This window comes from Wyeomyia smithii, chromosome 1 (genome assembly GCF_029784165.1).
Source record: "Wyeomyia smithii strain HCP4-BCI-WySm-NY-G18 chromosome 1, ASM2978416v1, whole genome shotgun sequence".
NCBI classification, from domain to species: domain Eukaryota; kingdom Metazoa; phylum Arthropoda; class Insecta; order Diptera; family Culicidae; genus Wyeomyia; species Wyeomyia smithii.
Window position 1 is genome coordinate 191,619,227 of NC_073694.1, and position 144,179 is coordinate 191,763,405.

Here is a 144,179-nt window from a genome sequence, read left to right on the forward strand (position 1 = left end):
TTTGTTCCACGCTTAAGCCTATCGGACAAAGTGTTCAGTCAAATCAATGTAACGTGGGTAAATAATGATTGCTTTTTGGGGGCTCCGACGGCTGGCAGAAGAGATGAGAAACCGAACCTCCGGTTTGGAAAAACGAATCAAGTATCGGCCGTGACAAATCATTCAATTAACTCCGAATTGCGAGGCACTCGTTATGAACTGGAAATCAGTCAATTTCTCTTCGCTGATGTTCATACATTAGCCTATATATCGTGATGAGACCGGGCCCCGGCCGAATCCCAACGCAAGGCACAGCCTGCAGCCGATTTTCTGCTTAATTTGAAAATTGTAATCATGATTGATGATGCCTTCGCGGTAATTAATGATGCTGTTATCGTTATGTCGATTTCGGCCCTGTCCGGACTAAATGAGCCACAGTCGTCGGGTGCGTCGGGTTTGGATTGGTTTTCGAGTTCAAACAGTTTGAACTGCGAAGCATTTACGGTTTCTTTGTGGGCCGAGAATTGAATTGTTGGCTGTAATTGAAAGACTAAACAAACCATTTTTTTTTGATCGATTTGATACGTGGCGTCAAGGAAATAATAAAACACTAGGGTAAACTAGTTAATATACAAAAAAATTTAATTTCGAAAGCCAATTTTTCTAGGAAGGTTATGTAAAATCATCTGAAATCCCAAAAGGCAACTTCAGCGTAATCAATATTTTCTATGATTTTTTAATGAATAAATCAATAGCCAAATAATCCGTACGACTTTTGTTAATAGGTCTCAATAAGCACCTTTTAATTTCAAACAAATATTCAATTCAGATGTTCTCCACTCGTTCAGACTCCACGCGTTCAAAAATTGTTTGGACAAGAATCAATAATAAAAATTGCAATCACTGATCGACTCAAAACGGCCACTGATTTCAGGTGCAGATATCCGAAAGCTTTCCCTTCGTTTGCGCTAGAAAAATGTTCCACCAGCAGTGGAGCAAAAAATATATGAATAATAACTAGCTGGGAAAGGAAACCACCATTCAACGGTATTGCGCGAAACATGAGCAGTATTTGTGATTAGATTTGCCATGGGTGCCTCCCTGTCAGATGGCACCGATCGGGGGACTGATCGCTTGATCGCATGGGAAATAATAAATACCTACGTCAGATACGCGCTAGAAGCACCGAGCGAAACCCGTGAGAAACTGTTGCGCTTTGCTACGTTCCATTTGGTATGCGCGCTCGGGAGGAACATTTAAGGTCAAATAGTCGCTAAATACCATCGTTTGAGTTCGTCAGAACATGGGAACCTGGGCGGTGGTCTGGATGAATTTTTCGCCGGTATAATTCGGCAGATTAGCATACGACGTATTTAGAATTGTCAACTTTAGCGTTTGTCGGAACGAATTGCAATAAATTTTTATTTTCTCATTTTACCATTAACGTTGCAACATGGCTGCCACGCTGTCTTGAGCAGTTTCCAATAATATTATATCATTTTACCGCCAAGAACTCAGCAATCATCAATTCCGACAACAACCAATCTGTTAAGTCTTCCCCGTTCCATACCCAGCAGACAACCAACACGACCGTGCCACGATTCGTGCCAAATGGGTGTAAAAAGCTACATAAAGAAAACAATTTAATCATCTCTAATTTTCAATGTAATAAATTTTATACCCATTATCACGTCCATTCATTTAAAATGAATTTCATCAATATGTACACAGCGTACTGCGGGGCTATTCACGCTCTCGCATTTTTCTTTCGACGCTGACTGCCCTGTGTTGCATATGTAGGTACCCACTGCTGCCCGGAAGGGTTTGACCATGGCGACTACGTATGCCAGAGTGCGCTACGCTGGCTTGGACGAAGCACGGCACGGCGGGCATCCGTTCCTGGTGAACTTTACTCTAGACTGCTGCGGTCAGATTTTGCACACTGTACCGGAGGAAAAATTATGAAACGAAAAGGTTTTGAAAATTACTCGCGAAGTGTGTTCAAAAGGGCAGAGACAAACACGCAGTGGGTGCAAGTGCGGGAGTTTCCATATTTTCTATCTCTACAATGTATTTGATCATCAAGAAATTATCATTGTTGTGTTGGTGAAACAAAAATGCTAACGAGTACATTTTAAGGTCTGGCGAATTGTTTTCGTTGTTTTGGAACGATACGTAAAACTTTGAGCAGTTTTCCTTGGTGCCACTGATTAAACGATTTAAAAAAATCATCAATGGCCCGCTGGCTGTTAATAGGCAGTCAACTTAAAGAATTATTCGTTGATAAGCCAAAAATCACAGTAATGCTGGAGCACTGAAAATATGATCATTTTTATTGCACTACCTACAACCGCAGTAGCAGTAGAAGTTTACCACTACCAAAATTAAATTCAAAATAGTCAAGAAAATCCACGAGTATTACTAGCTCAAAACGATTCCTTCGTACCAATAGTAAATTATGATTTTTTCCATGAATACCGGGTTCCAGGCTTCTGGGTGTGTAAATTTCCTCCGCACCATACTTTCCGGAGTAGCATGTATCACTAGTCCCAAATCGATGTTGAAAAAGTCAATGTGCCTATCCCTAAATTGGAAGATAATGTTATTTATTGCATTTTTGTAAAATATTTTGACTTTCTAAAAAATTGTTTCCAGGTTGCTCAGACGTGATTTCATAAATCAATTTCATAAAATGACTCTTTTAAGCTACAAACTCACTTTTTTGCCCTTTTTTCAATTCTGTTCGATTCCTACATTTTTCCAAATTTTTTTTGTGGGTTTATTTTTGAATATTTTGCATTGTTCAGTTCAGCATTACATTCAGTTATTTGACTCCCAGAGCCCATTATTACATTACAGAAAATTTATTTTTTCCCAAAATTTTTATATAAAACCCTTCAAAACACAAATAACTAAATTTTCTTGATCAACAACTGAAATTTTCATTGCAAAGCAAGATTTATGAAGAAAATTTACATGAAAAAAATCCTCGATATCTTATCCGGGGGCTGGGTAAAGCGTCTTAAATAAATAATAATAAAAAAATTAATGTTGCTCGTAATATGTAAGAGATAAAAACATGATGTCTTCGGTGAAGTTTCTTGTTTTAAAATCACCTAAAACTTTGTCGATGACACCTTGCATCTATCTTATTCTGATTAAAAAGTAAACTCATTGGTGGATTGATCACCCATCTTTCCACAATGAAAGATGCGTTTTTTAATAACCCTGAAGGTTCTCCGAATATACCTTATGGCTATAATCAACATTTAAATCACTATCAAATTAATCGTACAAAACGACAAAAACACTGTGCAATGGAGATATTGAGCTTTAGTGGAATTTTTGTGAAAATGCATAGTTTTCCATCACGTGTGAAAACGCTAATATCTCAGATAAGATATCAAGACTTTTTCAACATCGATTTTTTGAGGCACCCTAGTATGCCACTCACTACCATTATATGCTCGAACTTGTGCAGCTGTGTGTGTGTGTGTGTGTGTGTGTGTGTGTGTGTGTGTGTGTGTGTGTGTGTGTGTGTGTGTGTGTGTGTGTGTGGAATCTTTCTAGGTCCCACTGTCTGGCAGTGATATAGTGAAAATAAGACATTTGCAATTATATTTCAATTCTGCAACTATCTTAGTTTCGGGTTCTAGAAGCTGTTAGCTTTACCGACCTTCCAAAGACCCTTTACAGATTGACCAATCGGTAAACTCCGCCTCAAAATAATATTAGAATCTTATAGATTTTATCATTATTTTCAGACTTTTAATTCGTTTGATACATTTATATCAAAAAAATTAACCCGTATTTAATAGCATGCTATATTTATTAACAATATTTATTAACAAGGGCACAATTTGGTGGATTTCAATATCACTCGATCCAAGCGAAATTTTGGGGGAGGAACGGTCATGGCATGGGGAGGATTTTCTTATGACGAAGAGATTACTATCTGCTGTATCACCACCAGAATGCATTCCAGCAACTACTGCGAGTTTATGGAAGACGTTTTGGTTCCATACTAGGAGATCATCATACAAAAACCTTTTGTATTTCAGCAAGACAACGCTTCTATTCATGTTTCCCGACAAACCAAGGCCTGGTGTTCTGAAAAAGACATGACCGTACTTGATTGGACAACATGTAATTTGGATTGCAACCCGATCGAGAACCTCTGGGGTATATTGGCTGCAAGAGTTTACGCCAATGGATGCCAGTTCAACACTGTAAACAACCTTAAATCATGCTCACGTACATGCTGGCAATAAATCTCTGTAAATACTCTCCGTAACCTTGTCAATTCAATGCCCAGAATACTACTTGAAGTTATTAGGAATAAGGGAGGAGCTACAAACTATTAGCCAATAGATTGACTCAGGAAATTTAAGCTTTTACTACGTTTACTTAAGGTGCGTCTAAACGAATGCATCAGCTTATTTTTAATTTTTCGCTTTTTTAATTCTATCAAGTGCAGTTTTTCTAAAGAAATGATCCTGTTTGTTTTAGTTCATGATAACAAATAAAAATAAGTGATGACATGCAAAATCCAAATAGTTTTGAAAGAAAAATCTATGAAAAACATGGTGCGTCTAAACGAACGCATGTCACTGTACGTACCAAAATATAACCTATGTATGTACCAAAATATTACCTGAAATCTGATGACAAATTGCTAAACTTGTAATAAATAATGTGTCGATCGGTCGCCTACGCAATTGCTATAATAAGAAAATTGAACTTAAAATAATAATGATAAATAAAAATATTTAAGCAAAAAAGGACATTTATTTGCAATGCATTTGCTCCATTTACGTTGAAAACAGCAGCACTGTCTGTCCACTCGGACCTGCACACAAGCTTTCATGCAAGCCTTGATATGGAAAGCAAGCGACGCTCGTTCTAATTGTCACTTTCTATGCATGAACAATTTTGAAAGTAACAAAAATATCACTTTAAACTACCTCCCGCATGTTCACTATACTTATCTTTAGTTGCATCGTTTTAATGTTCACTTCCTCTATCACACGGGATTCGGTAGTCCCAATTGCACCACTAAAATTAGTTTTTTACGAGCCGATACAAGATTGACTCTACACTTCTCAAAGCAGTGTTCATCAATCCTTTCATTCGTAATATCCTTTAAACACACTGGACTCTGAACGAAGGCTTCTCAACTATGTCTACAACACAGTTACACCCTCCACGTATTATAAATCACGACAAAACGCGACAACTTCGGACGCAATGAACGAAGACAAAACCCGCTGCAAACGACCGTGGCGCCAATCCCATATGCTAATTCAGCTCAATATATCGCACGCTTAGCCTTGGGGCTAATAGCGGTCTCGATCAACTAGATTAGTTGAGAGAATTCGTTATCGGTATTGTTTTTGGCACATTTTGCATGTGTAGGATAAGTACAACGATACACCGTGCCCCAGTGCTGAGTCGAGAAAATTTCCAGCTCGAAAAGATCCTCGACTCGATCGGGAATCGAACCCGATGTCACAACCGTGTGGGAGAGCTAGCCGACCGACATCGCTGACCACAGAACCACGGGGACCACAATGCTAATTCAGCTATCTTATCAAGTAAAAGTTTCGCAGCACACACAACATAACAAACATACCTGAAAAAACTCACTTCGCGATATTAAACAAATTTTCTTCCGAAAAATCGCACGAGCGAAAATTTTGACGTCCGAATCTGGCCATGGCCTGCTTCTCTTCTATGCTCGAACTTGTGCAGATCTACTTAAAATAGCTATGGCCTGACCGAATCTATGTCGGCTGAAAGCTTCGATCACCCTTTGTTTTTGCGATTATTCTCTCCGAATGAGACCGAATTCCCTGGAATACGTTCAGTCCACGGTGACGTTTGTAAAGGCTTCGACAATTTATGATATGTTGCTTGTTGAACCCCAAGGAGGTCCCCCCTGGGAAAACAGGTCCCGCAAACATTTTTGCAAATAAGCCCCAAGCTAGAGACTTACTTCGGATGTGATTGCTCGGATTTGTGCTTTTCCGGCTTTTTCCCATCGCTTTGTAGACGGGATCTTTACTAGAGGTGTCTATTTTGAGCAATAACGTCATCGTTCGGTCAGGATCTCCAAGTAGTTTGATCTGTAGGTCTGGAGGAAGAGGACGTCACTCTTACTTCAAGCCACTTTGTAATGGCGAGGGTCATCGCAGGGCCTTACAGACACTTATGTCATGGCCAGATAAATGATAGTCAGGAACGAACCCCCAAACCAATTTATACTACTTAGATACCAAGGAATAGATATTGAATATACTAAAAAGCCTGGTTTCAAGTAATATCTGCCCAGTTTAAGCCGTTGTCATATAGTTTCACTAAGGGAGCATATTAAAGATTCCTGTATCGAATCCTGTAACGCAGGGATCAGTTATTATTATTTTTACGGCGACAGACCGATTATCGATCCAATGCCGAATCCAGAATACGTCGCCATGTCACTCAGTCTTGGGATGCTATCCTCCAATCTCCCCGGTTTGCGCGGGAGCATGCACAGAATTTCGAACACCGAGTTCTCAGCAGCACAAACAACTAAATTACAGTTCAGTGCAGCTTCAAACTGCAAATGTATTAAATAGTTTTGTTACATTAAGTGCATTTTTTCTTTACTCACACTTACTCGGTGTTTTCACTGGATTGTTGCTCACGGTTAACCTGGCCTACTTCATTTTATTTTTACTTTATTTTTATTTTAATCTAGTTTTAATTGTACATTTGTGAATTGTATGTAGTTTAGACATAAGTTTACAATAATTACTTGTAGGTTAACGTTATTTCATACTGCATATTTTATGCGGGGATGGGATACGAGGCATATAGACATGCATGGACATAAATCATGCGGCGAAGACGCATAATCGAGGGCAAGGAGACGGTTTCCGTAGCCCGAGCCGGTGGCCGAACCGCCGTCGGAAGCGGCTGCCTCTCGGACGCAAACGACTGATCTACTGGTTTGCTAGGTCTACTCAAACAGAGTTTCTTTCCCTTAGTCCGAACGGGCGATAGCGATTCGCACACAGTGTTATTTATAATTATTTTTTAGTTGTTCACACCACGAGTGCACACTATTTCCAAAGCTTCAAAAACGTGATCGAAATTATTTTGACCCAAAAACATTGATTTTAGAGCCGTTGTTCCATTAATTATTCTCCATGTTATAGAAGTTACAATTCCATAATTACCACTCAACAGTGAGAAACGAGTTTTACTTTTTAATTTTGGAATATAAAAATCCACTTTGTTCAGCAAAGTTGTAGCAAATTTTTAAAGAAACAACTTTGTTGAAGACATCATACTTCTATCTATTTATTTAAATGAACTTTTGTGGAGTTTTTTTTTATAGATTGCTATTAAAAATATTTTTTTGCTATTTAACTTTTTAGAGTGATTTTCTACAATTTTCGAATGTTCTACAAAAATATTTGCTGCTACAAAGCAGACAATATCTCCAAAGAAAGTTTATTTTTTTATCACGTATATTTTTGATTGTTGACCATTTTTTTCCAAAATTATTGCCCTAATTTACACTAATTACTCTCATATCAAAAAATAATGATTTGAAGCAATAGTGTCTTCAGTAAAGTTGTTCTATAAATTATTCTCCATTTTGCAGAAGTTAGAATTTTGTGATTAATTTATCTAAAAGTAAGAGATGAGTTTTATTTTTCTCATTTTTGCATATACAAATCCACTTTGCTGAGTAAAGTTCTAGTACATTTCGTAAAAAACAACTTTGTCGAAGACACTATACTTGTATCTGGTTATTTGAATGAGCTATTGTGATGTTTTCTCTAGAATGCCTCTTAAAATCATGTTTTGACGTGGGACTACGTCTTTCTTCACTATACTAAGGTACATTCTGTGAAAACTGGATTGAACATGTAACGTTTTTGGTTGGCGGAATGAAAGATTTTAGATGCTAATAGCGCTCAAACAACTGTTCTGATTTTAATAGTTAATATATCGTTAGAAAGCTAAAACATACAAGATACATATAACATGATAACTTTAGTTACCATTTTCTTATTACTCCGTGAAAATTGCGGAAAAGTTTGAAGGTAGAATATCTACATACATTTTTCATACGATTGGTATATTTTCCTAACGCAGACTTCAAAAACATAGACGAAATGAATTCATGCATTCAGTCATTGGCTAGCAATGCCTGCCAATTGGCATCGCATTCATCACCAAACGTAAGCGAAGAATAAAGAAAGCAGAGATGCTTCCACGTGATTGGTTCTTCCCCCAATCACCAAAGTTCTCCACACTGAGTGACGCTATAAAAGAACATTCCGTGTTGAGAGAAGATCATTTCCTGGTCGACCGTTGAAGCGAACAGTTCGGCTTCTCTTCGATCTGAGTTGGACCCCACCAGAGGTAATCTAATTCAGATATCGTTGTTGGAATACAGCCCGAAATTGGACGTGAACGGTTCTGGGGACCATTGTAAGACTTGGAAGCCGTTTGAGTGCTGCCGATAGTGGAGGTATAGTGTGTCGTATATCAAGCGTGTGTGTCTGAGTGGGGTGAGGGTGTGTGGGTGTGTGAATAGCGTGTGTATGTGTGTGTGTATGTGCGTGTGTCTGCGTGTGTGTGTATGTGTGTATGCGTGTATGTGTGTGTGCGTGTGTATGTGCGTGTATGTGTGTGTGCGTGTGTATGTGTGTGTGTGTGTGTGTGCGTGCGTGTGTACGTGTACTTGTTTTGCGTTTATTTGTAGCATGGGACTGACCAAAATTCATATTTTTCTAATCAATTTAACTACAAAAACCTTTTTCTTGCGATATTTTGAGAGCACCGGGTATGTGAAGAAGTTTTTGAGGTTTAAGCAAGTTATGAGAAATTACATGTGACTGTTATGCATTTACGGGCAGTTCATGTGGGTATTGGTATTTGTATGCTGTGGTTTATGACAGCTGTATGTTTTTTTGTGAAATGTTCATGGATTATTGTGTATGGTATTTGTACGTTTGGTGTGTGTTATATACTATGGCTATGGCAGAATTAAAACTTTACACCCACCATAGACCCACGGCAAGCCTACGTTTGTACACTCAAGCACATACCCTTTATCTTTTAATATAACTTTTTATAGTGATTTTTTAAAATTTTTCAATGTTCTACGATATTGTTAACTACAATAAAACTCACAAGTTCACCAAAGAAAGTTTATTTTTATCTCTCAAGTTTATTTGGTTATTGAAGATTTTTATCAAAATAATGCACTTATTTATTTACAAATATATGCACAGGAGACAGCGAAAGACAAATACTTATATCTCGACTAAATGACGTTTCTCATATACTTAAATATAGAAAAGGTTTAATCTGCAGATATTTGCAGATTTTAAAGATAACTGTTAGTTAATTAGTGTATTGTTTCAATAAAAATCGTCAATAACCGATAAAATATGAGAGATAAAAGTAAACTTTCTTGGATGAAATTGTGTGTTTTATGATAGTAAACAACAATGTAGAACATTGGAAAATTGTAGAAAATCACCACTAAATGTTATATTAAAAAATATGATTCTTAGTGGCCATCTGTAGAAACCTCCAAAAAAGTCCATTTAAAAAGGCAGATAGAAGTATGATACCTTTGAGAAAGTTGTTTCTTTTAAAATATGCAACAACTTTGACGGACAAAGTGAATTTTTATATGCAAAAATGAAAAAAGTAAAATTCGCTTCTCACTGTTGAGTGGATTAATCCCAAAATTGCAACTTCTATAAAATGGAGAATAATTAATGGATCAACTTTCCTGGAGGCACTATGGCTCTAAAATCTTGTTTTTTGGGTCAAAATAATTTCCATCACGTTTTTGCAGCTTTGGAAACAGTGTGGAGCGGTTCAATTCAACTCCTCCACTGAATGTTTGTAAACCTCTACCTTTCTACCGTTTTACAAAGATTCTTTATTTGTATTCGATAGAAGTTTGACGTACAGTGACACTCATGCCGTTGGGCCTTTTAGGGCTGGCCTTGCGGTACGCTGATCTGAGGCAGATCCAAAAAGTGCGGGGCCTACCTCGAAGTCTTTCGGGATTTCGGCTGAACATAGCCTTCGCTGGTCGTTCTTCTGGCATTCTAGCTATATGCCCAGCCCACAGCAACCTGCCGTGTTTTATCCGCTTTACTATATCCACCAATTTGTATGCCTGGTACACTTCATGGTTCATGCGTCTGCGCCAAACACCAAGGATTCCTACAAAAAAAAACCTACCCTCAAAAACACCAAGAGCTCGCCGACCGGCCTTTTTCAACGTCCTCCGACAACGGCCTCAGTCTAAGGAACAGAATACAGGAGATAATTTTGTAAACGGTGTTGGGTTATGCCCCGATAATTACTACAGTCCAGACGGTGGCCTTTCTTGTAGATGAGACCCTCCAACCAGTCCGAGGGTAATTCTTCATCGGACCACACTCTCAGCATGATCCGATGTAAAGCACGATACAGCTGTTCGCTCCGGACTTTGAAGAAGTCGGCTGGATTGCAGTTCTCCAGCTTTTTCACAACTTTCTTAACCTCGTCCATGGATGGTGGGTCCACAGCTTTGCCATCATCCTCAATCACCATCCTGCTCCTTTCGACTACGCTGTTTTCTTCAAAATTCAAACAGCACACTAAAGTGTTCCTCCCAACGCCTGGCTACCTCCGTAATATCAACCTTTCGTCTCCTTAAGAATACGTTCCCAATGCTGTCGTTTCTTCCGGTGATAGTCTTTTTTCAGCAGCTCTAGTTTTCCGGTATCTTCCTACGCTCTGACGGGTCACAGCCGTGGCTAACATGTGAACTCTGGCGCGGTTCGTTTTATCCGTCGCTTACTGGCACTCAGCGTCAAACCAATCATTGGACGTGACTGTCGCAGATGTACCCAACACTTCTTCCGCTCTTGAGCTGATTGATTGTATTGTGAATATGCCTCCACTGTTCATTCAGGCCACCTCCAACTTTACCGCTCCGCTCATCAACCTTCTGCAGGAGCTCCGTAGCCATTTCTCCAGTTGATAGTCGCTGGATGTTCAACAGTATTCTCCTTTTTGCCTTTCTCCTAGAAAGGTATAGCAATCACTGGAAAAACCAAAGGTATAAAAGTGGTCCCAATGGCCGAATGTCATATACCACTCGACCCCTTTCGACGAGCTGAGCATTTTCTGTATGTATGTATGTATGTGTGTATGTGTGCGTGTGTGTATGTGCAACTTTTTTTTCTCACTCACTTTTCTCCGAGATGGCTGGACCGAATTCCGTGAAATTAATTGCAAATGAAAGGTGTAGTTACCCCATAGGTTGCTATCGAATTTCATTGTAATCGGATTTTTGGTTTAGAGATTATCAAAATGTAAAAATCAGGAAACATCAATATCTCAGAAACTACACATCCGATTTGAACAAAACTAATGTCAAATGAACGGGCTATCTTCAGAACTCTTAACTTATAAATTTCATAAAGATTTAACATATGGTTCAATAGTTATGTAAAGAAATATTTTCCAGTGGTCGTTTAAACTCACTCACTTTTCTCAGAAATGGATGGACCGATTTTCACAAAACTAGTCTCGAATGAAAGACCTAGTTGTCCCATAGGTTGCTATTGAATTTCATTGTAATCGGTTTGTAACTTTGTCCTTAATTTTAAAAAAATGTCAAATCAAGTTATAAAAGCAAAGCATATATCAAAAACTGCTTAAACTCACTTCCTTTTCTCAGAAATGGCTTAACCGGTTTTCACGAAATTAGTTGAAAATGAAAGGTCTAGTGGTCTCATAACACCCTATTGAACTTTATTGTAATCGGATTTTTAGTTTAGGCACCATGTATCAAAATGTGAAAATCACGAAATTTCATTATCTCAGAAACTACACAACCGATTTGAACAAAATTATTTTCAAATGAACGGGTTACCTAAAAAAACCTTAACTTTTGAATTTCATGAAGATTGAACATGTGGTTCAGAAGTTATGAAAAGAAACGTGTTCTGGAGACTGTTTTATCTCACTCATGTTTCTCAGAGATGGCTGGACCGATTTTCATAACATCAGTGTCATATGGAAGTTCTTGTTGCCCCATAAGACCCTATTGATTTTTTTTCGCAAACGGACTATTACTTTGCCTGTTATGTTTAAAAATGTGAAATCCAGCTATGAAAAAAAAAATTATACCAAAGACTACATAAACTCACTCACTTTTCTCAGAGATGTTTGACCCGATTTCCACAAAATTAGTGTCAAATGAAAGGTCTAGCTGCCTCATAACACCCTATTGAATTTTACTGTAATCGGACTGTAACTTCGTCTGTAATGTATCGAAATGTGAAAATCATCAACCTTCATTATCTTAGAAACTACACAACCGATTTGAACAATATTGATATCAGATGAACATGCTAGTTGAGGGGTAACTGATGAAATATGATTGAACACGTGGTTTCAAAGTTTGGCTGCCCTATACGTTCCCTTTTCATTTGATTATAATCGAACTTAAGCAACCGTTATGTATTAAATTGTCAAAACAACGAAAGTCTATTATCTCAAGTATTACACGACTTATTTGAACATAAGTAGTCTCAAACTTACAAATAACAAACTTCATAACAATTTGATATGTGGTTCAAAAGTTTTGGAAAGAAAAGAAATTCAAAGACTATTCGAAAATATACCTGATTTGATCAATATATATGGCCTCAACATAATTTAAATGTGGTATCGTAGTATTTGAACGTTTCCGGTATTGCTCGTGATTAAATTGTTCGAAATTGAGAGTCGTTTCTTTGATTTCGCTATTTCTTAAGCACTATCATTACGTCAAATTTCATATTTTATACTTCAATTACAACATCAATATTTTGGAACCCAAAGAGTGAATAAACCTTTATTGAATTTAAGCATTCATGTAAATCTATTTTTACAAATAATAAGTTTGAATGAGGAAGGCTCAGTCTGACCGCTAGGTGGATTAATTTAGGTTTTTTTTTTATTCTCGCTTATTTTCCGTCGGTCTAGTTCCGCCACTTTTGTTGTGCCAATCACCGACGCCCAGGGAGGCGAATCCACACCCAGGACCCTAACACACGACCCGTTTATTAACGGACCGGCGCCAACGGCTTCACTTCCTCATGCGATGGAAGGCGTGATCCCAGAGATTTTTCGCCTCAGAAAATCTCCCGGTGTCGGCTAGGATTGAATCTAGACCAGTTGGGTTGGTTGTGGTGGATCACGCCACCTCACAACCATCGACACCTATGTCGGCGGTGGGATTTGAACCCAAGCGTCGAGCGTGGTTGGCGGAGACGTTACCAACCACACTAGGCCCCCGCTCTGGACTGTATTCTCCTTGTCGTCCTGGATTTTAACACGTTGGATACCACGAGATAATGATCCGAGTAAACGTTTGGTCCTCTAAACGACTTCACGTCTGTAACGTCTGAAAAGTACCGACCAAATTGACAAGGAGGCTTTCTCTACCAATCACGGGCCGAAAGACGTTTTCCTGCCCAACCTGCGCATTTGCATCCCCGATGACGAATTTGATGTAGTTTTCTTGGCACTAATTATACGTCTTTTTTTTTGTTTAAGTCTCGATTTTTTTTTGTTTTGTATCGTATATTGTCAATATCTAATTTTTCTTAAGATTTTTTCATTTCTCATTTGTTTCTTTCTTCCCGATTCTTCTTTTTCATTTTCCTCTTTCCTCTTCAATGATTTTTTTCATGTTTACTATATAAGTGATTATTTCTGTTCCCATGTTTACTAATTTCGATTTATCCGTTACCAGTTTTTGCTTCCTTTCAGGTATATTTGTTTTTGCATTTTTATGTATCACATGAACTTTTCTTTTTCTTATCTCAATTAATCAATTTAATACTTGTTTTTGCTTATAACATTTCTCTGTGATTCCAGTTTAATATTTAATAAATATATTTTCTATTTACATTTTTACCATGTTCATTTTCCCTTTGACTTTTATTATTTGAACCATTCTTTCTCGTATTACTTCTTCATGTTTTGTTGCTTTTTTCTTTACATTTTCGTTTTTGTTTAAATCTTATATTTATTTTAATGTTTGTATTTATAATTTACGTACATGATAGAGCTTAGAGTAGATTTCTTAAAACGGTTTTGGGTTCCTTTTTTTTATAAATTTTTCGTTTGCTTTCTTATTTTCTTTTTTATGTTGTTTGTTGTTGTCATGTAATTTTTTACTTCACATTTTTGTTTCTTCTCCTCTTATATTTTTTCTTGGTTTATTTACATTTTTTACATTTTTGTTTTGTTTTTATTGATTTATATATTTTTTTATTCTCTCTGTAGACTTCCGATTTTCATTTTGTTTTCTTTCTCTCACATCCTTTAATTTCTGAGCTCGCTTTTTTCGTTTCTTTTTTAATTTTTTTCTCATCTCTCTCTATCAGTTTTTGTTTACACTTCTGATTTTCATATTTTGCTTCATATATTTTGTTCTCGTATTCATAAAAATCCGTCTTATTTTACCATATCTCATGAGATTTCTCATTTTTCATTCATTTATTTTTTCCTATCTTTTTTTCTTGTTTCTCTCAAACCATCAATTTTTTATGACAATACTCTTTTAAGTGAATATTTCCATTGAAAATTCCTGTTATGTGTTCTGATTTCATTTTATCTTTTTCATTTTTTTTTTCATGTATGTTTATGCTTGTAGTTCGCTGTTTTACCCCTATGTTCTACTTTTTTTTTCCTTATAACAATTCTCTTAACAATTGTCCACGCCCGTTTATAGTATTTCACTCCGATTCGCCTTTTATTCTCTTCTTTTTATTACGTATGTTCCATGATCAATTAAATTACAAATTTGTTCGCTCATACCTCTTTTGCGTTTCGATTTTTTTTGTTTATCATATTCTTCCTGTTATTCTCGTCGCGAATTTTTATTATTCTCTTTTTTAATTTTTTCCCTTTTTCCTTCGAATATTTTTTAAAGCATTCTTTCCTATTTTACTTTTTCATGTTTTGCTTGATTTTCACTTCTGTTTTATTTTACGTGTTTTCTCTTGTGTTAATTTTCTATTTATTTTCTCAGTCGATAGCGTAAAGTGCAATCTCCATTTATATTGAAGCTGAAAGTAAAAATATCTTAAAATTTCGTAGAAAAAATACCCCAGTACAGTGGTGTAGCCAATAATTCCATCCAGGAGTTTTGATGAAAAATTGAATTTTGAGGAATTGAAGAGAAATACAGTTTGAGAAACAGGGAGTAACCTAAATCAATTGCTATCATGTTACAGAATGGCATTGAGAAGCAGTGATTAGGCGCGCTCACATCACTCACTTTTAATACGAGTTGCGTTGCATCATAGAAATGAGTGCCAGAGAATATTGAAGAGAGAAAATGGGATAGCAAAACATAGGGAATGAAGTGTTTTTCTGCTATGATTAGCGGGATCGGGTGCGTTTAGCAGTTAGTTCGAAAAGTTTTGTCTTCTCGAAAAAAAGGCCTCATGAAAAATTCCAACTCAATCGTCCGGCAGCCTCAAAAAAGTTCAGCTTCGGTAATTTCATTTCCACGTTCGCCGATCATTTAAGTGAAACTTTGACCACTTTGAGACTACACACCCCTAAGTCCCAACAAGCCGAAATTTTTCATGGTAATTTTTTGTCGAGAAGATAAAGCATTTCAACCCTACAGCAAAAGGGATGCAGAACCCTAATATTGAAAAAAAAAATGAAGATCAAATGATCTGGGGAGGAGGGATTGAATCCCAAACCCCGTCCCTTGGCTACGCCACTGCCGAAGTATTTTAAACTGAGTTTCCATCGGAATAAGAATTTCAAAATAACGAATTAAACCATTTGAAATGCAAATATTTCACTACTTCCATTGAACGTTCCAATATTTCTCTCTTTTATGATTCACCCCAATTCATAGATCCAAGATGCTGCCATAAACCGTTATTATAAAAAAAATGCACCAAAGAATCTGAGTACACCATTTGATTCGTCATGACGTCCAGAATCTCTGGTCAAAATTTCAAAATCATCGTATGGTACATATTTGAGTAATGCCCTTTTGAAGGTCGTAAAGTACAAGAAAGTGATATAAAAACGATGAAATACTTATTGTAAAGCAGGTTTTTCAATCACCATTTCATGAAATAACTTCCAAAAGAGTTTCTACACATTTCAAGTATTATATTTCAAGACATTAATAATTGGTGGAAAGATTTATTTGAAAATCCCACAGTGTACAGTGGTCTAAACTCGAAAAATCGTGATCGTTTTAGATTTGACTGTGAATATTTGATTTTATGTACTCAATGTCTTCAGCAAAATTGTTTCATAGAACAAGGCCTTACTTCTGGCGTTTTTAATTTTTCGATCAATCCACCTAACAGTTAAATGAAAGAAATATTTTTTTCTAATTTTCAATATACCAGATTGCTCCTTTAAGCAAAGTTGTGGGAAATTTTAGAAGGAAAACGATTGCTGAATACTGCGATGTACTATCTGTACGTTGGACACTACAAAACAGAGTTTTTTTTGTGGAACACCCCTCCTCAAAATCAGTTTTTGCCTCTAATTTTGTTTGTAATGGTCAAAACAATGCAAAATGTTCATAGATTTTATTCATTCAACTAAGCTTCTCTCAAGACTTTATGAAAATTATTGTTTTGACAATCACAGACAAAATTATAGACAAAATACTGATATTTTTTGCGAAAATGTCCAAGTTTTTTTTTCTGAAAAATTGAAAATGTTTCAATTTGGGTTTAGTTTTTGACTTAATTTTTTTAGGTTGTGCTCTTAAGGTGAACTCTTAAGGGAGCTGCTGATGAGGCAGTAGAATATCAACACTTATGTTTTGTTTATTTTGGATGCGTATGGAAGGTATTTTCAATACCAATTTCAATACATTCAAAATAAATAATTTTCATATTCTAAACAAAATGGCCCGTAATTTGAAAAAAAAAATTACAGGTGACTTTTTTGAACTAATCATCCCACCGTGCGATCCTAAACACTACGAGAAACTCCTTAGCTGGGCACAAAGCTTCATGATCCAAGGAAAACAAAGTGGCAACCAACACTATAAACAAACCGCGCACTATCTTCACCGTGGTGCGCCCCGATCCGTATTAAAACTGCTGCCTCCTGGAGAGGATTTCTCCGTTTCAGTCCAGTTCACGCATCCACAAACTTTGCACTGCATTGCACAGATTGCGCATTGTTCTGCCTGCCGTACCGACTTCTCTCCCGTAAGGGTGATATGAGCGCAAGCCAACGTTGTTGATGCCTTTTGGTAAACAGATATTACTGCCTGCAATAAATTATCACCTGCGATGAGTACTCAACACTTTCAGGCAATTTTCCTGGCTCTGTACCTTCCGCGTCCTCCAGTTTCTCATCGTTAGCTGCGACGAGGAATGTTGCTGCAGTCGTGCATTTCGCGAACAGTGATTAAGTTTATATTTATATAATTTAGGATTCGTGAAAACTGAGATTGTAAATCTTCCGCAGTTTCGCCTGAATTACAGAAGTGAATTTCGATCGTTGGCATCTTGCACACTCGAAGCTGTTGCGTAGTTTAGTTTAAAATCATTTCCCTACCATCACATTGGGGTTCTTCGCAATAAATAGCAGACGAATCAGCGGAACCCACAAACTCATCCCCTCATGTTTTTAGCCAGCTCTAGCAGCCGTGTGCCTGAGAAATTTGTACAACTCAATTTCCAACCGGGGTTATATATGTGAAGCGTGCATATTTTACACGTTCTCGAGAACAAATTGTGCCCGCATAATGGAGGGATTCAGGTTTCACAGGTCTGGAGGCTAAAGACTCCACCAGAGCTGCACTGGATCTCGGCAATCGCCGCCCGGTGGAGTCATTAAGATGGCATATCGTGTTAAATGTTTGTTGTGGATTATTACTTTGTCACGACCCAACCAAATTCCAACATTCGGAGAGGAAAAGTGTATCAAAACAACGTAAACTACTTGGAGCATGAAACGCTTAACAAAAATCAGTGCAATCAGTGCCGCTGATTAGCTTGTTAGTGAAAGTGCCACTGCCAACTTTTTCGTTCAATTGGTCGAAACTAGTTGTTAAACTGTCACCTCCTGCTGTTCGGGTGAGAGAAAAAGATTTTCTCCAACCGCGACAACACATCCAGTTCAGGTTCTCGACGCTTGTTTATGCGCTTATCTGATTGCAGATTAGCGAGAATTTTGTCATGAAGTGGAAATTTGTTGTAATTTATTCGATAGACGCGGTCCGGCACCGGTTGACTAAATCAACGCCCGGTGAGTCACGGCCGGATAGAACCAGCCAGCGGTTTATGCGAAATTGGCAGACAGAAACCCCAAGGGAAGGAAAAAGATTACATATAAAAACAAATGGTGTGAAGTGCAGTGTGTTTCGCCATATAAATGCATCGTAATTAAGCAACGTGATAATGTTCTCTCTGAACGAGTTATTAGTTGGCGGGTTGCCTTCTTGCCGTTTCTTCTACTGATTTATTTTTCGGTTGTACAGTCAAGATTCGGAGAAAGGTTAATTACTACCCAAAATTATGAATTCCAAAGGCGTACCGTTTATACGCGGTTCCACCCTCCGAGACGAACCCAACCGACTTGAGCGTTTTCCATTTATTGAAATAAATAAATAAACATAAACAAATAATTAAGCGATTGTTAACAACGGTTCGAGCACGAAATTTACGTTCGTTTTTCTTCTCGTGCGTTTCTTCGTGTTCGTAGACCGGTGAGCTACAGAATACGCACTTTCGACGATTTGACCACTGTTTCCAGTTTACGACGATAAAACCCATAACGTGAGAGGTAGACGTTTTATGGCTTGTCTGCCTGCTCATAAAGAAGACGAGCCCGGCGAATTGTTCAGTTTGGACCCACGAAACGCTTCCACTGCACGTCCCGAATCACGTCAGACGTGAACAAATCCAGTCCCTGCCGCCCCCATTGCCCCGGGAGAGGTTCGTCGTTTGTAACTTAGCTTTTTCGGAATGATTCATTGGAGAAATGTGATCGGTTGGTGCGAACGTGATTCATAGCCAGCGACAAACCAGTTGAAAACAGTATACGATGATTTCTACCGATTAATTTGATCGTTGTTGTTAATTAGGTGCAGGGCTGTGGAGCAGAGTGCCTATGGTTTTAATACATGTTGGTATTTTGTATACTAACTCGAACTTTAATAATTTATGAACTTCGAGTTTTCTCAATTATACTAATAATTTTGTATGATTGATCGAGCTTCAGTACACGTACGCACACATGCATAACGTATGTACGTGATTTTTACCTTTGGTGCCTGGGTTCCTTCAAGTATACCTGTACTAGGTGTTACAATTTACAACGCGAAGTGATTCAACTCAACAAAAAGCAAATCCAACCACGCAACAAACGATTCTGGTAATACAAATTGATCAGTTTGATTTTATCAAACTCTCGTATATTTAAATAATATATGGGACATTCCATCTCGATCTCGATCGATCCATCTGAATTGTGCAAAAATGCTTAACTTAGCTTAGTTCTAACTGTATATGTCGATGGTTACGCGATGGCTAGACGAAGCCATTTTCAATTGGCAATTTTCAGGTTATAGTGACGTTGTGACCTGTCGCATTAAAGTGAAAAACATTTGCTTCATTATCGAGCACTTGGTGAGTCAGATGAAAACTACTCGAATGATCTTGCTGTGATTTTGACAGCTGAAGGGCTTGAAAAGGAAAGAAAAGATTTTCAATTGAAAGCGGGGATCAACTACGTCATTAACATTTAGAGGGAAAAGAAAATCGTGACGCCAACAGCAGTTTCACAAACCAAAGTTTCTACGGGGCTGTTTTCACAATCACATAAATAGTTATTGACAAAAATAGTGATAGACAAAAAACTAAGGAGAGGTGTCCACAAAAAAAGTCTATTTTGTCGTGTCCAAAGTACAGATAAGACATCGTAGTATTCAGCAATTGTTTTTCTTTTAAAATTTTCCACAACATTGCTGAAGGAAGCGATCTGGTAAATTGAAAATTAGAAAAAATATTTTTTCCATATAACTTTAAGGTGGATGGATCGAAAAACCGAAAACGCCAAAAGTAAGGCCTTATTCTATGGAATTTTTCACAATCAAATCTAAAACGATCACAATTTTTTGACCTTAGACCACTGTGCACTGTGGGATTTTCAAATAAATCTTTACTCTGATTGTTAATGTCTTGAAATATAACCCATGGAATGTGTAGAAACTATTTTAGAAGTTATTTCATATAATGGTGGTTGAAAGAGTGGCTATACAATAAGTATTTCGTCGTTTTTATATCACTTTAATGTACTTCACGACCTTCAAAAGGGCATTACTCAACAATGTACCGTACGATGATTTTAAAATTTTTACCAGAGATTCTGAACGTCACACAGTGGCAGGTCTCTATACAAAAGTCGGGAAAAACCTAAAAGTATTTTTATTTGATTCGAAATTACATATTATCACAATTTTGGAGTGGTGAACTCATCTCTGATGTCAGAAAATGTCGAAAATAGCAATTTATGCACCTAAAGTCCCGTTAGACCTTTCTCATGATCAGGTTTTTGTTTTTGCTTCAATCTTGCTTAAAATTATTATAGGAGAACTGCTCTTATATTCATCTCTACACCGATATTCATCTCATTGCTCTTATTTGTTTAATACAGTAAGTAAAATTTAACTTTTTTTTAAAGTAAAAGTAGTTTTGTTTTACCTCTTAATTAAGTCGAGTAGTCGGAACTTAAGAGCGATGAGAAGAGCGAAATAAAAGCGACGGGAAGAATATAGGTGCTAAGATGAATATTAGGATGGTTGCCACACTTGTTCTTTATCGAAAAATATTAGAATCGCATTCTTTTTGTTTGGTTCTTAGGGTACTTCTTTCTGAATAAGGGGGGGTGCAAGAATCATCATAATTCAATTTATTTCATTTTGAAAATTTTTTAGCTTTTAAGCCGTTTGACCAATTCAAGATCTTTCTGCGACAAGTTAGAGGTCTTTTAGGGAAAATATGAGATGGTATGGTAGTTTATTTCAACGTCATTGAATATATAAAAGACGACTTTTTTTTCTCATCAATTCAACTTATTCGCTCTTTATACATCTTGCAGTACTGAAAGCGGTTTACAAGTTTATATAAAAATGCTTGAAACTACTGGAAAAAACTTCATGTATACTTCCCAGTCAATCATGTTGTTTAAATATACGAAATTGAATATTTTACAACTGATCACCATACGTCTCCATAGTTTTATTTTCAAAATATCTCCCTATGAGCAACGATGTGCAAAACGAGACCCAAAAAATCTGAAAGGTACAATAAATTTCCCATTGATTGTTGGTTATCCGATCGTTCCGAACTGTTTCACAAGATTGTACGGTAGAAATGGAATTAGAAATACATGATTTTTTGGCTTCCCTGCAATATGTTTTACCTCGATTGAGAAATTGGTTATATATTTGGAAAGTCTTGAAAATCAACCAAAAGTACACAAATTTCCCTTCACAATGAAACTTGTTGAATCCAAATCGGATCAAAACTGAGGAAGTTTCAGGTGTTTGAAGTTGAGCTAAAAATTGTTATTTCAAACATGAAAATCATCGAACTTGCCTGATATAGCAACATTCAAAGTGCGATTAAAAATTGATATCTCAACCGCTTGTCATGAAACTTTGGGAAAAGGTTATTTACACTTTGAGAATCTTCGGAAAAATGCAAAACATCAAAAATATTGACATGAAAAATCGAGGTTTTTTTCCGGCTTTCGACCACTGTGCGCCATAACGAATCGAATGGTGTACTTAGATTCTTTGGTGCATTTTGTTTTGACGAGCTTGAGACGTTTTTCTCAAAAATCGTACGCGGCACGCACCTGATCTTTCGGCATCTCGTTTCAAAATAATGAAAATAAGCCTTCTAAATTGGATGCTAACTAACGTCGGCGCCCGCAGCTATTCATTTTGGACATTGTGCGGCTGTTCCAAGATGAAGAGTTTCTCATCAGAAACACGAAATCCTGACTTGCCTGTCGCAAACAACTTTACTACGACGTCGGGTACTCTTTCATCGTGCGAGTTAATTAACAACAAATGTTAGCAAGTAGACAGCATCCGCGTCGAGTAGCCTATACATGAGGCTAGAGCTGGCACCAACACCTACCATGCACACCTACCCAACGATGGAAGGTTGTATTCGAATTTATTGAACACGATGTAGTCACTCCTTACACCAGCAGCTCTGGCCTCCTTGTCCACAGCACACATCCTAAAAAGTGCGGGGTTTGCCTCGAAGTCGTCGGCCTCTATCCTGGTCTCTGATGAATACTAGCTGTGTCGGTTATTTGGTGATGTCGCGTAAACATCTAATCTAACCAAACAATTTCGAAATTCAGGCGAAAGATACAACTTATGTTGCAAGGTTGAATATTATTTTTTATCATCAATTTATAATCAACTAAAACTCAATTTAATATCAATTCATTCTGTTACTAACCCTTGTCGATCTAGTTGCACTGCGCATAACAACACATTTGCGCATGCGCTAGTCAACAGTTGGCATAGCAACAGATTTGCGCATTGCTGTATTAGTACTCGAGATATATTTTGCCAATAAGGTATATTACAAAGGAGTGGCAGATAAGTTTTCAAAATGCGATCAGTGGTGGCGAGTAAAAAGTTGTGACGTCACAACAACAGTTTACGTTCGGCATTCAGTGCGGATTTTCGATAAAATGTTCTTTTTAGTTTTTTTTTAACGTCCTACGGTTATCAAAAACGCGAATGCCATCGTGTGCAGATCAATCATGGTGTGTTTCAGTTCACCAAGCCAAAAAGTTAGGCATAAGCATGTATGCTTCTCCCAAACATCCCGATGTTGAGAAACGCTGGCGTATGTTCTTTGAAGACACATGTTGTTTCTGATATTCACATAATACAACATAAATCTATACGATTTCGAACAAAATCCATATATTTTCTACGCCAAACTGTGTTCAATTGGTTGTTGTGACGTCACGATCTCAGCACGCGAAAAATGTTGCTATCCAACACTTGCAACCACGCTCATCTGCCGCTCCTTCGTATATACCTTATTGGTATTTTGCCACTTCATTCTATCAAGTTGGCTTGCCCTCATGAAATTATGTAATACTTCATATAGTACCGGTACTTGTTCTAGTAGCCTTCAATTTTGCGCTTTTTTGGTGATAGAGATGCCATGGAGTAGGTGACGTCAACTATTCTATAACAACGTGTGTTACTTTCGTACGCATTCGCAACCCTCAGGCGCATGAGCCTGTAGGTACTTTCCATTCTACCACGGTAATTGTTACACGGTGACAAAAAAGTCCGGTCACACTTTTTTTGGGATCGCCTGTAGCCTACACGTTGCATCTCTCTGGTGCCATCTATATGTCAAATGAAAGGGTTAATTTTGCTGCCCAAAGTGGCAGAGTTTCGTTTCTGTGCAGTTTGTTTACATTGAGTTGTGAGCCATGGCAGAGTTAAGAGCAACTGTTATCGCTGAATATGTGAAAGGGTACAAACCCGGACACATATTCAAACACCTAAAGCCGCTCGGAATCAACCGAAAATTCGTGTACCGGGCCAAAAATCGGTACCTAGAGACCGGAGGCACCGAGGACAAGGCACGATCTGGACGACCAAGGTCTGTGAGAACTCCAAGGCTGAAAAAGATTATACGAGACCGGATTTGCCGGAATCCCGCCCAATCTGCACGGAAGTTGGCCAGGAACCTTAATATGAACCGAGAATCAATCCACCTGCTTCTGCGCAAGGATTTAAAACTTACACCGTACAAAAAACAAGTGGTTCATGGGGTTACCAAAGCTACAAAGGATAAGAGGTACCAACGGTCGCGGGAGTTGCTCGGTTGGCGCGCAGATGACGAGATAATTTTTTCGGGCGAGAAGCTGTTCGTTTTGGAACAAACAGTCAATCGCCAAAATGATCGATTTTGGAGTGTGAGCCTCCAGCAAGCTCCTGCGGGCAAGCTGAACGTTTTCCGGTTCCAAAATAAGACGTCAGTGATGGTTTGGAGAGCCATTTGCAAGAGAGGTAAACTGCCTCTTATTTTTATCGATAAAGGGGTCAAAATCAACGCAGCGTACTACCTAAACACGGTTTTGAATAAAAATGTTCTGCCTCAAACTGAACTATTGTTTGAAGACAATTACTACTGCTTCCAGCAAGATGGCGCCCCATCCCACACCGAAAAGGTTGTTCAGGCGTGGTGTGAGGAAAACTTGACCGATTTCATTTCGAAGAATAAATGGCGTCCGTTGTCTCCGGATCTGAATCCACTTGATTATTTCGTGTGGGGATACATGATGTCGAAGCTGAACGACTATTAAATAACAAATTTGGAGCAATTCAAGCGAGCTATCACGAAAATCTGGGACGAGATGCCGATGGAGCACGTGCGCGCCGCTTGCGACGACTTCCCGAGACGTCTGAAGCTGGTTCGATCAGAGGAAGGTGGTGTAATTTCGAGATATCGTCTGTGAAGTATCTTTATGAGTTACTGAATAAAGCTATGAAAGCCAGATTCAGATTTTCTTCTTATTCTTTGAAATATTGAGATTTTCCTGTGTGACTGGACTTTTTTGTCACTCTGTAGTACCTACAGCTCTGGATCTCAGTGGTCGACCATACCTACGTATGGACGAAACCAGTTTCCGCTTACTGCCGTACATCGCTTAGCTATTGGACACCATACGAGATAGTGCTGCAATAGCCGATGAGGTCTTCCTACAGGCATGGTCAACGTGGTTCCCAAAGCTTGTCGTCAGTCATAACCCCCAAAAGCTCCGAAGATCGCTTTAAGGTAATGGTGCAGTCTCCGACTCTGATCACGACTCTATTCACAACCGTGACCTTCGTTTCACGATGCGCTAGCTTCAGTTTCCTGTAGTGCATCCAGTCTTCGACCTTGCGTAGACAGTGCGCGGCCGTTCACACGACCTCTTCGATCGACTCACCGTAGACCTCTAGCGCTATGTTGTCTGCAAAGCTGACGATCACACCTCCTACAGCACGTAGGAAATAAGCACGGTAAACCACGGCCATTTGTTTATCGGTCCTGGTTTGCCTCTGCGCTGTGCTCAAGAAAACATGAGAGTTGCCACGTAAATGAAATCAATGCCCCCAAAATCAGATGTGATAAGCCCGCACCATTGAAAATATTAGTTAAGTAATGCAATCGTATCAATAGGATAAATTGTTCCATTTAATTACATACTCTTCAATGAACAATTAGTTCACTTATCCGCTAAAATCCAACCAAATATCGTTGAAAGGAACAGATCTGCTTAAGCCCCCCACTGCATTTCGAAGAACAAAACAAAAATACGCAGCGCTACCTACTCGTCAAATATATTACTTATAATTCCAGAAATGGTGTCACTTCTCTCGCATGAAATCCTTTCCACACTGCATATTCCGATAATCCTGCTTGCTGAAACACTAACACTAGTAATTTCACCATGTGAAAGGTAAGAAACATGCTCAAACAGACCAGTTGACCTTGTTGCTACTTTTGCTGCTATGTTTAGCCTAAACTAAAGTGAAAGTACTCCGTCTGCGACGCATGTTAGGATCTTCATACAGCTATGATTAAAACAGGAACCTAAAAATTGTTTGAATATGAAATGCGCTTCGTGGATTCAAACCAATGCGGCCATTATTTTGGACTATTGTGGTATACCGTGCTGGATCGAAATCCGTACACCTAAGCACATGACAATCTTCGACGGTCAATATAAAATCAAGAAATCACATATTGCTTTAAACTGACATGTTTACTTATAGGGCTCCTTATATTTTATCACTATTTTCAAGTAAAATGTTAAAAATCACTCCGAAACTCGAAAAAATCATGTTTAAATAGAACATGTTTTGAATCGAAATCCGTACACAGTTTTTTGTTCGAATCAAAACCCGTACACTTTTGAATCGAAATTCGCACACACGCGATATAGACTAGATCAAAGTCCATACAGCAATGAATCAAAATCCGTATAGATATAGAAGTACAAAAATGAACATCTTTTATTTATCATTTATCTTTAAATTTACGAATAAACATATTTCGAGGATCCATTGGTTCCTAAACACGGTTTTCTAATTTTGTATAGTAACTGAAATAGTGCAATTTTCGTAGCGTTTCGTTGCGGCACCCCTTATCGTAGTAACAGGAACACTTGCGAACCTCAGTCACAGCTCCTTCGAAATTGTTTGCCGTATATTTATACTTGTTTTCTTCCCTTATATGCTGAAAACAAGAAGAAAGTTCAACAATATATACATGATACACACGCTGTACGGATTTCAATTTAAGCAATTAACAAGGATCAAAGTCCGTACGGCACAGTTTTTGTTGAATAAATACAATTTACACTATTTACCGAACAATATACAGCTTGAAAATGATAAAGACTTACCTTTTCCATCTATTTCAAGGAGATTCACAAAGTAAAACACGTATATCCCACTTGAAAAACGTTTTCAGCTGAAGAATGTTTCCTTAGTAAATTCTCTAATGATACAATGAAATGACAACTGAAACCGATACACGATTGATTTTTTATTTTTAATATTTTTATTTCATGGCCTACTGACGCATAGTTTAATTTAACAGAAGGCCAACAGCTCAACGGACATGTAGGGGGGGTGGGGGCAAGACAGGGTGGGTAAGATGGACATGTGACTTATTCTTAAGCTTAGCGACTTTCTTTCTGCAAAATTGTCTCGGCCAATCTATCATCAAGTTAGTTTATGGTTTTCGAACCACTGTCACCATGGTTACATTCGTCAAATGTGCAATAAATAAACAAACTTCATAACAAAGCTACAAGTTCGAGTGCGGATGTAGTTTTTTTATGTCAGAAAATAAGATTTTTTTCCAGTAAGTGTCGCGTTTTATGAATGTTGATCCATTTTTCGGTTATTTGAAACTTGGCTGATCTATTCGCGAAGAGATACAGGTAAAGTATATTGTTATTGAAAAACTATGAAAGTTTGAAAATTGTGAGTACTGGTGGGGTAAGATGGTCCACCACCGGGGTGGGTAAGACGGTCAGTGTTTATAATATTGGTTCTTCAAATTAAGGTATGCCTCGATCCTACAAAAGGACAACTACCCGTCAGACGTGGACCGAAAGTCAGCTGGCTGCTGCTAGACACGAAGTGGCCTGCGGAATTTCGGTTCTTTCTACCGCGGTAAAATACGGTATTCCAGGGACCACTTTGAAGAGGCGAATTGCATTTCCTACAATGACAATGAGTATGGGGCCTAAGGAAGCCGTTTTCACTGCAGAACAGGAAAATGAATTGGTACAGCATCTCTTGGACTTAGAGAGTCGCTTCTATGGCCTTACTCAAAAGGATGTCCAAAAGCTTGGCTTCGAGCTAGCCGAAAGAAGTCCACATCCCTTCAACAAAGTCAAAAAAATGGCAGGGCGAGTTTGGTTACTCGGCTTTCTGAAACGAAATCCAAAATTAAGCTTTCGAAAGCCTGAAGCCACGTCTTACGCGCGTGCACGAGGTTTCAACAAACAGGCAGTATATGCTTTTTATAATTTACTCGAGCAATTTCTTAAAGAAGGAAGATTTGCTCCTACCCAAATATATAATGCAGACGAGACCGGAATCACAGTAAGCACAGTAAGTTCAATAGTTCAGTTCACACCTTTTTAGCTATTTTGAATGAAAATATTCTTCAAAGGTCCCTCCAAAAAAACAAAACATTGCTGCTTTAAAAGGAAAGAAGCAAGTGGGATCGATTTCCTCTGCGGAACGTGGAGAAACTACTTGGGTGATGATGTGCATGTCTGCAACCGGTAAATATGTTCCTCCATTCATGATCTTTCCTCGAGCTCGGATGAATGAGGCATTGAAGAGAGGTGCTCCAGCTGGGACTAAGTTTCGGTGTAATGCATCGGGATATATGACGACGGAAGTATTTCTCGATTGGTTCGACCACTTCCTGGAGTACGCTAAGCCATCAAAGGAAACACCAGTATTACTTATTATCGACGGACATAGTAGTCACACGAAGAATCTGGCTTTTGCTGAAAAGGCAAGGAGCAGTTTTGTAACAGTTCTTGTATTGCCCCCCCACTGCAGTAATAAGATGCAACCTCTAGACGTTGCATTTATGGGACCATTTAAGAAGAACTTTTCCTACGCAGCAGACGCTTTCTTGTGCCAACATCCTGGGGTTGTAATTGGGCTGTACGATGTTGCAGATTTGATGGCGCAAGCTTTTGTTAAGGCTGCCAGCATTAGTGTTGCCATTTCTGGTTTCAAAGCAACCGGAATATGGCCTTGCAATCGTCACGTATTTTCGGATGAATCTTTTGCGCCGTCCGAAGTTACAGTTGAATCTACGTTGGAAGATGGTTTAATTCCTGGCGACCAAGCTGTTAATGACATGGAATCATCTTTCAACGTTACGCCTAAAGAAATTCTGCCGCTTCCGAAAATTTTCAGACCCCGAGGCTCGAAAAGGAAGCGCAAAACCGAAAAAGCGGTTGAGATCACATCTGACTCATACCGCCAAGAATTAGCGATAGCTGAAGCTGCAAAAGAGATAAAACTCATCAAGAAGATGAAAAGGCCAATTAAACGTGTCAAGCGAGAAATTGTTCCGGAGGATTCACTTTGCGATCAATGCGGAAATTGTTTTTCTGATTCTGTAGATGGCTCAGGATGGGGCAGATGCATCAAATGTGACATTCGGTTTCACGCGACATGCCATTACGCTGAAATTGTCTGCAATGCATGCGCCTAATTGATTGAATGGGCGTGCTACTAAGCTTTGATGAACGGAATTTGTTTTTTTTTTTGTTCTGAGCTACTGGCTGTCACCAATAATTGTTTGTGATTTATTCCGCTGTATAATAAATAAAATAATAAATAAAATCATTCAGTTCGATAAGATTGAAACTGCCTCTGAAAAACTGATACAAGGCCTTGTGAAACCCTGTTCCCGGAGTGTGCCCAGTAAGGCCAAAAACCTTAAAATATCCTCCATGTGTGTTTTCGTTTCACGTTTCGCTAATTCATAACGTTATAAAAGCTCAACTCGTCTTTATTTTTAATTTTCTTAACATGGCCGTCTTACCCACCCTACCTGTCCATGTTACCCACACCACCTGTCTTTTTTTCATTGTTTCAAAAAACGTAGAAAACGATTTTCAATCGTGAAACCAAATACTACGCATCAAAGTGCTTGTGTCAAACTAAAGTGTAAAGAATTAAGATCCCAAAAAATATGATGTTCTACACATACAAATTTACTGTTTCCTTAACATGTCCGTCTTGCCCATGTAACTATCATATGAGTTTTCATTTTTATAATGCTTAAAACTGAAGAAAAACATCAAGGTGTACGGGTTTCGATCCAGCACGGTACTCCTGTTTCTTTCTCGCAACGATTTAGGATGGCATATTACCATGATGGGTTACTGCCACGGTCTGATTGTGCGTATTACCCTAATCTGGTATAATTCCTAATATGAATTCAACTACTTTATTAGGATTTTATAACCATATTTCAGAAAGGCTTAAGATACCCTTGTTGAAAAATTATCTTCTACGATTGTATAGAGCTACATATTTGCATAGCAAGTGCTCAGAGGTTTCAGTTTCATTGTCACAGAAGTGGCATATGACTGTTTGACACCGCTGTAGCCGTTTTAAATGATATTATTGACAAACCTCCCAATTCTTCAATTAACTTTCTTTTCTTCAACATTTCCATGATCAAAAGCGTAATATTGGGATCAAGGTTCCTTTCTTGCACCATTTATGTCAAGGAATGCTGTTAACGCGCTCTCTACATTGTCGAGTGTAGGGGCTGTGACTGTAGATTTATCGATAAGCAAATGGAGACTTATTTAGAGGATATGTCTGGAAATAGCTTGATTTGATAAATTCATCTATTATTTTTTCCATAATCTTTAGCCTAGTTGAGGTAAGATTTATTGGTCTGAATGCCTTTGGAGTTGTTTTATCTTCCCTTCCTACTTTAAGGATAAAGATGGCTTGTACTTAACTCCATATCTTAAATATGTGGCCAAGTATTAGGCTTGCTGTGAAAATATTTGTCAAAAACTCTAGTAATGATCCTTCTGCCTTCTGAAGAAGTGCAGGAAAAAAAAAACATATTTTCCCCCTATTCTTCTGAGTTTAGTGACGTAGATAATAAAATTACACATATAAAAGCATTTGCCAATCGTCTACAGCATAATTCGAAGGGACACTTCTTTCCAATCACCATTCAAAGCCGGTATAATTTTCCTGTGCAAACACCACTTCACGCATTCAATTATTCACACGCATCGGGCGGCTACCGGTGGAGCACTGTTCAGCACAAACTCGCGCATTCCGCGGCATCAGTTCCAGGGAACCATAAATTTGCATAATGACCGCCAGCAGATCGATCAAACTGCTGCACTTTATCTATTACCGAGAAGTCAATGTATCGGCTAAACGATAAATTGGCACTCTAAAGCGTCTCCGTCAGTACTTGCGCAACTTTAGTCTCCAAAGGACGGGTGCACCGACGAAAGCTTGAAAGAAATTTCCCATTCCAGATGTAAACAGCCATCAATCATAGCGGGCACTTTTCTGTCCGCTCCACGAATGCGCTCATCAGTAATGCAATAGTGTCACCCTGTCCGTAGCGTAACCGCAAGATTTAATTTATATTTGTATGCAGATACGTGGCGTACTGCACACATGCTATCATTAGCGTTCCGATGGAAACGCTGCACCCGGCAATAAAGAATAATTAATAATGTTTAATAGTGGCCATCATTCACTCTATTAATGTTGCTGATGATGTGTATGCACCGGGTGGAACACTACAGTTGAGCACCTTTGTGGCGTGATTTTGTTTTTTTTTTCGTTTGGTTCGGTGTACAAGCAGGTACAACGAATGTAAGCTGGTTTGGATATTGTGCGGGTAAAGGATTTATTTCCAAAGTGTTTTGCAGACATGCCTAGACAGGTTATGTCTCAAGCAGCATTTTTATCGTTAGCTTGCATGCTAATGAAAAGCTGTCAAATAACAATTAAAAAGAATAATGGAATTATTCCATATCATTAGATATATCATCCTCGGATGGCTTTCAAGTGGGAGAAGAATTGTTTGCTTTTCCCACCGTTAGCGTTACAAAACGGTGGAGAGATTTACATGTATTTTACAGTGTCTTAAAACAACACGGATTATTTTCACAAGATTTATAACCCTCGCTTCAAACAAGGATCCGACCTGTAGTCTTGTATGCCACATCCATTCCACCTTCACAACATGTCTCAAAACATTCGAACCTAAAATTTTAATCATAAATATGCAATACCATTTTCTGGTGATCAGATCAAAAATCAGTCAAACCTGCTTTGCAGGTTATCCAGTTTTAAACCCGAAATGATGGCGGCCACTGTAATTAAAAGTTTGTAATCTGTTGTCCTTTGCCTCTGCTATGTATCGTCAAATCACATTTTAAACTATTTAGTATTTACCCCACGGAATGTGGAAAAGAGATCTGGCAGCACGATTAACTTGATCCAGGTCTGAATCGTTCGCAAGTTTGCACTCGTTGAGGGTTACAGGGCAAACTGAAATGTAAAACACTTGCTTTTGTGCAGTGACTGAACCGCAAGTGTATTCCAAGTAAATATGAAAAGTTTCACCTATAGGCACAGATGTAAATGGAATGGAATGGAATCCACTTCGCAATAACGTGTCGATTTTTTATATTGTAGACTGTTTAGACTATTTTGTGCAGCTTTATTTTGGTAAATGGCTTGGCAATGTGTGCCCGCAGCAGACCCTGACAAACTCATTTTCAATTGACAATTATCCAGTGATGGCATGAACTCGTGCAAAGTTGAACTGAGTAACACTTTTCCAGATTTGGATCCAACTCTGCTTCCTCTCGATAGGGTAACGGGGGTATTTTGGCCCACATGCATATTTTGGCCCACCCGGGAACATTTTTCGCATTTTATCTGATAAATTCAATGAATATTAGAAAACTATGCATGCAACGTTGAATAACACACCTTGGAATCATACTACACTACAACTTTCGGCGAAAAACTGACTCTAGGTAGTGTTATTTTGGAATTAGTTCATACATATTCAAAGTCATGGCTGAGTTAACCCAAAGTCAAGAGGAAGTGGTAATATACAAGTCAACGTCCGGAAGCTATTGTAACAAATATGTATGCTTATGAAACAATTCGTTGTTGTAGTAACATCAATGAAATGTCCTAGAAACAGTTTGTATACTCTAACATGTTGGAAAAAGTTAAAAAGTGGTTCAACGCATGGCCGAAATATGTTTGCCTCTTTCTGAAGCAAACATATTTTGGCCATGCCAAGTTTTGACATCTCTTTGATTACCGTTCGGCCGTTGCACGTGAACAAAGAAGCAGCTTGTGACAATTTACAGGTAATTACTTCTTAATTTATCACATTTAACGATATAAAATTAGATGAGATTGCTTGTCAAACCGCTATAAGCCAAATTATTTCATTTTTAGATACCTAAAATTTTCAAAAATTCACAGCAGAAGGATGTTCTCCTCAAACCCACTATTTTTGCTCTAAAAATACCGATGATGATCTTAAATAGAATTACTCCGAACTATTTCCAAGTAAAAATTTGGTGGACCAAAATATGTTTTTAGTACTTCGTAGAAATTATGATTTTTCTAGGATATTTTTCAATATGTTGCATTGTTGAACGGTGTATATTAAAATAGACACTTAGCATTTAACAATGGTATAATAGAGTAGGTATTTATGTTGATAAATTGTGTTTGTTTTTATTGAACTGTGCGAACACTTCCCAAAGCTGGCCAAAATACCCCCGTTACCCTAGTTTGAGTTTTTTTGCACCGCACACTCTGATCGATTGAGTTTAAATGCGTGCAATGCATGCAGTGCACGATGTATCCAACGATGCAGGCGATGATGTGACGCGATGAGCTTTGTTTTTAGATCGAATTTATGCTTTTAAAGGACAATGCAACAACTTTTTTTAGCAGACGCGGCGCGAATTTCATCGCAATTCGATTTTTATGCGATTGTTGTTATGCAGGATTCAAACTCAAATCTAAGTCAAGTGTAATTCACTGTTAGTTAGGTTTACGTGCCAACCGAAAATAAATGTGCAAGCAAGTTTTAAAACTCACTTGGATACGAGTGCAAAGCACACTGCCTACTCTGCAATTATCAGGTTATAATGACTCTTTGACACATCGCTTTTGTATCATTTTTGAGCACTTTGTGAGTCACATGAAAACTACATGAAAGCTTTTGCTTTGATTTTGAAACCTGAAGGACTCGAAAAGGAAAGCAAATATTTTCAATTGAAAGCGGAAAATATCAGCTTCAGTCTCACATGACGATTCTCAATTGAAAATGACAATGGACTCTGACGGACACAGGGGCTTCTATACAAGAAAATCGTGACGATATGAAATGGAGGACGCCAACACCAATTTCACAACCCGAACTGGCTATGGGGCGCTAATGATCAATAACAAACAAATCTCCGAAATATTGATCGAAACTTGCGAGACGTATTTATCATCGTCAGCGTTTATAAGATGATGAGAGCTAAGGCGATTACTCAAGTCGTTCACAAATAAAACGAAGATTGAAGAACCGAGGTGACTATCTTGCGGCACGCCAGATAGTGTCGAAAACCAGTTAGACTCAACGGATTTATATTGCACGAAAGCGAATCTGCCCCGTAATATAAATGCAGCCACGAGATGACCCCGTTAGGGAAGCCGAGCTTTTCTAGTTTACGTAGTGCCAGTTCGTAGGGTACCTTATCGAAAGCTTTGGCGAAATCCACGTAAGCACTATCCACTTGAGAGCGTTTCTCCAAACTAGTGTTGAGGAAGCTAGCATATGCCATAAGGTTCGTGGTAGTAGAGCGGTTTTAACCAAGCCGTGTTGGTGTTGAGATGTGATGGGCTTAGCGGCTGCTTAGAATTTATCATGAATTAAAAGTTCAAGCGTGTTAGCGAGTCTACAGGAAATCGAGCTTCTGTGAGTATTTGGTACGTCGCATATCTGCTGCAATCCGCTAGCGATCACGTTTTCTGTGAAAATCAGCTCCTGTTCAGAGGATACATTGGTGGGCAGGAAAGAGACTCTTTCCTTTCTTTCCGATGTCGTAAGACCAGATCAAGTAAGGGTTCATATTCTGTTCATATAGTCACGAAACTCGTCAGTTTTGGACCATATTCCCGAAAAAACGAATTTCCAGCAATAAAAAAAATACTTTCGGAGCACCGGTGACAAAGATTTCAAAGTAGAAAAGTTGATCTTCTGATGCTAGAACTATTGAAATCGGATGAAAATTGTCAAAGTTACAAGAGTTTCAATTTGTGGGTACCCGGGTATGTAAGGGGTAAACAAATTCAACTCCCCCCCACATCCAAAGTACCTCTTTTTTCAGCAGAGACATCCACAAAACCATACGTAAATCACCCGAACCCGCGGTTTAATACAAAGCAACTCCTGGGTTGCAGACAAGTACTTGCATCGCCCCGAAGCGGTTCAACCAACAGTGGAGGAGCTTGCCGCATCGCCTTTTGAGGTTGATTAGTACAGAACGCCCACACTAGGAGTTCGAGTTGACAGGCGGTTGACAGGTGGTTCGATGGTCACTTAAATGTCAGTACAGCAAGCAGAAGCGAAACAGGAACTAACCTCAGAGCAGCAACAGCAGATATCCGAGTACCAGACCTCGATATTCATCAAGCTCGTTGTGAAATCGGAAAGCTGAAGAACAAAAGAGCCTCCAGCAATAATGTCGAATGAACTTTTCAACTTCAACTTTAACAGCAAGGCACGTAGCTTAGCAACGGTGGAGGAGGCTTACGCCTGATTGAAAGCCGATACCAGATGAGTCGGACTGCGGATGAATGCATCTAAAACTGAATAGGCTCCAAGAAGAACAGCATCAGCCTCCTAACTCAGATCTCTGTAGACGGCGATGAACTTGGGGACACTGGTGACCTCCGACAATAACATCAGCAAAAAAAGACGCACCCAGGCTGGAAACCCTGCCAACTTTTCACTTCTATAAGGCCCAAATACTCACACGGCGTAATGACGCCTTGATGGCGTTGTCAGCCGTGTGTGTGTGTTTGGGCCTGTAGATTCACCTTACCTGGCAGGCTAGAGCCGGCAAGGCTCGGGCTGCATTAGGAAGTTCCATTCCACTCGGTTCTGGGCTGTATGGCGCCATGCTCCCAGGCGTCTTATCACTCGCAGGTCTCTTTCAAACTGATCAAGCCATCGTGCACGTTGTGCTCCTCTATTTTTTCTTAACCAGGTAGTCGTCCGGCATCCTTGTAACGTGTCCGACCCATCATAATCTGTAAACATTAACCAGCTGTGCAATAAGGACCTATCCTAACAGCGCGTGAGGCTCATGGTTCATGTGTCTACGCCATTCTTCGTCTTTAGTCTGTACTCCACCGTAGATGATTCGCAGCACCTTTCGTTCGAAAACTCCAAGGGCGCTGAGGTCCTCTGAGAGCAGTGTTGTCGTCTCTAGTCCATAGAAGACAACCGGTCTAACTAGTGTTTTGTACAGCTTCAGCTTCGTACGGCAGCGCGCTCGATTGGATCTCAGCGGTTTACGAAGTGCTAAGTAGACACGGTTTCCCACTTGAATGCGTCCCTTGATCTCCTTGCTGGTGTTGTTGTCAACGGTTACCAGCGATCCTAAGTACAGTAACTCGTCTACCACCTCAATCTTATCGCTAACATTGTTCTTCTTGGAGCCTCTTCACATCATATACTTTGTTCTGACGCATTGATCAACAGTCCAGTACGCTTAGCTTCCGCTTTTTGTCTGGTGTAGGTTTCCTCCACCGAAGTCATCAGCGAAGCCTTTAAGTTGAACCCCCTTCGTAAAAATCGTATCACTTGTGTCGATGCTCGCTCTTCGTATAACACCTTCGAGGGCGATGTTAAAAAGTGAACAGGAAAGTCCATCACCTGGTCTCAATCCTCGGCATGACTCGAAGGAACTCGAGAGTATCCCCGGAACACGTACGTAACACATCACACGATTCATAGTAGCCATGATTAGCCGCGTCAGTTTATCCGGCCAAATGTCCTCGTTCTCGTGCATGATCTGCCATAGCAGTTCTCGATCAACTGTATCATAGGCTGCCTGGACGTCGATAAAAATGTTATGCGTGGACACGTTGAACTCACGACATTTTTGCAAAATATTTCGGATTGAAATTTCTGGTCCGTGGTTGCGCGGACTCCTATGAAACCTGCCTGGTACTGTCTCAAGAGCTTCCTGGTTAAAAGTGTTGGACGTTGGAATAGAACTTGGGAGAGTATTCTATATGCCGCGTTGGTGAGCGTAATCCCACGATAGTTGCAGCACTCCAGCTTTTCGCCCTTCTTATAGATGGGGCGAAGACTCCCTCCATCCACTTTTCCGGCAGTTTTTCCTCTCTCTAGTTCTCGGAAATGACCCATTGCAGTGCTTTAGCAAGTGTTTCTTTACCATGCCTTTAGTGCTCACCCGACAGGCTGTCTTTGCCGGTGGCTCTGTTGTTTTCCAGCCTCCTAATCTCCCGTTGAATTTCGTGTAGGTCGGGGGCTGATACCCGGTCATCTACTACTGGCACTCCCAGGTCCGTTCCAGTTTCGCTTCTTTTTGTTGCATCGCCATTCAAATGTTCATCGAAATGCTGCTTCTACCTGTCGACTACCTCGCTATCGTTCGTTAAAAGATTACTTTACACATCTTTGCAGATGTCGGCTCGTGGCACATAGCCTTTACGATATTAATTATTCTTTTCATAGAACTTTCGCGTATCACTAGTAGAGCAATTCTCGCTGAAACCGTCCCACTGGTGACATGAGGTCTTTCAAAAGGATATTTTTATGTCTAAATGATTGAAAGTAGCGAAAAAATGAGAAAACCACTTTGGTTAGTTCATATTGAGTGACCCCTCGGGCACAAACCGGTTAAACGGTTTTTACAAAAATTGATTCATGAGCAATTCTTGACCTTTTCATTGATTTTTTCTCTTGAATTTGTCATTGAACCCCCTGCAACCAACACATCTTTTTCAAGAGGAATGATAGAGCTTTCATTTGAAGTAGAAAAAAATTGGCCGCCATCTTGGATCTCGCCACCATCTTGGATTTCATCAAAAAAACGTGTTTTTGAGCAAGTTCGCAACCACCGATTTTGAATTTGACATCACCATGAAAAAGAGAACAAATGCTTTAAGATACATCCAAAATATTAGGTGAGCATTGAGGTTATCTTGTCATTCTGGTTACTTTTCAAAAAAAAATCCTTAAAAATCTGTCCACGTGGAACATGGATGGCCCTAATATACACTACGCTACAGACACACACCACAGGCTCAGCATGATTTGATATTGGCCGCACGTCATGCGTTGTACTGTTTGGAGGTCGATTTTGAAAAGTGTCCAGAATGACAAGTTAAACTCAATGCTCACCTAATGTTTTGGATGTATCTTAAAGCATTTTTTCTCAGCTTTCCAAAGGTGATGTCAAATTCAAAATCGGTGGTTGCGAACTTGCTCAAAAACACGTTTTTCTGATGAAATCCAAGATGGTGGCGAGATCCAAGATGGCGGCCAATTTTTTTCTACTTCAAATGAAAGCTCTATCATTCCTCTTGAAAACGATGTGTTGGTTGCAGGGGGTTCAATGACAAATTCAAGAGAAAAAATCAATAAAAAAGTCAAGAATTGCTCAAAAATCAATTTTTGTAGAAACCGTTTAACCGGTTTGTGCCCGAGGGGTCACTCAATATGAACTAACCAAAGTGGTTTTCTCATTTTTTCGCTACTTTCAATCATTTAGACATAAAAATATCCTTTTTGAAAGACCTCATGTCACTAGTGGGACGGTTTCAGCGAGAATTGCTCAGTAGTGAAAAGCTCTTCTAGCTCTTTATGGTCACGATTCTCCTGCTGGCGTTTTTTACGTCTCAGGATTGTGGTCATGTCGTTCCTTGCCCGTCTATACCTGACCAGGCTCTCTCGTTCTCACTCGCAAATCTCAAGTAATGTACCCAGATTCGGCTTTTCTCTGTCACCGCTGTCTCTCATTTCTAATCATATTAGTCTTTGGTCGTTGCTGTTCGTCTCGGAGTGCAGACTTTCGTATACGATCACCGGTTTATACAGGTCTTGCCTTCCGATTTGAGCGTCCATATCTCCGATGACGATCTTGATGTCCCGCTGCGAGCAGCTGTCGTTGACGGGACGGGTCTTCCTCTGTGCAGGCAGTGCACATTCTAGAACCACTTTATCACACGACTTTGCATCCTGCTCAACACAATAAAGCCGGTATCCTGTTTATTTGTTGTGCTGCCGCCCTGGCAGTATAGGGCCCTGCGGCCACACATCTTCCGTACATTCTCTCCTTTCTGGCAAAGTTTTTTCAGCGCTAAGATGCCGAAGTGACGGGGCTCCAGCTGATTCAATTGGATCCTGTCGCCACCCGGGATGTTCAGCGATCTACAGCTCCACGTTTCGAGCATCCAACCGGTTTCCTTTATTCGTCGCCTAGGTCGTTGCCGATTGATCCGACCCGTTTCCTTACGGTAGATGCTTCGAACAAATAGCGTGCGGCCAAGGGCGGATTAACACGGAGGCGAATGCGCTCGCCTGCTCGTCAATCATCGAAGGGCGCCAAATGAGTGAGAGAAAAATTTGAAAAAAATTAAACTCGAATGATAATAATAATTTGAACGTTCGGCAGGTTATCAACTTCTCAAGGATTGCCTGGCAGTGCCTACTACTTTAAAAATGCCCATAACATAAACTTAACAATAATGAGCAAAGGGCGCCAAATTAATTTTCGCCTGCAGCCCGAAATACCCTTCGTCCGCCCCTGCGTGCGGCGATTCACGAAGTTGACGTTGTACAAGACCCTGATCAGACCTCGTCTCTACGAAGTTGAGACAAAAACTTCTTGCAGAGGACCTGAACATCTTTGAGCTTTCGAACAGAAGTTGCTGCTGAACATCTACGGTTGCGTAGAGACGGAGGAAGGAGAATAACGCTGGTACATAAGCCATGAACCGCACGCACTACTTGGAGATAACCTCATTGCACTCCTGGTGAAAGTCTATACTGCCCTTCCAAGCATAGTTGTCCCAGCGTACATAAGGTTTGTGTAGAACATGGGACTACTATGATCGGAACGGCAGTATTGGCCTAGGAAACTGGCGAAATACAGTCTAGAACCGAGCAACATAACGACTACTTCTTGAGATAGCACGAGCCACCACGGCTCTCGTCTGATCAGTAAGGTGAGCAACGTGAAAAAAGCCAGGCTTTTGTACCGCTTTGGTTAATGTAAAATTACAGATCGACAGATATAACACTTTGAATAAATTGTAAATAAAATCATCGCGATGCATTGTTTTAATGTTAACAGAAGTTTACAGCCAGAGGGGATTCACTGCTGTCAAATTTCATATATGTGTGTGTTATCGCAGATCAACTCTGGTCCATGACGTTTGTTGGTCCATGACGTTTGTTGGTCCATGATGTTTGTAACTATGAACAATAATGGGGGAAAAATGTGAATAGCTAAACAACATTCATGAAAGTTTTCCGCGGTTTCTCGAGTTTTGATGAAAAACATTCCAATTCTATAATATTTCACATCGATCAATTTCATGACCAAAAGGAACAAAAACCAGAACAAACACCATGTTGCCGAATATGTTGGTTACACGATTTTTGACAGATAGATCCCCCCTGTTTACAGCAGTAACACTAGCACCATCTGTGGCAATGTTCACGCTGCGACCGTATTTCGACAAATTGGGAGCTACAAAAACTGTGTCGTCTGTAGTAAAACCATTGATTTTTTTTATAAGCATTAGTCAAAAAATAACAAGAGCTTTACAAAGCAGAAGTAATAGATACAAAAATTAGCTTGTGCTTTTTCACAAAAATAGTGAAACATGTAAATTAGGCAGCATAATGTTAATAAATATATTTCGCAGTATGTCCACCAACATCAACTTGCAAACTCGAAGGCGTTCCGAAATAACCTGTTTTTCAAAACAGCCCGCCTGCCAGCCTACATCTATATTCCATTCGAAACAGGCAATTATCGCATTAATGTGCGTCTCAATTCATGCGCATTAAAATTTGTTCACATAAATGTTCGAATTACTAATTCACCATCGAAAGCAACCGCAAACGCGAAACGGATAACAAAGTTTGAATGAAAACAAAAAATTATATATTCAGACATCTTTCGCGTAGTACAGGATTATCGAAATGATACAGAGATACAAAACTGATCATCACCCCAGCCGAACTACTCGAGAACTGTCTGTGACTGTATGGATCAAAACCGGGGAACACAAAGCTGACCCCGACCCACGGAGCCACGTCGCAGTTGATCGTCAAAAATTCGAGTATTTTGGCGGAACAAGCAGGACGTTGCTTTGCATGTACGTGTCTGCTTCAGAACCAGCCGTCAGTCAGTCCGTCGCGAACCTTCCGCCCGGTTAATAAATTGATATAAATTTGAGCCATAAAAACAGTGTCAGATTAGAGCTCCGGGAGAGGAAAAAAAACTTTACGATGCTTGGATTAGCCTTGATTGCTTGTCTTGTTGCAGAGCAGCCCAGGCCCGGCTTAACCAACCGCGGGTATTTACTTTTTTATGGTAGCAACGCTCGCTATCATATCTACTCATTAGAAAAACGTTTCGTAGTTTCATTTTCGGGTGACTTCGTTAAGACATTGAGGCTTTGAGACATTGAGACATTGAGGCTTTATAACTTTATTAAGTGTGTCCCACCGCGGTCACTCACAGCATTTGATAGACTCGGTTCAACTATAAAATGGTAGAAAGATTACTACGGCTACTATATTGATGAAGAAGCAGATCACCTTCGGTTACATAATTATCAACTAATTCGTTATGGAATAGAATTCTGGGGAAATGCAATCGTTGAAGGTAATCCAAGCAAAACACCGCCCACCGAATTATTATCGGTAAAAAACGCAGTCTTCAAAATTTCTCCAACCGAAACCAAGTGCCAGGGTGGTCTACCATTGAAGCATATTAAATACTCGTAAAATGATTAGCTCCTTGAAGCCAGACCAGCGTCTGCATCTGTGGCGGAGACAACACAGCAAAGCGTAAGGAAGCAACTGATCGATTAGCAAACCCCGCAAGGGATGGAAAATAAACACTTGACTAGTGAAATACAATGGTCCTCGGCTAGTGAAAGATCCAGCCGAAGGATGCTGAGGTTGCACCGTTTGCTACTGATGCAGAACGGCAACGGTCCATAATCGCTCCCGTCGTCCTTTTGCCTCGGTGCTGCTTTCACACATAATGACTTCTTGGGTGGACTTCTGTGGACTTACATTGCTTTACGCAGAGAAAGCCGGAGAGCAACAGTGAAACGGAGAATCAATAAACGACGTTTAAAGCTGAAAATATATATCATTATCTTTGTTGACGATAATCCCTGGAACAAAAAAGTCAAGATTGGATGCCTTTTTGCTAGTCTGCTGTTGCCACTTTTGGCTGCCGTGCGCTGTGAAGTGCACCTAATTTAAAGTTAAAATCAAGTGTGTAATTTTTTTTTCTCTCTCTTCCGAGTTGAGCACTGTGAAACCTACTTCTGAGCAGGAGAAATAAGTGCAGACTGCTAGGAAAAGGATCAGATGAAGATTAGGAGAGAGCTGGTTATTAATTTATTTCATGTTTTTTTTTCTGGAATAATTAAATTATCCTGATTTCATCTGTAAGGAAAATTGCACCTAAAAACCGAAGCTTGACGAATCATGTATCTGCAATAGTTGATATACACTTTCAGAGCAAGAAAATGTAAAGGTCCCGTTTAAAAAGGTCAATATCACTTTTTCGTATTTACGATAATTTTAAGGAACAATTACACCAGGAAATTCGACTTCGCATTCCGATTTTTTACTGCCAATTAGCGCCAATATTCGATGCTTCGTCTTCCCCCCACCCGTTTCGATCAATCTTAATCCTTCCGGCTAGCATCAATTGCTCGAGATTAATGAGCGCATAAATGCATCAATCCAACTGGGCACACCACTACGAACCCGGGGTGGTAATAAAGTTGTTCGTTTTACGATTATCAAATTAGTTCCCAAACATGCACTTGACTGTCTGTTCCTTTATTTTCTCGTTCCGAGCAGTCCCGAGGCAGGCCCTTGTCCATCCGAGCGGGGTCCAATAACATCCAGCCAATACGAACCGCTCGTTTCTGGTACTGATTCCACCTTACCTGATTTGATATCATTTATGTTAATAAGACGCACAACGGCTACGACTTCGGCGGACTCTGGCTGCAGAACCGATCTCGCAATCAAGATCTCGTCTTCATGGCAGATCAGCACGGCAGCGCAGAAAAGACGACATTCACACGTACTCCCGACGATCACCGAACCAAAACCGAGCGCGATCGGTCGATGATGACCACGACGACGATCGAGCGAATAGAGTCATCAGGAACACATAAACGAATATATATTGGGTTGTAAATGTTCTTATAATTCTAATCAACTATCATTCAATTAATTTGATTTCATTTTCTCTTCCAGCATCATCTCGGACAGACCGAAGCCAATCGTTCCCGGGGATTCGATCTCTACTGTTCGGTTGTTTTCTTCATTCCTGTGTTTTACCGTTCCCGTGATCGTGACCATAAAAGAGTCAGAATAATTTATTCAATTATAAATCTATTAATTTTCTCATAGACATTTGTTGTTGTGCTCATTTGTGTCCCCTTGTTACGGTCGTTTTCTCAGCAGTGGCGTTGTCCCACGTCTGGTTGGGGTCCTTTTACCTGTTGCAAGGTGTGATCTTTGGTGTTGCCTCTCCAGCTAACCGTTTTCTTTCACATGTGAAGTTTTAAATGAAAACAAAGTGTATATTTGAACGTGTGTGTGTGGGAAAGGGGAACAAGACAAGAGAGAGAGAAAACCAGAGGTCATTCATTTCAAGATTCCAACTGAGAGATGAAACAAAAAAAAAACTCTTTAGTCACCTAATTTATGTACATTATTATAATTCGACATTTATGTGTTGTCAATGATTAGGGAAGGTGTGTGTCGTTTGAAATTTTGTTTATTCGATTCCCCCAAACTACCGCTTCATCATCCAATAGTTTTCCTCCGATAGAGTTGACTGCCAAGGTTGGTTTCTGCTTGGGCGAAGAATGTCCCGAGGTTCATTTAGTAATTGCACTGTGAGCCGATGTGGGCAAAAAATTGTTCGTTTGTCGGATTGGTCAATATCTGTGAAGTCCGCCATGCCGTCTTTCAATACATTTAATAATTATTGTTAACTAACGTCTTGATTGAGGTAATTTATTTAGGCTGCCTTTAGGCTGTGGTATGCTTTTGTTGCCACATGTTCAAAAATATGATAATCTAATTTTACTTCTCTAGTCAACCGGCTGAATAAACCGAATAGCTAAAATAGCTAAATTCAGACGGGTAGGAGTTACATGTATAATCGCTTCACTTATCAAGGTGAACCTTGATCCAAGGTATCCTTCCCTACTAACAAAAATCTCTTTCCTGTGATATTTGTGGAGACGCAGAGGTTATCATGGTCTCCAAACAGCAAAGGTCCACCCATCTGTTTGCAAGGACCCGTTATCCGATCCTTAAACTAAAATTTTTGCAGTGAGAAAGGTCCGTCACTGTGCAATTTTACTAAGATACCGGCCTTCTCAGCTAGACCGTCACTTACAATTCTCATTCTACTTCGGTTTCGGTTCCGTCTTTGTCGTTAAACATAACATGCATCGGGAAATACTGATTACGCTGTAGTTTAAGAGTTTTCTCTCACATTCCAAGTACCGAGTTTCCAATCGGTAATTGATTCCGGGTTCACTGCGGTGGTCTTCGCTTAATAATCCTTCCTGATTCCAGAGCTGATTGCGCAATCATTTTCACTGCCCTCACTGCTTTCAGATTAGATTTTTATCCTTGTAGTGTAGGGGTAAGCGGGGTAAGACCGCCCTCTTAAGCAATTCTGTTTATAGAAAAAAAAGTTGCGGCTGCAATTTCATTTTTTCTTCGCTAAGAGGTTCTTCTATTCAATACCCACATTTAAAAATAAGAACTGAAATATTTTTGTTTATTTTCTAGCTTTTTTTTTCAATTTTAAAAATTCATTGAAAAAGTGCAGTTTTTTCATGCGGGGTAAGACCGTCCACCATTTTTGAGGATAACAAATATTTTTAGGGCCAAAACGGTTGATTTTATCGATATAGTGTACAAAGTTGTAGATGGTATTTTTTTTCTTTTTTAATAAAATTTACACTGTGAAAAATCTGAAAAAAAAATATTTTTATAAGTTAACTTTTTTTTGTTTTTCGGTTTTCCAAGTTCAAATCAATGTTTGGGTAACTTTTTGTGGTTTTCAAAATAAATAGATTTTTCAAAATTTGGGTTTTTCAAGACATTCAATTTATAATAAACCTGTCTTTAAGTCAAAAATAGAAACTCATTTAACCTGTCTGTATGATTTTTTTGAAAACTTATTATGTATAGAGTAATAATAATAATTATTATAAATTTTTTATCCATATTTTCAATTTTTTTGTTTTTTTTTTAAGATCAAAATAACCAACGACTTTATACATCAAACAAACCGCCAAAAAGAAATTCTTTAGAAAATTTAAGCTATTAATATTTCTATTACTCCATGAGCCAGCAGCCATCAAGTTTTAGCTCACCTTTTGTAGATTTTGCAGGAAAAAACATGATTTTTTTTAAATAAATTTAAAAAAAATTATTTAATTCTATTTTTACATCTTTTCTTTTAATTTTTTTACAGTGTATACATTTTTCGGAAGTAAAAAACTACTATTTTCAACTCTGCAGGAGACGTCATATCGATTAAACAATCCGTCCTGACTCTAAAATAATTGTAGTTCATTAATACCATTTTTACACAAGTTCACTTTTTTCAAAAATTAGTCGCGTTAAAAAAATATTACTAGAATAGCTTCAACCAAATCGAAAATGGTCGATTAACATCGATGTCTTATGTGGCATGAAATTGCTTTACTCATCCTGTAAAAATTCCCTTTGTAGTGTCGAGGCATTTGGATCTTGAAGTAAAACAACAACCAGTTGTATACGTGGCGGTTTTACCCCATGTATAGTGGGCGATGTTACCCTCAGTGGAACATTTTCATATTCCATCGAAAAAGTAGTCAAAATTACAAGATTTCTCACGGCTTTCGATATTTCCGAAAGGAGACAGATTCAGGCAACCGATTAAACGGATATTCACAAACAAAACAATAGATTTTTAGACAGAAAAAACCTAAGTCCCGTTGCCTCATAACAATAGCGCATTGACTGGTTGCCAGCTGAAAGGTTATTTTCGATTATATCTGTGACCGTTCGCGCACTATCAAAAAAGAAAGGGGTGCAAAATGTGATGTAATTATACTGTAATAGACATGTTAAAGAAATTTTTCAATTATTATATAACTTGGTAGTAAAACTACGGGGGGCGGTCATTGATGTCAGCGGTTATTTTTCAGTCTCTGGATGTCATCCCGGTTCCGAAAACATCAACATTGGATGATGTTTGACCTTGTTTTATTTAACTGTTTTTATGGCCACTAGGAGCCCCAGTGGAACCAATTCAAAGTTAAAGTTATTAGATTCTGTTCAAATATTCATGAAATTCCTCAGTTTCTGGAAAACCGGATTCCCGGGAATGTAAGACTGACGCCAATTTGTGAGTAGATAAATTACTGAATCTTCTGCTGCTAACTATCGAAATTGGATGGAAATTTCAAAAGATACAAGAATTTCAATCTTTGGGTCCCGGGTACCCCAGCGTGCTCAAAACGGCTAAATTGAGATATTTCGTATCCGAAGAATTTTCATTTTCACGATTCTCAATCAAGAATCCTAGTCCCATAGACAGGGCTGGCTGTCAGGAGGATACCTTCTCGCGGACGCCCACGATTCCAATGTGAAGAATCCTAGGGATTCTATGCGAAACCTATCGGTGCTACGAATATACATTGATGAGTGCATTCTAACCGGGACGTCAGTCAGGTTAAATAGTCTGTCCGTGCTAGTGTCAGTTGTTGAACTTTGCAATTCTGTTCGCAGATACAGAGAAGTTCCATTCTCATTCTAAGAAGTTGAAGCAACTTCGGCTTGATGCTAGATGGAAGCAAGGTCCATGGTCGCAGTGTTCAGTTTGCGTCGTTGATATATAGGGTGATTTTTTTGCTATTTGGTTTTTCGTGTATCCAGATTTGACAGTTCACGCGGGAATTCTGACAACTATCAAGGCTAATGTACTCAGTTTGGTTTGCCATTTCACCATGAACAGACTGACGCCTGAACAACGCTTTACCAAAATTCGTCCTCTGTGAAAAATGTTTTTTATCGAAAATTTGTGTTCAGTGACGAAGCTCATTTCTGGTTAAATGAGTATGTTAATAAGCAAAATTGCCGCATTTGGATCGAAGAGCAACCAGAGGCTATACAAGAATCGCCAATGCACTCAGAAAAATGCACGGTTTGGTGCGGTTTACACGCTGGAGGCATCATTGGTCCGTACTTCTTCAAAGATGATCAAAATCGCAACGTTACGGTCAATGGCGCGATGATTTTTGTTTTTGTTTTTTTTTTTTTTTTTTTGCCGGAAATGGAAGAGCTGGGTCTTGTTGACATGTGGGTTCAGCAAGACGGAGCAACGTGCCACACATTGCGCGAATCAATGGACATATTGCGGAATGAGTTCGGTGAGCAATTCAGCTCACGAAATGGACCGGTGAATCGGCCGCCTAGATCATGCGATTTAACACCGCTAGGTTATTTTTTGTGGGGCTACGTTAACTCTCTCATCTATGCGGATAAGCCAACAATTCCAGCCTTGGAAGACAACATTACATGCGTTATTAAAAATTAAAAAGTGACCCAAAATTGGACTTCTCGTATGGACCATTCAAAACGTAGCCGTTGCCAACATTTGAATGTAATTATCTTTAAAAAGTAAATGGCATAAACCAATTAATCGGCTCAAATAAAGATTTCATAGAGTTTTGAAATTTTTATGCGTTTTAAAAAAAAAACAAATTCTTGAAAAATCACCCTTTATGTTTGATTTTTAATCTTTCTAAATCATATCAATTCAGATTCAGATCAGAGAAAGCCAAGTAAAAATATTAGTGAATCTAGTTTGGCTGAAATTGAATGTATTTAATAAAAAAAATTTATTTGTGAACCATCAGTTACACAAGTGTTTGGTTAATATTACTTCCAAACATCGGTTTGGGTATACTTCCAGATCAGAATTAATAAGTTACAGGATTAAATTGGCAAGAAGAACACTTAGAGAAAAAGATAGTCTAAATCAATTTGAAGTCTTGATTTCCTCAATGAGATCCACCGTCTTCTCAGGACCACAATTTGATCTAAAATTGGAAATTTACCATTCTATCTCTCGCAATGTGCATGATATTCGTTATGATGTGCACATTCTCATTCTTACATTCTTCAACTTCATCTGGAAAAGAGATAAACAATAGGGCGCCAATCATCGTATGAAAAAAAGTGACCAGACAATTTCAAACCCTGCGCAAAATTTCAGCTGAATCGGACTTAAAATGGGGTGTCGCAAAGCGATTGAAGTTTGGCTTTTTGGAAAACTGAAAAATCACCCAAGGGGGGGGGGGGGGGTACGTGAAATTTCGGTTTTCGAAAAAAATTTTTTGATGCCAAAGGACTTAAAAACGCATGAAACGTCGAGAATTGGTGTCATCTGAAAAAAATTTTTTTTTGCAGAAATTTACTCTCTGGGACTTAGTCGTTTTTCCAATTATGGTAGGCGGAGTTCAAAATGTTTAGAATATATCTTTTGAAATTGATCACTAGTCTCTCGTAATAGCTTGTATAATGATATACACTATAACTAGCATCGAATACATTATGTTTCATTAGGGTGGTTCATTTATTCGGCATAGGGTGGTTCATAATATTGTGTAAAAATGAGTATAAAATGAAAAAAATCACTTTTCACTGAATACCAATAGAAAAATTCCTGAAAATATAATATTTGTTATATCATTTTCGTTAGGGTGGCAATGTTGAATTGAAAAAATTATAAGTAAAATGGCAAAATATTACAAAACTAATTTACAAAATGTATCAAACTACTCTGTGCAAAAAAAAAATATCTCAACCAAAATTAAGATTGTGTCTCGTGGAGAATGTTGAATGCTTTCATGTCATTTGCAAAATCACACACGGGAGAGGTTCATGGAATTTTGATATTTAAAAAATGTTTTCGATTCGAAGTGTCCTAAACTTTTAAATGAAACGGTGGAAACTGATGGAATATGTTATATTACTTTGTTTGTAAAATCTACTCTCTTAGACACTTGCACTCGTCTTTCGAATGTTGTACCAGACAATTTATTCGTTTTATTTACCACAATTATGTCCTTTGCCAACACTTGATTGAACATACAGTGCTCTGGCTTATATAATCGGACAAAAGACTGTATCGATGTTATTCAGTGATAAGGCGTCGTACACAAATTACGTAACGCTAAAAGCCTAAATTTCAAACCCCCTCTCCCCCCTATGTAACGATAAGTAACGGTCTATATGACCCCCCCCCCTTATATTACGTAACGCTGGACAACCTGTCCCCCCCACTAAATTTGCAATTTTGAGCAAACATCACAGTTACGTAACGATCTTAACTACCCCCCCTACCCCCTATGTAACAATAGGTAACGCAGACTTAACCCCCCTCCACCCCCCCTCCATGCGTTACGTAATTTGTGTACGACGCCTAATGAGAGTATAGGGATCTCAATCAGATACGCAACACAATTGACTCGTTGTTTCTGGGTTTGCGTCGTTTTGACAGTTCGACCATACATTTTCTATCAAGTTTACATCATCAGAACGACGTTTTTATAGGCAAAAGATACCATTTGTGCTATTGGTTTAATTTATTGAAACACAACTCATTTTTGAAAAGCTATTGAAAAATGCTATTTCGGATTGGTATTGATGATTACAAAAAATTTTAGAGCCAACACGGTTCATTTGAGCGGTGTGACATCTTCGGCAAAGTTGTAGATAATAGTTTTGTTTTTTTAAAAAAATATACACTCTGAAAACAAATGACTAATTTAATGACTAATGAAAACAAATGACTAATTTAAAAATAAAAGAAAGTAATAAATTGATTATCTAAAACAGCCCATTTAAAAAACCGATTTTTTTTATAAAACTACGAAAGTTTTCCTGAACAACGAAACCGGCCATGGAGAAATCAGAAAAAAAAAGTTATATTTTTTAATTTTTTTTTTCACAGGGTACATTTTTTTTGGAGGAACGAAGTTATTATTTACAACTTTGCCAGATACACAATGCCAATCAAATAAACCGTCGGCAAAGTTGTAGATAATATTTTGTCCTTTCAAAAAAAGTATGCCTCTCAAAAAAAATTATTGAAAATAATTTTTTTTTTCAAAAAATATTTTTATTTTCAAAAAATGATAACTTATTTTTCTTGATTTCTATATGATCGGACTGGTTTCATTGTTTTGGTAATCTTTCGTAGGTTTTATTTAAAAATCAAACTTTTAAATAATTAATTTTTAATCTTTCTTCTAACTTTTGAACGAATAATTTTTTGAGTGTAATTTTTTTGGAAAGGCCGAATTATTGTCTACAACTTTGTCGAAGACGTCACACCAATCAAACGAACCGAAGTTTTTATTTTATACTCATTTTTCACAATATAACCACCCTATACCGAATAAATGTATCACCCTAATGAAACATTTCGATGCTAGTTATAGTGTATATCATTATACAAGCTATTTCGAGAGACTAGTGATCAATTTCAAAAGATAAATTCTAAACATTTTGAACTCCGCCTTCCACAATTGAAAAAACGACGAAGTCCCAAAGAGTAAATTTTTGCAAAAAAAAATTTTTTTTAGATGACACCAATTCTCGACGTTTCATGCGTTTTTAAGTCATTTGGCATCAAAAAAAAATTTCGAAAACCGAAATTTCACGTACCCCTTGGATGATTTTTCGGTTTTCAAAAAAGCCATACTTCAATCGCTTTGCGCCACCCCATTTTAAGTCCGATTGAGCTGAAATTTTGCACAGGGTGTTTTTTCGAGCAGGTGAACATTTTGTATAGGTTTTTTTTGGAAATTCGAGATGACCATTTTGGCTGGCACCCTAATAAACACATTACGATACGTATTTCTCAGTGTTACGTTATACAGTCTGGTTTTTTTACGTGGGGAACTATACCTCATAAAAAACCACGTAAAAAATTCGGTCATTTAAAAATTCGTGTAAAAAACGCCGTATTTCAAAAATGCGCGTAAAATCATACTGCGTGATTCAAAAATCCGCGTTAAAAACCACAGTTATTCAAAATTCTGCGTGAGCAACATGATTGATTCGAAAATCTGCGTAAAAATTACGCGTCCAATCAAAACACCGCGTAAAAAACGCCTGGCAAGCAAACCGCGTAAAAATATTCCGTCTGTATCGCAAAAACGATTCATCTCACGAATCTGTCGAAAACAAAACCTAAGGATTTCTACACTTAGATTCTTGAAGATTCCTACATTTAGATTTCATATGCGATTCGCACAGATTCTGTTCGTATCTCAGAAATGATTCCTCGCACGATTGATATGGACTCTTGAGGAATCAATTATAAGGTTTTGCAAATGCGATTCGTGAAGATTCTGTTCGTATCGCAGAAACGATTTTTCTCACAATTCCGTCACTAAGTTATAGGTATCCTGGGAATTCATACTCAGGATTCTCTGCGTGTTGGTTAAGGTAGTGAAGCGGAGAAGATTGAATTAAAGATAAATACTGCTTAAACGGACAATACTTGCAGAGGACCTACGAGCGCTCGAAGTTTTCGAACGTCGGGTGCTAAGAACCATTTTGGCGGTGTGCAAGAGAACGAAGTGTGGAGACGGATAGTGAACCATGAACTGGCGCAACTCTACGATGAACCCAGCATCCAGAAAGTAACCAAAGCTGGACGGATACGTTGGGCAGGGCACACTGCGAGAACGACGGACAACTATCCTGCAAAATTGGTTCTCACCTCGAAACCGGTTGGTACGAGACGAATACAAGTAGCGCAAACAGCAAGGTAGTAAGACCAGGTGGAGCATGATCTGGCAAGTACGGGGTACCCGCGGGATTGGAGGCGGGCACCGATCAAGATGGCGGAGTTATGTTATGCGGGCACTGTCTTAGGACGTACGGCTATTTAAATCCAATCACCGGGACGAATATTTCTAATGGTCTTTAGAATACACTGTACCAAAAAATATGCTCTTATATATTCATAAAGTAATTCAATAGTACTTCCGAATCATGTTTGTGTTAGTGCATTTTATACGGTGTGTTCCGGATCAAAAACGAGACAAACAAACTGTTGTCAAAATTCCTGCAGCAGTTGCGAGCAGTGGCTCGTGTTGGCATGACAGTTAGCTGATTTCCACGGGGATTGCAAGAATTCTACAATATAAGAAACTTTCTGGCAGTCAGCAGCAGTCAGTCAGCTATCTAGCAGCTTACTTATTTGGTCCATATTTGACTCTTGCTTCTACTCTAGCGGGTTGTAAACAAACCAAATTAAAGAACATTTGTGAGTTGATCCGTACTTACTTACTTTATTTTATTGGCCGACGAATCGTTACCGGTCTAGGGCCGAACGAATTAAAGATGTACAGCTTCTTCTATATTAGGAAGCCGTAATCCAGTCACCTCGTACACCAGCAGATGGAGCATCTTCTTCCACCGCACACATCCACCGAGTGCGAGGCCTATTTTGAAGTCGACGGCTTCCTCCTGCTTCTATGCTGAAGATAGTTTTATCCGCTTTTTCGCCTGGCATTCTGGCTACATGTCCAGCCTACTGAAACCTGCCACGCTGTATTACGCTCAGCTCAATTAGTTTCGTTGGGAAACCGTGTCCCAGCATGATCTGCCATGGTTCGTTTCTTTTCACTGAATCGTATCGTAACAAACAGATGGTGAGTCTGTAAGTTGTACTCCCGGAACTAATTGAGAATCTGTCGCAGGGTGAAAATTGGTTGGTAAACGGTTGGACACGTGTAACTTGAGACCCTAATGTAGTAATTCACCTCTGTCCAGCAACTCCTATCCCAACCTCTACGAGATGCCGACCGGGATACGAGTAACCTTAGTGGAGATCGGGTAACCAACCCCCGGTGGAAACTTTCGTCAGACACTGACTAAAAAGAGGAGCCATACGCGACTGTCCTCATCTCAGGGGCGGCGTACAACAGCGTCCGACCCGGAGCGGACGGCTAAATCATGAAATAGTGTACACCCAAGATGGCAGCCCCATCAGCAGAATGTAGGTATCGCGACCCTGGTAAGGTAGCATACCGAAATCTCTCCTTACCATGAACAACGAAAACCGAAATACGGAGTTGATTCGTACAACAAAACAAGTATTAACGGGAGAAACACAATTCATAGACACAATCTTAGTTTACAAAAGTTAGTTTTCAAGCCTAAAAAAGGAAGATCACAGCAAACTGTGACCAAGAACGGTTGAGAAAAAGTTTCACGTCGAAAAAATTTCGCGTTTTTCCAATTTTGTTTTGTGCATTAGCCTGTGGTTACCATTGTATTTGAAATTGTTGCTTATCTTGATTGTCCGGACAGGGGAAGATATTGTGCCAGGCTCATAATCCGCTTCCAAGGTATAAGTTTGTGGTAGTATTGTGCCAAAAACAATATCGATATCGAATTCTCACAACTAATCTAGTCGGTCGAGACCGTTATTGGCTCCCAGGCTAGCGTGCGATATTGTTGTTGTTGTAGTTATTTTTATTTTCTAAATTAAAGATTTCTTCGTCACAACAAGAATTATACCAAAAATGCCATATGAAAAATTTGTACCATGTTTTAAAATTTGTAAAATGTTTTATCTGCTAGCTAATGTTGGTTTTTGATTACCTTGAAGTAATTTCTGGTCATTTTCAAGCATGTTTAAATGTTCTGTAGAACACAAAAAGTTCATTAAAATTTGAAAATATTGATGTTGTATTGTGTATATAATTATACTATTTAAAGCCAAATAGCCCCATCGAAGCTAGACGAAAATTAAAATCAAAATGTTTGCAGTTCATGGGCAATTTCTAATTATGGACTCTGCAAAATTTTCCTTAATTTTGACCGCAAGGTGAATCATTTCGTTCCAACTTCCACTATTTCCAGTGGACAAAACCGATCGGGCCGTTTGGTTTTATAATTGATTGGAATTAGGAGAAATGACTTAATTATCTGTATAGTTTCGACCATTGGCAAGATAAACGCAGCGAAGCAAAAGGATTGTCTGTGTTGCCCCTCTGTATCGATGTCCCAAGCAAACGGTCCCAGATGTTGGACACCCGATAATAAGGCGAATGACACAATTCGATTTAATTGGAGCTGGGAGCTAATTTATTCAGCACCGTAAATCTATACGGGCTGCAGCCTCATCGACGACGGAATTTATAGCTACAAATTTGTACAGATTTTGTCTTTCACACGTTGGCTTCTCGTTCGCTAAAGTGAATTAATTTGATACCCCTTAAAGGATCATATTTCTCGGAATTCAGTTCCCTGATGACGGTTATGGGCAAAAGCGAAGAAGAGCCAAAAGAATGGTTCGCATTATATCATATCAAGCTAATAATTTGGCTCAACAGGCTAACAAGAAAGTGGACGAATGCAGAAAGAAATGCTTTCCAATCCGAGACCAAACATAAATCGATCCAATAAATCAACACGCTCGGAAAGCGACTAGTTCAATCCCTTTTTTATTGTTTCATTTTTATGTTGAGATGCGTCGCTAACAAATGATCCAAACTGAAAGCGCAGCAGAATACCATTTATGACGATGCTCCGAACCCTATCATAAATGTCAGTCACTGCACATCATTCCACCTGGTATCCGTCAGCGTCAGCAACAGTGAGAAGGATCGATTTCTCTAGAATAAAAAATAAAACAACAATCTCTGTGGGTCACCGATCACCGCATCGGTAAAGGTTGAGGAGCAGCAGAATGTGCAGACCCCGGAACGAAAAGGTAAACAGATCGATTGCTAATCTGCTGCTTTGTTATAGGATTACTGACTTTGGACCAACGAAGGATTCGGATTCCGTTTGTTCGCTCCGAGCTCGAAAGGATCATGTGGGTTACGACAACTGTCAAAATATTGTTTCAGAATCGGTGACAATTGTGAGGATATTGCCGGTAGGTGCATGACATTCACACCAGTATGCTTGGAAGAGTGGTTTTCAAACTGAGCCTGACATTATCAATGGTTAGGCTCCAATCTTTCTCTAGTTATTTAGAATTCAAGTAATTTTAGTTTCTCTTGATCTGGAAATAGGACAAAGAAACCGACTGAAATTACGAAAAATGCTTGAAAATTTTCTTAGGAAAAACAAACGCTGTAACCAAACGTACGCCAGCCGGAGGATTGACCCATCACCGTAGATAAAAACCCATTACCTAATTCGAAATATATTATTGGAATCATTTATCACAACAAGCACGCCTGTTGGCCATGACTGATCACAAAATGTGGCACCGTTTTCTTTGCTTCGCGCGATAAATTTCAACTATTGATTAAAATGTCAAAAATAAATCCTCTCCAAGATCGTGGCAATTAACAGTTTGTTTTCCAGTCATGCTGTGTCTCATTTTAGCAGTAACTATCCCATAAACTTACTAATGACTTAACACAAGCCCCGGCGCAGATTCGACCATCAAAATTCGGAGCTAAACAGTTAATTACTTTACGTTGAGATTTCTCTACCCGATCAAATTAGGTCTGACAAGTATGATTAGGGTTAGAAAAAAAAAACGAATTGGAAAGCATCACTTCGCTGATGAATAGAAACACACCGCGAGACCCATCCGTCATCTATCAACTGAAATTAAAGATTGGAGTTAATTGTAAACCTAGCCCTCTCCAGCGCAGGATGGCTAGCGCCAGGACACGCCCTGGCCTGCCGTAAAGGTATAACTTGGTCAGCACCCGACGGAGTCTTGTTAATAACGTTACAGAGAGCGAATTATCTTCACCCGACGCGATGCTAACCTGTCAGACTTGCCAGACGTCCATCATCGTCTGGTGCCTTGTACCGCACCCAGACCGATGTTGAACATATAAATTAACATGATCTGATGCTTCTTTCCGCACTTCCTACTGCACAGTGCAAGGTAGCATAGAAAGGATTCATATGGTTTGTGATTTTTGGCATTGCATGTAGCAAGCAAACGTGTGCATCTGAATTTGTCTTGTTTTTTTTTTTTTTTAATTACTGACTAAACCAGTGCACCTTATAAGCCCAATCTTCATCTAGATGGAAACTGAAAACAGACAAATATGAATAAAGGTGACAGTCGCCATCATCGACGCGATTGTCAACGCGCTGACCAATTCGCGTCAATCAGTCATCGCAAACGGTCGGCGGACTGTGGCAGGGGTCTTTCGAAACTCCTCCGAAACTGCCATGGATGCCGAACCTAATTAGGCTGATTTTTCATCGGTGATAAAACAAATGGTGCGATGGTTTGAAAACCAACCGACAACCGAGAGATTAGATCGGCAGGCATAACATTTGAATAACGCATTATTTAGCTTAGACGAACGGTGCAATTAAACTTGTCCGAACGATTGCACTCCGCCCTAATTGAGGTGTAGCGGCCGAAGTCGCTAGTTTAGCAGAGTAGATTTTGTGAAACCAGTTTGATTTGTCAAAACCAGGAAACCGATTGGGTGTCGAGTTGAATTTTGTAGTTCGAGTATTGTTATGGCTCAGTAATTAGATTGATATTATACTGCGCTGATGTTGATCAAGCAAACTGTTCGTCAGTGTTTTTGAAGTTATTGCTGCTATATTTTTCAAAGCCGGAACCGTCTGCATCAATTCAGTATGAACAAGTTATATAACTGAAAATCATCTTTCGGAAACCAAAATGTATTTACGATTCTCTCTTTTGCATTTGAAAACTGTTAGGAAAAAGTTCAGCCGATAGCTTAAATATCTTCCATTGGAATCTGGTTTTTGATTACAGGTGTAGGTTGCCAGTTTTATTATTTTTTTCCTCGTCTGACTAGTAATACAGCGATCAGAACTGCGACGTCTTCCCTTATCATCGAGCAACAGAGAGGACGATTCAAACAAGTTAAGTTTACTTCAAAAGTGATATCCATGATAATGGTTTGCTATTTCATTTTAACTTTGTCAAAAACGTAATCGAATCAGATCGTATTTACTTTTGCAACATCGTCTGCCTTTGCAATTATTTGCACAAACCGCGAAAAAGAAAAGTTGTAATCCTATCTTCTTCATCTTTCTTTTTCTCATTCAATCAGAACTCGACACCATTTTAAAATTTAAGATGGTACCTACAAACCTTCTTTTATGGTGACAGAACATAGATCTCCTAAGCCCAATCCAGAATACGCCCTAAAAAAACTCGATCTTGGCACACATTCAACGAGAGCGGGATCTGCTTCGAAGTCGTCGGACTCTTACCGAGTTTCTGCTGAATTTTGTTTTCACCAGTCGCAATATGTGTACGAGACGAGCCCACTGTAACCTGCCTTATTTTATCAGCGGATAAAAAAGAAAAAAATCCTACATTGAGCCCAAAAACGATGAAAAATGCATTTAGAGGCAAGAAACCCTTGAAATAAATAAAAAATTATCGCACATTTTGAGCTCAGAGTTGTCAAAAAATGTTCTTAAAGGCCAGAAAACCCAAGTTAGAAAATAATCCCAAATTGAACTCGGAATCGACGAAAAATTCGTTTGATGGCCACAAAAATCCGAAATAGAAAAAGCTCCCAAACTGAGGTTAGAGTCAATTAAGCTCAGAGATGTCAAAAAAATCTTCTAAAGGCCAGAAAATTCCAAAATAGAAAATGATCTCAATTGAGCTCAATTGAAAACCGCCGAAAAAGATGATTCCAAATTGAGCTCAGAATCACTGAAGAACCCTTTCAAAGGCTACAAAACTCTAAAACAGTAAATAATCCCAAATTGAGCTCAGATTCGTCGAAAAGTGCTTCTAAAGGCCAGAAAAAATCATAATAGAAAATGATCCCAAATTGAACTCAGAATTGCCGAAAAGTGTTTCTAAAAGCCAGAAAACCCTAAAACTAAAAATTTATCGCCGAAAAGTGCTTCTAAAGGCCACAATTGAAAGTGATCCCAAATTGAGCTCAGAATAGTCAAAAAGTGCTTCTAAAATCCAGAACAGACCATAATTGAAAATGATCACAAATAGAGCTCAGAATTGCCGGAAAGTGCTTCTAAAGGCCAGAAAAGGCCAAAATAGAAAATGATCTCAAATTGAGCTCAGGATTGTCGAAAAGTGCTTCTAAAACCCAGAAACGGCCAAAATAGAAGATGACCCCAAATTGAGCTCAGAATCGCCTAAAAGTGCTTCAAAGGCCAGAAAAGGCCAAAATAGAAAATGATCTCAAATTGAGCACAGAATTGCCGAAAAGTGCTTCTAAACCCAGAAAAGGCCAAAATATTAAATGATCCCAAATTGAGCTCAAATTTGCCGAAAAAGTGTTTCCAAAACCCAGAAAAGGCCAAAATAGGAAATGATCCCAAATTGAGCTCAAATTTGCCGAAAAGTGCTGCTAAGGGCCAGAAAAGGCCAAAATAGAAAGTGATCCCAAATTGAGCTCAGAATCGCCGAAAAGTGCTTTTGAAGGCCAGAAAAGGCCAAAATAGAGAATGATCCCAAATTGAGCAACGATTCGCCGAAAAGTGTTTTTAAAGTCCAAAAATGGCCAAAATAGAGAGTGATCCCAAATTGAGCTCAGAATCGCCGAAAAGTGCTTCAAAAGGCCAGTAAAGGCCAAAATATTAAATGATCCCAAATGGAGCTCAGAATTGCCGAAAAGTGCTTCTAAAACCCAAAAAATGCCAAATTAGAAAATGATCCCAAATTGAGCTCAGATTCGCCGAAAAGTAATCCTAAAGGCCACAAAAGGCCAAAATTAAACATGATCCCAAATTAAGCTTTGAACCGACGAAAAGTGCTTCTAAAGCCCAGAAATATCCAAAATATTAAATAATCCCAAATTGAGCTCAAATTTGCCGAAAAGTGTTTCTAGAGGCCAGGAAAGACCAAAATAGAAAATGATCCTAAATTGAGCTCAGAATCGTCGGAAAGTGCTTCTATAGGCCAGAAAACCCTAAAATGACCCCAAATTGAGCTCAGAATCGCCGAAAAGTGCTTTTAAAGGCCAGAAAAAGCCAAAATAGAAAATGATCTCAAATTGAACTCAGAATTGCCGAAAAGTGCTTCTTAAACCCAGAAAAGGTCAAAATAGAAAATGATCCCAAATTGAGCACAGAATCGCCGAAAAGTGCTTTTAAAAGCCAGAAAAGACCATAATTGAAAATGATCCCAAATTGAGCTCTGAATTGCCGAAAAGTGTTTCTAAAGGCCACAAAAAGCCAAAATTGAAAGTGATCCCAAATTGAGCTCAGAATCGCCGAAAAGTGCTTCTAAAGGCCAGCAAGGCCAAAATTGAAAATGATCCCAAATTGAGCTCATAATCGCCGATAAGTGCTTCTTAAACCCAGAAGAGGCCAAAATATTAAATGATCCCAAATTGAGCTCAAATTTGCCGAAAAGTGTTTCCAAAGGCCAGGAAAGGCCAAAATATTAAATGATCCCAAATTAAGCTCAGAATTGCCGAAAAGTGCTTCCAAAACCCAGAAAATGCCAAAATAGAAAATGATCCCAAATTGAGCTCAGATTCGCCGAAAAGTAATCCTAAAGGCCACAAAAGGCCAAAATTACACATGATCCCAAATTAAGCTCTGAATTGCCGAAAAGTGCTTCTAAAACCCAGAAAAATCCAAAATATTGAATGATCCCAAATTGAGCTCAAATTTGCCGAAAAGTGTTTCTAGAGGCCAGGAAAGACCATGATAGAAAATGAACCCAAATTGAGCTCAGAAACGTCGTAAAGTGCTTCTAGAGGCCAGAAAACCCTAAAATGACCCCAAATTGAGCTCAGAATCGCCGAAAAGTGCTTTAAAGGCCAGAAAAAGCCAAAATAGAAAATGATCTCAAATTGAGCTCAGAATTGCCGAAAAGTGCTTCTTAAACCCAGAAAAGGCCAAAATAGAAAATGATCCCAAATTGAACTCAGAATTGCCGAAAAGTGCTTTTAAAAGCCAGAAAAGACCATAGTTGAAAATGATTCCAACTTTAGCTCTGAATTGCCGAAAAGTGTTTCTAAAGGCCACAAAAAGCCAAAAATTGAAAGTGATCCCAAATTGAGCTCAGAATCGCCGAAAAGTGCTTCTAAAGGCCCGAAAAGGCCAAAATAGAAAATGATCCCAAATTGAGCTCATAATCGCCGATAAGTGCTTCTTAAACCCAGAAAAGGCCAAAATATTAAATGATCCCAAATTGAGCTCAGAATCGCCGAAAAGTGCTTCTGAAGGTCAGAAAAGGCCATAATAGAAAATGATCCCAAATTGAGCTCAGAATTGCCGAAAAGTGCTTCTAAAACCCAGAAAAGGCCAAAATATTAAATGATCCCAAATTGAGCTCAAATTTGCCGAAAAGCGTTTCCAAAGGCCAGGAAAGGCCAAAATAGAAAATGATCCCAAATTGAGCTCAGAATTGCCGAAAAGTGCTTCTGAAGGCCAGAAAAATCCAAAATATTAAATGATTCCAAATTGAGCTCAGATTTGCCGAAAAGTGTTTCTAAAGGCCAGGAATGGCCAAAAATAGAAAATGATTCCAAATTGAGCTCAGAATCGCCGAAAAGTGCTTTTAAAGGCCAGAAAAGGCCAAAGTAGAAAATGATCCCAAATTGAGCACAGAATCGCCGAAAAGTGCTTCTAAAACACAGAAAAGACCAAAATAGAAAATGATCCCAGATTGAGCAAAGAATTGTCAAAAAGTTCTTCTAAAATTCAGAAAGGCTAAAATAGATAGTGATCCCAAATTGAGCTCAGAATCGCCGAAAAGTGGGTTTGAAGGCCAGAAAAGGCCAAAATAGAAAATGATCCCAGATTGAGCTCAGAATCGTCGTAAAGTACTTAGAAAGGGCAGAGAATCCCAAAATAGAAAATGATCACAAATTTAGCTCACGATAATCTGGTGAATTGCACTATTCTACTACTTCCGACATCGAAAAGTGCGGTCAGAACGCTGTCCTTCACAGCGGTTTAATGATTTGGTTTTGCTCGAGCTTTTGTCACCTCTTCCAAGGTTGTCGGATTAACAGCTGGTCCATCTTCCCCAATGTTTTTCCTATTTCTCTCGACGTCTCTCCTAACTTCCTAAACAACATGGCCAGCTGTAATATTTCGGGAATCCGATTCTCCTCCCTTTCATAACTCTATAGAAGCTACTCGGCGCCAGTTGCCGAATCAGCTTGTGTTAATACGAAAAAGTCATACTGAAAATGTTGCATGTTGCATGACATAAATCGACAGCATTGCAGTGGTTACCTAGATTACCAATTTTGCGTGTAAACAACCTAGGTAACCTACTACGACGGTATCCGGCTACGTTCATTCACGAAGTGATTAACAGTGTGATGAATATGGGAGCGTCGTGAGATGAATAATTGAGCATTGATTTAAGTTTTAAGATAAGTATGGGAGCGTTGTGTAAAATGGGTTGTTTTACAAAATTCAGGATAAATCTAGCTTCGTTTACTAAATTTCCATTGCTGGGCAATTCCATGAGAGCATGTAATCGTATTTTGTTCAATTTTTTAATGATTTCGTGTGAATCTGGTGTTGAATATTGTAATATTTTGATTTTCAAAATATATCTTCAGAAACAGTTAATGCCAGTTTTGTGACAATTAATGTACTGAAAAAAATGTTTTTTTTTTCACAACCAATGATACTAAATCAGTTGAAAGTTGAATTGGTTGAAATTAAAAAGAAGCTAACCGTTTCTCATAATATAACCAGCTGAAAAGATACCCGGACGAAGATGTAAATTGATTCTGTGACTTCAGGCCAAAGTCTCCACTTAGTGCAAATAAAAACTCGACAAACAAATTGAGTATTCTAAATGTATATTACCGCACCCAAAACCACGAAGGCCATCACCGCAGGACAAGCTCATAAAACCGGGTAATGTCAAGCCTTCCAGGAGTGAACTTTATAATCAGGTGCATTTCAACTTCGAGTCCGTGTTCCTTGGTAATCGTGTTGACAGCTTTGATCGCATAAAATAAACAGACGGGTGAGAGAAAGAGAAAAACAAATAAACTCACTGAAACATTTTCCCAAGTTCCACTCATCGGAACGAAATCGTTGCGATCCAGTGAGCCGCACATCCGCGGGACGGGAGGCAGGGATCATTAATATTCGCTCACGTTTCGATTCCCTCTGTTTAAACATAATTTAATATGTTGTTTGATTTTATTGTGCATAAATATTCAAATTTAATTTTATGTTTTTGAATATGAATTATTTAATTAAGACCCGAGCACATACGCACGCATGTGATATTGAAATTTAGGAGGACACCGCTTGGCACAGCGTGCTTCTTTGCGCTGCTCCAGTATCGCCTCCCCTACCCCCTCCATGGGCTGACCGGGATATTGTCGCTCGTGTGGGATAATCTGAATCGAATTAAGTAGTTTCGCCAACTCATTGCCGGTGCTGTTCGAAGAAAGAATAATTGTCGGGCTCGGGCTCCCGTCCGTAGCAGTGCAGTACGGGTTCCCGTAGTAAGTTTATTTTTTCGCGCAAATGCCGACCGAACAGGGGACCATAAAATGACGACTTTACGATGGGAAAAGTTATATTTCAGAGGCCGGCAGCATTTTTAGTAGATTCTGTGGGAAGAATTGATAAGCTATATTTTAATTCCGTACCGAACGGGATCAGATTGCGATGGTTACCGATCTGAATTTCATCCGTTTGAGGTCTGTCAGTTAAACTTCTTTCGGGTTGTGAAATGTGGTTATTATATACTAACCATAGAACTTGATACAGGAAGTTAAGCAATAGATTGATTTTGACTAATCATAATTTATCTTGACATCAGATATAAATGTTACAACACCTCAGTAGAAATGGGAGTCATTGCGTAAATTAACTTTAAACATTCTTTCGTTCTTAAAAATATCAGTTACGATTTCACTCCGCCAAGTAAACCTTGATTCTACGAACGGCATTCCTGGATAGTATTTCACGGCTGCCTTAGTTTCATCAATAACCGAATAGTTTAACAATCATCGACAAACCTTTGTGGTTAAAACATTCACGACTTCCTTCTTCTATCTGATCCGCTACACGGAGTCAGTTCACCGCCAGCTTCTGGACTCGGACAGTACTCGACTAGAGCATTAAATAGAATTTAATTTTCTCGACAATTGACTGCAAACACTTCACCCATTGTTGGTTGTATCAAAAGAGTCACACGCCATGAAATGAAGTCGGCTGACGTTCAGCTGCATCTCTAATCCTGTCCCCGTTCGTTACATTCCCGCAGGCCAGGTAGTCTTTCTGTCAGCAGCGATCCGCACTGGACAATAGATTTCTAAAATTTAACGTATGTTTGCAACAACAATAACATCGAAAAGTTATATTTCACCTCAACCGGGATGAGGGTGGACAGAAACGAGTGTAGGATCAGTTGCAAGTTGTAGACAATGCATGTTAAAGATATGCCTCTTTGGCAGCCATGGTGACACTAGTAGTTAGAAATGAAATAAAGACTGGGAAACAGATTAAATGACCGCAAAACAGATGACAGTAAATGTGATTGCCAGAGATTGTTTACCAATGTAAAGTAATGTGAACTTCGAAACAACCTTTAATTGATTTATTATGTTACTAGTGATTTATCATTTTTAGAGAATTCTGTAACACAAAACGTAAAAATTTTTTTCACCTTTTAATCAGTTTATTTCAATATACTACTCTATACTTTTGTTGTTGCATTATTGATAACTCGCAAGGGACCGCCCTGTGGGAAATAGGAGTGCTAGCTTTTCCATCTCCGGTTTCCGCTGCATCCATTTCCTTTTTTTCTACGGAGACCGCTGAATTTTATATCACGATTTGTGACAATCCTGAAATGTAACTTTTGGCCATCGGTATTAAAATACCAGATTTTATTAAGTTATATTGTATTATGTGTACAACTTTGCTTCAACGTTTTCCAGCAGATGTCTCTAGGAGAAAACGTTGATCGATGTGAAACGATCAAAATCGATACCCAACAGTCATAAACATCTGTCAACATTATCGCATCAAAACTGTTGTGGATTCCTGTTTGAATTCTAAACCTATTCTTCGTTTAAAATAACCTGGAATATTACTGTTTTTCCAATTAGAAGAAATTTGCGACCGAGGTACATCAATTTCTGTCGAATTATGTTGTGAAAATTAATTCACTAGTTGGGTTGTTTAGCTAGCTATACACGGATTTCCGATTTTTATATATCATCTGAAAGAGTGTAATTTTCTGAGTAAAACGTGATTTTTTTAAACTTAACATATTTAAACATTATCTTTCGATTTTTAAATGAAGAATAAAAATTCGCTCTAAATCGCTACAATGACAGTTAGTATATGGGCGAACTGTCATTGTAGTGATTTCGAGTAGATTTCGAGCAGTTTTAAATAAGCAGACGATATAAAAAACTGATATAGCTAAACAACCCAATTCATTCCAATTTGAGTACCGTACAATTTGAGCTCTAGTTAAATTCTGACGTGGGACAAGTCTTTTTTTTATTAGAGTGGCATGCTGTGTAAAGTGTAACGAAAAAAGGCCCTCTTTAAATGAATGTTATGTTTTTACCCCTGAACGAATTCCAAACGCGAATGCCTTGATGAAAAGATAAAGGTTGCCTCAAACTAATGGTATAATAATTATCGTATATTTGCTATGGTAAATTAGTGAATAGTTGTATTGAAAATCATTCATTTCGGGAGAGTTTTGCAGCTTTCAACGAATCACAAGCTCACTTACCTTTCGCTTGTTTCCTGATCCTTGCAGCTAGAGTTCTGCGATGTGTACTCCTGGCTAGTTAAGTTAGACCGCATCACATATTGGAGCGTTTACAGATGTTATGCTTTCATTTTCAAATGCTTCTTATCTTATTGCCACTGAACGGTTATTGAACACTAATTTCTTGAAGTATTTTTCACAGTATTATCGAGTTGCGATGAACTTTACTACTGCGCATCTGTAGCGGAATCCGATTACAGTTTCTTTTTCTATTCTTGATGAAGCGTTGTGAATTTTTTTAAATTGATTCAGCATCGTTAGTAGAACGTGCCGAACTTTTCGTTTCTTATATTCCGCTGGTTATGCACAGTGTCAGCGAATCGTGATGAACATCATACTACTGCACATTTTTTTAAAATAACCATTCGTTTCTTCCAAATACATGTAGTAGCCTTGAAAAGGGCTGCTGAAAGCAATTGCAATTTTCATTCAATTATCTCATAAATGCGTCATGGTCAGATCGCGTGCTATAAACGCTCTGACACAATCGAATGGGAAAGTTGTCCTGGGCAACGCCTTTTTGTTACGTTGCCTTATTTTCTCACGTACGTAAAAGTTTTATTACGTATGTTGGAATAGTGGAACTGCTCCATATTCCATCATAGCCCATATATTCATGTCATACAACATTAAAACACAATTGAAAACCGGAAAAACGCATATTTTATAACTAAACCAATCTACTAATCCATGGAATGGATTCTTCTAGTTCACTTCAGATTTTTCATAAAGTAGAATCCTTAAAAACTCACTTAAAAGCTCTAAATTTGATATTATAGTCGGGCATCTGCACTCAAAAACTCATTTAATTCAATCCCCTACCTCTGAAAACAATTGTTCTGTACGGCTAAAACGGGACTCGTTCAGCAGCCAACCAAAGTCTTTTTCATCACTAGCGGACCACTTTTCATTTTAATCACCAAACAAAATCACTCACTACACTAAGATTTAATATTAGATATTTTAATCATTGAAATGTTCACCTCAAATTTTCGAAAAACAGGCTTGAATTAGCAGAAATATATGAGATGAATTTCTACAATTCCCAAATTTCAACTGTATGTATTTTCATCTGTTTTCACTGCGTTGAAGAAAATCAAAAGTTGCCAAATCAGTTTCTGTTAATACGAAAAAATCATACTGAAAATGTTGAATTATTCCGACATAATTGACATGAATCGTCAGCACTGCAGTGGTTACCTAGGCTACCAATTTTGCACTTGAACAACTACAGCGGATATCTAGGTAACTTATTACGACGGGCGATTCTTTCATGATTAACAGTGTGCTGAATATGGGGGCGTAGTGAGATGAATAATTGAGTAATGATTCAAGTTTTGAGATGGATATGGAAGCGTTGTGAAAAATGGTTTGTTTTACAAAATTCAGGATAAATCTAGCTAAGTTTACTAAATATACAATGCTGAATGGTTCCATGAGAGCATGTAAGCGTATTTTGTTTATTTTTCAATGATTTCGTAAAAAATTGGTGTTTAATCCGTGTATTCTTCGTGAATATCGGCTTAATGTGATGAATAATGGAGCAGTTCCCCTACTAATGTGCGAAAATCAAATCGCAATTCATTTTGTTTTAGAGCCATCTTCTGAATAGTCCCTCCTTTATTTCAAGCTCCCACAGTTTGTCCCAGTTTCCTTATACGATTGTACAACGCTCTCACAAATGCAACAATATAGCATCATGTGTATCATGTCGCGTTGCGGCTTGAAAGTAGACAATGTTCCCGTTCTAGTGTCGGATAGGAGCAGACTGTTGCGTGTTTGATATTGTCGATGGCAGACATGAGTATGAAGGTCGAAATTCTGCCATGATGTCAAACTATAATCGTCTTCTTTAAGACATTGCATTGTGAGCAGCAAGTGCCGAACGTTTCTGTTAGAATTTGGATTTTTTTCGTATATGTATACTGGGTGGCAACGAAGAAGGTTATGTCAAATTTCAGAAACCGGCCATGTTCATTGGCCCAAAAAAAATAATCTATGCAAAATTTCAGCTCAATTCACTCTAGTGAAAAATAAATGAACCACTCTAATGGAAGTCATGTTTGAGGTACCTAATGAACAATAAAATGATTTAAATTTGGCTTGGAATGAGTTATGGATCATTTTAGAAGCCAGTTTCGGTTGCCCAGAAAACGGTTAAGGGGCCATCCACATTCCACGTGGATAGCTTGAGGGGCGGGGGGGGGGTTGGTATAATGTCCGCAGTCCATACAATTTTTTTAAGAACTTATATGGACAGTCCACGGAGGGGGAGGGGTGGATCAACATCGTTAAAAATCAGTCCACGTGGAATGTGGAATTCTTTCGTGGATTTTTTTTTTTCGAGGTAACACCAGATCTCCACGTTGTATGCATTTTTAAGACATTTAGCATCGAAAAAAAGTTTCGATTTTCCCAATTTCTTGTACTCCCTTCTTGGTAGATTTTCGTAGGTCGAAAAATTACAACTTTGAGCGCTTTGAGGCACCCCTAAATCATGTCCGATTGAGCTGAAATTTTGCACAGATTAATTTTTTTTTGGCCAATGAACAAAATGTAGGTACATGGTCGGTTTTTGAAATTCGATGATCAATTTTTTCCCTACAGTCATTGCCACCCTACTGTATACCGCTGGTTATGCACAGTATCAACGAACAGGGCCGGCGGTTGGTGTGGGTAGTGTGGGTAGTAGTACCCACTCGTAAAATATCCCTGTGGGTAATTACCCACCAGAATTCTCGGACAAAACCAAAAAAAGTAATTTTTTCTATGCTCGAAACTTAAAATTGCCGCTTTTTGATGGATGTCGTTGAGCGAGAGTTTATAAAGCTACAGATTTCATGCATTTCTAAGCGATTTGCTATCAAATAAAATTTTGATTTCGAAAACTTCAGGAGCTACTCTTGTGCGTTTTTTTCGTTGGTGACACTGTAAGTGAAGCCTTACCAGAAGTCCGATTAAGTTTAAATTTTGGATGGAGACTTTTTTCGAGGAGACAAAACTGTTGGGCCTTAACGTTTGCATTAAAAATGCACAAAAATTGTCGATTTCTCATGGGTTTACCTTTACACGCATTAACGAAACAACCTATGCAGCATCAATCATAGTAACCCATGAGTCAGCAGAAAAAAATACCTCCAACTCTAACTGTGATAGCGAAAACAGTAAAACTACATTATCCAGAAGTGTGCACGTTCAAAGAACGGTACCACGCTGCGTCAAAACAGATCTCGTGTGACACTTTGTGGACACCGGAAATTCCCGTTTCGGTATCCAAAATATATTGGCACTGTTGGACAACAATCCAAGCATCGAATGAAAGCCCAATTCCAAACGGTCGATGACCCTAAGCGATCGGAAGAGGAAGACCGAGGGAAAAGTGGTAGAAAGGTTGGTGCCACCGGCCAACCTGAAAAAATTACCTGGCGAATATGGATGGCAACGACTAGCAGGGCACTTCGACACACCACATGTTCCCCAAGAAGGTACTGCTGAGGCTAACAATCAGCGAGAAGGGGATGTCAGAGCCACTCTTCTTTCTATCTAAATACATGTAGTAGTAGGGTGTCCCAAAAAAAATCGATGTTGCAAAAGCCAAAGTGCTCAACCTTAAAGTGAAAGATAATATTATATATAGTATTTCTGTACGTGAACGTGAAAAAATGACTTTTTAAGCTACAAAACTGCTCTTTTGCACTTTTTGCAATTCTGTTCGATTCCCACATTCTTCCATATTGTATTTTTTTTTATTTTTGTAGGTTTATTTTTTTTGAATTTTTTACATGGTTTGGTTCATCATCGCATTCAGTTTTTCAATTCACAGAAAAAATGATTTTTCCCAAAATGTTTGATAAAACCGTTCAAAAATCATACAAAAACATTCAGTCAGGAACTCATCTAGGTGACAATTCTGTATCTGCGTAGTCCCACGTCTACCATGCGGTCGTGTCTTGGCTACCACCATATAATTTTGGTAGTTCAAGTTTGACTACCACACTTTGTCAAAAAGTTGGGCAACTTTTTGTCCTCTGTCTTGTTTACCGATATAAATAATTTTAAAAAAATATTGTGTTCGATAAAATCGTAATGGAAAAAAATTAGCTTAGGAAGGAAATCAGGAAGGAAAATTAGCTATGTAAACAATCAATCATCTGTCAGTCGGCATAATTCGGATCTGTTGCATGGCATTAAAGTGTGTTACAGTGTTTACAGTTGCAGGAGCGGTAAGGTTTTCAAAGCAGTACGTTTTTTTTGTGTTGCATATTACGTTTTCAACTTTTGTTTTCAGAAAATGTCCGTTGCTCATATCAAAATCCCAGTCGCAGTTTGCAAACTAATTGCGGACCTTAGTAGAGAAGAACGAAGCTTGTCTAGAATCGCAAAAGTTGTGAAACGACCACGATCGTCTGTTCAGTACGTGCTGCAGAACTTCAAGAAAACAAACTTTTTGGAAACAGCTCTTGGAAGAGGGTGTAAGGCAAAGCTCACAGACCGTCACCATCGCATAATTCTGCAGGAGATCAAACAAAATCCCAAAATGAGTGCTCCTAAGTTGGCAGATAGCTTGTAACAAAACGCCAACATCAACCCTAGCCCTCCAAACAACACTGAATATGTTCCCAACAAAGGTTGCTGCTGAAGACGCACGCGAGTTGTGTACTCTGGAGGCAACTTTAAACAAGCAAAATGACCGTGTTTATGGAGCATGTCTTCGTGATATACCAGCCGATGAAAGCGCAATCGACCGCTATCAAAATGCGTTAGTTGTGATGGTTTTGGGAGGTATATCGACCGTTGCTATTCATTGGCAAGGACGTGAAAAGAAACAAAGAATACTGCTTGCAACACGTTATCAAAGGCCATTTGCATCCTTGCGCTAAAATGCTTTTTGGAAAAGACAGTTTTTGCTTTCAACAGGATTCAGCACCATTTCATATGGCCTTGATCGTTCAGAAGTGGTGTGAGCAGAATTTGCCTTGTTTCTTTTGAAGTTCATCTGCGTCGTCATTGGGTTTTAACCCGCTAGACTTCAGTATCTGAGGATACATGCTAGGAAAGTTGAACGACGTTAGGCATTCAAGTTTGGACACATTTAAAAAACCGTTTGGTGAAGATTTGGGACGAAATGCCGAACGAAGTTGTGCGAGTGGCTTGCAATGACTTCGAAACGCGTCTACGGGCCGTTATCAAACACAAAGGTGAAGCATTTGAACTCAACAAAGAACATTGTAATTTTACTACCCCCCTGTATAAAATCATACTGCCACCCTGTATATCACGATTTGTGACAATCCTCAAATTTAACTTTTCACTGTCGGTATTAAAATACCAGATTTTTTTAGTTTTAAAGATTGTATTAGGTGTACAACTTTGCTTCCTCCGTTTTCCAGTAGATGTCTATAGGAGTAAGTGCTCGTATTAATCGTATTAATTGATCAGTATCGATAATCAATAGTCATGGACATCTGTCAAGTCAACATTATCGCATCAAAGCTGTTTTTTGTATTCTGAACCTATTCTTCGTTAAAGATAACTATATTAGCTCTAAGTATTGCTCTTTCTACAATTCGAAGAAATCTTGAATCGAGGCGCATCAATTGCTGTCAAATTGTTATGGTGAAAATGTCGAATTGGAAGCATTATTTGACCTAGACGCATTACAAACGCTCGATTCTAGAAATAGCGTAGAATGATTCAGGATATAAACTAAAATTACCATCAATTCGTTGCACTGCAAAGCTCTAATTAATGTTTTGTAGTCCTAGTTTGACTTCTATATTATGTGAGCATATACACACAATCATGCAAACAGATAAAACACTGCAGAGGCATCCAAATCTTTAGAGCATTCATCATTTACAAAATAACATAACTGATCTGCCTGCCACAAAAGATTACCAACGACAGTTATTCCTGGAATTATCACGTACCACTTAATCTTCCACTACGGAAAAAAAACCAACGATCGCTTCATTCACAAAACCACGTTTATCCATTCAGTCAATGGAAGGAATAATAAATTAATTTCTATTGAATTACCACTGATTAGGATCAGTTGTACGGTGACAGGCGGCCGTTCGGCTCGGGAAAAATCTTCCATGCATCGGAGTCGTTTCGCTCAGGGCTCCGCGTTCCGTATGATAATAGGCAAGTCACGTCATGCATAGTGATGCAATAATAATACCCCGAGCCCCGAGAATGGATCTGGGTTAGGCATCATCCATATCGCAGTGTAGGCGCAGTCAGGAGCTCAGCAATTACTTACGACGCATGCTTACTCGCCTGCCCGCAACCCAGCCAACCACAAAATTAAGAGTAGGCTTTCGGGAATCCTTCACGGCAGCCCAACAATAACAACAACATCGGGACGGATCGCTGTGGCAGCAGCAGCGGATGCCCGTATTTTAAATGAAGTTTTAAATTTAAACCGTCTCAGCTTTCAGAGAAGTCATTTGAATTTTAAAACAGCCAAAAAAGTCATTTGTAATGATATGTCGCTGCTGGCTAAGCTCCGTGGCACACACGGGGGTACCTTTACGGACGTTACAAAGTGACAAACAATAAAATCTTTTATATGCTCAGTTTAGTCAATGGAAGGTGTATACACAATAACAATTAAGATCATTGCCTGCAGATAATGGGGTTCACTTTTATGGAAGAAGAGAAGAAAAAAACATACGCAACCGTCAGCCCTGTGCCGTACATTTTTGACACGGCTGCGGATAGATTAGTTAATATTTTACGTACGTGATAGCATACGAGTTTGGCCTGCCAGGTTTAGACGAGTTTTGTATGATAATTTCACGATTTCTTAGAAAAATAACCACTTCCAAGCTTACCCAGCTTGTGCACGGTTTCGATCGAGGTAATCATTTCTAATCATGTTGGCTATAAATTAGAGACTGTGACTTGTGCCCAGAATGTGATAGTCATAATCCATTACTCGCCTATGCTACTGCATTCGATGTTTAAAGGCTGCGAGTAATGCGATTCTACGACTCAAAATCATTGAGCAACATAAAACTAGTCGAAAAATGCCCCGATGAGGGAATTACATACACTGACTCACGGCCGAGCGAAACCAAACAAATTAGACACTTTCTCACAACCGAGTCGGCTACTACCGACCGAAAACCAGATCAGCACACAAAGATTGTGTAAAATATGCATTCCATGCTGCCGACAAAGCGAAGATTAATTAACACACCGCTAATTTTGCAAATGTTTACCGATCCACATATTACTGTCACCGGAGTGAATCATGCGTGCGGTAAACACAAATCGGCAAGAAAAAGATGACAGAAAAAACTCTCCGAAGGAGAAAGACAACTCTCTTGATCACACTTAGCTAGAAGTGTGACCAAGTCTTTCACTTAGGTTTAAGCTTAGGTTTAAAAAGCCATAATGAAAGTATTTTCCGTTGGTAATCTTGAAATTTCTAACCCTTGCTACCAATTTATGATCTATGCTGTGATTAGGACTACTGTTTCTTCTTTTCAGAATGGGAGGGGTTAACTTATTATTATTGTCGGTTCCATCTGAAATGACAAGTCGAAGATTATCGACCTACGAATACCCCTCATTGAAACTTGTCGGTAGTAGATCTCTGATCAAACATTTTGAACTACTGGACGTTGACACTTTTATTTAGGGCACATCCAAAAATGACGTAGCATTCGATACGACGAGGGAGAGAACCAAGCTTTGTAGTAAAGATTGAATCTAAGAATAAAAATTGGATGTTTCTAATTGTTCTCTTTATCATTGTTTTGTCTGTTCAGGGTCATTTTTATTTCTTTCTTGTCTTTCCTTGTTCGTTTATGATACAAGTAGGCCCGGATTTAAGGGGGGGCAAATGCCCCGGGCCTTTCGACAGGAGGGGTCCCCCTGGTCCAGGGCCAGACGTGAAAACTGGGGCAGATATTTTCGTGAGGCCCTCTTTTCTTAAAAAATTAGCTTACGTCTAAATTTTTAAGAAGAGAGGGCCCCATGAAAATAACTGCCCCGGGCCCCCAGCGACTAAGACCGGCCCTGGATACAAGGTATGTTTTTGATAATAAAACTTGCAAAAATATTATCACGGAAGGGGGGGGGGGTTGTTATAAAGCTACGTAATTATCTAGAGGGGGGTCGGACTATGTGACGACATGCTAAGATGGAGGAGGAGGGTGTCAAAAAAACCTTAAAAAAGCTACGTCGTTTATGGATGTTTTCTTACACTTGAAAATCTTTTTGCGATGGCAGTTCACTTTACTGATTATAGACGATTTATCTATTAGATAATTAGTTATTACTTCAATTAAACCAGAAAGCAAATAGTAGCAGGGTGGTATCCAAGACACGACCGCATAGTTGACGTAGGACTACAATAATTTTATATTTTTATTTTGAAACTATGTTTGATTTGAGCTCGTTTTACTTTTGTAGTTTGCTTGATTCATTTTAACCAATTTAAGCTCAACATCTTCCAAAAGGAAAGTATTTTATTTTGGGAAGTTATAGCAAGTATCTAGGTCGTCAGCCCAAATTCATCAAGCGACACTTCAAACGACTTGGAACTAAAACTAGTTCATTGGTGGCCATTTCCACTGTTCAGGTCGTCTTTGACCACTTGAAAAGTCATGAAAAAAGAACCGTTCAATTTTGGCATGGTTCGATTTTGGTACAGAAAAAAATCTGGCGTGTTGCCAAAATCGAACGGGGTCTGTATTATGATTATTTCTTTGCAGCACTCTATCTTAGAACAAAAAAATATTCTCTTGACCATTCACAATGGTATAGAAATCAAATTTAGGGGGAAATTTGGGTCTATAGCTCTATAGGAATGTTTTAGAGAAAAACTTTTTTTTACAGAGTTACCTAAAATTCTTGGAGCTATAAAATTGTAGAACAAGGTTTTTTATCTACAAAAATAAAAAAGTTATGTACTTGATAGCATCGAAAATTTTGGTCACCTTAAACTATTGCTATAGAGTTCTAGACCCAAATTTCAATTTCCCCCTGAATTTGGTTTCTGGAAGATTTGATAGAAATTAAACTTCCTTCTATATCTTTTTATCTTGTTGAAGTTGGCTCACCGATTACAAAGCGGCAAAGATGTCACATTAATTTTTTTCTTGCACAACACAAGCTCGTGGAAAAAACATCGATAACGAAGTACAGTTTTAGTAGAAAATGAATATTCATAGAAAATTTGAATATGACATAGAAATTTATGAACATGTTAACATTCAATTCAGGTCAATTTAATCATTTCATCAGTATACAGAATCAATCAGAAAAAAATTTGATCAGTTTCAAGATACCAAAAAACAACGAAGATACCATATTTAAAAGTTATATGTCCGTTATCTTCGAAAATAAACTGGGCTAGAGTGATGCACAACATTAGCCTCAGCAATTAATGTTTGCATAGCGTTGTTCAATTCCAAGTAAGGTTATGGAATGTACTATTTTCTTGCAAATGCTAATTCAAAAAAATTTCAATAGAAAAATACAAATACTAAAGTCGGAACTCTAATATCAAGATGAAATGAATTTGGTTTTCCTCTATACCGCCACCGCGAGATGCAGCTAGTATTGTCATATTGGACTAAATTCATTTAGCTAGTAAAATATAATCATCAGTACAGCTCGTATAACTACCTATTCAAAGATCTGTATGGAGCATTTTGGTTTTCTATTGTCTTTTTAATACCCTATATTCAGTTATTTAAATAAATCTGAAAGAAGCAGAGTGTAGAGTTCAAAAATGAACAACGCATTTTGTTGTCCCCGGCGGCGCAGCATATTTTGCGGCACCCGAAAAATCATATTGAATTCTGATATTTGCTGCTATACGAAACAAGAAGAAGAAGAAGAAAACAATTCAAACGACAATTCGATTGTGTTCCACGCCTCATTGTGCGTCAACAGCGTCAATGTAGTTTTCACTTGGCTTGACTGCACAAAAATGAATTTCGAGTTTTTCGGCACTGATAGATGACGAGTAACCAGCGCTCTGTTCATACATTGCTCGGTGCAGTACTGTTGCCTGTGCCACTATATTCTCCTTCAAGACATCAGTTTTATTAGCTTTAACATATTTATTAACAGCAGAACGTAATACTGTCTGATGAACTTTCCGAAAAAGCTTCACCTTCAAGACATCAAAATAGTCTAGGCTCATGAAAGCTAACATTAGTTGACCTATTGGGACGGGGAGATTCTGTCAAATTTTTTTGCCACTGCTATACAGGATATCTCAGCAGGCAGTTGGTGTCTATTCATGATGTCTGTGCCAGGCGTGCTCGCATATGATTGGTACATTGTTGGTGAAAATTTGACCTTGAAACTTTTATTCAATTTTCACTGTTTAACAAATTCAATTTTCACGTAGTCCTACGTCAAAAATAAAAAAAATGATTGATTAATTTTTGTGTGTGCAAATATTACAGTTTGTAAGCTAATCGTGGTTCTTATAAAAGATTTGAAGTTTTATTCAAATTTTCTGCTTGGATTCGAACTTATGGCCTAGAACTGAACTTGAGACTTGTAATAGAGATTAAGTTATTTTTCGACGATTTGATTGTACTTCAAAAGAATAATAATTACTTTTAATAACTTTTATCTTCGGATTTACAATCGATGGTTCAACTTCAATTCAGATTGATACCAGGTTTTGCCGTAGAGCTCAAACGGGAAAAAAAGGAAGATTACAGTTTTTTGACCACTTCTGCGAGTTTTTGTGTCCCTATCAAAGATTGCTTTTCCAATGACCTAAATGAGTTTTCTCGTAAACGGACGTAGAAGGGACAAACCCTAAGAGCGACTTTTCGACGCACTTCTGCCTTCACTAGCGGCACCAATAACCGCAGCAACGGTTAAAAAGCTGTAATATTTTGAGGCATCTTTTTGAGCTCTAGGGAAAACTTTTTTTTTTTTTGTTTTTCCAAATAGTGTATTCTGTATCTTATGTTTGATTTAGTAATATACTGCTGTGAAACGCATATCAGTTCCATCTGCGAATTCATCGAACGTGGCAGCGATAGATGAACTGGAATGTTTACTTCAATAAAATACGATGCTTGAAATATTGATATGTTTCCTTCGCAGATTGAAAGATTTTGACGTTTTTGATACTTTCGTTTCATTAAAGTCAATTCATAACAATTACAGGATGGATTGAGAATGGAGGTTGGGATTGAGATTCGGATTTTGATTGGGATTGAAATTGGAATTGACATTAGGATCGGAAAAGAGATTCGTATTTGAACAGAAAATGAGGTTGGAAATGGAGTTACGATTAAAATTGGGATGAGAATGCAATTAGGATTGGGACTGGTATAATTGATATTAAAATTGGGATTAGAAAAAGGATTGTGATTGAAAATGAGTTTACGATTGACGTTGAAACTGGAATTGAAGACAGCAATAGGATCAAGATTGCGATTAAAGTTGGGATTGAGATGGAAATTATGCTCGGCATTGAAAATGTGAATGTGAGTGAGTTTATTTTCACAATAATTACTATATTTTCAAGACATACATTTTTGAAGAAAAATATTTTTCTGCATACCGTGCTGGATCGAAATCCGTACACCTAAGCACATGATAATCTTCGACGGTCAATATAAAATCAAGAAATCACATATTGCTTTAAACTGACATGTTTAGTTATAGGTCTACTTATATTTTATCACTATTTTCCAGCAAAATGATTAAAATCACTCCGAAACTCGAAAAAATCATGTTTAAATAGAACATGTTTTGAATCGAAATCCGTACATACGCGATATAGACTGGATCAAAGTCCATACAACAATAAATCAAACTCCGTATAGATGAAGAAGTACAAAAATGAACATCTTTTATTTATAATTTATCTTTAAATTACCGAATAAGTATATTTTGAGGATCAACTGGCTCCTAAAGTTTCACACGGTTTTCTAATTTTTGATATTAGCTGAAATAGTGCAATTTTCGTAGCGTTTCGTAGTAACCGGAACGCCGGAACCTCTCGAAGCTTCCGGTACGACTTTCTTTTGCGCACCTCAGTCACAGCTCGTTTAAAATTGTTTGCCGTTTATTTATACTTGTTTTCTTCCATTATATGCTGAAAACAAGAAGAAAGTTCAACAATATATGCATGATACACACGCTGTACGGATTTCGATTCAAGCAAATAAAAAGAACCAAAATCCGTACGGCACAGTTTTTGTTGAATAAATACAACTTACACTATTTTTTAGACAATAAACAGCTCGAAAATGACAAAGACTTACCTTTTCCATCTATTTCAAAAAGATTCACTTGAAAATCGTTTTTATCTAAAGAACGTTTCCGTAGTAAATTCTCTAACGATAAAACTAAATGACAACTGAAACCGATACACGATTGATTTTTCATTTTTAATATTTTTATTTCATGGCCTACTGGCGCATAGTTTAATTTAACAGAAGGCCAGCAACTCAACGGATATGTACATTCAACTATCATATGAGTATTCACTTTTATAATGTTTAAAACTGAAGAAAAACCTCAAGGTGTACGGATTTCGATACTGTACGGGTTTCGATCCAGCACGGTACCATCGATTGTAAACTACTGTACAAATAAACATAATGAAACCAGTACATCACCCACTTTTCCAGGCAATTTTATATGAGAGGCTGACATTTTGAATATACTATGCGCAATTATGTTTTTAACATCTTACTGTTCATTTTTTTATTAAAAATGCATCTCTATTTGGAAAAACAGTTAACTATAAATCATCCATGTCCATAAATCAGCTACAACTTTGTCCCATCTTTCTGGTAGAGCTCGAATACCCTTACGATAAAAGTGGTCGTTTTTTGAGGCTATCCACAAATCAAGCCATTTTTCGATGTCTTCATAAGATCAGAACTGCCAAACCATGTGTTATCGAACGGATCAAGTAACAACCAGAAGGCGGAATGGGTAGGACTTTCCATTTGAGCGTTTCTGAATTTTAATGACTTTGGCAGTATGAAGCCGAGTGTTGTCATGCAGTCAGACTACTTTTTCGTGCTTCTACTCGTATTATTGCCGTTTTTCGTGCAGTGCGCATCAAATAAAGTCGATGTTATTTCCCAGTGGTAGTTCCGTTCGGTTTCAACAGCTCAAAGATATCGTACAACTTAAGGGCTACGGAACCGTCTTTATATGTATGATAAAAAAATCATAAGAGAAACAACATGGAATAACAAAAAACGTTTTACGAATACTTTCGGGAATAAATTAAATATATGTTAATTTGTTAATTAGCTTAAGATTAGATCTGTTTCCAACACAAATTTAAAATTGCAATAATAATAAAAAACTGCTTATAATATATAACACCAGTATAACCTTCGCAGCGTGTATCATCATCCTAGCCGATGATCAAGCAGTCCCCTGACTTTCTTTGGGTGGATTATTGAGAATAGGTTATTTCTCCATTTAGTTCTACAATCAAAATCTTTTTCTCCGGGTTGCTGTAATGAATCCTTTGTTCATCACCCAACATGATGCGATGAAGAAAACCTATCTTTTTTGCTGCACAAGCAGTTGTACATAGGAGAAAAAAAACGACGCTCAACGTCCATTGGCTTCAAATTTTTAGGAACCCTTACCTTACCTTACCAGTAAGCTCCAGGCTGAAGTGTCCCTTGCTGTTCGAAGAAGTCGTCTCCGTTCAACTCGGGCCATGGCTGCAGCTCGCCAGCCATGTCGTCTGCGGAGGTCCCGCAGGTCGTCTTACACTTGATCGAGCCACCTTGCTCGCTGCGCGCCCCGTCGCCTTGTTCCAGTCGGGTTGTTATCAAGAACTATTTTCACCGGGTTCTCGTCCGACATCCTAACGACATGCCCAGCCCACCGTAGTCTCCCGATTATCGCCGTTTAAACGATGAGTGGTTCTCCCAGCAGCTGATGCAACTCGTGGTTCATCCGCCTCCGCCATGATCCATCTTCCATCTGCACTCCACCACAGATGGTACGCAACACCTTTCGTTCGAAAACCCCAAGGGCGCGTTGGTCCTCCACGAGCATAGTCCAGGTTTCGTGGCCGTAGAGGACTACCGGTCTGATCAGTGTTTTGTAGATGGTTAACTTCGTGCGGCGGCGGATTTTATTCGAGCGGAGCGTCCTCTGGAGTCCAAAGTAGGCACGATTTCCTGCCACAAGGCGTCGGCGAATTTCTCTGCTGGTGTCGTTGTCAGCAGTCATCAGTGAGCCCAGGTACATGAACTCGTCTACCACCTCGATTTCATCACCGCTAATATGAATTCGTGGCGGGAGGTTAACACTGTCTTCTCTGGAACCTCTTCCTCTCATGTACTTGGTCTTCGAAGCGTTTATGGCCAGTCCAATTCGTCCGGCTTCAGCCTTCAGTCTGATGTACGTCTCCGTCATCTTTTCAAGGGTTCGTGCTACAATATCAATGTCATCGGCGAAGCCAAAGAGCTGAACAGACCTTCTAAAAATCGTGCCACTCGTGTCGATACCAGCCCTACGTATCACACCTCCCAAAGCGATGTTGAATAGCAAGCACGATAATCCATCAGCATGCCGTAACCCTCTTCGAGATTCGAAGGGACTCGAGAGTGTCCCCGAAACTCGAACTACGCACATCACCCGATCCATCGTCGACTTGACCAACCGTGTCAGTTTATCCGGAAAGCCGTAATCGTGCATATTCTGCCATAGCTGGTCTCGAACGATTGTGTCGTATACTGATTTAAAATCGATGAACAAGTGATGTGTGGGCACGTTATACTCACGGCACTTCTGTAGGACTTGCCGTACCACGAGTATTAGGTCCGTGGTGGCGCGGGCACCCATAAATCCCGCTTGGTATTGCCCCACGAGTTCCTTTGCAAACGGTGATAGTCGACGGCACAGAATTTGAGAGAGTACCTTGTAGGCGGCGTTCAGCAACGTGATTGCATGGTAGTTGCAGCAATCCAACATGTCGCCTTTTTTGTAGATGGGGCACACTGTACACTCCATCCACTCCTCCGGTACTACCTCCTTGTATCATTCCCAAAACATCGCTGGAAAAAGGTCTGATGGAGAATTGCGAAGCAAGCTGTTCCTGCGGTTGGTATGGTTTCTAATCGAGCAATTCTTCCAATTCAGTGTCTTCGAAATTTTTTGGACTTCCTTCACGCGATATCGAAATCGAAATCGAAATACCGGTTATTTAGGCGATGGAACCAATCACGACGGGTTGGTTCCCTTAGAGCATTAACTCTCGATGCGCTAAAATCACCGTTTTCATTGAATGATATGAGGAACCGGAAACTGGCGGGCCCGTTATTTTGGAAATAATTTTTACAACACCCATTAATATGTGAGATAATTTTCCTATTCGTAAGTTGATAATAATTTAAAAACTTATGTATTCATTTATTTATTTATTTATTCAAATTAATTTAACTGTCAAAGGTCTGATTAAATGTTTTTATTAATTATCTGCACGATAAATACAGCACACCTTCGATGCGTAAATTCCACACTAGCTGATGAGGGCAACAAATTTAAAAAAAAAAACATTTTCGATCAGAGGCCGTACCAAAACGTTTTAACGTTTGCGGTGAAAAAAATGGACAAAAATTGCCGATCATAGGTTTACGTTCAATCGCATTGGCGAAACTACTCATGCATCATCAATCATAGTAACCCATGAGTTATAAAAAAAAATTACAGCTCTATCAGTCAAACTCTAACTGTGATGGCTAAAAAAGTGAAGCTACTCCGTTCAGAAGGGTGCGCGTTCAAAGAACGGTACACCGCCGCGTCAAAAACGAACATCGCGCAGCACTTTGTGGACGCCGGGTACGACACTATTGGACAACGATCAGAGCATCCAAAGAAAGTCCGCTTCCGGACGGCCAACGACCCTGAGCGACAAGAAGCTTCAAAGGATGCTGAAGAGGAAGACCAAGAGAAAGGTGGCTAAATCGCTGCGTGCATTTGGCCGGGAGGTTGGTGCAAACAAAACAGTGAAAAAGTATCTAGAGAACATGAACATACATGTCAGGAAGCGGCAGTCCCGTCCACTGGTCTAGGAGCTGCAGGCAATGACGCAGCGACAGCGGTTGCATAAGCTGGTTAAGTCGATTTTCCCAGCGAATCGCGACGTGTCAAAGATGATGGACGACGAGACCTATCTTACCCTGGATGGCAACGACTGGCAGGGAACTTTATATTTCACTTCTCCCACGAAGGAAAGGAAGTGAGCACCGAGGTGAAATTTATTTCACACACCAAGTTCCCCAAGAAGGTGCGACTGTGGCTGATAATAAGCGAGAAAGAGATGTCAAAGTTGCTCTCCTTTCACTCCGAGCTGGCCGTGAACGGGGAAATTTATAGTTCAAAGTGCCTGCCAGAAGTCACGTCGTTCATCAAAAAATACCATAAGGGCGAAGACACGGTGTTCTGGCCAGATTCGGCGTCGTCCCATTACTCTAAGCGATCGTTGGAGGAGATGGAGCGCCTGAATATCGATGTGGTACCGAAGTTGGGCGAATCCGCTCAACGTCCCCCAGCTGCGTCCCATCGAGAATTTCTGGGCAAACTTGAAGCGCAAGATCTATTTCAACAATTTTGTCGCGAAAACGTAGGAGGAATTAAAAAAACGAAGAAAGAGCTTAAAAACATGCCTACACGCATGTTTTCGTCCGCCATGGCGAATGTTCCGGTTAACTGCCATAAGACGCTCGCAAGGGCTTAGAATTTTTTTACAAATAAGATAATATTATCACCATTAATGGGAAATTTATCGAACTCAATTATCTGTCTTAGTTTTTTTTTTCATCACCATCTGGAAAAAGTCCATTTTTTCCGCAAACGTTATGAATTGGATACCAACGCTATACCAGTTTTCATATATCATTTGAAAAAGATGCATTTTCTGAAAAAAAAAATGATTTGTCAAAAATATTTGTCGTTGTCCTTCGATTTTTGAATGAAGAATAAAAAATTGCTCAACATGTGTTGAATGACAGTTCGCTCATGTACGGTATGTGGGCGAACTGTCATTAAACATCTTTCGAGCAGTTTTTTGTTCTTTCTTTAAAAATTGAAGTACACTAAAGTCGCTTTTTACGCGGGGAACACGTGCCACGTAAAAAAAACCGCGTAAATTCCGGAATCCGCGTAAAATAACCGCGTAAACTCCGGAGTCCGCTTAAAAAAAAACCGCGTAAATTCCGGAATCCGCGTAAAAAGCGACCTTAGTGTACAACGATAAACATATTTTTAAAAATCTTGTTTTGCTCAGAAAATTAAACTCCTTCAGCTGATACATAAAAATCTGAAAACCGTGTCAAACTTTAGAATCCATTTGAGGTTTGTATTGGAAAGAGTTAAAATTCAGAAGATTAATTTTGAAATAGGAATAAGACTTGATATCGAGATAATATTTGTGACGAAGATTGGGCTTGGGGTTAAGATAAGGTCTGGAATTAGGATTTGAATTAGGTGTGCGATTGAAATTGGGATTGGGATTAAGATCAGATTAGATCAGAAGTCAAGATTGAGATTGGTAGCGAGAGTGTGAGTGCAATCGAAATTGGGGATCGAATTGGAAATCAGATTGGAGATGAAATTGGATTTAGAATTAGGAACAGAAATTTGAATTATTATTGTGGTAGGGATTGGAATTTTGATTCGGATTGGGATTGAGAATGGGATCGAGGTTGAAATTTGAACTGGTATTTTAATAACAATCAATATTGGCATTGGATCTGGTATTGATTTGCGATTGAGGATTAGGTTGGAATAGGAATTAGCATTGAAAATTTGCTAAAGGATTGCGACTGGAATTGAGATTGAAATAAGGTTTGAAACGAGGATTTGGATTAGGATTGTGAAGGGAATTATAAATGTGACTAAGATAATGGAAGTCTCCTCGCCAGTGTCCTCAAAAAAGGGGTTTTTCTCATTTTATTTATTTTCTAGCTGACCCGGCAAACTTCGTACCGCCTATTTTTGTGTTTAATTTAATAATTTTCAACATTCCAAATTCATTGATTTCTTGCGATTTTTTTATATCGTTCGAAATTATTGGTTTTATCGGAATGACAACATCCTCGTCTTTTGCCTTAAGTACGTCACCTCTATTCCGGAAATACTCATATTGGGTGGTATTCAGTTATTTTCGTTGTTTTTCAGAAACTGAAAGTGGTCATCTTCGAATTCAATATGGTGTCCAGGGTCAATGCTTGGCTTCTATACATTATTTCGATTACGGAAATATTCATATGTAGTGGTATTCGGCTGTTTCCCAGAAGTTGCCATTTACAATTCAAAATGGTGTCTGAGGTCAATTTCATGCATCATTCTGGTTAAAGAAACCTTGGTGGCATTTGATCACTTTAGGCTATTTTTCAGAAACCGGAAGTCACGATCCTGGATTTTAAAATGGCATTTGGAGACAATTTCTGGCCCCTGAGCATCATTCTGGTTTGAGAAACGCTCATATTGGGTGGTATTTGATCATTTTCGTCTTTTTTCCAGTCACCGGAAGTCGTCATCTTACAATTCATAATGTTGTCTGAGGTCGATTTGTGGCTTCAGTGCATCATAACAATCCCGGAAATACCCATATTGAGTGTAATTAAGTCATTTGCCACTGTTGTTTAGGAACCGGAAGTCGCCATCTTGGATTTCAAAATGGCATTTGGAGACAATTTCTGGCCTCTGGTTAAAGAAACACCCATATTTAGTTGTTTTTGGGTCATTTTCGGCAGTTGCCAAAAGTTGCCATTTTACAACTAAAAATGGTGTCGGAGGTCGATTTGTGGTTTCAATGCATCATCACGATTCCGGAAATACCCATATTGGGTGGTATTTGGTCATATCCCGTTGTTTTTCAGAAACCGGAAGTCGCCATCGTAGCTTTCAAAATGGTATTCAGAGACAATTTTTGGCCTCTAGGCGTCATTTTGGTTAAAGAAATACCCATATTAGGTGGTATTTGATCATTTTCGTCTCTTTTCCAGTCACCGGAAGTCGCCATCTTACAATTCAAAATGTTGTCTGAGGTCAATTTCAGTGAGGCTTCAGTGCATCATAATAATCCCGGAAATACCCATATTTGGTCATTTGCCGCTGTTTTTCAGAAACCGGAAGTCGCCATCTTGGATTTTAATATGAAATTTTCCGGATAGAAACCGGAACTCTATTAATTTTCTTGTGCCAACGTAAGAACAATCACATACCGCGACGACGCGAGACAGGACATAACACTTATTATTCTTACAAAACATCGGACAGTCGGACATCGTCCAGCTGATGGGCAAGATCGTAGCCCGAAACCGGTCGACGAAAAAGGTAAATTTACTCCTTTTTATGTTTTGTAAGAATAATAAGTGTTAGAAACCGGAAGTTTTCATCTTAAATTTAATGGCGTCTGGAGTCGAAAATTTTTCTTGCTCTCAAAAACCTCAACATATCAAATTTGGTTCCATTTGCTTGATCATTTTTCGAAAATTGCATACATTTGAGTGGAACCCCTCCTTTCAGAAGAAGGAGGGGTGTCGAAACATTATAGACAACTTTGTTACCCCTCAAAATATTCACCTGCCGAATTTGGTTCCATTTATTTGGTTAGTTCTCGATATGTGCAGAAATTTGTGTTTCGTTCGTTTGGAACCCCTCCCTCACATAAGAGGGAGAGGTGTCGAAACATTATGGACATATTTGTTACCTCTAAAAACATTTACATGCGAAATTTGGTTCTATTTGGTGGATTGATTCTCGAGCTGTGCGAAATTTGTGTTTCATTTGTCACCTCTTCCTCTTAAAAGAGTCAAACTGTTATGGATATATTTGATACCCCTAAAAACATCCACCTGCCCAATTTGGTTCCATTTACTTGGTTAGTTTTCGAGATGTGCATAAATTTGTGTTTTATTTGTATGGAACCCCTCCCTTTTAGTAGAGGGAGGGGTGTCAAACGATTATGGATATATTTGTTACCCCTAAAAACATCCACCTGCCAAATTTGGTTTCATTTGCTTGGTTAGTTTTCGAGATGTGTATGAATTTGTGTTTCATTTGTATGGGACCCCTCCCTTCCAGAAGAGGGAGGGGTGTCAAACTATTATGCCTGATTTTGTTACTCCTAAAAACATTCACCTGCCAAATTTGGCTCCATTTGCTTAGTTAGTTTTCGAGATGTGCATGAATTTGTGTTTCATTTGTATGGGACCCCTTCCTTCTAAAAGAGGGAGGGGTCTCAAACTATCTTAGTCACCTTTCGCGGCCCCTAAAACTCCTATATACAAAATTTCACGCCGATCGGTTCATTAGTTTTCAAGCCTATATGGAACAGACAGACAGACAGAGCTGCATTTTTATATGTATAGATTTATTTATTTTTTTTTTTTTGAGGAGAAAATTTGCGACACAGATATATAACTTTTGCAGGTAGACCATCGATTATATAGAATATGATTGATCTTTTTTTTTTAACATTACATACATCGATTTCACGTAATCTTTCAACACGACAAGTGACCCCAACCCCAACAATTACGAAAAATGTAGATTTTCATTTAACTCCATTGTGCAACCCTTCCACAGTAAAAAGGTAACGAAGCTCACTCCTCGTGAGAGATGTTTGATTTCGATAGTAGATAAGCAGGCGACATTATGAAAATATTATTTTTATTTTGATATTTCGTTATTTTACCCCTTCGGGATAATTCTCATTTGAGAGGATACGATTTCAAAGGCCCAAAAAGGCCGCCAGTTGCTGCGCTAGCGAACCCGGTTAGAAACTGCCGGCGCGGTCCGCGGTCACATTATTAGGTGGACGCGCATAACAATTAAAAGTGTGGTGATATATCTCCCGGATAGGCAGGCGGCTTCTGGCCATCGCAAATGTGTACACACTCTGTTCCGCGAAGGTCTCCTCCGGAGGACTGCTATCGTGTATGATTGGATACATGCGCACGGCTTGTGTGAAGGGACAGGCTCTCGCCTCCCTCACGCTTCCTCAACCTTCGGGGTAATAAAGAAATGAAAAATAATTTTAATGAAGCCGCATATACCTTATTACGTTGATGAAAGCTTCTTTTTCGCTAGCACGTGAGATTTTACGCGTTTTCCTCGTAAATTCGACCCGATGTTTTAATTTGTTATTCCGTTGCGTTTGGGATGCTGGCACTGGGCAGAGATAGAGATGGTCCCGGTCCGGGTTGGGGTTGTTTATGAGCTGTGAGACATCGCGGCAGTGGAAAAGATTACTCGAATGACTTGCCGCCGCGAGATTGTTTGGTTGTGATAAGCTTTTTTTAAGGAAAGTGACTAAAATGAAATCGTATACCACATCAACCCTGTGTGATTATTGAGACGGTTTCCTAATACGGTTTTTATGCAAAATGGTAACTGATACATATTGTACGATCGTGACTCATCGCGAACTGAACGAACAAATGATTCTGAATAGTTAGTCACGATAGACGAAAAATCATATTGATTGCTCTGGCGCCAGCTGATCCTTGACACCGCTCCAACTATTCAAAAATTTGCCACCCACCCACAGCGAGACTCTTACCCCAAACGCATTCCAACTTGGTTTCATTAGCGTAGTGCAAAGGTCAAAACAATTTCACGGAACAACAGTATCAATTTCAGTATTTCAAATAGCCATCATGGAACGCGAAGGTTCGATTTTTTTTTTATCCAACTCGTCAATCATCGGACTTTGGGGCTTTGCTCGCAGCCAGATTTCATACCGAAATACCAATGAATCTTCCATTAACGAGCTCTTACTGGAAAGGGTTCGACGGAACCGAGCGGAGAGGGTCAGAAAAAATCGAAGCAAATAATCATCTGCAGCTAATGTAATTCGAAATATAATTAATTACCATCCATCAACAACAGGGCCGGTGGAATTCGGGGTGGATTTAGGCGCTCTAAACGAGCCGAGAGAAACAAACAACGGGGCCTTGTTCGAAATAATGTGGTAAAAAATAACGCCAAATGTTTGATAGTTTTGGGTGTATAAGTAATAACAACGATCTACGGCACGTCTGCCGCGGCGGAATAGGTTAAGTAATTTTCTAAGGCCGTTCAATCGGTCAACGAAGTCTCGCAGGAAACTTCTCCAAATACCACTGCTTCACTGCTCGAAAAGTGCACTATGGGCCAAATCAATTATTTAGCAATAAAATAAATTCTCAATTTATTTTATTGCTAAAAATGCTTCACTCAAACAACGCTGTAATTCCAGTAAAGGTTCATTTTATGCTCTGGGTGGCAAGTTGTAGAATGAATTAGGTTGCAGAACTGGTTAAGCTTTTAGAAAATTTAATTGTATTTTCATCACTAACAAACGGATGATTCAAATTATTTTCAAGAAAAAAAGTGACTTCATGGCATGACTTCAAAAACTTCATGGCCAATTTTATTCTGATCCGTCGCCCTTAGCCCACTTCTTCTCATTTCGGTTATTGTGTTTGGACCGCTTGGCCGGTGCTTTCGACAACCTAACAAATTGCCTCACCGTAGCGTAAAAAATCAGTCAAATATGAGAGGACGCGGCGGAACGCCAAAGCGGTAGGCACCCTGTTGGGGTGGGTGGGAAATAAATTGAATGGTCATTAATAAAAGAAACTAAACGTTTAACAACATAATTTTCGAGCCTCGACCACAACATGGACTCGGCGTCCATCGTTACGGCGCACCAACGCCGCTTGTGGAAGAGTAATGTCTTCTTTTAAACTCCCTAGACGTCTTAGGACCTTAGGCAAATCGACGAGGGTGCGTTCTGCTTGTAATTGGAATGAGAAGTGACCTATCACTCAAATGGGTTGGATGTGTGGTTATATTAAGGAAGTTAATTGTTTGTGTATAAATTAACTAATATTTTCGAACATGATTAGAAAACATGGTGTATTAGGTATAGTTGTCCAAGTGTTTGCTTAAATTTAGATATATGTTACAAACGTTTCACTTTCAGTCGAAAGTATTTGTCATAAAAAAAATAGATTTTCAGTTAAAGCAAATGATATACTCTCACCTATATGTCTAAAATACGCCTTAGTCTGTTTTTAGAAACGAGTCAAAATAGCATTTTGGGAAGAAATTTCGTTCTAATGTAACACTGATTCACACAGGTTACAACAATTTAAGAGTTCCTGTGACTTTTGGAACTCCTAACCGAAGGTGCGTCAAAGGCCGCAGAGTGATCGCTCGCTGGGTTCGTCGCTACTACGAGCTGAGTGTTTACTATTTGTGTGTATATGTAACGGTCTCCCAATCTCACTCGATTTTCTCAGAGATGGCTGGACCGACTTTCATGAAATTAATTGCAAATGAAAGGTCTAGTTGTCCCATAAGGCGTCGTACACAAATTACGTAACGCAAGAAGGGGGGGGGGGGGTAGGGGGGTTAAGTCCGCGTTACTTATTGTTACACAGGGGGGAGGGGGGTAGTTGATACCGTTACATAACTGTGATGTTTGCTCAAAATTGCTAATTAGGAGGGGGGGACAGGTTGTCCAGCGTTACGTAATTTCAGGGGGGAGTCATGTTGAACGTTACTTATCGTTACATAGGGGGGGAGGGGGTCTGAAATTTAGGTTTTAAGCGTTACGTAATTTGTGTACGACGCCTAAGACCCTATCAAATTCCATTATAATCGGATTTTTAGTTTAGAGGTTATGTATCAAAATGTAAAAATCACGAAACATCATTATCTCAGAAACTACACAACCGATTTGAACAAAATTGGTTTCAAATGAACTGGCTACCTTGAAAACTCCTAACTTTTGAATTTCATAAAGATTGAAAATGTGGTTCAAAAGTTATGGAAAGAAACGTGTACTAGAGACTGTTTAATCTCACTCATGTTTCTCAGAGATGGCCCAACCGATTTTCATAAAATCAGTGTCAAATGGAAGGTCTAGTTGCCTCATAAGACCCTATTGATTTGTTTTGGAATCGGACTCTTACTTTGCCTGTTCTGTTTAAAAATGTGAAATCTAGTTATGAAAAGAAACATATTCCGAAGAATACTCAAAATCACCCACTTTTCTCAGAGATGGCTGAACCGATTTTCACAAAATTAGTGTCAAATAAAAGGTGTAGTTGCCTCGTAACATCCTAGAAGAAACGAAATTGAAATTGATCAAAACATACTGTACTATTTGAACGTTCCCGGTATTGCTCGTGATTACAAATCAAATTTCACATTTTCTACTTCAATTATTACTTCAGACACAACATCAATATACCTTTATTGGATTGAATTTGGCAATTTAAGGTTGTTTTACAGAAACCATAAGTCCCAAAATCGGATTTCAAAATAAAGTATAGAGTTGATTCCCGGCCTCTAAGCATTATCCCGGTTCCTGAAAAACTCACATGGGTAAAGAAACTGGAAGCTACTATCCAAAAATTTAAAATGGCGTCTGAAGTTCATTTTTGGCCTCTGGGTATCATACTATTCCACAAATTCTCATATTGAATAATATTTGATCTGTTCAGGCTGTTGTTTATCAGGGAAAATTTTCCTACTACAAAAAGTTGATTCTTTTTTTTTAAGGGGGGGATTTGTTAGTAGCTTAAGTATTTATGATAAATATTAGTAGGTAATGAGAATGAGTGTCCAATCACAAATGGTGTCTTCTCAATACTGTTAAAAATTTGTAATTTTAATTGTTAGGATTTGTTTGCTTTCGCAATTAGGACTTATCGTTCGTAGGGATTTAAACCTACTTGTCAGAAAAGGGGAAGTAAACTTATAACCAACTTCATTGCTAACTTATTGGCTATAAAGAGAGCTTATCGTAGCAATTGAGGGTTGCAACGATTTTTGTCGAAAATTGTTAATAATTTTATTTGACATAGCTTCTAATGGTTCAACACCAGTAAGTCTATGTAATTCGAGTGTACCAAACCAAGGAGGACGCTTCAAAATCATTTTCAGAGTTTTACTCTGAATCCTTCGGAGCGTTCTCTTCCTTGTAGAACAGCAACTTGACCAGATCGGTACTGCATAAAGCATTGCTGGTCTAAAAATTTGTTTGTAAATCAAAAGTTTGTTCTTTAAACAAAGTTTAGAATTCCTGTTAATGAGAGGATATAAACATCTTGTATTTTTGATGCACTTGGCTTGTATACTCTCAATGTGCTCTTTGAAAATAAGTTTTTTATCGTAAATTAGTCCCAAGTACTTAACCTTGTCAGACCAACTTAAAATAACCCCATTCATCTTGACAACGTGATTATTGTTTGGCTTGAGGAAAGAAGCCCTAGGCTTATGAGAAAAAAATATCATTTGAGTCTTAGAAGCATTGCGAGAGATTTTCCACTTTTGCAAGTAGGAAGAAAAAATATCTAAACTTTTCTGCAATCAACTGCATATGACACGAAGACTTTTTCCTTTTACGGAAATGCGTGTGTCATCGTAGAACAATGACTTTGTGCATCCTGGAGGCAAATCAGGAAGATCTGAAGTGGATATGTTGTACAGGACTGGACCCAAGACTGAACCTTGAGGTACACCTGCTCTGACAGGAAATCTATCGGATTTTGAATTCTGATAGACAACCTGCAGAGTTCGATCAGTAAGAATAAAAAGTTGAATCTATTATCATGTATAAATCGACCTATATATGAGTAAAGTGACGTTTCGATTATACCAGGAACAAAAAAAATCGCATCATATACCTATTTAAAACATATTTATCTCATGTTACTACCAAAATTTTCGGTATACTTATGCTTTTGGCTACCAGAAGTTCGTTATTTAGAGTGAAAAATAATTACTGCAGAAATTATCATGGTGTATTTTTTTCTGTTAATTGAAGGTTTCATGCAAATCTATTCAAACAAATAATAAGTTCGAAAGAGAAAGGTTGGGTCTGACCGCTAGGTGGATTAATTCGGGTTTTTACTTCAGTGTAGTTCAGCCGTGTACTTCGCGATAAAACAACTGCAATAAAAAGTAAGAATAAAAGTGGACCCAGATTGCTTCCTTGAAGCACTCCAGAAGAAGTTGCTCATAATGTGATGATTCAAGACTGACACATACAACTCTGCCGTTCAGGTACAAAACGAAACCCTCTCACGAGCATGGCAGAGAGTCCCAGTTTAACCAGCTTTCGTAGAAGGATGTCATGATTTACACGATCGAACACAGCCTTGAAGTTCGGGTACACAGTATGCACTTGCAACCCCGCATCCATTGAGGGAAAATGGACAACGAAAAGAACTGCGACAGATTGGTTGTGACGCATCTCTTTGGATAAAAACCATGTTGGTCACTAGAAATGTATTTTTTGCACGATGCAAAAACGATTTGTTCTGACGAATATTTCGAAAACTTTAGAACAAGCACACAACAATGATGCCATTCCTCGCAGTTAACTATGTTGCACTTGTCCCCTTTTTTGTGTATCGGTGTGAGCAAAGAATTTGCAATGCTTGTTGCAGAGAAAAATAGAACAGCTTTAAAAGACGCACCACCAGTTCGTTCGAGCAGTTTTTCAACAAAGATGACGGGATCTCGTCTGGTCCTGGAAAGTGGAATGTTTCAGCTTTCGAGTCGCACTCAAAAAGTGCGCTCCTGTCACTTGGAATATTCCACAATCGAAACAATTTTCACCATAGGATCCTCAGCCGCCATCACAGAGAAGTTATGAAGCGCTAGTTCGTTCAGCAGTACTAGGTCGAGAGTTCCTAACTGGATTTGTTTGCGTCAAAACAAAATGCCTCGTACAGAGCACTTCCGGCTGCGGTTAAACGTAATCGACTCGTATCAACAACAAGGCCACTACTTACTTTAGTAGGGTCGTGTCGGTTCAAGCGTAATAGAACGGATCCAATTGAGTCAGCATGTTTCTGAATAACATCAAGATCATTTCGACAATCAGAGGACAGATACAACACCCCAATGCTTACGGATAACATACCCAGTTTAATTTTTACCCACAGTTTCCCGAGCGTGTTGCTTATCGTGGTGCTGGGTCTAAGCAGCAGCAGTGCCTGGAGGAAATGGCACTCAAGACTCCACCTCCACGCGGTTTTCGACTATTCACTCTGCTGCGATCCGTTCGAAATACAATGAATGAACTACCAAAAAAGCAGGAGCAATCGTATACTTTCCCTTGGTTACAATACTAACAGCTTCAACGTCATTTGTGCCCAATCTTTGCTTGACCAACTTGTAGATTTGTTCAGTAGTGACGTCACGGAAGATTCGGGACAAGTAGATCCAGAATTTTCCATTCGAAATCGACAACGAATTTCCAGTTACACACATTAGATTAGACTGACGACGTTCCACAATTTCAGGCTTTTGAAACAGCCGTCGGTTTCGCACAGATCGCATCGGATCGATCTGCCGGGTCGATGATTTTGGCGTGTGTGAGCTAGAGTTAATCAAGGCAGTGAAGATTGAACGATTTTCGTCTTTCAGTTGAACCATGATCTCTAACTTTTAATTTTGCGCATTTAATTAATTTTAGTCCATCCTGCGTGGTATCTAGCTACAGTTGATCTCGCTGTACCCAAACCAGGGCTGATATTTTCCAGCTTTTCTGCATGAAAATAGCCAGCGGGTAAACGTTAGTGCTACCACGACAAGGAAATGTTTTACCCTCATCCAATGTTCCTACTCTCTTCTTATTTTTTCTTATTCGTTAAAGTCAAATGATCCGTCAGTCACAGTTGAAACGTGTTCGTTTGATTTTCACCGTTACCAATTTTCGGAAAATTTACTACGCCGAGTTTCATTGTATGAACAGTATTTTACTGTACAGTGGCATTACGCGAGTAGTGATGAATGGAAAAAAATGCTCCCCGAAAGAAACCGGCTTCAGGAAGTTTTGCAGATCCATTATATTGCTGACGCTTTTTGTTTGATTTCCCGATCAGAAAGAAAAAACAAAAATGTAACAGAAGCTGTTAGTTTGTTACGGAAAAAACCTTACAGGCTGTGTTTTAAATTTGATCCCGTTAGGTCTTAAAATAACAGAAATTATAACAGAAATGATACTACTAGTATCAAACTGAACTGGACGACCTATCCTATCGACCTGAAACTGGACGAAGGTTGCAGATGGCAATTGTTTAGGCTGCCTCTAAAACTTCTTCAACACTCTGACAACAGCCCTCGAGAGCACGGCAGATGGAGCTCAGCAATACTGATGAGCTTCATGTAAGAGATGAAAGCGATCTTTGGCAAGTCAACAAGTGTCGTTCGATCGAACAACGGTGGTGAAATAAAAAAAAACTATCACCAAACGAATTCAACAGTAGAGAGTGTAGCAAAATAGAGTTGCCGAGTGAAACAACCGTTCTCTGAATGAGAAGGCTCCCGCTACGGTACTGGGTTGAAACTGGGAATATTGCATACTCATTACAAAACCAATATTCTATCTTGGTGTTCCAGATGGCCCCGTACGAAGCGTGGTGGGACGGGAAACCAGATATCAACAAATTTTTGGCACCGAGGTGTACGTGTGGATTTCCAAGTAGAACATAACCAAGCTCGACTCGAAACCTATTAAGATGATGTTCGCGGTATATTCGACGCAACGGAAGGCGTACAGATTTTGGAGTCAATTTCACAATTCAATATTTTCACCAATTGTTAAAGTCTTGAAATATAATCCCTGGAATGTGTAGAAACTAGTTTGGAAGTTATTTCATAAAATGGTGGTTGAAACACGTGCTTTAAAATAAGTATTTCATCGTTTTTATATCACTTTTTAGATCTTTACGACCTTTAAAAGGGCACTACTCAAAAATGTAGCGTACGATGATTTTGAAATTTTGACCAGAGATTCTGGACGTCATAACAAATCGAGTGGTGTACTTATTTTCTTTGGTGCATTTTTTTATAATAACGGTCTGTGGGAGCACCGTGAAAAGAATATGAAAAACTTGTGAAAATAAAAATATCCTTTATTGTACCTAATTGCACTCAATGTGTTACTTTTCTTGTTAGTTTGGCTCGGATTTTGACATGTTCTTTTGGCTCACAACATTCTCTTCGCATATCTCTCTCTCTCTCTCTGAGTATTGCTAGTGTAATGTGTTTATTCTGACGTGTGCTTCGTCAGTTGCAGGGCTGCCAAGTATACACATTTTTTGACCACGATACAGAAATGATACAGATTCATTTATACAGAATTTTGGATTTTCAATACAGATTTGTACAGAATGTCAGCAATATCGTTTATTTTAAGTTTCGGTTTGAAATTGTGATGTTTCGCAATTATTAAAAGGATAACGCAACAGTTGCGTAATGAATACATTTACAGAGATTGAAATCAGAATATGTATAATACACAGTGTTTCGGTGGTTTTGGGCAGACGATCAGTTTTGGGGCGCTCAAAACACCGCTGGTTACTTTCGTGAGTCAATGCGTATCAAAAGCTCGTGCATCCCTAATCACCGTCAGCAACCGAAACAGCCACCAGCGAGCCTCGTTGTAACAGAATATACTGACGCTGGTGCCAGTAACGTGGAACCGAATGCATATAAATAAAACCAGAATCGTTGTTAAATGCAAAATGTTGGGAGCAAATCCAATGTCTTTTTAATTGTTATTAATTCGATGATGTTTTTGAATGACATGATAGTGAATCGGATTCATGATAGTGAATCGATCAGTGCATATTTGCGTTAACCTAGTCAGCACCAAAATCATCAGTATTGATTACTGCTTGCACTGCTTTAACGATAGCAGCATTCTGGAAAATATTACCAATACCAGTACGAATCATCATGGCAATACTAGCACCGGTTAATATTTTAAAAGTGTTTTGATTCTGAGCCATCCAATACATTGAACATTCGCTAGAGTACCAAATGCGTTATGAACAACACACATTCCTTGTACTGGTTCCGAAACAGTACAGAAATTGCTCTAGAAAAACGCAATATTTATGTGGTTACGCACAGTTCAACTTTTGCGTGCAGTGTGTGCGTTGTGGATAATTTTGTATGAGAGAAAAAGAGACAAATATTTTTTTTTGCTTTAATTTCTGTGTTTTACAAGAAGTCTGACTGTTCAGAATGGGAATTTGTATAGATGCGAGCCGGTTTTAAAATCTGTTTCTTCGTCTAACGTGGAAAATTTGCGGCTTATTGTTTATTGCTTTCATAGAAAAAAAAAACACGATTATGGATCTGAGTTTTCTTTCTGGAATTTTACGGAAACCTTTTTACGGAGGTTTAAAATTGGATTCCGAGCCCAATTACCTATTACTTGTAGGCACATGAACAAAATACAGAAAAATACAGACTTTTTTACGGGTGCATACACATTTTTCAAAATAAAATTTGGCAGCTCTGGTCACTTGTCAAGTGCTTTCTGTCTAAATTACAAAACTCTCGCAAATTGGCCCTGAGACAAAAAATAAAAAAATTTTAAGGCTGTTCGCAGCTACGCGAATTCTCATATGCAACTGACAGTTTATGTGTGAAAACAAAAGCAAAAATATTTTCCTCCTTCACTTTCGCAAGTGAAAACCAAACCAATATCAACAGAGTCGTCAGAGCCAATATAGAGCAGTTGCACAGTGCATATATATTCGGGTTATTCACGTTGAAAGAGATTTTGAAGGCTATTCGCACCTACGTGAACACTAATATGTAATTGTCAAAATGTGCGTGATGACAAAAGCAAAAATATTGCGACTTTTACACCAAATTGGACTACCTCGAAACACACGATTATCACAGTCGAATCTCGCACACGATTTCGCAGTGTGGATGATAAGTATCGATACTAGCGATATCGAAACGCTTGACAGGAACATTTTATTATATAGACAAAAAAAAATCTCTATCATGGCTGCTACCTCGGTAGGTTAATAAGAAATCACTCCAGCAATGGTCAGTGCTTGATACCTATATATATTAATAAAGTATACTTGAAACCGTGAGGTCTGGTATCGATACAATGATAATCGAGAAAGTATCGATACTCAGCATCACCCAATCAATCATGTAACACTTAGTTTTGTTTTAATATTCAACCTAATTTTCAACTAAAGCTGCCCAAAAATATATACTTAATTTTTTTTTTTTCTTCACATAACATTTATTTGACACGGCACAAATACAATTTAATGTTTAACGGCGCCAATTATATCTGATGACTTAAAAACTAAAGCAAATTTTTTATCCTCGCTGCCGACTACGAGCTGAAATTAAGTCTAACTTAAAACTAGCATGGGATTTCCAATCAGTGTTTTGTTGTTCAATGGTCGTCTGATAATCGTCGAATGGCATGTATGGATTCGTTCTGCTGAGCCACGATGTCGTGAGTTGGGACAGAGGCTCGTAGTCCTTGGGTCCTGGTTCTGTTGTGCGGGGTCTGGTTGCTGGTTTTGTGCTTAAGGTTCAAACGTGTTCTTGTCGTTTTGTTGGGTGTAGACGGAGGGGAACGGGACTAGACTGGGGCGTGGATGGATTTCAGGAAAACGTATATAAGGGACATGTAGGATAGGTCACGGCTCGCCAAGACATCACGAACAGGAACAGCCGGCTGTCTACCCTCGGCCTGCAGGGAAGCTATTAATTTAGACCTGGCGTCACGGTGTACAGGGCATGACCAAACCACATGCTCTATGTCGTGATAACCTTCACCACAGGCACAGATACCACTTTCCCCGAGCCCAACACGACGGAGGAGCGCGTCAAATCTATAGTGATTGGACATAAGCCGGGACATCACGCAAATGAAATCCCGACCTACATCCAACCCCTTGAACCACGGGTTCGTCGATACTTTGGGGATTATGGAATGTAACCACCTTCCCAATTCCCCTCTGGTCCAAGCATTTTGCCAACTGATGATCGTATTCTGACGTACAAGTGCGAAAAATTCATTAAAGGCAATTGGTCTTTCATAAGTATCACCGTTTGTTGCGCCCACCTTAGCCAAAGAGTCCGCTTTCTCATTACCCGGTATCGAGCAGTGAGAAGGGACCCACGCTAAGGTAATCTGAGTAGATTTTTCGGATAAAGCACTCAGATGTTCCCGTATTTTCCCCAGGAAATACGGAGAGTGCTTAACATCTTTCATCGATCGGAGAGCCTCAATGGAACTGAGACTGTCCGTAAAGATGAAATAATGGTCCGTGGGCATTTTTTCGATAATCCCTAGGGTGTACTGAATTGCAGCTAATTCTGCGACGTAAACAGAAGCAGGATTATCGAGCTTATGGGAGACGGTTAAATTGTTATTGAAGATACCGAAGCCAGTGGACCCATCAAGAAGTGATCCGTCAGTGTAGTACATATTGTCGCAGTTGATGTTTCGATATTTATTGGAAAAAATTTTAGGGATCTGCTGCACGCGTAAATGATCCGGGATTCCACGAGTTTCTTCTATCATGGATGTATCGAAAAACACAGTAGAATCAGAAGTATTTGATAAGTCGACACGATTTGGAATATTCGAAGAAGGGTTAATATTTTGGGACATGTGATTGAAATACAATGTCATAAAACGGGTTTGAGAATTAAGTTCGATTAACCTTTCAAAATTTTCAATCACGGGACGGTTCAAGACCTCACATTTGATTAGAATACGAGAAGACAGGCTCCAGAAGCGGTTTTTCAATGGTAGTACTCCAGCTAAAACCTCCAAACTCATCGTATGGGTCGACTGCATGCAACCTAAGGCGATACGCAAACAACGATATTGTATTCGCTCCAGTTTGATCAAATGTGTGTTTGCTGCGGAGCGGAAGCAGAAACACCCGTATTCAATAACAGACAATATCGTTGTTTGGTAAAGCCTTATAAGGTCTCCTGGATGGGCTCCCCACCATTGTCCGGTTATTGTACGAAGAAAATTCACTCTTTGTTGACATTTTTTCATCAGATACCTCACGTGACAACCCCAGGTGCCTTTAGAGTCGAACCAGACACCAAGATATTTGTGTACCAAAACCTGAGAAATCGTTTTACCCATTAATTGTGTTTGAAGCTGAGCAGGTTCATGCTTCCTAGAAAAAACTACTATCTCAGTCTTCTCCGGAGAGAATTCGATACCTAGCTGTAAAGCCCAAGCAGACAAATTGTCCAAGGTATCTTGCAATGGTCCTTGCAAATCGGCAGCTTTGGCTCCTGTAACAGAGATTACACTGTCGTCTGCAAGTTGTCTTATCGTGCATGAATTTGCCAGACATTCGTCGATGTCATTTACATAAAAGTTGTAAAGAAGGGGGCTTAAACATGAGCCCTGGGGAAGACCCATGTAGCTAATGCGAAAAGTTGCCAAATCGCCATGCGTAAAATGCATGTGCTTTTCGGACAACAAGTTGTGCAAAAAATTGTTCAAAATTGGAGAAAATCCTTGTCGGTGAAGTTTACCCGAAAGAATGTCAATAGAAACGGAATCAAAAGCCCCCTTAATGTCCAAGAACGCAGACGCCATTTGTTCTTTACGAGCATACGCCAGCTGAATATCTGTTGAAAGCAACGCAAGACAATCATTCGTCCCTTTGGCACGGCGGAAGCCAAATTGAGTTTCTGATAGTAGACCATTTGATTCGACCCAGTGGTCTAAACGACGGAGTATCATTTTTTCCATCAATTTCCGGATACAGGATAGCATTGCAATCGGCCTATAAGAGTTGTGATTAGAAGCTGGTTTCCCTGGTTTTTGGATGGCGATCACCTTCACTTGCCTCCAATCCTGCGGTACAATGTTTTGCTCCAGGAACTTATTGAACAAGTTCAACAAGCGCCTCTTGGCATTGCCGGGTAGATTCTTCAACAAGTTGAATTTGATTCTATCTAATCCAGGCGCGTTATTGTTACAGGACAGGAGGGCAACTGAAAGTTCTGCCATCGTAAAAGGTGATTCTATCGCGTCGTGGCCCGGAGACGCATCGCGAACAATATTTTGCTCAGGAACAGAGTCCGGACATACTTTCCTGGCAAAATCAAATATCCACCTACTTGAAGACTCCTCGCTTTCGTTGACCGTTACGCGATTCCGCATTCTTCGGGCTGTGTTCCAAAGAGTGCTCATCGATGTCTCCCTCGACGTCTCGTTCACGAACCGACGCCAATATCCACGTTTCTTTGCTTTAGCCAAGCTTTTAAGCTTGGTATCAAGCTCCGAATACCGTAAATAGTCGCCAGGTATACCTCCCGTCTGGTAGGCCTTAAACGCGTCGGATCTTTGCGTGTAGACATCGGAGCACTCTTGGTCCCACCACGGAGTGGGAGGCCGTTCTTTGATCGTTACGCCGGGATATTTCTTCGTTTGGGCTTGCAACGCGGCGTCGAGAATCAAGCCCGCGAGGAGGTTGTATTCTTCAAGTGGTGAATGATGTTGAATCGACTCGACCGCTTTTGAAATCATTTCCTCGTATAACTTCCAATCGACATTTCGTGTGAGGTCATACGGAATGTCAATTGGTCGCATGCGAGTTGACCCGTTAGTAATTGAAATTAGAATAGGCAGATGGTCGCTACCGTGAGGATCGAGGATTACCTTCCATGTGCAATCCAACCGTAGCGACGTCGAACATAAGGATAGATCCAAAGCGCTTGGGCGCGCTGGAGGTTTCGGGATACGTGTCATTTCACCGTTGTTTAAAATAGTCATGTCGAAGTCATCGCAAAGGTTATAGATTAAAGAGGAGCGGTTATCATTGTATGGGGAACCCCAAGCCACGCCATGAGAGTTGAAGTCTCCCAAAATCAAACGTGGCGAGGGAAGAAGTTCTATTAAATCAAAGAGCAGCCGTTGCCCAACCTGTGCTCTGGGGGGAATATATATTGAGGCAATACAAAGCTCTTTACCTTGTATTGTCATTTGACATGCGACAACTTCGATGCCTGGAATCGAGGGGAGGTTAATACGATAGAAAGAATAGCACTTTTTAATCCCTAAAAGTACTCCTCCATATGGGGTGTCTCGATCAAGGCGAATAATATTAAAATCATGGAAGTTGAGATCAATATTTGAAGTAAGCCAAGTTTCACAAAGGGAAAATGCATCGCATTTGTTTTTATTTATCAAAACTTTAAACGAATCAATTTTTGGTAAAATACTTCTACAATTCCACTGTAAGACAGAGAAAGAATCCTTCATATACGCAGTTGAATTAGGCATCGAAGGATACAATCGCTGCAAGGAGAGGCCATTGGGCAGTCAACTGCTTCAAAAATGATCTAACTGTTGGGAGGAATGCTGTAAGAAAAATTTTAATTGGATCGGGTACATTGAAAGTTTCAAAAATCCAGTCCACAATGTCAGAAATTTTCACTAATCCAGAGTTTGTTTCATCAACTGGGAGTGTAAAAGGAGCAACTGGGGTTTTAGATGTTCCTGGCAGTGCTGGGAACTCCTTCTGGGACTTTAAATTTGCCAGCCCAGGAGGAGTTTGCTTCGGTTTTTCCGCAGCACTGTTTGGTTTGTTTGTAACCTTCATTTCACTTTGAGAAATCTTAGGACCTTTTCTGGGAAGTTTAGGAGAGGAAACACTTTTCCTCTTTCTAGACTCCCCAGGATTGGCGTAAGATGCTCCCGCTGGTGAATCGTCAGAATCGGTTTCCTCAGAGGGCAACAGATCGAAGGGGTTCGAAGTAACGGGAGAAGTGGTAACGGTCTTCTTCAGCATGTCAGCGTAGGAACGCTTTGAACGCTCTTTGAGAGACCGTTTTATTTTATCCCTGCGCTGCATGTACACCGCACATGTCGAGAGCTCATGCAGATTTTCTCCGCAGTGAATACACTTTTCAGCGTTAACACTGCAAGAATCTTCCGCATGAGACTCCCCACACTTGCCACAACGTGCCTTATTGCAGCAGTAGGCGGCTGTATGGCCTAACTGCTTGCAATTCAGGCAGTTCATGACGCGGGGCACGTAGAGCCTCACAGGGAGACGAACCCGGTGGATCGAGACGTGGCTTGGTAGTGCAGACCCGGCGAACGTAACTCGAAACGAGTCTGACGGAGTGTATACTGTTTTGCCACCGATGATCGATGCTGATCGCAATTGCTTGCAGTCGAGCACCTTTACTTCGGGACACGTTTTGTTCTTAAAGCACCCTTTGGCACTTTGCAGTATACACTCGACGGACAGACTCGAATCGGTTATGACACCGTCGATCTCCACGTCTCGTGCGGGTATGTAAACGCGATACTCGCGTGTGAAGAGCTCAGAGCAAGCTATATCGTTGGCCTCTTTCAGGTTACCGACCACGACACGGAGCTTGTTAGGCCGGACCTTGGAAATTTCGGTCACGCCCTTGTACTCCTTCGTCAGGTCTTTAGAAATCTGCAAGAGGTTCAACTTTTTCGATTTCGGTCCTGCCTTTGGCCGAAAATAAACAGTATAGCTGCCCTGGGCTCCGTCTGGGTAAAGCCTGGGGCGAGGGGGGACTGAAGAATGAACAGGGGAGGGGGTAACAGAAGGGTCAGGGTCAGAGGGGTTCGGGGATGGTGGCGCGGGAGGCGAGGGATCTACATCCATCGCGCTATGTTTAGCGCACTAGCGCTGACAAGAACACGTACCTTTTTATTTCTCCCTTCCAGTAAGGTTGGTTGTCCGATCGTTCGAAGTAGCAGCCGTTACAGCCAGCAGCACCAATACAGCAGCACCAAACAGCCACCAGCAGCGAGCCAGGTGTGAGATCACTCCACACAGCGATACGACTCGCTGACACTGATGGCTTCTTCTTTTTCCTCGTTTGTGTCTCGTCCACTGCTGTAGCACAATCCAGCCAGCAGCCAAATCGGCTTACGCACCAGCTGGCAGTCACGATGCGAAACAGTTGCACAAAGGAACGACCTTGAACCCGGATTTATTTCACTCGACCAGGCAAACAATGCCAACACTTGTTCACACGTCTTTTGTTTTATACTCTATCGGACCGATCACCAAACACGCCCAGTACTGATGCGTGTTCGGCACAGAATGATATACTTAATGTTGCAAATGAAAAATAAAACAAGCAATGAACACAAACAAACCGCCACTGCGCTACTGAGGTGTCAAATTGATAGAGCGAAATAAGAAATTGGGCAATGAATGATTATCACAGTAGTCTTAATAGTCATGCAAGGGGCAATATACCCCGCTGAATATGGCCTCTCGCACTTTAGGTATAAGAGATAGAGCACTGCTTTCTTTGACAGAATTGTAGCATTACTTAAGGACTGCAAGTTTGTCGCACATCATGTCTCAAAATTGTACTTGTGAAGCGAATTATCAGCACGCGAGATAAAAATCCATCAAGTAATTGATGATTAACCCTCTAGTGCCCAGTGCCGCCCCTACACGCAAAAGTTCAAGCTTTAATCATCCAATGTGTCCTTTCAATTCGCACAGAATTTGCTCTAACTTCGCACAACCAATGCGTGATACGCATAACGCAAAAGTTGTACAAGTAATACATTGACAGAGATCAAAATCAGAATATGTATCATTTACACAAAAATCGTAATGTCTCGGTAAACTTCGGCTTCGGGCGAACGATCAGTTTCGAGGCGCTCAAAAAACCGTTCTTTACTTTCGCGAGCGTATCAACGGCTCGTGAATCCCTAAAAATCGTCAGCAACCAAAACAGCCAATAGATCATTGCACACGAAAAATAACCTCACTTTTCTGACACTTTCCACGGGTTTGTTTACAAAGTGTTCCATTCACATTTTATGTGAGGAGTGAAAATGAATGATACGAGTACGAAAAAGATGGGAAAATTGTCCGCCTATGCGAATTCGTTACTGTGATCTTTTGGTTTATTCTGGGAAACGCAATTTTTAACAAGACGCTTCAGCATTTTTATTCGAGCCGAAAATTTTACTATATAAACAAACCCGCGACAACTGTCAAATCCCTTTCTTCTTCTTGTTTTGTGACGTCGTGCAATGATCTATAGCGAGCCTTGTTGCCGCGGAAGTTATTGACGCTGGTGCCAGTAACGCAGAACCGAATGAACGTGAATGAAACCAGAGTCATAATTAAATGCAAAATGTTTTGGATTAATCTCATGTTTTTGTTTATTGTTAATGATTGAATGATGTTTTCAGATGACCTGATACATGAAAGTGAATCGATCAGGCAATAATTTCTTCAATGGAGTCAGTACCCAACTTATCAGTATTGATTGCTGGTTGCACTGTTTTAACGATACCAACCTTCTGAACATCGGCTGATGCTTTATAAGTGTAGTGGTTTGGAGCTACGCAAAGCATTCAAAATACGATAGAGCCAGAGTTGCCATTTTCACAGATTTTTCTGTAAAATCACAGATTTTTTTCCTTTTTCAAATCACAGATTTTCACAGATTTTTCCCATAAATGCCGGAAATAACAAATTGCCTACATTTTTTCTACAGGTCAAACTCATTAATTTGAAGGTACGATTTTCCGGAAGCTCGAATAACCATCCGTAGAAAATAGTTCGACTATCCGGAGTCATTCTTTTTGCAAATTTCGAATTCGTTTACACTTTCGACATTTGCCTTTTTATCGATTCCATCTAGGAATGCTAGTTTTTCGCGCTATATGCTGCTTAGTTAACTCAATGAAGTGTCCAGAGAGGTGACCTGATTGACTCACCTCATTATGATTGAATTAACGATAGTTTGACATGTACCGTATCCAACGTACGGATGAGTTTCTTCTGATACGCAGCTTTTCTGGTCTCAATGCCAACCTGAAAGACACTTCGTTGAGGAACAAGTTGACTGTTTCAATGCAATTTTAAAAGCTAAATAGTTAATTCAATCGAGTGGAGGAAAATTTAATGTTAATATAAAGCATTTCAATCAATCTCGTTTTGTTTTTAAACAAATAATCATACCCCAGATATGTTCACAGATTTTTTTTTCTCTGGTCACAGATTTTCACAGATTTTTGTCGTCAAAACACAGATTTCGAAACGGCAACTCTGGCTAGAGCATCAAATGCGTTATGCCCAACGCACATGCGTTGTACTGGTTCCAATTTTCATCAGTAAATGCGCTAATTTCGCTCATAAATGATCTGGTTACGCACACTCCAACTTTTGCGTGTAGACGGTCCCCAGTCAAACCTCTAAATAAGGACTGTTCATTTTATCAAACGGACACTTTGTTTTGGTGATATCTTTATTATTTTTCAAGCAATTTCTAGACGGTTTTTTGCAAAATGAAGGTTTAGTTTTCAACAAAAAGTACAAAATGTAAAACCTAACTAAGTTCATCTAACTATAAAACTGGTGAACTTTTCCTCGAACTCCACTCACAAGCCTCTTTACAGTTTCTGGCTTAACTTTTCGGCTTGCAGATGACCACATTTTCTTGAACTCATCAATTGACTGTGTTTCTCTACCATCCTTTCGAAGATACCGCTTGATAATTACCCAATAGCGTTCAACCGGACGTAGCTCTGGACAATTTGGTGGATTATTCGCCTTTTCGACGAATTTAATCGTATATTTCTTCAGCATTTCAAGAGTGGCAGCAGCGTAGTGGGCGGATGCAAGGTCTGGCCAGAACATTGGTGGGGTCTTGTGTTGACGATACACAGCAACAAGACGTTTTTGAATGCACTCCTTCCGGTAATTCTCAGCGCTTATGGTTCCTATTGTGAAATATGGCAAACTTTTTTTTCCACAAGAACAAAAAGCTTGCCATACAAGCACTTTCTTACCAAACTTGTCCATTCTAATCGATCGTTTTACATCTGGTACTTCCCTACCTACAATAGAATTGAAAAATTGTGGCCCCGGAAGTGTTGTTGCGTCCAGTTTTCAGTAAGTCTCGTCATCCATTAAAATGCAACAGTTTCATTGCTTTTTCAGTATCCTATCCAACCTCTGACATCGTTCCTTTGCCCGTTCATGCTGTTCCTCGGTCCGTTTCGGTGTCTTCTGTTTTTTGTAGGTTCTGATGTTATTCCTTCGTTTGATATTTTGAACCGTTCCTATACTAACTCTGAGTTTTTAAGCAATTTTTCGCACAGAGTCACATTCATTGGACAGTAAAAGCTTCACACACTTCTGCTCGATTTGTGGAATAGCCGCACCTTTTCTGGTTTTGGATCTTGGCAAATCTTCAAGAGAATCGTATTCTCCAAACTTTCTGATGATCTGGTACACAGTAGACTTAGACCTTTTCACAAGTTTTGCAATATTTCTACAGGATAGTCCCTCGGAACAGTACTTTTGAACAATCCAAAAACGAGTATCTTGATCGATTCGTGCCATTTTCCGAAACTTAACCGTTCCGACACCAAAACCAAAACACCGGCACAATGTCAACAAACTCAACTACACGATAAAGGAAGATTCATCAAATTTGGAGTTAATGTTTAGTTTTTATCGTCTATTCAAAATGTCCGTTTTATAAAATGAACATTCCTTAGCTTCAATAAGGACTTTTCGAAGTCCGTCTAAAAATTAATTTGGGTACTAGAGGGTTAAATCTTAAATCGCTACAACGGAAACAAATGGTAAATCTGCAAAGTGTGCCCAACAGATGCTATGCATGTATGTGTGGCGACAGCCCTATAAGAGATCACAACAGCTCACATTCATTTTACCACAGTAGCATCTTGATAAGATCTCACACCAATACTTCCAGCAAACACGTAATAAATAGGGAATAACCTCTACATTCGATCATTGATTATTTAACACAGCCTCATTTTGTTTTTACCTTCCTTAGAAATGAAACAACAAAATATTAAAACAGCTAGAGAAACCATTCACATTGAAATTCCACTGCCTATCTCGCGTAAAAGCATACCATACAAATTTAATTAGAGCCACTTGACCCCAACTGGGTGGGCACTCGGGCAAATCATTTTAACCCCGTACACTAAGTGTGTACTTTTTTGGTTGGTTACTTCGAAATCAGTCAGTACATCGTAAATAACAACAATGAATCGCGTAACACACTCTAATCTACTTGGAGGGTAGTTGAAGTCTCCTTCCCCGCCGGACAGCAAATTCGTTTTAAACTTAAATGGAACATTACTGTTGATAGCCATTAACCGAGGTCATCACTTTATGGTGCCACCACAACAGCACATTATTTCTTCTGCTGGTGCAAATAAAACCAAAACAGAAATCAAGTGGGAAAACATTAGATTAGTTTTGGCACAGTTTGTACCCCATATACAGCAGCAGAGGTAATCGAATTGACACCACGCAAATTAAGTTTTTTTCGTCCGCAGCGCGAACCAATAAAAAGGAAATCAATTTGGTGTCCGATTTCACCGATCCGACGGAGACTATTTAACGCCAACCGAGAGGGCAGACAGCAATACAATCGGCTCTAACGAGCGCCCAAAGTACCCGGATCGAAATTGGAAATTTACGAAAAGTATCAATTTTCAAAATTTTATCGCCCTTCCGAGGGCGATAGAGGCGACACCGGTGCCGGGGAGGTTCGACGGATTTGCGGTTATATCGCTCTAAATAAATCGAATCCGGAGCTCGAAAAGCCATTTCCGATCCGAATACAATCGGTAAATTTATTATTTTAACATATAAATGAGTTTCCTTTCGCCGTTCGTGGTTTCTGTCCTGGCAGCTCTCGGGGTCGCAGTCGAACGAAGGAAAAAGAACCTTAAGCGAAGGCATCCGAGCTGGAGTTCAATTTGTTGGGTGTCGAATTTCCAATTGAATTATCGAATAAAGGGAGCCTTCTTTGTTTGGAAAATAGCCCGCCTGATAGTTGACCGAAGAGTGGACATGCCGGGTGTCCCCACGCGCGGTACTGCTGTATAACGTGGATGGTGAAATTCCGGCCCCGGGCAGCGGTTACGTTTTCTCTCGGAAAATAATTGCGTGGGTCCTTTGAGAAGATTGGTTATGAGTACCAGGGGATCGATAACAACACAAATCGATTAGACTTTCGGGCTGTTGGAGGAGCAGCTCGTGTACCATAATTTACTTATTTTTTATCATTGTTGTACAAATTTTTATTTGTCACAGACTTGTTTTCGTATTTTAAAGCGTTAGAATTCGGACACTCAATTTATTGCAAATAGCTAATCTATGTACGTTACGTGTGCCTACATTTTGATAGGTTTGTTTGTTTACTATAAATCTTTGAAAATATTAGTCTCCCAGTTGGTTACAGAAAATTTAAGGCATGAATATAATTTTAAAACATAGATCAGGAACGGCTTTCCATTATCGTTTAACTTTTCCATGATTGTTTGATATATTTTTACCTCAAACTGAAAATGATTTTCTACAACAATGATTCAGTCAATTTAATCATAATACAACGAAATCGACAGCCGCTCGCAATCCTCAGCGAGTAATCCCTAATTTCTTGGCAACAGTTCGCAATGTTCCATAAAGAATTAAGCCCGCACTCCATATGGTCCAGAAACTTGCGTTTCCAACAATGTGTTAACTTGTTAATTGGATCGTGTATGTTGGTGTGGATTGGTTGTTGTGAATATTTGTATTATACTACTGCGGACAACAGCTGCTGGTCCATTCCCAACCACAAAAAGTTACGATTGCGTTCGTGCGGTTAGTGTGGCTATGGGATGGTTGCAAATTTTCGCACATTAAGCGAGGTTAGGTCATATCTGCTGGACAAACTGGCTGTACTCAAGTCTAGTGTGGTTTCGAAAATTGTGTTAAATTGATCCAAATCTTCGAGTTTAATCAAAACCAAATATCTCTATTTTCGATCAATTTTGATCAATTTGATCAATTCACAAGCGATGGAAGCATACGTCGGGAGATAAAAATCTGTCCTAAATAGTGCACTACAAACGATTCAACCAGAGCGTCATTCATCGTCTAGTGGGAAAAAGAGAAACAAATTCCATCGGCTCTGTGGTGTAAATAATCGCAACTGGATCTTGTAATTTGTGGCTTAATTCACTTGCACACGTGATGTTGTCGTCGTTGCACAGTGGCGATTGTCCGAACAAATGGTGGACAAAACTCTAACCAAAATGTTACCACCGCCAATCGCTGATCGGCTACATCGATATACGCTAATCGCAAAACGAAGGCACACAATATTTTTGTAATTATATTGTTGTGTTCCACATAAAATTTGCGATATAGATATGAGCGTTTTGAACGCCAAATTTTAGAAACGCTAATAGTTCCACTGATTTATTTAAAAATCAGCGAAGTTGCAAACTAGCTTATTGAAAATAAGCGCCGCTAAATAGCGAATTGGCGTCACTAGTCGGAAAACTAGCATCGCCGGTGAGCAAAATAGCGGTTCAGTGGAATGATTACTAGGAAGAGGCTGAAACAGATAAAACCCTTGAATCTTTCAACATCCGTGTGTTTGTGAATTGGCAAATTGAGTAATTTCGAAAGTAATTCTTTGGAGGGCGTACTGCCATACTTATGAAAAAGTTAAAGGGTATGTGCTTGAGTGCACAAACGTAGGCTTGCCGTGGGACTATGGTGGGTGTAAAGATTTAATTCTGCCATAGACATAGTGTATAACACACACCAAACGTACAAATACCATACACAATAATCCATGAACATTTCACAAAAAAAACCACATACACCTGTCATAAACCACAGCATACAAATACCAATACCCACATGAACTGCCCATAAATGCATAACAGTCCCATGTAATTTCACATCACTTTTTGCTTAAACCCGAAAAACTTCTTCACGTACCCGATGCTTTAAAAAAATCGCTAGAAAAAGCATTTAGTTGCCAAATTGATTAGAAAAATATGAACTTTGGTCAGTCCTATGTTACAAATAAACGCAAAACAAGCTCAGTGCTGAAAATAACTAGCATAAAGTTATGGTCACACAAACACACACACGCTCTTCACACACCCACACGCTACTCAGACACACTCGCTTGATATACGACACACTATACCTACACTATCGGCAGCACCAAAACGGCTCCCAAGTCTTCCAATGATCCCTCCCCAGTGTCGTTCACGTCCAATTCCGGGCTGTCTTTTAACAACGATATCTGAATTAGATTACCACTGGTGGGGTCAAACTCAGATCGAAGGGAAGACGAACTGTTCGCCTTGACGGTCGACCAGGGAATGATCTTCTCTCAACACGGAATGTCTTTAATAGCGTCACTCAGTGTGGGTCACTGTTGTCAACTGTACAGATTTATCTGGGAATGTACAGATTTTCTCGGGTTTTTCGGTACAGAATCTGTACCGTACAGATTACAGATTTTCAAGAAAAAGTACAGATAAGTACAGATTTTTTAAATGGTTGAATAGATTAGACAATACTTTTTAACAGACTCTGCAACGATACAATGAATGCAATCTTGCAATCTACACATTTAGAATTTACTGTCAAATCTGGTAATTTACTGGAATTTTGGCACAAAATCTCCGAAATATAGGTAATGATGCATTACCGATCTCGAGAGCCATACTTAAGTGTGCAAAACTTTTATTGACAATCGAGCTCCCGCATAATCAATAACCATAAACGGATGATAATCCATATGGTTTAATGATACTTCACACCGTCGGGACTATAACCCGAACTAGTTGTTAGGCACGTTTTATCGTTATTGATTATGCAGGCTAGTTGATCAGAATTAATATTAGAGAAATAATGTAGTCACAGTTTTCTTAAAATAATGAACAAACATCGTTGAAGTTTTTTTTTAAATTTACAACATAAAATTTATGGACCAGTGGTACAGATTTTGGTACAGATTTTTTCTGGAAAAAGTACAGATGAAAAAGATTTTTCAGCTTCCAGTACAGATGGAAATGTGGCAACACTGGTGTGAGGAGCTTGTGTGATTGGGGGAAGAACCAATCACGTGGAAGCATCTCTGCTTTCTTTCTTCGTCGCTTACGTTGGGTGATGAATGCCTTGCCAATTGGCTGGCATTGCTAGCCAATGACTGAATGCGTGAAATCATTTCGTCTATGTTTTTGAAGTCTGTGTCAGGGAAATATACCAATCGTATGAAAAATGTATGTGGATATTCGACCTTCAAACTTTTCCGCAATATTCACGGAGTAATAAGAAAATGATAACTAAAATCATCATGTTATACACATCTTGTATATTTTAGCTTTCCAACGTTATATTAACTATTGAAATCGGAACAGTTGTTCGAGCGCTATTAGCATCTAAAATCTTCCATTCCGCTAACCAAAAACGTTACATGTTCAATCCAGTTTTCACAGGATGTACCTTAGTATAGTGAATCAAGACGTAGTCCCACGTCAAAACATGTTAGAAAATAATTCACAATAACAGTAGTCATATAAGAATACTATAAACGCAATTCAAAACTTGTGTTGTTATATTCTTGTTCTCGAGATGTTATTTCATAGCATAAGTGTATTTAATAGATTAACGGATATAAACTGCTGATGCTTACCTGTAACTTGTGTTTATGATGTTATCAAAACAGTACAGAAAGCAACTTAAAATACAACATTTGTGAGAAGTTGTTTTTCATCAGTAATTCAATCACATTTCGAACACAAACTCATTTTTTCCTGGTTTTGGAGATGTTTTTCAATAACATGAGTTGAACAAACAACAACTGTGACACAAATGACACTTGTCCTAAAGTTGTCCTCCAGATGTTTTCACTATGTATATGTATTAGAAAAACTGTGTATGAAATGCCCAGCCGGGGCAGTCGCGCGCGTTCAATATTATACGCCTAATAACAATACTACAACCAACGTAAAACTACTTGATCAAATTGTTAATGAAATTATTCAAACGATTTTAATAAACCTATTCGAAGTGGGTCAAAACGCGCCATGAAAAGGTAAACAAGACGCTTACAGTGCAACCAATATCACTCTATTTTTTGTTACCGTATATCTAACTACGGTTTCTAGTTTTGTAATATTTTATGTCTAGATAACGTTGAAACTATGCGGAAAAACAATTTTAATATTCAAGCGACAGAAACAATTAATTTTGAAAGGTTGAACATTGCTTTCCATCATCAATTTATAATTGATCAAAAGTGCCACTGACAAAAACGATCACCGAACTGGTTGCACTGCGCGTAACAATACATTTGCGCATGCGCTGGGTAAATGTTGTCATAGTAACGCATTTGCGCATGCGCATTGTTATGGCGAATTCTAACCCACGAATGCGCGGATCTCTTCATTGCACTGGGTCAGTGCAGATCTACCAAAGGAAAAAAAGAACATTGCGATTTACTACGCATGTAAGAAAGAGATGCCAGATAGTTGTTTACGAACTAAGCCCATGCGGTGGTGGGGTAAATTGACTCTTCGCAATGAAATAAATCAGTGAACATTCTGTAATGCCTAATTCCATTTTCCACTGATTGACAAATAGAAAACAACATCCAATGAATGGCGCATAATTTTTTCAGAAGTTAAACGTAATGTTTCACCATGAAATTTGACGCGCACGAAAAACTTTGTATCAAAAGCATCAAATGGTTGATTTGTTATTGTTTCTTATTTGACGCCATAATCACTATTTTTTTCATTATTGTTCCTGATATAAATCAGTGTCGTTCTGCGATATTTTTTTTGAAGTTTTATGCTTGCGTCAACGAAGTTTTGATTAGTTAGCAATTACAACTTAAAAATAACTTATTTTCAACGTATTTTTACCGTATTAGTACTCGTATTTTACAGCTTCGGTCTAACAAGTTGGCTTGCTTTCATGAAGTTTTATAAAACTTCATATAGTACCAGTACCTGTTCTAGTAGCCTTTTATTTTTGCGCTTTTCTGGTGATAGAGATGTCATGGAAAAGGTAATGTCAACTGAAATCTATAACTGAAGGTTGTATTAAAGAAGTTATCTCAACTGCTCTATAACAACGTGTGTTACTTGGGTATCGGGCCCCTTGCAGGTCCAGGACTTATGTCCTCCCTCAAAGCACCGGAATTAGATGTCCGGTTGCTGTAGTATGCTCAAAGGGCATACAGACCAGCCGACCTTTAACTTGCTTTCTTTCAGGGCCAGGTTAGCGTCCGCCGACGGTAGTCGAAAGGTAGCTACCTGAGTCCCCGCCGGACCTTTGCGGAGGCGGATCGACTCCTTAGCCACCTCCACTCCGCACTTCGCTTTGAGGGCTTGTACAATGTCGCACCCCTCGGTGATTATATCCAGGTTTTTAAGCTGGAGAGTTACCTCTGAGGTGAGTGCCCGCACTTGCACCTTCCCTAGGATCTTTTTCGCTATCGTTTTGTAGGTAGCCCCCTATTCTTGGCGTCCTTCCGGAGCTCAAGTATCATCTCGCCAGTGCTCCGCACATACTCCGCACATCCGCCTCCAGATCCTTGAGCTAGGTTTCCCCCCTCATCTTCTTCCAGATTACTGAGTACTTGGACCCGTCCGTCTTGAGTATGAGGGCATCCCCCATACTCCACGCCTTTTTTACCTCTTTTGGTTTTCTGGCCGCTCCACCATCTTGGTGCGTTGCACCTTCCCGACGCTTCCAACCCTCTACGGTAGTTAAAAGGTTGCCCGTAGCCTCCATCTCTGTCGGTTTCCCGGTGGATATTGAACCGGTTGGTGTGTTCTCTTGTGGGAGTAGCACAACCAACCGTTTCTTGGTGTTCCCGGGGGCCGCTTCCGCCGGGGACTGCCTCGTTCGCCTAGCGACCTGCCCCGTAGAGCAGTCCGCCTCCTGGTCCTGGCCGCTTTCCCGGCCGCCTTCACCCGAGCTACGAGTTCTTCGTGCTCCTTTCTGGCTTCATCAATGGTGCTCCGAAGCGGGAGGAGGCTCTGCTTCAGGTCGCCAGAGATATTCTGCCTGTTCGCCGAGAACTCGACGAGTTGTTCAGACAACGCCGCCACTCTCGGCCGCGTGTCCATGTATCTTTCGACGGCCTTGACTAGCAAGGGACCGTCCACCGAGATGTCTGGTGTGGACACGGACGGATTCGCCGTTTTTCCACCTCCAGGCTTCGCCGCATCCGTCTCCGCCTTCTTCTGCGGAGACCGCTAGATGCCACCTCGTGCGAAAGGATTTGGTTACCCCTCCGCACCCGTCTCTTTCGTTTTTGAAGGATTCATCTTAGTTAATTGGGACCTCCTTCCAGCCGCTATCCTTTTTCATGGTGAAGTAGTCGCCTATGTGGTCCCATGGTGGTCTATGCCGAAGCAGTGAGGTCATGGCTAGGGTCAACAGTCGTAGCGCCTTATGGTCAACTATGACTCCACCGACCGGCGCAAGTCAGCAACAAACAACTGACTTTACTCCTGCGTGATTCCTACCAGGCAATGGACTCGGAACGTGAACTGAAAGGCCTGCCAGGTTTTGTGAGACGGAGACCCCTGCACCGGGTACCACTTCGCCGTTTCAAGCCGTTGTCACACGACTTTACTAAGGGAGCTCGATGCAAGTGCCAGCCCGAGGACGTGGTACCATTACGAAAACCAGCACATATCCGTTCACTACGCAACCAGTTGCCATAATTGGAACCTCACTGGTTGTTATCGCTCAACCCGCCAGAAGGGCAGGCTGTTAAAAGAAAGCCCCAAGTCCCTGGTCGTTCCTCTGGGGACTTCCGGGGTGGGTGCTCACGACCTCTTTTCCGCCTGCTCGACTTTGAGACACACGAAGGCATTCAGGGTCGGCTCCGGGTCTACTTTCAGATCAATGTAATTCAGAAAACCACAGCTTTACCTTAACCTCTTTATTACTATCCACTTGCCCTTATACTATGACTCACGGTGCAATCTATCGCGGGTCGGCCGACCGTTCTGCTGCTGCTCGCGTTATAGTGGTACTCTGCTGGGAAATACTTCCCCGGCCCGTCACAGCCTCAAACCAGAGCGCGTATGACCTCAAAGGCGGGGATCGACCGCGGGGCAGTATTTTCAAACAAAAGGCTTTCTTAGTGTCACATAGATGTAGGTTAGGGCTGGAGATGCTTACTCGTCCAGGATAATAAATCCTTATTCGTCCTTAAAATCGCCTACCTGACTCTATTACTATCACCAACTCTTCACCATTCGGTAGCTCCTTTTATGGTATATTTACCTTATTTTCGACATTTTATATTAATAAACCTTTTACTTTTGGGTAACTTTTCGGTTCAGCGTATCGATCTAAAGTGATCGTCGCTGCGGTTTCCCAGGAAGAACGGACCCGCTCTTTTTATTTATTTCCTGACTTACTTAGCCACTGAACTGCAGTTCTTGCGTTCCCAATGAACGATTGTTTCTGTGTGGAGACTTGTGGATTGCGTATTGCACCGCGAGCTCTTTTTAAATTAGCCGTTACATTTTTATTTTATACCTACTTGCTAATGATCCTAGGAGTTGATATTTCGTTATTTTATCGGTCTATGAATTACACAACTTTTTTTTATAATAATGGTATTGAAGTTTAACCCTAATTAATCTAAGGAGAATTGAATTTTATCGCACACCCAACCTATTTCTGCATACAATTCATCCCGAACGCTACTATACTGTGCCTCAGTGCATGGAACGCACTCTCCCTACATGGGTATTATAGGGTAAAGGTTCGAATCGGTAACATGGTATCAGTCCCAATGGGCGGGTAAGTGCTGTTGGGTGATGGGAGCGGCTCTATTCGCTCCGTCAGAGGTGCTTCCGCTTTTGCGAGAAGTTGACTGCCCCTGGTTCGACCCTCGCCACCCCTAGGCGACCTTCCACTGCTGGTCCGGGACTGTCAGTGGTCACACCTGTATTGTGCACCCTTGACGATCGCCAAACGTCGACCCGCAGTGGCATGCAGCTCTGCCAAATGGAGGCAGGGTTTAATCTTGACAGCGAGTCGCTTCAAGGCTGCCCATCAGCCCTCTCCATGATCCCCGATTCCCCAAAGGAGGCAGCCGCAGATGCACCTTCTAGTCCGTCTGCTCTCCGTAAAAAAAATATACCCATGCTGAGCAACCTTGAGCTGAACAGCTAAAGCCCTTGGTCTCCCCGGGACCGCCGTTAGGCATTACTTCAGGGAGAGGGCCCGTCATGCTTTTCGCACTTACCTCTGTGGGTAGCAGAGCAGCCTATACAGGCCAGTTAGTTAACCGTTAACTAACTGGGGCACATAGATGGTTTCCCGTCGATTGGTGCCCTGCAAAATACTAACGATCTGTGATGCAGCCGTGATGACCGCATCCCAGTTTTCCCTATTTTCTCACATCCTACGCACGATGTTCTCTGGCGTGGTGTCCATCCTACTTATTGCCAGCATTTCGTACCGTTACCGCTCGAAACGCAGACATGTGAAGAACACATGCTCCGCGTTTTCTTCCGCACCCGTACAAGCGGGGCACATCAAGCGGAGCTCACTGCCACAACCATCCTCGACTCGCGAACCAAGGTCCCACCTTCCGATGTTGGTCATGTGTCTGTCGCCCATCGCTTGCAAAAGGCAAGGCAAACCGGAGTCGGAGTAAAGGTGACCCAAAGCAGCAGTTCTACTGATAACAACCGTCTGCAAGGTACCGGATCCTGCGATCCAACCACAGCTGCATCCAGGTGAATTTTTCACCACGCTAAGGGAAACTCCACTGTCCTTAGTAGAACTAACTAACTGTTACTCTGGTCCAGGAACCATGGATCAACAACACAAGGGTTCTTGGCCTTACGGATTCAAATTTTGAATTTCAAAACGTAAGTTAATCTACTCTAACACCCAGCCCAACCCTAGGACTGCAATTCTGTTAAGCAATGTAATCAAATAGCGGAAGTTCTGACGACCAACGGGAAGCAGGACATCGTCATCGCATCCGCTTATTTCCCGGGGAGCTAGACGATTTTCCGCCTCCCGAGGTCTGTGCACTCGTGAGGTACTGCAAAGCAACAAACAAGCCGTTCATCATTGGTTGTGATGCGAGCGCTCACCACACGATTTAGGCCAGCTCGGAAACCAATAATAGGGGGAGTACCTTCTTGAACATTTTACTTCCAACGCCATAAACAATATAGGAACAGTCTCACTTTTACAGACGCCATAAAAGACGAGGTTCTCGACCTCCCTCTCTGCAGCACAAACATCACTGAGAAAGTCAAAAACTGGCATATCTCTGACGAACCAGGCGTTTTTGACATTGAAACCAATCCTTTAATAAGCGAAAAATTCAGGAACCCGAAGACCGGTCAACCGGTCCTTGTATAAGGATCATTTAGTCAACTCTTGGTCACCCTGTTCAATCGACATACGCACTCCCGCTAGACTTAATACGGCCGAACGTGATCTTGAAGATAGGATCACTGATGCCTGTATGGCCAGCTATCCTTTTAAGAAAAGGTTGGTGAGTCGGAGCATGCCTTGGTGGAACGAAACGCTCAATTAGGATGAATACAAACCTTTAGGTCTATACAATTTTTCTTTAAGTTAGAAATGATTGCCTTTAATTTGAGTCAAACATATCAAAATTCGATCGACTGGTTCCAAAGTTATACATTTTTGAAAATAAAATTTATATAAACTCTGAAAATGATCGTTTATCGCTTTTCGCTGTCATTTTGAGCACAATTTAAGCACTTTGAGTGACCAGGGGGGGAGCTGTCAACACGGCTAATTGACAACACGTGTCCCGAAACTTCTCCGTTTAAGTTATTGATTTAAAAGTGTTTAATGAGGCCAAACCTGTTAAAAAGTATAAAGATGTGCTCTATGATGCTTTGTTTATGTGAGAAAAGTGAAGTTTAGTAAAAAAACGCAGTGTTTTACGCTTGAAAATTGAAATTTGTGAAATTTGTAATGCCGGCAAAGCTGTCGCGCGTGCGTGTGAGTGCTCGCTCTGTGCGTCGACTTTTCAGTGATGCGAGCGAAAAGAATGGCAATAAATATTCGGCGTTCGTTTCGCTAACATAAACATCATCAAAACGATAGAGTACTATCGATAAAATGCCAAAGCACCGCTAATTTGTTTTGTGGAGGTTTGCGCGAGCGTGAAACTGCAAACAGCTTGTTGCTATTGCTGTCTCTGTGTTGGTGAAAGCGAGGAAGGCTGCTCCAGTGTTCTTGTCTCTTATTTTTGGTGGCTGCGATGAGGCGGTTTCTACTATGTCGTGGAGAGAGTTTGGTTCCGGTGCGTCATAAGATTGCTGCTGTCTGGGGAATGGAGGATGGATGACGAATGTTAATAGTGAGCGGCATCATGAAACTCCGCTCATATGTTCTATCATCCCAATTGCTGTGTACGACAGACAGCAGTGAAGATGGTGTCGTAAAGAGGGGCACGAGAGGCGCCCCACTTGACCTGTGCCAGCAGAGAAATTTTAATGAAGCGAGTCCGACAACCAGAACCTGACAAAGTCATTTTCAATTGACAATTATCAGGTTATAGTGACGCTTTGACCCGTCGCTTTCAATTGAAAAGCTTTTGTATCATTTTCGAGCACTTCGTGAGCCACATGACACACAGTCGAAAGCTCTTGCTGTGATTCTGACAACTGAAGGGCCTTCAATTGATACAAACGCTTTTCAATTGAAAGCGGAGATTATCACTATCACTCTCACATGACGAATCTCAATTGAAAACGGCAATGAGCGCTGACGGAAACAGAAGGCCTTCATACAGTATATATATATATATATATATATATATATATATATATATATATATATATATATATATATATATATATATATATATATATATATATATATATATATATATATATATATATATATATATATATATATATATATATATATATATATATATATATATATATATATATATATATATATATATATATATATATATATATATATATATATATATATATATATATATAGGCAAGAGGAAGGAAATATTGATAGAAACTTGCGTAACGTATTTATTGGATGCTATTGCCGTTCTAACTACGGCCTGCGGTATTAGAAAACTACTATCAAACGACGTGATGGGGTGCTAATTTCAATTGAGACGCTGAAGGAAAGGAAAAAGTCTCTTCTTCCGTCACTCTTTCCGTCGTTTGAAATAGTCATTAGTTTCATTTGAAATGATAAGAAAGAAGAAAGAGGGAAAGAGAGAAAGAAGTGATTCGTTGATAGTAGCCGAAAGAAATCAAGGGAAAATGAAACTGTTCGAATCGAAATGACAGCGCGAGTATATCAGTTTCATTGTTTTGTTTCGAAAGTGTAGAGCCCTGCCGACAACTAATGCAACTAATGCGTCACGCTCACATACATCGTGAAAGTAGACGAAGGTGATCACGAAGGTAAGTTACCTAAGTTTTCATATATCAAAATATTCTTAAACATGTTCACGTCACTCTATCTTGTCAAAATAGAGATCCTTGGCATATAACCTTTCCTACTAACACAACACCCTGATTCCTGTAGCGTCTATGAAGGTAGTATGGGTTCCCTCGCCTTCTTAAGTAAACGTTGAACTAACATTCCTTCTTCCTTTCCTCGGCGATTGTAAGGACGTAGCCAGGTATCTAATGAAAGGCTTAGTTTGCAACTCACATCGTTTGTAAGAAGGATACTAGTTTCAAGTTTCTTTTTTTGTTGTTGCTGTTGTTGTTGTTTTTTTTGTTGTTGTTTTGCTATGCTATGCTATGCTATGCTAATTTAAGCACTTTGAGTGACCAGTTCCGAAATAGGGTGTCCAGAACAAAAAACGACTTTATTCGATATAGGGTAAGTAACGGCTTAAGCAGTGGTGCCTATTTTATCCAGTCGAAGAAAACGGCCCTGAACCTCCTGAATTTTGATCAAGATCGAATTTCAATTACTAGAACGAGCACTTTGATAAACTGGCCTTCTCATCTTAACATATAAAACTGCAGTCTTGTCTGTCTGATCCATATAGGCTCGAAAACTACTTCACCGGTCGGCTTAAAATTTTGTATATAGGGGTTTTAGGGGCCGAAAAAAGGTTACTTATATAGTTCCAGACCCCTCCCTATTCTGTAAGGGTGGGGTTCCATCAATTGAAACACAAATTTCTGCACATTTCGAAAACTAATCAAGTAAATGGAACCAATTTCGGCATGTAAAAGTTTTTGAAGGTCAAAAATTTTTCAGTGATGGTTTGATACCCCTCCCTCTTCTGAAAGTGAGGGGTCCCATACAAATGGAACACAAATTTCGCGAAGCTCGAGAATCAATCATGCAATTTCAACCAAATTTGGCATGCAAATGTTTTTAGGAGTAACAACTATGTCCAAAGTGGTTTGACCCCTTCCTCTTTCGTAAGAGAGAGGTTCCATACAAATAAAATACAAAAATCTGCACATATCGAGAACTAATTGAGAAAATGGAACCAAATTTGTCATATGAAAGTTTTCAAAACCAAAAAATATTTCCATGGTAGCTCGACACCTCCCCCTCCCTTGTTACGAAATGGAGGGGTCCCATACAAATGAAACACAAGTTTTTTCAAACCACGAGAACTGATGAAGTAAATGGAACCATAAAATAAAAAAATATTTTCATGCTGGTTCAACACGAAACACGAAAATTCTGCACATCACGAGAATTAATCAACAAAATAATCAAATTAGGCACGTTCAAGTTTTGATGCCAGAAATATTTCCATGGTAGTTCGATGTCCCCTCCACTTCTGTGAAGGAGGGGTCCCATACAAATGAAACACAAAATTCTTCACATAAGAATAACTAATCAGGTAAATTGAACCAAATTTGGCATGTAAATGTTTTTGAAGCCAAAAATATTTCCATAGTCGTTTGAGACCCCTCCTCTTCTGTAACGGAGGAGTCCCATACAATTGAAACACAAATTTCGCACAACTTGTGAACCAATCCAGAAAATACCAAATAAGGCATGTTAAGGTTTATGGGAGCAAAAACAATGTTCATGGTGGTTCGACACCCCTCCCTCTTCTGTTATTAAGGGCTCCCATACAAATCAATCACAAATAGAAGCCTTAAATCAACCCCAGATACCATTGTGAATGTTAAGACAGCGACTTCGGAGAAACGGCCGAAAACCGACCGAATACTACTCAACATGGATATTTCCAGAATCGAGGTGATGTACAGAAGCCAAAAGCCGAGGATGTTGTCATTCCGATAAAAGATTTGCCTTCTGACTTTGATCGTATCGATTTCGATTCGTCATGCATTTGCAGACTATGAACAAATCACAAGAAATCAATCAATTTGGAATGTTCAAAATTATTCAAAAAAAGGAAAAAAATGGGTGGGACGAAGAAGCTAGTGAGTATATAAATTGTCGTTCAATACAGAAAAAACATCAATTGAATTGCATAATATAGGTTCAGGGTGATTAGAATAGTGTTCCTCGATCGGAAACTTTTATTGATTATTGTTAAAGTTTGCTTAATCACTTTTACAATCTGAAAATAAGTGCTGACTGAGAAAAAGATAGTGAACAAATTGTTATACTTACATTCGTATTTCCTCTCACACATTTCGAGTATTTCATCTCAATACACAGGTGGCTCATTAAGCTGCTTAGAATATTGTTATTGTTATTGTTATTCATTGTTGTTAAATCATCTGACACATTGGTGGTCTTAATGATAATATATATTACTAACTATATGCTAATTAATATTTACAAACGATAAGAAACACAATATGTTCCCTACCCTACTTTATTTTGAAAAATTCACAACTTTTTACCAGTTAACCGATTTTCTATCTTTGGGAATCGAATTAAAGGCAATTATTTACATTCTCAAAAGCAAAAATACCAAGAAATCATATCAGTGTGCTTCTAAATGCAGAAAATATTAAATTATTATAATTTTTGGCATGCTTTAGAATTGTATTTACTCAGATATAAAACAGAACATATTTTTAAAATTTTCTCCATATATAGAATCAAATTTGCACTTCAAATTAGGACCAAGAAATATTTTTTCATGTTCACCTCAAGAAAAACGAAAAACAAAAGGAAAAGTCATATATTTTGAGTAAAATTGAAATATTTGCAATGTCAACATGGCAAATTATTTGTCTTAAAAAACCCCAAAAGTCGTTCAAAGACAGTGTTGATGTTAAAATTGAAATAAAATAATTAGAGCAAAAAATAGTTTACTCAATCTAAATTGATTGTTTTAAAGGTAGTAAAAACCATTTTTTACAAAGTTGCTTGCAATCAATGGGGTACAACATTGTAGAACAATTTTTGCTCTATAAAAAAGTTAGATGCTTGATTTCGTCGGAAATTTGGGTCACCTTAATTTTTCATAATTTTCAAATAAGCGCTTCATCATTTGTAACAACTTTGCGGGAATTTTTTTTTCTCCATAATAACGCTATCGAGCTCTAGATCCAAATTTCCCCTTTAATTCGGTTTCTGGACCCTTGTGCACTCGTATAAAATACTAAATTTTCTAAGCCAAGTACATTTGCAATGTTCCTCTGAAATCCAAACAGTTCGATGAAAATTTCACATATATTTCAGGTTGGCTGAAAACGCTCATCTATCGATAGAAAAACATTCTCAGCCTTTGACGGACTCCTTGCTTGATATATGCTTACATCACCCGCAATCGCTCGTGTGGACTCAATAAAAATATTAGTTTGAGTGTCTCGTTAAATGGCGACCGTAACGAAATCCAATCTAGCATATTTGTCACCTAGTCGATGTTAACAATTTTTAAACATTAGTTTTGACCACCTGTCTGTCACTGTGCGTTTGGCTTACGTCTCGAAACAAACGATGCCGGATAGTCCATGACGGACGTCCTAAAGTCGTTGCGAGGTGATGTGGAATACCCTGCTCACAATTGCAGCAGCTCCCCGGCAATTTGTGACGACGATCTTGTCTTGGTCCGATGCGAGTGCGGACTCAACCCAGCAATCCAGCGATGGGGAATGGGGAAGTAGCGGTTCACATAGTCCCGATCGAGTTGCACCCTAATGGTGTTGATGATGACGTGTTGGTTACCCCGGGATGGATGTGTGCCATAGCGGATATATTTTACCATAATTCGCCCCATTAACATCTGTTCTATTTTGTTCGAGTACTGTCGCTGCAAATTGCACCGCTTTGGAATATACTCGATGCTGGGTGGGGATGATCATCTACTCTAGCGCATCACCTTCAATGTTTTACGCAACGGAATTTCTGTAGAATAAATCTGGTCAACCCATTGAATGCCCAGCACAATGTTTGGAAAATTACACTAGGTAATCACTTGAAAATAGTTCAGTCTTGAAAAAAATGATCACCCCTAACGCTATAAGACGAGACCCCTACCGGCAGACGATGCAGCCGTAAATTGGTTACCATGACTCGGATGGCTTAAGGTATACAATCTTCAACCCATCTTCGTTAACACGCTGAAACTGTGTTGTTCGATTGGAGATTATCGCAGCAATTTTTCCTGTTTCAATGTTTTCCTTACAACAGTGCGCGCAGTTACTCCGCCCGTGTCTAAGCTGGAATCCATCCGTCGTCGGATGACTGCGTCAGCGTTTGACGATGACGGCACATGATGAGTGGCTGTGATGTTGATGATCCATTGGAACATGTCCACCACGTCCACAGCTCGACTCCACTGCCAAGATCCGCGATCCCAATTGAAGCCCCGTCAGTGGCAACCGGCTGGTCGTTTCTTCACACTAATAATCGACGACAGGCTAACTACACATGCAAACGCAACGAATTCGCCAAAAACGGTAATTGATTGCCCTTACATTTATTCAGGGAATCTTGTTTTCATTTACTTTCGCTGTTTTTCCTTATAATGTACGCCAGTCAGTGTCCCAGAGCATATCTGATGGCACTATGCAGCCTAAGGGACACCACCTTAGGATACCTGGTCGACCTTATGGCTAGGGACGGGATGACAAGGAAGGCAAAAAAAAAACATCACAAAATCACCAACGAGGTCATAAATTTAAACGCTTTGGCTGATCCGATTTTGTCCGGTTGCTTTCAACTTTTTTTCGCTGCTCCGCACTTTGTTGAAAGGATCCCTCACCCGATCAGCCGACGAATCACGACGATTGTTGACGAGTTTCGACGCTCAACGCGAGAAAACAAAAGACCCCGCTAGAACATCAGTCAGAATCGCGCATCATCAACTTCGTTTTGTGCAAATCGGCGCGCTTTATCATCGCGAAAGGCCAGGCCACATGTGAACCGTCAAAGGCCCTCTCGTCATGATCCCTTCCGGTAGCGGGGGCTGGTTGGACGCAGTTGAAAAAAAAACAAATGTTTAACAAATTCTTAACATTGATTCTATTGTTCTCCCCCTAATGGATTCAAAATTATTGATTTTTTCCAATGGATTTCTCGCTTCCCTTCGCACTGCTTGTCTCTTCACACCGAACGGACAGATATGCACTGTACGGCTTCTTGTCTTATGATCGCGCTTCTCGGGGTATTGTTCGTTTGGAGCCCGATGCAGCCTGCGATCGATCCGCTGCTTCATCACCGTCATTCATTGCGTCGACAAGCGATGCACAGAAAATGGTTGACGAATTTTGCTCTCTCGCCTAGTTCGAAGTTGGTAACGAGGTGAAACACAACACGTAGGCCTACACGAATCGGAAGCCCGAATCATTCGCTCTTTACTTAGTAGTGGGGTGTTCCGCCTTTTTGTTATGATAGTTAAAAAATGTTGATGGCTAATTTCGAACATAAAATTTATCTCTAACCTAAATTCGGGAGCAAGAGGAAAATTTATTAAAAACGGATTTCTTTTTAAAGGCTCCGGCAATAAAGTGCTACTTTGAAACAAACTGATAATTCAACAAAAACATTTTATTTTAAATTCATTCTATTTTACTAGAAAACATATCACTTTTTCAAAATTCACTGGTCAAGTTCAACTTGTTCGCCCTTGAGTTGTATGAAGAGAAGTAAAGATTTAGGACAGAGTTAGGGTCGGATTGGGTTGTAATAAAGTTAGTGTTAAACTATAAATTTCCTCGAAATTAGTAGAATGAAGTTTTTTCATTTAAAAAAGAACTACTGCAGCATTTTCTAACGTTACATCGTGGTAGTTTAAATTTCAATTATTTCTGCGTTCGCTTTTGCTTCATATCTTATTAATCGAACAATTTTTAAACTGCAATAGAACAATACACAATAGAAACAATACACAATAGAAACTAATTTGATTGATTGTTGATCTTCTAAAGCTGATCCCTAATCTGGCCTTGTTTCGTGTGAGAAGATAGAATTCTGGAAATACTGTCAAGTATTATTATAAAAATATGTAAATCTACAAAATTTACAATTTAAAAATATTTCCGAAACTTAATCGGAACTTGATCGGCGAAAAAATCTTAATAAAACTGGCAAATATATAAAAATCTGGAAGATTTTGGGACTAAACTAAAAAGCTGGAAGAATCTTGTTTCAACTGGAACATTGACAACTCTGAATGTCCATCGACAGTTAAGACACAATGAATCTGAAGAAGCAACAAGGGGTTGCCTAATGCAGTTTCATATGCAACGTAATAATGAGTGTTGACAATTGCCGCACCCTGTAGAGTAGAACCAAATCTGTTATACAACCAGTTAGGCCGTTACAAATTTGATTTTCATTTTATGTCACCCCCCCCCCCCTCCTTCAAAAATCTTGTATATTGGAAGGGGAAGAAAAAAAAGCTCAAACCGTTTTGTTCATTTTATTGGTTTTCCGACACCATAAATGCTTTATTTAGCAACAAACAAGTCCAGTGACAGCGAGAGTGTCGTCAAAAGGCAACCGAAATAAATAATAATATTAATTAAGTGTTATTTTTCAACATTTATTTGAGTGCAAGTTACAAACGTCATAACTTGCACACAAACTTTGAACAAAGATATTTCTTTTTTTTTCGTCCCAGTGTTATTTATTTTTTGCCACCCCCTTGGCTAACTTTGATAACCTTGGACATAAAAAGAATTCGAAATTTGTATCAGCCTTATTACCTGTTAGTTAGGACTGACACAAATTGATTTAGCAACAAAAACGAAAGCTTATTCTATTCAAAACTATGTACATTATACGAATGGAGATGAAAACTGCATCACAAATATTTGTTTGATGTGAATCAAAGATTTGAAACGTGTCACGGAGCAATGAAATATGGGACGAGTCTTTTTTTTTTTTGTTAGGGAATTAGAATTACGTTATCCATTGATGTGAACTTTTGTAATAGATGGGACGAGTCTTATCTAAGAAAGGAGCGGCCAAGTGACTTCTATCTTTTCTACTTTTCTATGAAATCTATCCCTGGTTCAAAATGATTTTTATGTGCTGTACGCAAAATCAAGTGCAAACCGAATATTTTTTTTTTCAAATACCGTTTTAATTCAAACTTCGTACAGTCTCAAAATTCGAACACTTTACAAAAAAAAAATCGAATTATTATGGCTAGTGTAATAGTAAGAATGTTTTTACATACAGTACTGCATCAAATTCCGAACACTTAAGCTATGATGTAACTTCTTGCACTAAAAAATCAACGAAAAATGAATTTTCTCGTCGATCTTACAGGTTAAACATGTCCGTTATCTTATTCTTGTTGCAATTAAGAGCTATTTATATAGATTCAAACATATTTTTCTTATGAAATTAACGAGAATTCAGAACTCGGCTTTGATTCAAATGCCGAACACTTCAATGCAATCAATAAGAGATAGATAGGCAAACCGTCTCAACACTGACTGTCACTGACTGTCACTGGTTCTCTGGAAGTGGACCTACAGTAAAGAGCTATGCAACACTGGGTAAAGGACATTCCGAGGAACGAAATGGTGTATAGTAGGGGAAAGGGGGGCAGTTTCGGACACTTTTTCTACCTTGATTTTGAATATTTTTTGTTACTTTAAAAAAAATCTGAATTCATCCTGGCTGTTACTTGGACATCGGAGTATCATATAAGCGTGTTAGCAGTGTGCGTTGATGCAAATTCGATTTTTTTTTCTTCATCTGAGGTTTATTTGACACAGCACAAATACAATTCAATGTTTCACGGCGCCAATTATATCTGGTAGCTTACTTTCTAAGGTATCTTAATAACTATAAGCAACTTTTTTATCCTCGCTGCCGACTACGAGCTGAAACTATATCTAACTTAAAGCTAGAATATTTTGCATTAAAAGCACAGGTTTGCTGTTTGATGGTTTTCATTGCCATAGGTAAGCAGCATATTAAATTTGTTCCGCTGCTGGGCCAAGATATTACGGACTGGCATATTGGGTTGTTTCCATCGGGCCTTGAGAGTATCGTGCGGGTCTGATTGCTGTTTCCGGATCCGGGGTCTTAACGTGTTCTTGTCGTTTGGTTGGATGTAGGCGGAAGGGGATAGGACTAAACTGGGGCGTGGATGGATTTCAGGAAAACGTATATAAGGGACATGTAGGATAGGTCACGGCTCGCCAAGACATCACGAACAGGAACAGCCGGCTGCCTACCTTCGGCCTGCAGGGAAGCTATTAATCTAGACCTGGCGTCACGGTGTACAGGGCATGACCAAACAACGTGCTCTATGTCGTGATAACCTTCACCACAGGCACAGATACCACTCTCCCCGAGCCCAACACGACGGAGATGCGCGTCAAATCTATAGTGATTGGACATAAGCCGGGACATCACGCAAATGAAATCCCGACCTACATCTAAACTCTTGAACCACGGGTTCGTCCCTTGGTCCCCGACCTACATCCAACCTCTTGAACCACGGGTTGTACCTTGGGGATTATGGAATGTAACCACCTTCCCAGTTCTCCCTTGGTCCAAGAATTTTGCCAACTGATGATCGTATTCTGACGTACAAATGCGAAAAATTCATTAAAGGCAATTGGTCTTTCATAAATATCACCGTTTGTTGCGCCCACCTTAGCCAAAGAGTCCACTTTCTCATTGCCCGGTATCGAGCAGTGAGAAGGGACCCACGCTAAGGTAATCTGAAACGATTTTTCTGATAAAGCACTCAGATGTTCCCGTATTTTCCCCAGGAAATACGGAGAGTGCTTAACTTCTTTCATCGATCGGAGAGCCTCAATGGAACTAAGACTGTCCGTAAAGATGAAATAATGGTCCGTGAGCATTTTTTCGATAATCCCTAGGGTTACTGAATTGCAGCCAATTCTGCGACGTAAACAGAAGCAGGTTTATGGTAGGTATGGGAGACGGTTAAATTGTTACCGAAGCCAGTGGACCCATCAAGAAGTGATCAGTCAGTGTAGTACATATTGTCGCAGTTGATGTTTCGATATTTATTGGAAAAAATTTTAGGGATCTGCTGCACGCGTAAATGATCCGGGATTCCACGAGTTTCTTCTATCATGGATGTATCGAAAAACACAGTAGAATCAGAAGTATTTGATAAGTCGACACGATTTGGAATATTCGAAGAAGGGTTAATATTTTGGGACATGTGATTGAAATACAATGTCATAAAACGGGTTTGAGAATTAAGTTCGATTAACCTTTCAAAATTTTCAATCACGGGACGGTTCAAGACCTCACATTTGATAAGAATACGAGAAGACAGGCTCCAGAAGCGGTTTTTCAATGGTAGTACTCCAGCTAAGACCTCCAAACTCATCGTATGGGTCGACTGCATGCAACCCAAGGCGATACGCAAACAACGATATTGTATTCGCTCCAGTTTGATCAAATGTGTGTTTGCTGCGGAGCGGAAGCAGAAACACCCGTATTCAATAACAGACAATATCGTTGTTTGGTAAAGCCTTATAAGGTCTCCTGGATGGGCTCCCCACCATTGTCCGGTTATTGTACGAGGAAAATTCACGCTTTGTTGACATTTTTTCATCAGATACCTCACGTGACAACCCCAGGTGCCTTTAGAGTCGAACCAGACACCAAGATATTTGTGTACCAAAACCTGAGAAATCGTTTTACTCATTAATTGTGTTTGAAGCTGAGCAGGTTCATGCTTTCTAGAAAAAACTACTATCTCAGTCTTCTCCGGAGAGAATTCGATACCTAGCTGTAAACCCCAAGCAGACAAATTGTCCAAGGTATCTTGCAATGGTCCTTGCAAATCGGCAGCTTTGGCTCCTGTAACAGAGACCACGCTGTCGTCTGCAAGTTGTCTTATCGTGCATGAATTTGCCAGACATTCGTCGATGTCATTTACATAAAAGTTGTAAAGAAGGGGGCTTAAACATGAGCCCTGGGGAAGACCCATGTAGCTAATGCGAAAAGTTGCCAAATCGCCGTGCGTAAAATGCATGTGCTTTTCGGACAACAAATTGTGCAAAAAATTGTTCAAAATTGGAGAAAATCCTTGTCGGTGAAGTTTACCCGAAAGAATGTCAATAGAAACGGAATCAAAAGCCCCCTTAATGTCCAAGAACGCAGACGACCCTATGGTCTAAACGACGGAGTATCATTTTTCCATCAATTTCCGGATACAGGATAGCATTGCAATCGGCCTATAAGAGTTGTGATCAGAAGCTGGTTTCTGGATGGCGATCACCTTCACTTGCCTCCAATCCTGCGGTACAATGTTTTAGCTCCAGGAGCTTATTGAACAAGTTCAACAAGCGCCTCTTGGCATTGCCGGGTAAATTCTTCAACAAATTGAATTTGATTCTATCTAACCCAGGCGCGTTATTGTTACAGGACAGGAGGGCAACTGAAAATTCTGCCATCGTAAAAGGTGATTCTATTGCGTCGTGACCCGGAGACGTATCGCGAACAAAGTTTAACGCAGAAACAGAGTCCGGACATACTTTCCTGGCAAAATCAAATATCCACCGACTTGAAGACTCCTCGCTTTCGTTGACCGTTACGCGATTCCGCATTCTTCGGGCTGTGTTCCAAAGAGTGCTCATCGATGTCTCCCTCGACGTCTCGTTCACGAACCGACGCCAATATCCGCGTTTCTTTGCTTTAGCCGAGCTTTTAAGCTTGGTATCAAGCTCCGAATACCGTAAATACTCGCCAGGTATACCTCCCTTCTGGTAGGCCAAAAACGCGTCGGATCTTTGCGTGTAGACATCGGAGCACTCTTGGTCCCACCACGGAGTGGGAGGCCGTTCTTTAATCGTGACGCCGGGATATTTCTTCGTTTGGGCTTGCAACGCGGCGTCGAGAATCAAGCCCGCGAGAAGGTTGTATTCTTCAAGTGGTGGATGATGTTGAATCGACTCGACCGCTTTTGAAATCATTTCCTCGTATAACTTCCAATCGACCGTCCGTGTGAGGTCATACGGAATGTCAATTGGTCGCATGCGAGTTGACCCGTTAGTAATTGAAATAAGAATAGGCAGATGGTCGCTACCGTGAGGATCGAGGATTACCTTCCATGTGCAATCCAACCGTAGCGACGTCGAACATAAGGATAGATCCAAAGCGCTTGGGCGCGCTGGAGGTTTCGGGATACTTGTCATTTCACCGTTGTTTAAAATAGTCATGTCGAAGTCATCGCAAAGGTTATAGAATCAAGAGTAGCGGTTATCATTGTAAGGGGAACCTCAAGCCTCGTGGCGTGGGAAGAAGTACTAATAAATCAAAGAGCAGCCGTTGCCCAACCTGTGCTCTGGGAGGAGTATATATTGAGACAATACAAAGCTCTTTACCTTGTATTGTCATTTGACATGCGACAACTTCGATGCCTGGAATCGAGGGGAGGTTAATACGATAGAAAGAATAGCACTTTTTAATTCCTAAAAGTACTCCTCCATATGGGGTGTCTCGATCAAGGCGAATAATATTAAAATCATGGGAGTTGAGATCAATATTTGAAGTAAGCCAAGTTTCACAAAGGGAAAATGCATCGCATTTGTTTTTATTTATCAAAACTTTAAACAAATCAATTTTTGGTAAAATACTTCTACAATTCCACTGTAAGACAGAGATAGAATCCTTCATATACGCAGTTGAATTAGGCATCGAAGGATACAATCGCTGCAAGGAGGGGCCATTGGGCAGTCAACTGCTTCAAAAATGATCTAACTGTTGGGAGGAATCAAATATATTAAATACCAATATAGTTCACTTACGTGAAATTATGAAGACAAATTGAAAATGACAGAAGCGTTAGTCACCTTTTCGACCGCTAGGTGCGCCACTTCTGATTTTGTTCTACACGACATGCGAAATAGAGTAACTTTTGACAATAATATTACCCTAATGGGTACACTAAAAAAAAATCACATTTTATTGTGAAGTGAACTCGGCCGAATATTTTATAATAATAATGTTCACCTATGCATGAGGCAATCCATGGGTGGTGTTCCACGGTTTGTACGTTTGTCGACCTCCGACAATATTTTGAGTTGTAAAATGGCGACTTCCGGTGACTGGGAAACTGCCGAAAATGACCAAATACCACCTAATATGGGTGTTTTTTTTAACCAGAATGACGCTCAGAGGCCAGAAATTGTCTCGAAATGCCAGTTTGAAATCCAAGATGGCGACCTCCGGTTTTAGAAAAATCAGACAAAATTTTGAATTGTAAGATGGCGACTTCCAGTGATTGGAAAAAAGAGGAAAATGACCAAATACCACCAATATGGATGTTTCTTTAACTAGAATGACGCTCAGAGGCCAGAAATTGTCTCTGAATACCATTTTGAAATCCAAAATGGCGACTTCCGGTTTCTGAGAAACAGCGAGATATGACCAAATACCATCCAATATGGGTATTTCCGAAATCGTGATGATGCACTGAAACCACAAATCGACCTCAGACAACATTTTGAGTAGTAAAATGGCGACTTTTGGTGACTGGAAAACTGCCGAAAATGACCCAAATACAACCAAATATGGGTGTTTCTTTAACCAGAATGATGCTCCGAGGCCAGAAATTGTCTCCAAATGCCATTTTGAAATCCAATATGGCGACTTCCGGTTCCTAAACAACAGTGGCAAAAGACCAAATAACACTCATTATGGGTATTTCCGGGATTGTTATGATGCACTGAAGCTACAAATCGACCTCAGATAACATTATGAATTGTAAAATGACGACTTCCGGTGAATGGGAAACTGCCGAAAATAACCAAATAACACCCAATATGGGTATTTCTTCAACCGGCCGATTTCCATCCAATATAAGATGTTTCGATACCAGAATGATACACAGGAGCTAGAATCGACCACAGACAACATTTTGAATTCTAAGATGGTGACTTCCGGTTTCTGTAGAACAACCGAAAATGACTAAATAACACCTATTATTGGTGTTTCTTTAACCAGAATGACGCTCAGGGGCCAGAAATTGTCTCCAAAAAAAATAGCCTAAAGGGACCGAATACCACCCAATATGAGTGTTTCTTTAACCAGAATGATGCATGGAGCTAAAAATTGACCTCAGACACCATTTTGGATTGTAAGATGGCAACTTCTGGGAAACAGCCGAATACTACTGCATATGAATATTTCCGTAATCGAAATAATGTAAAGAAGCCAAGCATTGACCCTGGACACCATATTGAATTCGAAGATGACCACTTTTAGTTTCTGGAAAACAACGAAAATAACTGAATACCACCCAATATGAGTGTTTTCGGAATAGAGGTGATGTACTAAAGGCAAAAGTCAAGGATGTTGTCATTCCGATAAAACCAATAATTACAAACGATATAAACAAATCGCAAGAAATCAATGAATTTGGAATGTTGAAAATTATTGAATTAAACACAAAAATAGGCGGGACGAAGTTTGCCGGGTCAGCTAGTAAATACATAAATATGCTGGTTAAAGCAAAGCTGCAAGTGATGAATACGAAGATTAGAACTCGAGAGCAAAAAATTCGGAGGGATAAAAAAACAAAAAATACTTTCAAAACGAAGAAAACTAAACATTAAATAATAGTTTTTGCATAACAGTTGTTTTCACTAATTATGTTTGTTTTGTTGAATAACTTTTATATACAATATAATAAAGCTTTTAAACCAATTACAACATGATATGTATCCATACTTAAATTGTTAAATTGATAGAACATTCAAGTGTTATCTAAGCTAAAAGTTGCACACCAACCATATACGACTATTGACAACCATTTTGCGGTTTCTCCTTTTATCTTTTTCACGAGGTAATTGAAATATTCATTTATTTGTACACTTCGTGGCCTGATTATTGAGCTTGAGCTTGACGGCCGCACATTTCGTAGTTGCTTCCCGTGATGGATCTGAGCTAGTGAAGTTACACAGGGAACCACGTATATAGCAACTTGGGATTAGTTTACCATTTACACGTCGTGGCCTGATTATTTGAATATTTCTTCTTCGTGCCTCGATAAGCTACATCTATTATATTATCAATATTTAACTCCCGGAATGGCGTTAGTTTTACATACAAACAATATACGCACGAAATCTGCAACATATTTTTTTCTGTGAAAGTATGAAATTGAGTCAACTAAATCTAAAATTGAGTAAATTCAGTTTCGTGTGTGAGAATGTCACACGCTCACAGAAATTCAACAACAACGCACAGTGGTACAGTAAGGCAATGTAGGCGGACACGAGTTTTTCGATGCGATTTTTTGGTTTTAGAGTAAAATTTTTTTCTAAGAACTTGTTTCTTATATTTAGTCTATTTTTTATGTGCAAATGAAAATTAGGGTGGTCCTGAAATCGACTAAATGAAAAAACTAACTTTTTATTTGCATAAATAAATGTATGCATTCATCGGCACAGTTGTAGATCAACTAATTTTAAGCAACTTTCGGTATTTCTTCACAATATTTATACAATATTTGTTCTATCAAATGATACCAAAAAATATTATTTATGTTTGCCCTAAACGGAGACATCAATATATCAAAAGGGCCTATTTTTAAAATAGAAATAGTGAAAACTCTTCATCTGTATAATATATCGACAATGTTTTTTCGTCAAAATTGGCGTATTTTTGATTAAAGTTACCGAAGAAAACTTTGTTTTTAAATTTGAATTGAAAAAATAGAGCGAAAAGACTGTTTTTGAAAACCAAATTTCATGTCTACAAAAAAGTTTTTTTACAAAGTTACGTAGAATTAGTTGGTCTACAAGTTTGCCAAAGAATGTTTTATTTTTTTTTTGTCCGAATGTGCCCCCTGTGTGGGGTAGTTTCGGACAGTACTGGGGCACTTTCGGACAGTGTTGAAAAACTTTTCTAGAATAATGAAAATTCTGTGCTTTTCAACTATTTCTTCCATATAAGCAAAGACTGAGATCAGATGCTTTACAAACCTCGAAACTCATCCTTTTATTTCGTGATTGTCAAGCAACAGCAAATTGGTTCACTTACGCTGCTTTCTGGAACCTTAATCAAGTGTTCTAGAACATTGAGAAACAATTTTGCAATCGTCTTGACATACGGTACGTCAATCCATAATTCATCTGGGAACTTTCGATCAAATATATCTCTAGAAATGTTTCTTCCACGTTCGTAAATACTTGTTGATCTGAGTTTTTGGACGAGAAGCTCTCTGATTTTTTTTGTTTCTTTGATTTTTCTGACGACAGACGTCTTGAATTGTCGTAGATTGTTTAAATGAAACACTTGTGGTTTTTACAATGGTTAACGAAAGACTGTCGACTTATTCTTTATTAGAGACTATTTATACATGTTGGTATGATGATATTAAACAACTGTGAGTATCCATAGGTGCTGTGTTTACTGGTTGTCGTTAACTCCCACACTCCTCCTCGACGTAAGTACACCAGCAGCTTCACGAAAACCCTGAAGTTTAACGGATTGTAATGGCTTCGTCATCATATCCACACTCATCAGTCGGACAGTAGCGAACATACGAATACCATCCTTAACAGCAACAGCTGCTACACGGTTTTTGTGTTCGATGACGCATTTCTTTGAGTCAAACTTTATCAAAGCTCCTTTGCCGGTCAATTGTCCCACGGACACGAGATGTGCATCTAATTCTGGTACGAGGAGCACATCTGATAGCATTATTTGTTGCTTCTTATCTTCGTCATTTATGCAGAGCAAATTTCCAGATCCTTTTCCTGCAATGTCGGCGGCACGACCGTCAGCGAGTTAACTGATACTCCTGAGATCGGTTTCAGCTCATTGAAAAATGTTTTGTCACAACACATATGGCTTGATGCGCCTGAGTCGAAAATCCATTGCAGCGTGTCTTCGGAAAAAAATTAGTTCGATTTGAACTGCGACAGCTGCCAGAAAAAAAATCTTCATTATCTGGGCTGATAACCTCTTGAATTGTCGTAGATCGTTTAAATGAAACACTTGTGGCTTCTACAATAGTTAACGAAAGACTATTTATACATGTTGGTATGGCGTTATTAAACAACTGTGAGTTTCCATAGGTGCTGTGTTTACTGGTTGTCGTTAACTCCCACAGGACCAAGGCACTTCTTTTAATTCCGCAGGTATCAGAAGCGTGTCTCAAAGAGATTGTTCCGTTAGAAACTCTTCCCAGCTCATCTTCGTTGATGCTTGCTCTATCGGTTTTCCTTTTGTAGTTCTCTACCATTTTTAAGACTGAGAATCAGTCTAAATCGATATTTGTGAATGAACAACAATCAAATACAAATTTGGTAGGCGTTCGAATGTGCACATCCACCATCCGAATACAAATTTTAATTTTATCTAATAAATAAAATCTTGTTTCCCCGTTGTTTTCACGTCTTTTCATTGCATATTAGTTACGAACTAAGGTGGTGTAAAAAATTTCGAAATCGTTCACAAAGACATTAGATAAATACTTACAACTTTAAGCTCAAACGGTTGAAAACATGAATGAAAAATGGCACTATGTTGTTTTCGTAAGTAATAAACAACCAAGAGCTGTCAAACTATATGATAGCTGTTGGTGGAAGGGCTGCCAACTTACTTATATTTTTAGTTTGGTTGAAAATTGCACCATTTGTTTTTTTTTGAGCTCTGTCCGAAACTGCACCCGTCCGAAACAGCTCCCCTTTCCCCTAATCAAAATTTTGATTACTCTAGCTATAATAATGTGATTTTTATCGAAGTTTGGTTCGGTGTTCGAAGTTTGAATCAAAGAATCAAAACGGTACCACTTCGTTCCTTGGAATGTCCTTCACTAAGTGATGTATAGCTCTTTACTGTACTACCCCTGTTTACATAGTTGACGTAAGAGCCAAAATGACCAAAATGCACTTTTTCGTTGATTCAGCTTCCTTTTCTTAAGATACATACACTACAAACAAAAAGAAAACCATTTTGTTCTGAAACTTTTGAGAAATATCGGTAAACGTTTTGGCGTAACTGCCAATTGGTTGCAAAAACTGGCGTCACTCAATACAAGGTGCAATTGTTTATGTTAAGTCGTTTTATTCGACAGTCTAACTACTGTCTGTTTGTCTAAGTTAAGTCGTTTAATTCGACAGATATTCCATGGAAAGGGGTAAAGGTGAAAGTGGGATTGAATAATTATATTGTATATTAATATTTTCACAAAACACTCAGCCTCAGGAAGGTGTGAAGTCACCGTGTCCTTTCCCCCTACTAATTAAAACGTGTGTGTATAATACGGTGGGTAAACTTAATCGATTTGCCAGAACGTTAAGGTTCTATTTGGGGCCCCAAACAATCATTACACTACCGGAAGTGAATTGATCGATAGCTCTCTGTAAAGAACCATGCGCAAAAGTTTTCCTATACTAATTTTCATACAAATTTATGTACATGCATATGTAATGCACCAATCAGAGGCACGAGAAATCCATATTCGGCAGGTTTAGAATTGTCTGGGGCCTAAATTGAACCAAAGAAAAACTTTATCCTGGATCTGTGCTGTCAAGTTTGCATTTTTCCTTGTAACGATTACCCACCTTAGCGTAAATGTAAGTCTTTATGCATGTGTTTGTGTGTGTGTGTGTTTGTATGTGTGTTTGTGCGTGTTTGTCTAATTGAAACTGCCGATGGACAATAACTGACGTTTGACCGAAACACGGTTGATAAAACTGAATCAACTGCAAGGCATAGTAGGAAGTAGTCAAGTTTTTACGCCAAGCTATGCGAACAATCTGCGAGAAAATTACATGTTTATTCGCATAAACTGGCGTAGCGGTTTTTCTGGATCCATTACCACGGGCCGACTCATATAATCCATGGGGCCTCTTTTCAAACATCAATCTTCATAAAATTTACAGACTATTTTGTTGAAATTGTATCTCAATATAATGATTTGGGTTAAAATAACAAAAACTCGTTTTTCTCGCAATGATGGTGTTGGTTGTTACGTCAACTATGTAAACAGGGGCAGTGTAGGTCCCTTTCGGTAGATCAGCAGGCGTTGGCAAAAATGACAGTCAGCATTCAGACGGTTTGCCTATCTATCTCTTAGCGATTTTTTTTTTCCTCATCTATAGTTTATTTGACACGGCACAAATACAATTCAATGTTTAACGGCGCCAATTATAATCTCTTAGCGATTACGTTGAAGTGTTCGGGGTTTGAATCAAAGCCGATTTCTAAATTCGCCTTGTTTTCATGTACAGAACGTGTTTAAATCTACATAAATAGCACTTGATTGCAACAATAATGAAATAACCAACATGCTGAACTTTTGAGATAGATAAGAAAGTTCATTTTTCGTTGATTTTTAAGTGCAAGAAGTTACATCATAGCTTAAGTGTTCGAAATTTAATGCAGTACGGTATATTTTTTTATTCGGCATAATCAGGGGCGGGTTCAAGCTCGGTACAGGTATGTCAGGGGGGTGTCTTTCTAAGTTAATTCAATAGTAAGACAATGGAGAATGGCAATGTTTTAAAGCGTTAATTGTCATATACTAAAGTAGTAGAAGTTCTTAAATTTTAGAACTACGTGAATTTTTCCAGTTTGAGCTTTAGACCAACCTACAGACGGTATTATACACATATACACCAATAGCGAGGCCAAAAACTCCAAATGAACCGTCAAATCAAGGTTCCATGTGCGCAAAATAAACAATCTCATGCGTGATAATTTTTGCATTGAATGATAATTTTTGCATTGATTGTTAGAAAATTGAGGGATACTCATTTTCGCTCAATCTACCTTATACGGACAACGACAAGATTTCGCCTAAGTGCGAATTATGTGTGCGAATAAACTTCTAAATATTGTTCCTGTCCACAACGGGAGCAACATTTTGTTGTTTTTCTACATCTGGTTCTAGTTGTCAAACTATCGATATTTATCGATAGTTATCAATAATATTAGAAAATTTATCGATAATTATCGATAGCCATTTTAGTCGATATTTCCCATCCCTAACGAAAAGTCACACAAAATCAATCTGGTTGCCAGAAATATTTAGAATAGAATACAGTGAAATTTCGATTTTATCACGCTCAAAAAAACAATTTCCGGTAAATCTTGCGAAACTTTGGATTTGAGGAAATAATGGAGGTTAGTTTTTTTTTTGTTGCGCGGCAGTGAAATCTAACAAAAAATACTAATTTTTATCATTACAACCAGTCCCTAGTTTCGTTGGATTCACGGAAGGATGTTTTTTTGACTGTGATAAATTGGCATTTTTACTGCTCTTCTCTTTGAGCAACTGTCTGTAGGGCAACCCTGTGTTGACAGCTGGTCGACAAAAGCAAAAAAATACCCTACAGTTCAAACCCGAAAAAATTCAAAGATGTTAGGTTCTCAGCTATTGCTGTGAATTATGGCGCTCGGCGAAATTTCGAACAATCTTCAAACATTTAAATGAAGTTGTTCGGTTACTAAAACCGTAGAAACGATGAACCAGGCGAGCAATTGCTTGGATGCATTTCTATCTTTGCTAGAAGCACCAAAATTAACAGCAATGGTTAAAAAGCTTAAATTTTTATTTTTTGCTACACTTAGAAAAAATGTCACGACTACTTCAAGTGTTTTTGCACTTGACTCAATTCGTCACATCGAACTGTAAGTTGAAGTGATTTAGTGTTGATTTCTCGATGATTACCATTTTCCAATGAAATGATCTCGCGTTGAAAACTGGTTAATGGAAATCACCATCGTATTATAATGAATATCTCTTGTATTATCACCACTGTTTAAATCAATTGAATTACAGCTGCAATTCCAATTGACAAACGTCAAGACCATGAGGCGAAACAAAAATAGTGACGATGGCGAACAGCGCAAGCAGCATATTTAGCCAGAGATCAAAAATTTATTTGAGCGTAAGTTTTATTGAATCTTTTGAATTAAAATAACTATAAAACGACTCTTTTACAGATCCTGAAAGCGATTGCATCGATACAGTGACAGGGATTATCTGTAGGATTATTTTATTATTAAATTAAAAATCTAAAATAAAATAAAAATGGTAATCTAAAATAAAAAGAAATCTCTTGAATTTATTGTGAATTTATATAATGACCCAATTGACCGACATTCCGCATCTTAAACATAAGCATATCAACAAAGATGAACATAGCAAGAGAAAATAAAGTGATTTGCTGTTGATTTCATCGTTCTCTGCATTAATGTATTTCAAAAGATTTCCATTCAACTCTGAAATGTTAGGCAAGTAGTGCGAATTCAACGGCAAATCACTTTACTTCGACGTGATTTTTATTTACAGTGTAGTTTGAGCTTTGGGGCGTTTTTTTGGGTTGTGATTGGTGGTCGGCACTTTTCAGACGTGTTAAGCAGGTATTAGACGATGAAAATATTTGCTATTTTTGGTACGATTTTTATTTGCACAAAATAAAATCTGTATTAAAAAATAGCAAATATTTGCTTCGTCTAATACCTGCTTTACAGACGTGAGGTCATAGTTCAGCAGTTCGCCCAGATATTGGACTACTTCCTTACTCAAATTTTATGTAGGTACATTGTTGATATAAAATTCAGCCAACTTCAGAAAAAAATCTTCAAAAGACACACAACTCAACTCCTTAGACGTTTTCATAATATGTTACAAATTTACCCACCTCATGGAGTTGGGCTTTCATTATAATCCTAGGTGCAGTATCAAACACTAATATTTTTGACAAATGCCACTCGTCCAATTATTTAAATGTCACTAGTTGAACCGAGCCGAATCTGTTGGCCGAGTCCCAGGGGCTGCTACACCGGACCACAACACAGCGTTCGAAATGATTGATTTTTATCGAGATATTTCCCCGCTAAGCAGATACACAATGTGCACTAATGAAGACATTTATCTAAAATGATAATACTACTCGCCGTGCCACTTCGAGGTCTGCACTGCGCGGACCCCGCTCCGAGTGCTCCGAATAATCCTCTGGAATCCGACTCATTCGTTTAACAAATTACCCAAAATATTTATTTTTCAACATAAAGGCGGCTCGGAAACCGGTCACCGGTGAGTTGCCGTCCACGTTAAAATTATAATAATAATCGGATCTCGTAGTCAACAGTGAGCGACGAGTGAGGTGTCAATGAAGGTGAAAACATTGATAGCCAGCCGTCGTGGTAGAGACAGATACCTACAATCGAGCCAGCCGAGCGCGAGGCGGAAGAATGCGTGACTATCGTCGGATTGGATTGAAATGAATTAGTCAAATCGCAGTGGTGATCAAAGTGAGCTAGAGAATGAATGATCGCACCTTATTAGCGTGATGCAGCGGCTAACGGCCCCGCATCGGGTCTCAAATGATATACTAATGGTGCACATTAGGCAGATTTTCTCCAGCATGGCTGGAATGTACACGATGATTCCACATAAAGATGATTTTTTTCTATACGCAGCTATTAATTACCAACCATAACTATTGTGTTTTTGAAATGAAGATGTGGAAAAAATCGATATGAAAAAAACGAATAAAATCTGAATTTTGAGGATAGATTGGAACGATGATTTCGAATTGGTCAATTTATCAAGTTTAACGAAAGAATATGATGAAAATGCACAAAAAATATTATATTGGATGAACGTGGCTGGAGTTAACATATATCACAGAAATTTTTTTGACATCAGTACTCTGAAAAAATAAATGAATTTATGATCATTACCCAAGTGATCGCATTACTTATTTAAGTCGCCAGCAAATTTCACTTCTTTCTGGTGTTATGTTTATTTTTATTTATTTATAATCAACTTAATACATCAGCTTAACCCATTCTCGGCGTAGAGAAATCAGATTTTACCTAGAAAAATGACCTTCAAACTCGTATTACTCAGTAACTACATGCACAATTGACACAAACTATATTGCATATTATAAATCGATCTGTTCGCTAACCGTATAAAATAGTTTCGTTGTTCAAAACTGCAAGTATTACTCTTAAGCTTTAATTAAAGTTTAGATGTCAGATAATGCCATCTCCCACCAGGACTGGGTTACTAATACTTGTAAGACTTTTCTGTGACTGACTAGCAAACTTAGCTCCTTACCTTATTCAAGTGAAAACAGAAACAAGTTCTGAAAACCTTGCCACTATTGATCTAATGGACTATATTTCATCATCTTACAACAAAATTAGCGTAAGACTTCATAATGATTTACATATTCACTACCAAACAAAGTCGGCATAAATTTTATCACTCACTTATTCACTCCTCATTGTTCGTTATCGTTTGTACATTCTTAAGAGCTATTTACTGTTTTCGTCGATGTGTGTGTGCTCTCTGAACAATCATTAAATTATGATCTGTTTTCTCGTTAAATTTTTCTCACACCCTACGCTAAAAGCCTACACAAGCTGGCACTTGAAATTACGACCAAGAAAATCACACCCGGCAGATGAAAATGGATGGCAATAGAACCAGCAGTCCACTCACTTACTCACTTTTTCAGCTCTGCTTTCATCTTTACCCATGGCGCACAGTGGACCAAAATAACTCGAAAGTCAAAAATTTCTTACAACTTTTCTAGAAGTTTCCAGTTCAAAACGAGGTAAAAAACCATTCTTGTCTCAAACTCTTTAAAGATTTTAATGACATTTGGTTTCTATGTTAGCCATTTTTCATTGATCATGATTTTATTTTCATTCCTCCATTTTCCACATAGACGTTTTCATGTAGTGCCTATTGATTGTTGCAAAATAATGAATCGTGTTGATAAAATATGATAAGCAGGTTGTATAAAATTTTAATTGCTCATTTCACACAAATAAGTTTTGCCTTTCTCCTAGAAAGGTATAGCAATCACTTGCAAAACCGAAAGTATAAAAGTGGGCCGAATGGCATGTATCACTCGACTCAGCTCGACGAGCTGAGCATTTTCTGTATGTGTGTGTGTATGTGCAGATTTTTATTCTCACTCACTTTTCTCAGAGATGGCTGGACCGATTTTCATGAAATCAATTGCAAATGAAAGGTCTTGTTGCCCCATAAGACTCTATTGAATTTCATTGTAATCGGATTTTTAGTTTAAAGGTTATGTTTAAAAATGTGAAAATCATGAAACATCAATATCTCAGAAAATACACAACCGATTTGAACAAAATTGGTCTCAAAAGAACGGGCTACCTATAAAACCCTTAAGTTTTGAATTTCATAAAGATTGAACTTGTGGTTCAGCAGTTATGAAAAGAAACGTGTTCTGAAGACTATTTAATCTCACTCATGTTTCTCAGAGATGGCTGAACCGATTTTCATAAAATCAGTGTCAACTGGATGGTCTAACTGCCCCATAAGACCCTATTGATTTGTTTTGCAATCGGACTCTTACTTTGCCTGTTATGTTTGAAAATGTGAAATCCAGCTATGAAAGGAACATATTCCGAAGACTACTTGGACTCACTCACTTTTCTCAGAGATGGCCGACCCGATTTCCACAAAATTAGTGTCAAATGAATGGTCTGGCTGCCCCAGAAAACCCTATTGAGTTTTACTGTAATCGAACTGTAACTTCATTTGTAATGTGCCGACTTGTGAAAATCACGAAACTTCATTATCTCAGAAACTACACAACCGATTTGATTATTATTATCAGATGAGCGGGCTAGTTAAGGGTTAACTGATGAATTATGATTGAACACGTGGTTTCAAAGTTTGGCTGCCCTACACGTTCCCATTTAATTTGATTATAATCGAACTTAAGCAACCGTTATGTATTAAATTGTTAATAAAACAACTAAAGTCTATTAACTCAACGATTACATGACTGGTTTGAACATAACTAGTGTCATACGAACGAGTCATCTCTCAAACTTACAAATAACAAACTTCATAACAATTTGATATGTGGCTCAAAAGATATGGAAAGAAGAGAAATTCAAAGACTTTTTGAAACCATACTCGCTTTGATCGATATATGTGGCCTTAACATAATTTAAATGTGGTGTCGTACTATTTGAACGTTCCAAGTTCATTGATTCCTTGCGGTTTGTTTGAAGTCTGCAAATGCACGACGAATCGTTCATAGGATATGATCAAAGTCAAATAAAAAATCGTTTGAAATGATAAGTTTTATCGAAATGACAACATCCTCGTCTTTTGGCTTCTGAACATCGCCTTGTTTCTGAATATATTCATATTGAGTGGTATTCTGTCATTATCAGCAGACTTTCTGGCATCAATCTGACACCGGAAATACCCATATTGGGAGGTATTTAAGGTTGTTTTCCAGAAACTAAAAGTGGTCGTCTTCAAATTCAAAATAGTTTCCAGGGTCAATGTTTGGTTTCTATGCATCATCACGTTTACGGAAATATCCACATTGAGTATTATTCGGTCATTTCCGACTGTTGCCTATAAGTTGCCATTAAGCAATTCAAAATGGTGCCTGAGGTCAATTGTTAGCTCCTTGCATCATTCTGGTTCCAGAGATACTCATATTGGATAGTATTTGTTTATTTTAGGCTGTTTTTCACAAACCGGTAGTCGCCATCTTGGATTTCAAAATGGTATTTAGGACACTGGTGAAAGAAAAACTCATATTGGGTGATATTTGGTCACTTTTGACTGTTTTTCAGAAGCCGAAAGTCGTCATTTTGGACTTTAAAATTGCCTGTGAAATCAATTTCTGTCATCTGGGCATAATTCTGGTTCCGAAAACATTCATATTGAATGGTATTTGATCATTTCCGGCTTTTTGCCAGACACCGGAAGGCACCATCTTAAAATTCAAGATTGTGTCTGTGATCAATTTTTAGCTTCTGTGCATCTTTCTGGTTCCAGAAATACTAATATTTAATGGGAATCGTCCATTTCAGGCTGTTTTCCAGAAACCGGAAGTTGCCATCTTCCAATTCAAAATGTTGTCTGAAGTCGATTTGTAGCTCCAGTTCATCATTACGGTTCCGGAATTATCCATATTGGGTGGTATTTGGTCATTTGCCGCTGTTTTTCCGACACCGGAAGTCGCCATTTTGGATTTCATAATGGCATTTGGATACAATTTCTGGATTTTGAACGGCATACTGATTAAAGAAAAACTCATATTGGGTGGTATTTGGTCATTTTCTGCTGTTTCCAGAAACCGGAAGTCGCCATCTTAGAATTTAAAATGCTATCTGTGGTCGATTTTAGCTCCTGTGTATTATTCTAGATCCGGATATTATCATATTGGGTGGAAAACGGCCATTTTCGGCTGTTTTTCAGAAACCGGAAGTTGCCATCTTACAATCCAAAATGTTGTCTGAGGTCTATTATGGAACATATTTGTTACCACTAAAAACATTCACCTGCCAATATGGTTCCATTTAGTTGAGTAGTTCGCGAGATGTGCATAAATTTACCTGCCAAATTTTGTTCCATTTGGCTGATTAGTTCTCGAGATGTGCACAAATTTGTGTTCCATCCAACTATTATGGACATATTAGTTACCCCTTAAAACATCCACATGCCAAATTCGGTTTCATTTGCTTGGTTTGTTCTTGAGTTGTGCAGAATTTTATGTTTCATTTGTATGGGACCCCTCCCTTCCAGAAGAGGGAGGGGTCTCAAACTATCATAGGAACCTTTATCGGCACCCAAAACTCCTACATACAAATTTTCACGTCGATCGGTTCGGTAGTTTCCGGGCCTATATGGATCAGACAGACAGACAGACTTGACTGCATTTTTATATGTAAAGATTACAACATCAATATTTTAGAACCTAAAGAGTGAATATACATTTATTGGATTGAAGCGTTCATGTAAATCTATTTTTACAAATAAAAAATTGAATGAGAAAGGCTGGGTCTGACCGCTAGGTGGATTAATTTAGGTTTTTTTAGATCTCATCGTTTTGTTTTAATAAAAAAACTAATGTAATAACTATTAAATATTAAAAAAAGACCTTTTGCAATAGAACTCAATGGAAAGCTGGTCTTTGAAATTAAAAAAAATATTGATCTGAAAAATCACAAAAACAAACAACAAGTTCTTGTTCGAGAAAACTTTCATTAAATAATTTACTTAGAATAAAATTTTTCCACGTTTTTTGCCAGCGCATTTTTGACGTAGAATTACGTCTTACGGAAACATATACAGGGGGACAAATTTTAAAAAGCGAAAATATGTCTAGAACTTTATCTACTTTCAAGTGCTCAAAGCTCAGTCAGTTTTCAGCGGATTTCCTTCATTCTTATAGCATACTATGCTTCCAACCATATGTTCATCTCGAAAAACCTTACATAAAAAGCTCTTCTGCTATACAAAACATTCTGTGCCAAATTTTAATTAAATCAGACCTTAAATGGGGTGACGCAGAGCAGTTGAAAGTTGGCCTTTAAGCCGTTTAAGCTGCAATTTTGCACAGGGTGTTTTTTTTTTGGACAGGTGAACATTTTGAATTTTGTGGTCACTTTTCATCTACGCGAATGATTGGGAAATTGAGTCTTCATTGTATAACCGATCACTGCAGCAAGAGGACGGATGACGTACTGGGAACTGCTCAAGCCGACACCGGCAGAGCAGTAGCTGATTTTAGCGCAGCAATAAGCAGGCGACTCATTCACAGTAGACGGACCAACCGGTGCACTGCAGCACTGCATAGCATTGCTGAACACGGACAAGTAATTACCTTTGCCCGGATATGTCGCGTCGCTTTTATTTTCAGCCTTTTGGCAACTGCTAAAAGCTGTTGGGGTGCCCTTAGCGTGTATGTATGATCGTTATGTCTTGTTTGCTTGCTTGCAGTGTGTACGGAGTGGAAAATAACAAGAGAATAAAGAGAATAAATAGCAATCCAGAATCAATGCTTCTCTTCAAGGTTACCAATCAATAAATGAAATGAGAAAATAGAATGAGAATTATCACTGACGTTTACCGCTTCACACCATTAAATTAAACCCAATCGAATGTATTCTCAAGCC